Below are 142,841 nucleotides of genomic sequence, written 5' to 3'. Positions count from 1 at the left end.
CCTCCGATGACGACGAGCCGATGGGCGGAAAGCCCTTCCGGTTCCTCGGGTCCTCCGAGGAGGACAGCGAGGAAGAGAACAGCAGCGGCGGCAACGACTGGAGCGACTTCGGGTCCGAGGGCGGCAGCAGCGCCTTCGGCAGCGACGACGATGACGACGACGACGACAGCGGGGATCCGCCGGCCTGAAGCCCCAAGCGCCGTAGGTACTAGGTACCTACGAGTAGTAGAAGTAGTACTGTAGCATCGTAGGGGTAGGATCACAAAGCCGAAGGATTAATTCGTTTGTAACAATCGGCTTTTCCTTGTAAGAAACCTTTCCTTTCTAATGAAATCGAATTTCCTTCAATTCCGTGTGTCTGATGTTTACTTTCCAAAAAGCCGATGGCAACGCATCAGGCTTCTATAAATATCCAAGAGCCGACGAAATTCAAACTAGAAGCAACCCGCACAAGAGTAGAGTGTCACTTTCACCTTGAACCGAACTCGAAACAAGCTCTCAAATCAGAGCGCAATTCAAAAACCCAGCTCTACAAATTCGAGCAAGAACTCTTCAAGCATCCGGAATTCGAATCAGAGCCCACAGCAACCAAACGCCAAGTTAACGGATCTGAGCCATGGCAGACTCTGCAACTCAGACAACAAATCCTACTGCTGATGATGCAACCGGTGATGCGGCAATCTGCGGCCTGAAGGTAATACTCAGCCTAATCCTTTAGTTTCCCTCAGCTTATCAAGCCTCTGAAATACTAAACTCTGAAACATGACACCATATGCATACTTCTGAATTTCTGAACTTCAGGTGTCAGACATCCTTCTGCCGCATCCCTCCAATCCAAAATCTTTATGTCTTGTCCCACGAACCTATGAAAATCTCATAGATTTGATCTCTTGTGAAGCAAAGAGGATCCCTTTTGTGAGTCAAAACATCGATTTGAACCTCTGGGCCGACTGCTTAAGAGCCTGGCCCAACCCTCCTGAGAGCTGGATTACATGGTATAGCAGAGTAGCAAAAGCTTATATGCCCTTGTGGCAAAATTTGAACATAGCCGATGCACTTAGCTTATCATTATCACCCCTTGACAAAGATGAGAATCTTCTGAAAACCATCGGCTATTTCTGGTCTGATGCTCTGAACTGTTTCCTCTTTGGTCATGGACCCATGACTCCCACTCTGCTAGATGTCACCATGATCACTGGCCTAGACATTGGATCTCCTAATCCAGCTGCCCATAAAATGGCAGAAGTCCCCTTTAAACTTTCATCCAAAGTTAACTGCACAAACTGGGGCACTTACATGAATCAGCACATGAAAACAAAAGGTCCAGTGACTGAAAAAGAACACACAGCCTTCTTAAATCTTTGGCTAGAGCAGTTCAACTTCTGTGGCCCTTCTTTAGCTCCAACTAAGAACTATCTTCCCTTGGCCTACCACCTGGCCCATGGCAATCACATCGGCCTAGGCAAACTTTTTCTTGGAGAAACCTACAGATATCTCCATTTGATGACATCTAACTTGCTTAACCAAAAGAAACTGAGAACTGGAGGCCCTTGGTGGTTTATTCAGTTGTGGGCACAACTGTACTTTCAGCACCAGATTCCGAACTTCCAAGGCCTAATCAAGAACTCTTTTCCTGATGAGAGTGGCAAACCAATTAGATGTACTAGCTATGGCCAAGCTTTATTCAGTCTTCCTGGCAGTAAACTGAATTCAGCAAATGCAGCAAACTGGTTCAGAATCTTCTACAAGGGACTGGATAATCCACTTTACTTCCCATTCACTGAATCTGAATCCTTTGAAAACCCAACAGCCTTCAGATTAGATAACTTCGCCGATGACAACAGCACTCGGCATTTATACTCTTTAATGATCCGACCTGGCTTCCTTCCTGTTGGCATTAGCACCTCTAATAGAATTATCAAGCCAGGTTATGAATCTTACCAACCAGTCGTAGCAGCTCGGCAATTTGGCCTAGGACAGGTCCCTCCCCACTTCCATATTCACCACTTGGTGGAGAGTAGTGCCGATCTGCTTGATGGCCTCACTAGTTCAAGATGCTACAGCATGTTCGATGACCTCCACATTCCAATACCAGCCGATCTATCCTTTGATCCTTCATCGATCGATTTTAGCACATGGTGGGGAATTTGGAAAACACATATATTCAGGAATGCCCTAGGTCCTCGACTGCAGCAAATTGATCCTGAATATGAGATCCCCGAGGAAGAGGTACCGAATCTATGCACTTTATCTTTTCTGAATACTCTATCCTTCCACTTGTCTAATTCTTGCTCACCCTGTTTGTAGCAACAAGATGGTCCAGAACCTATGACCAGCAACGGGGAGCCATTCCACTTTCTTCCAACTGCCCCTGATGTACTCTTCTGCAAAGGATCGCCATCGATGAAGAAAGTGATAATGACCATTCAGCCAGACTTACTTTAGTCAGCTTCCAAATGAAGACAAGCTTCTGTAATTGTTGCCCCCCGAGTCTTAACCAAGAAAAGGAAGATGATCACGAGGCACGTTATCAAGAAACTAGCACCAGCTTCCCCGAGTCCATCAGAGTCCAACACCAACCAGGTAATTCATCTCTTTTTTTTAAAATTTCTTCTTTATTGCATACACACATACTCTGGTTGACTGTGATTCTATTTTCAGGACGCAACTGAAGACATCCTTGAAACTGACACTTCAAATGCTCTGACGGATGTACATGACGAACAGGCTAACACAGTCAAAGCCTCTGTTGTCACCTCCAATCTATCCGGATCAGCTACACCAGAGCCGATCATCACTTCCTGTTCAGAACAGGTAATATTACAAGAACCAATTCTAAACCAGCCGATAATTCCATAAATGCATCTTGCTATTAACTTCAGATATGTCCACAGGGCTTTGACATTTCAAGTTTGCTTTCCTTTGACCCGGTATCAATGGGTCTGACTGCCCCTGGAGCAAAAACACCATCTTTGCAGCAATCGGCTAATTTGGCACATCAGCTTCATCTCATCAAGGATCTACTATCTGCTCCACTCACTGCTCTAGTTGGCGATTCCAGTGAAATAAAGAACATCTTCGAGCAAATAGAATCCCAACTCTCGGAGCCACTGCAAATCAAGCTTTGGCTAGTTAGCAATCTTCCATTCTTCCGGGTAGAAGTGAACAAAGCACAACAAAGAATAGAAGCACGTCGCTCTCAAGCTTCTCTGAAAGCTGACATTGCTCAAAAGTGCAAGGCCCTCAACCAGAAGAAGGCAACTGTAGATACCAAAGCTGACGTGTCTGCCAACAAGAAACGACTCGACCTCCTAAAGAAAGAACTGGCAGAACTCGAAGAAAAGGTTCGTACCACCAAGAAACTCATCTAGGCCGATGAAACTTCCATCGCAAACTCCGAACAAGAAACCCAGGAAATAGCCGAGCAGATACAAGCAGAGTTTGCAGAGATAAGCACCTTGAGACGGCAGATAGTTACAGGCGATGACAAGGATGACGAAGCAATCATAGCAAGAGCAGACGCCGTCCGCACAGAAGCCATCCACGCCATAGAAGAATTCCTGAACCAATAGATAGGCTCCAGAAACAACTAGTACTGCCTGTTAATCCTGAAACTTGTAACTGTTTAAAATATCTTAAGTCGATGGTCGCACATCGGCTATCTTGCTTCCCATATGTATTTTTTTACTAGCCAACTCAACGTGTTGGCCTTCTCATTCATTTTTTTCTTTTTACTGGCCAACTCAACGTGTTGGCCTTTCTCTTTTTTTTTACCGGCCAACTCAACGTGTTGGCCTTTCTCTTTTTGTAACACCCTAATTTAAATTTCAGCATTTATTAATAAATTTAATTGACTTTATTTAAATTTCTAAGGTTATTTGTGTTTAGTATGGCATTTAATTCAATTTTGTTCCTTAAGTAATTAAAATTTGTCTAAGTTTAAAAATTTGTGTTGCATTCATGCTGGTGCATACTTTTATTTGATTCTGGTTTGAATTCAAATTCATATTTGAATTCAAACTTTGTTGGAATTAGAAATAGAAGAGAAAAAGAAATAGAAAAGGAAAGGAAACCTAAACCCCAGCCCAACCAAACAGCCCAAGCCCACTCCTCCCTCTCCCTTCCCGCGGGCCCACTTCGGCCCAGCTCGCGCCGCGGCCCGAACTCCACCTCAGCCTGGCCCGCGTTCCGCTTCGGCCCAGCTCGCGTCGCGGCCCGAACTCCACCTCAGCCTGGCCCGCATTCTGCTTCGGCCCAGCTCGCAGCGGCCCGTCCCGCTCCCCCGCGGCGCACGCCACGCCCAGCTCCCCGGGCCCGCACATCAGCGCCCGCTGCCGCTCGCCCGACCCTGTTTTCGCTGACCGCCTGGGCCCACCTAGCAAGTTCGTCTCCCCTGCGCAACCGCCCGCCCGCTATCTCCGGCGGAGTCCACGCCGGCCTTCCAAACCAGGGCGCGCACGCCTAGGTTGGCCGCCGCCTTATAAAGGCCCCCTGCGGCCTCCCTGGACCCCGTCCTCGCCTCCACAGCCGCCACAAAACCCTAGCGCCGCATCCCCACTCCGCCACGCGACACCTCCTGTGCCGCCGTGGTCCCAAAGCTCTGCTGCGCCCCCGCCACCGAGATCCGCCGCAGAAGCTTCGTCTTGGGGGCCAGGTTCGCCCCCGGACTCGCTGCCCCGACCGCAGTTCGCGCCTGCGCCAATTTTGGTCATCGGAGCTCCACCGTGCCGCCGCAAATCCGCGCCTGCACCACCGTTCTTCCGTCTCTACGCACCCCAGGACATTCGCGTCGCGGTAATGAAACTTCCCGTGCCCTGTTACCCCTTATCTGCTCCCTGCACCGCGCACGATTTCTCACCGGCGTGACGCCGACCCGCCCCGTCGCTGCGCTCGCACGCCGCCGTGCCACGGCCCTGTGCCGAGGCCGTGGTTGGGTTAGCTAAGCGGTGCGCGTTCCCCTGGACCTAAAACCTGGTCGAGTTGAGCCCTGTAACGCCACTTGTGGCGAGCTCCGGCGAGCTTCCGCCCCCGCCGCCGCGGAGCAGAGTCGTCGGCGGGCGAGCGCCGCCGCCCCCACGCGCCGAACCGCCCTGGCCGCCCGATCTCGGATCGACGGCCGCGATTAGAACCCTAGTTGTATAGATCTGGATCGCCCGATCGCGATCCGAAGGCCCATAATAGAAGGTACCGGTTCGGCCTGGCAATCTTTCTAAAGAACCCCTCCGTTTTTCTGATTTTAACCCGCAGTCCATCATAGTGTAAAAGTAATTCCAGATAAGCCCCTTCTTTTACGTTTAAAACCCTGAGCTTCTTAAGAATTGAACCCGCCGTCCACCCTTGGTAGTTTTACGTGTCAGACCCTGGATCTATAGTTTAATTACATTTTAGTCCTCGGTTTTAGCAGAAAACCCCCTGGAACTTCAGTTTTCTTACAAATAAGCCCCTAGAACTTGTTTTTGGCCTAGAATATGCGTTTTAGCTCCGTTTTTAGCGTTCTTTATGTCCACGCGATCGTTGTAACGCGTAGAATAGTTTTAGCTTAGTTTTTCTCGCTATTTTTATGTATTGATGTACTGTTTCTTAGTTTTTGCTAGTGTTTGCTTGTATGCTTATTGTTGTGCGTTGTTTTGGCCATGTGTTCGTGAGTAGACGCTGATCCATCTGAGGAGCCCCAGTACCAGTACCAGGAGCAGCCGTCTTCCGAGCAGTTTGAGCAGCAGCCAGAGCATTATGAGGAAGGCAAGTATAACATGAACAACCTATCACTTTTAAATACAATTTCATACTGCATTTTAATACTGTATGCCCATAAGGACTTTCCTAGCCACTTTATATCCTTTATATATACCTTTGGGTTGCATTTTGGTTAGTTGTGCTAGGTTGCTGCGCTACAACATATTCTGGTCCTTTTTAATTAAATTGATTAATGTTTTACTTGAATTAAATTCTGAGAGTGGCACTCTGTGTGGCTTGAGTGGCTCACTTCTCGTTAAAATTGGTTTTGTTACAAACATGGTTTAGGGGGCCAGCACGGTGCTTAGTGCTTGGTTGGCCACTCTCCATAAGGACCGGTTCATAGAGCGACAACCTGGGACAACAGCGCTACCACAAGACTGGAATGGGATGGTCTTGGCTTACTAATTAGGCCATTTTGGTTCGGGAGTAACTTACCGACGGGGCATGGGGGGTGGTGAGCTTCAATGGTGGCCAGGCTACGAGGCTGGTCTGTGTGTCTTGTACCCCCTCGAGGTGGTTACCATCGTTGCGGAGCCTGATTCCTTAGCGGTTACACCTTACCAACGTGTCCTTTGTAACAGCCTCGTAGTGAGTCGCTAGTCATCTCACCTAAGGAAGTGTGATGAACAACTGGCGTAGCTCACGACTTGTGGGTAAAGATGTGCAACCTCTGCAGAGTGTAAAACTGGTATACTAGCCGTGCTCACGGTTATGAGCGGCCCAGATCCTCCTTTTGATTAGTGGAGTTATCTCCTTCCGACGAGGGAGGTGCTTCTCGGGGTTACCTTGGTGGCTTGGTTTTGGTTTGGATCTCAGTAGTAACATGGTTAATCTTGATTAATTACTATGTAACTGGGTTAATGGTAATTCATCAACTCGTAGTAAATAGCTTTAATAAAATTTTGCCAAGATTAAAAGCTAATGCAGTTGAGTCAGCCAACCTTAGAGCCTCATAGTTTGTGTTATACTTGTTGAGTACAAGTTGTGTACTCACCCTTGCCTCTTCTCTACTTTTTCCTCTTGGCTACGCTACTGCTGCTCAGTTCCTGCCGACACGAGGGAGTTCGTCCAGCGCTACCAGGACTACGAGGACTTCTAGGTGTTCGTCTCCCAGTCGACGTCCCTGTGGCCCCCTGCTTCAGCTTCGGAGAGTTTTATTCGTATTTTGTACTTCGCTTCCGCTGTATCAGACATTTATGTCATTATTGTAATAAATAACATTCATATTTCGATTTATTATGTCTTATTCGTGATATGTGCTATGATATACTGTTCATTCTGTTGTATATACGTGTGACTTGATCCTGGCACGTATATGATTGCTCGGTTTATGACCTTTTATAAACCGGGTGTTACACTTTTTTTTTACCGGCCAACTCAACATGTTGGCCTATTACACTGCAGCCAGATGGATCTCATCGGCTTTCGTTACTCGCTTTCCCACATGCTTGGGAAATACTTCTTGAGGTGTTGACCATTGACAGTGACAGGAAACTTGGTGCCGTCCAATTCCTCGAGCATGTATGCATTCCCAGGCAAAACCTGATCAATCTTGTACGGCCCGTGTCAAGTTGGAGACCACTTGCCATACTTTTTATCTTTAGTTCCCTATGGCAATACTGCCTCCCAAACCAAGTCTCCAACTTGGAAATTCTTTGGCTTGACCTTCTTGTTGTACGCACGAGCAACTTTAGCCTTATTTTCCTTGATCTTCTGCAGCGACCAAAGCCTTAGCTCTGTCAGATCCTCCACATTATCGTTCATCAAGGCTACATACTGTTCAGCAGACAGATCATTCTGAAACTCAACACGCCTTGATCCGGCCGTAATTTCCCATGGTAACACAGCGTCTTGGCCGTAGACTAAATGTTATGGCAATGTCTTGGTGGACCCGTGACATGAAATACGATACGCCCACAAGGCTTCTGACAACACCTCATGCCAGCGTCTAGGATATTCATCGATCTTTCTCTTTATGAGCTTGATGAGGCTCTGGTTGGATGCTTTAGCCTGTCCATTAGCTTGGGCATAATATGGAGATGACCTGATCAGCTTAATTCCCATGTCATCGGCAAACTTCCTGAATTCCTCTGATATAAAGACAGATCCTCCATCGGTCGTAATGGTTTGAGGAATCCCAAATCTGTGAACGATGTGCTCTTTGACAAAGCTGATCACATCTTTTGACGCTACTGACCTCATGGGCACTGCCTCTACCCACTTTGTGAAATAATCTGTAGCAGCTAAGACCCATTGGTGACCCTTGCTAGACGACGGGTTGATATGACCAATCATGTCCATGGCCCAACCTCTGAATGGCCACGGTTTGATGATAGGATTCATTACTGATGCCGGCACGATCTGAATCTTGCCAAACCTCTGACATGCCTGACACCCTTTGTAATATTTGAAGCAATCTTCAAGCATAGTGGGCCAGTAATAACCCGATCGCCTAATCAGCCACTTTATCATATGAGCCGATTGATGAGTACCGCAGGCTCCTTCATGAACCTCATGCAAGAGTCGATTTGACTCTGAAGGTCCCAGACATTTAAGCAGTAGTCCTTCCAAAGTCCTGTAGAACATGTCATCCCCAATCAGAACATACTTCATGGCCTTAAGTCTTATCCTTTTGGGTGCCCCCCGAGCCGAATCCTTCAAGTAATTGAAGATATCGGCTCTCCAGTCTCCGGGTTCTAGAAACTGAACCTCTACATTGACTCCATCGGCTGTTTCCTTGTACCCAGAAGCCATCTGTGCCAAATCATTGGCTTCATTGTTCAGAGTTCTGCGTATCCAGTGGAAATTGATGTACCTGAATTGTGACATCAACTCACGGCACTGCATCCATATTGGAAAAAATGCCTCGCTCTCACATCTATATTCTTCCGTGAGCTGAGAAATCACCAGCTTCGAATCTCCAAATATTTCCACCGCTTCTGCACTAGCTTCGAGGAGTAGTTCCATCCCTTTGCGAACGGCTTCATACTCCACCAAATTATTGGTGCATGGGGCAGTCATCCTGATGGAAAAAGAGTAAGTCGCCCCTCGAGGTGACACCAACAAAATTCCCACACCGTATCCATCATCACAAGCCGATCCGTCAAAAAACATAGCCCAAGCACGAATAAATAATGCAGCAATATCAGTGCTGATCCTGTCTGCAACAAGATCCGCCAGTGCCTGTCCTTTGACTGCTTTCACAGGTTGATATCGGATATCGAACACTGACAATGCAAACATCCATTTTCCAAGCCGGCCTTTCAGGACAGGAGCCGACAGCATATGCTTTACGACATCCGATTTGAATATGACAATTGTTTCTGCCGAGAGCAAAATATGACGAAGCTTTGTACACGTAAAGAATAAGCAAAGGCAAAGCTTCTCGATTTCAGGGTACCTGGTCTCAGCGTCTAACATGCGCCTGCTGAGGTAGAAAACCACCCTCTCCTGGCCGTCGTGCTTCTGGATCAATACTGAAGCAATAGAAGTGTCTCCCACGGACAGATACACATAGAACGGCCTATCTTGCTAAGGAGGAACCAACACTGGAGGCTTTGATAAATATTCTTTAATTTCATCGAAAGCTTGCTGCTGTTCTGCCCCCCAGCGAAACTCATCATCGGATTTGATCCTCACTAAACCCATAAACGGTTCGATGCGCCCAGACAGATTAGAAATAAATCGTCTGACAAAATTAATTTTACCAATGAGCTTCTGCAACTCTTTCTTTGTAGTAGGTGGCTTCATCATCTTCACAGCTTCTTGACTCTTCAGGCCGATCATGATTCCCCGCTCATGCACTAGGAACCCCAAAAATTGACCGGGCGACACGCCAAAGGCACACTTCTTTGGGTTCATTTGGAGCCCAAACCTTCGAGTCCGCTCCAAAACTTGACGCAGATCTTCTAGGTGCCCCCCAGCTGACTTGGATTTGACCACGACATCATCAATATAAATTTCTACCTGTTTGCCGATGAGATCATGGAAAATGTAATTCATGGCACGTTGGTACGTTGCACCGGCATTTTTCAGTCCAAAGGTCATAACCAAGTACTCGAACAAGCCGACCGCACCTGATACTCTGAACGCGGTCTTGTTCACGTCTTCTGGGGCCATGAAGATCTGGTTGTAGCCGGCATTACCGTCCATAAAACTCATCATTTTGTGGCCAACAGCTGCGTTGATCAATGTCTCTGCAACAGGCATCGGGTATTCATCCTTCGGCGTCGCTCTGTTGAGATCTCTAAAATCAACACAGACACGCCATCGGCCATCCTTCTTTTGTACCGGTACCACGCTAGAGATCCATTCTGCATACCGGCACGACCTGATGAACCCAACATCCAACATCTTCTCCACTTCCTTCTTGACTTCTTCTAGGACTTCGGCCTTCATCTGACGTGCTCGTTGCTGAAACGGCCGAAACCCTTTCTTGAGCGGGAGCCAATGCTCGACGATGCTTCTGTCTAGACCGGGCATCTCAGTGTAATCCCACGCGAAACAATCCCGGTACTCTTTCAGCAGTGCAATCATCTCCTTACGCAAGACCGGATCCAACTTTTTGCTGATAAATGTCGGCCGTGGCTTATCCCCAGGACCGATGTCAACCTCTTCCAAATCATAAGCTAACGTGAACCCGTATCCCAGCTTGCCATCGTCTGAAAAACCAGCTGCGAACGCAAGCGAGTCTTCGTTATCCACAATATCAGCGGCAAACGCAGGGAGATGACAAGAAAATTTGTTTGGCCAACCGCATGGGCTGGCCGTTTCTATACTTGCATTGCCATTCAAAACCAAATAATCAATGAGTGGCCAACTGCTGGAGCAGGCCATCGTATATACATGATATAACAATTCCGACCCCAAATAGGATTTTTCTATTTTTCGCGGCCGGTCACTGGGACCGGCCTCTCCTACCCTATTACACCCCGTAGCATGCCAGGATGTGTCTACTCTGTGAGGCCAGTGGATAAGACCAGCCTCAGTCCGTTTTTTGTCGCTTCGATCTGATCACAATCTTCCAGTGCGATCCCTGAGATCGGCTCTTGTCCTTCTGCGTCCCAGGCATTCATATCTACAAGCGAGACTTCGCTGGAATCGTCCGCAGGGACCACTTCCACTTCATCGCCATCCCATTGGACTAGATACTGATGCATTATGGAAGGGATACAACAGTTGGCGTGAATCCAATCCCTCCGAAGCAGAACCGTGTATGTACTCTTGCTGTTGACGATGAAGAACGAAGTCGGGATCGTCTTGCGACCCACTGTCAGCGCCACATTAAGAACCCCCATTGCCTCTGATGGTTGTCCGTTGAAGTCATTAAGCATCACATTGGTCTTGATTAGGTCGGCAGAAGAACGCCCCAACCGGCGCAGCACTGAATACGGCATCTGGTTGACTGCAGCACCGGTGTCAACCAACATCCTGTTAACGGGTTTGCCGTTGATGAAGCCCTTGAGATACAACCCCTTCAAATGTTTGTAGCTTTTTTCCTTTGGCTTCTCAAAGATGATCGGCTGGGGGCCAAGATCCAACTGTGCAATAGGCAAATCCTCCGGCTGGGGTGCCCGGAACTCTGATGGGAGCACGAACACCATGTTCACATCAGCTGATGGCTTCTCATCGGCTTTTGCCTGCTTGGGGCGCCACTCTTTTCTTGGAGGGCGCCTTTCCACCCTTCGCGAGCGTTTGACTTGTTCCGCGAGATCCGGACGCGCCTTTCTCAGCACGTCAAGGTACTTTGCTTCTGCTTCTTCTAGATTGCGCAAGCGCTGCACTCTGCGCTTCTGCGAGCGATTAAGCCCATCAGGACACCACCGTGGGCAATGGTACCTATCTTCTTCTTCTGGCTCGGAATCACCCATGGTAAACCGCTCAACATGTTCATTGTGACGCACTTTAGGCCCCAAGCGTCGAAACACCGAAGTATCGCCTGACCGGCGTGTCCGAGGCCTGCACTCCAGACAATCATCTATAGTGGGCAATCGGCTCATGCTGGAATTCCAGCAGTACCTGAAGAATGGACAATGCCAGTGGTCGCGTACAGCTTGGCGCCTTCCCAGCGTCCTCCCTGTGCAGTACTCGTATTCCTCTTCTTCCGATTGATATCGGCGACGTAGCTTGTGCTGATATTCATACTTTTCCAAAAGCCGATCGGAAGCAGGAAGCTGATTATGGATGTGACGCACTTGCTCTTCAGTAATATGCTGTCGCCCTGGCTCATTTTGGTCCTGGGGCCGTTTGCCAGAAATGGCCTCTCTCCTTTGCTCGTCACGACGACGTACAGGCCCCGCCATGTTGATCTGGAATGAAAAATTCTGGCCCGTAGGAGTGAAGTCTGACAATTCTACCACGTTAGCTTGCGGGAAGGGCTTCGTGTCAACCTTCATGGTGTGTTGGGCCAAGATTAACCGGCCCTACTCGATAGCCGATTGAATCTGACGATGGAGCTCCTTGCATTCACCCGTGGCATGAGTGAACGAATGATGCCATTTACAGTATAGCCTCCCCTGCAGCTCTTGTGCGGTTGGCAGCTTGTGATTCTCTGGGAGCTTTAGCTGTTTTTCTTTGAGCAGCAGATCAAATATCTACTCTGCATTGGTTATGTCGAAGTCGAAGCCCTTCACAAGCCCCTGCTGTTTGATCCATTTGCACGGGACGGGGTTTGCCCCCCCGAGTCCACTCTGCCACGGCCACTTCTTGCTCCTCACCAGAGTCATCAGATTCATCTGTTTGGGCCATGTTCACATGGCACTTGAACTTGTCCTGGTTCAGCTCAGGATGGTAGTGTTCATATGCCGTAAGCTTCTGTACCATGTGTGCCAGAGAAGTGAATTCCAACTGAAAAGCCAGATCCTTGATCGGCTTAGCGAGTCCCAGAACCGCCAGATCGACTGCCTCCTTTTCTGTGATGCGTGATGAGTAGCATCGATTCTTGACCTCTCTGAAACGCTGTATGTATTCTGACATAGTCTCTCCTCGCTTCTGCATGACTTGGGCGAGGTCGGCAATCCCAGCTTCGGCAGCCTCTGAGTGATACTGGTTATGGAACTGATCTTCCAGCTGCCTCCAAGTTCGAATTGAATCTGGAGCCAATGACGCATACCATCCAAAGGCTGGGCCTATAAGAGATTGGCCGAAGAACTGGACCCTCAACGGATCCGATACTGAGATCATCCCAAGCTGCGTTAAGTATCGGCTTACATGCTCGATGGAGCTGGCTCCTTCTGACCCGTTGAACTTGGTGAACTCAGGGAGCCGATACTTGGGTGGCAATGGGATCAAGTCGTAGTCACTCGGATACGGCTTGGAATAGCCGATTGCTTTTCTCTTGGGCAGGATGCCGAACTGGTCTCTCAGTATTGCACTGACCTGCTCCACACTAAGAACTCCTGGGGCCGATGGCTCAGCACTCGGCCCGGTAGCGTACTTTGCCAGCCACGCTTGTTTCTCCGCATCTGCTCCAGAAGCTCCTGGGTTTACCAACTGCATCGAGCGTGTTGGATTGATGCTATCAGGGATGTATGCACACGTGTAGCCGTGCGGGATCTCCTTGGGTGGCTCGGTGAGGAACTGGCCTTCTCCAGGATCACCGTCGATCTTGTGGACGACGTAGATCGGCGAATTCTGCTGTATTGCTGCCGCGAGCGAGTAGGACACTGGCGGTTTGGTTTGCAATGCAGCTTCCCCCTGTGACTCCCCAGAGTTGGTCCTGATGGGGAGTACTGGTTCTTGATTACCTCCTGGACAACGCGATGTGCCACGCGCTCAAGCTCGTTCACCAGGCTTTGTGAGTGCCGATGGAGCGTGTGAGCCACCATGTAGTTCATCTCCTGGCGTAGGGCCCTGGTACGCTCCTCTGAAGGCACGGACAGATCAACGTTGTCAAGAGCGCCTTCTGGTGAGAACCCCTTCTACCTGATGCCATGGTTGCGGGTCCTCTCAAAAGAGCCGATGAGATCGGCTTCGAACTGTGCTTTGATCTCATCATACTTTAGCTTGTGTTCTGGAGTCAGCTCTTCGTACGTGATGGGCTTGGGAGCGGGTTCTTGATCTTGAGCTCCTAACATCTCTGCGGTGGGCGTTGTTCTTGATGAAGGTCCCACTGGGCGTGCCAGAATGTGTTGTCGGTCGAAACCCACCGGCGAGCAGCGACAGGCAACACGAAGAGCCTGGAGGTTGCCGGGGCGCTGGCAGGCACTGCTCCCTCATTGACGGCCCGCAATTCCAGCACATGCCGCGGCTTATGAAGACGCAGGGCGTGCCACCTAACCTATACCCGATCAGGAAGGTGCGGACGTGCTTGCAATGGTTTGCCTGCATACACAAACACGTGGAAACATAAATCCGAGCCGTGGTCGGCTCCCCGGGACGACTCTTGCATCGGCTTTAAAGAGCCGATCGAGTCCCGGTGTCAGATTGGATCTGTTTGCATCCAGATATCGATAAATAAAACAAATAACTGTAAAGCTGCTTCAATTAAATCTAATTAATCTAATCCACGACGGTAAGAGCTTCACTGTTAGATCGGAACATCCTACACGTGATTGGGCCTAATGAACGTAACAGATAACTAAACCATAACCAAAACAGAGGCCTAAGAACTAGCAAGAGCCGATTCCCGGATCAATTCCCTATTAAGACTAGAGCAGAGCATCTAAGACGCCACCGGATCATCCAACCCGTTTGCAAGGCCTAACCTAGCAGATATTACGCCAACTCTTAAGAATAAGAGCAAACCATAACAGATTAGATCTACCAGACATAAAAGAAGCAGGGTGTTGCCTTTACACAGCTAACTCTACGCAACAAGAGCTAGCATAAGATGATGACATGATCGCATAAAGACAACATGATGTTCGTAGATGATAAGCAACAAAACACAACAAATCTACTAAAAGCCATGCTACGAACATCGAGATAACTAGTACTACTCGCCATAAAAAATGCTTCAGTACGAGTAATACCAAGGTAAAAGCAAGAACAACGCTGCCCTGATCGCGAGAAGCGATCAGGGCAGCATGGCGCTTACTTGGATGAAACCCTAGGATTAGGGATGGCGATGCGCCGAGAGTTGTTGTTTGTGAGACGTGATGACGTTCTCCCCTTTCATGAATAACATAGGGTACATATTTATAGTCCGGAGACTTGGGAAACAATCTAAACTAATCTTGTCCCGATCGAACTCTATCTCTAATCTTGAACTAAATCTAAGATACATGGCCCATGTGGCCCAGATGCTCACGCAGGAGCCAATTTATAAGGCTTCTTAATCTTCTGCTTCAAGCCCATCTTGCTTTCGGCCCATAAATTAATCCTGTTGATTTACGGCGATAACAAAAAGAGACCACGATCACCACCGCGCCAAGATCGTCCAGTGTCCCCAAGGAGGGAATCCAGCAGGCGCAGGGGTGATGTTGTTACATTGTATCCTCCCCAGAAGATGTATGCCACCATGCCATGGGTACTGCCGGCGTCAAATGCATAAAATCCGGCGTGGGAGCATGAAGGGATATGGATGTACTGTTTCCCGATGCCTTATCCTCCACATTATCAAGGAGAAAGCTCCAGGGTGCCCGTGCACGACCGATTGGGACCACACCAATCTGGTCCAGTACAGTAGGCTGCACCGGTCAGACCGGTCACCTCCGACCGGTCAGACCGATCTCATCAGAGGCCGGGCCAAGCTCCTGTTCCAAGGTTTGAGTATCGTGTCAAGGAGAAGAAGGAGGAGCAGAAGCTTGTTGTCGATCCAGAGAAGCTTAAAACCGATATTGTTGTTCAAATCGGTGAAATCAAGGTGCCCATAGAGGATATGGGCAAAAGGCCGATGGACATGGAGAAATCGGTTGATGTTCCTTCACAGAAGCCGGTCATGGCCAATGATGATGAGGCCGGTAGCAGCAAGAGTGCAGCAGACAAGTACCATTAGCCTAGGTGGTGCCCTTCGGGTTTGACTCATACACAGAAGATGAAGTTGCAGCGCCCTCGCAACAAGAAAAAGAAGGAACAGGAGGAAGAGAAGTTGAGGGATGAGGACTTCAATAGGTATAGGCCCATGTTCCCTCAAAGCAAGGTTATGAAGATCAAGACAGCTGATCAGCCAACCAGACTGGTTGGACCGCCATAGCCGACCGGTCAGATCGGCCGAGCCCAGTGCTGAGCCAATAGCCGAATCGGCGCCGCCCATTTCGGTTCCCTCTGTTGATGAAGCCCCAGCAAATCCTCCAACAACAGAAGATGAGGAATTGGTGGATTACGAGGCATCTCCGAAGCTTACCAACTTGGAGGTCAATGTGGTGCACTTGTCTTCGGACTATTTTGTGGTTCCGGAGGAAGACATGGCACATCTTCAGTTTGGGTCCCGTGAAGCTGTGTTCCAGAAGCCAAGTGAAAAAGACAACCATCTAAAGGCTCTTTACATGAGGGGACACATTAATGGGAAGTTACTCTCATGCTAGTAGATAGTGGCGCCATTGTAAATCTTATGCCCAACTCATTGTAAAAGAAGCTCGGTGGCCAAGACGAAGATTTGATCAAGACGAACATGATGGTCAGTGGCGTTGGTGGGAATGAGCCCATTAGTGCCAAAGGAGTGGCTTCCATGGAGCTCACCATTGGGAGCAAGACGCTTGCTAAGGATTTCATCGTCTCGGAGGTGCAAGGTAATTATAATTTGATCCTTGGGAGGGACTAGATTCATGCAAATCAATGCGTTCCTTCTACCTTGCATCAGTTTCTTGTCCAGTGGATCGGCGATGAGGTTGAGGTAGTCCATGGAGATACTTCATCTTTCATTGCTTTGGCCGATTCCGATTCTATTAGTGCACACGACAACATCAAGTGTTTATCGGGCGTGAATCTGTCCGATTATGATTTGATCAGTTGCACTAAGGATGGTTTTGTTTCTGCTGTACTAAAGTCGATGGATAATCGGCTAAATCATTTAATGTAAATCAGATGAGTACAACAGAAGCTCCAGAAGCGACTGGTCAGACCGCTTGTGCCGACCGATCAGACCGGTCCAGTCTCGTTTGGTGCATAGAGCCGACCGGTCAGACCGGACCCCCCGACCAGTCGGACCGGTCCAACGCGGAGTGGTTGCAGCAGAGGCTAGATTAGTATCGGGCACGTACGAACGATATGTGTGAAGCAATTGAAGATTCTGGTGATCTAGACAGGCTGGGTCAGGGGTTTACATCGGCCGATCCTTTAGAAAAAGTAGACATTGGTGATGGAACTATTCCTAGGCCGACTTTTGTAAACAAAAGTTTATCGGTTAAATATAAAGCCGATTTGATTAACTTATTGAAAGAATATGTTGATTTCTTTGCTTGGGAGTATCATGAAATGCCTGGTTTGAGTCATGATCTTGTTGAGCATCGTTTACCGATTAAAGCCGGTTTTAGACCTTATAAGCAACCGGTTAGGCATTTTAATCCCATTATTTATGACCGAATTAAAGCTGAAATTAATCATTTATTTGATGCTAGATTTATTCGGTCTTGTCGTTATGCTGATTGAATCTCTAATATTGTGCCCGTTGAGAAAAAAGATTCGGGAAAAATTAGAGTGTGCATTGATTTTAGAGATCTTAATAAAGCTACTCCCAAGGATGAATATCCTATGCCTATAGCTGATATGTTGATCAATGAGGCTTCCAGACATCGTGTCATTAGTTTTCTTGATGGTAATACCGGTTACAATCAAATATTTATGGCCGAAGAAGATATATCTAAAACGGCCTTTAGATGTCCAGGATTTGTCGGCTTATTTGAGTGGGTTGTTATGACTTTTGGTTTGAAAAATGCGGGTGCTAATTATCAAAGAGCTATGAATTTAATCTTTCATGATTTGCTTGGTGTCATCTTGGAAGTGTACATTGATGATATTGTCATTAAATCGGCCGGTTTGGATCATCATTTAGCCGATTTGAGACTTGCTCTTGAGAGGATGCGCAGATATGGTTTGAAGATGAATCCACTCAAATATGCTTTGGGTGTATCGGCTGGGAAGTTTCTTGGCTTCATTATTCATGAGAAGGGAATAGAGATTGATCCTAAGAGAATTGAAGCCATGAAGAAGGTTGAAGCTCCTACATGCAAGAAGGATTTACAGAAATTCTTGAGCAAGGTAAATTTCTTGAGAGGGTTTATATCTAACTTGTCCGGGAAGATCGATGCTTTTACTCCTATTCTTTGGTTAAAAGATGAAACCGAATTTACTTGGGGAGCAAAACAGCAAGAAGTGTTTGAGAAGATCAAGATTTATTTGTCTTCACCACCCGTGCTCAAGGTGCCTAGGAGAGGAGTACCTTTCAGACTTTATGTGGCTGCTGAAGATAAAGTTATTGGGGCTGTTTTGACTCAAAAAACCAAAGGGAAGGAGTACATCATTACATACTTAAGCCGACGACTTTTTGATGCGGAGACAAGGTATACATTTATTGAGAAGTTATGTTTGTCTCTTTATTATGCTTGTACCAAATTGAGGCATTACCTACTATCTAGTACTTGCATAGTAGTATGTCAAACCGATGTGATCAAACATATGTTACAGAAGCCGATTTTGAGTGGTCGAATCGGCAAGTGGGCTTATGCTTTAGTTGAATATGATTTGGCTTGTGAACCTTTAAAATCTATGAGAGGCCAAATTATAGCGGATTTTATTGTTGAGCATCGGATTAATGACAAGCATGATCTAGAAGTCGGCTATATTACTTGCACACCATGGAAGTTGTACTTTGATGGATCGGTTTGTGATGATGGTCAAAGAATTGGTGCTGTTCTTATTTCTCCGTGTGGCGCTGTTTTTGAGTTTTCAAACTGATTGGAAGAAGAATGCACAAATAATCAAGTTCAGTACGAAGCGCTTCTATTTGACTTGGAATTCTTGCAATCCATGGGCGTGAAGTATGTTGAAGCCTTTGGGGATTCTCTTCTAGTGGTGCAGCAAGTATCCAAGGTATGCCAATGCTATAATGGTTCTCTAAATGCATATCTTGATAAATGCCTTGATATTATTTCCTCCTTCGATGAATTTATTATTAAACATATTCCGAGGGAAGAGAATGGAAAGGCAAATACTCTGGCTTAGCAAGCATCTGGCTATAATGTTACGAAAAAATATTTCAACATTCGCAAGCCGATGCAAACGAAAGCCGAGTTTCTAGTTCTGGACGCACCGGTCCGACCGGTCAGCGAGACCAGTCTGACCGCCCAGACTGGTTTGACCGGTCCAGAGACCGGTCTGACCGGTGATGCTGCTATTGGTACTGATTCGGCCAAAAAAGATGATTTGATTGTCTCGGCCGAAACTCAGGATTGGAGGGTCCCTCTTATATCACATTTGAGAGATCCTGGTCGTGGGGCGGAGAGAAATATTCAGCATTTGGCGTTCAAGTATGTTTTGATTGACGATGAGCTGCCGAAGATTTGCTTCTCAAATGTTTAGATTCGGATCAGGCCCGAGTTGCTATGGGTGGGGTTCATGAAGGCATTTGTGGTACTCATCAATCGGCTCCCAAGATGAAGTGGTTACTTAGGAGAGCCGGTTTTTATTGGCCCACCATGATGTCCGATTGTTTCAAGTACTATAAAGGATGTGAAGAATGTTAGCGGTTTGGTGATTTGCAATTGGTGCCTGCTGCGTTGATGCATCTTATTATTAAACAATGGCCATTTCGAGGTTGGGGGTTGAATTTCATTGGACAAATTAATCCTCCATCTTCAAAGGGGCATCGTTTCGTGTTGGTTGCTACAGATTACTTTACTAAGTGGACCGAAGCGGTTCCTTTGAAGAATATGACACATAAGGAGGTAATTGAGTTTATTACTGAGCATATTATTCATAGATTCGGCATTCCACAAATTTTGACAACGGATCAAGGTTCTTCATTTATATCAAAAGAGGTGCGTGCCTTTGCCGAATCTTACAAGATTAAGTTGCTCAATTCATTTCCATACTATGCTCAGGCCAATGGACAGGCTGAGTCTAGTAATAAGATTTTGATCAAACTTGTCAAGAAGAAGATAGAAGAAAATCCTAGGAGGTGGCATGAAGTGTTATCCGAAGTATTATAGGCTCAATGTATATCTAGACATGGTGCTACTAAGGTTACTCCTTTCGAGCTTGTGTATGGTCAAGAGGCTGTTTTACCCATTGAGGTAAATCTGGACGCTTATAGATTAGCAAAACAAAATGACCTATCCGCTGTTGATTACCATGATTTGATGATGGATAATATTGATAAGGTGACCGACAAGCATTTGAAGGCTTCGAAGGAGATTGAGAAAGACAAGCTTCGGGTGGCTAGAGCTTACAACAAAAAGGTAAAACTTAAAATTTTTCAGGTTGGAGATCTGGTTTGGAAGACAATTTTGCCTCTTGGGATGAAAAGCAACAAGTTTGGCAAGTGGTCGCCAAGTTGGGAGGGTCCATACAAGATTATCAAGGTTATCTCTGGTAATTCACATATGATGGAGACGGTGCAAGGTAAGCGTCTACCAAGAGCTATCAATGGGAGATACTTGAAGAAATTCTATCCTAGAGTATGGCAAAGTGCATGAAGACGAAGGCGGCCGGTATTAGATATCGCCCTTAGTTTTATTTTTAGACTTGTATGCTCTGTGTAAGACATGTACATCAGGTTAGTTATTGCTTTTTGGCTTGTGAAACTCACCAAAAAGCAGGGGGCATATGTTGATAGCCAATTATGGCAGAACAGAGGCCGACCGGTCTGACCGGTCGGGCCGACCGGTCAGACCGGTCTGTCCAGTTGTAATCCGAGTAGGCTTCATTTTATTTGGTAAATTCTTGTACAAATCGACTTGGAGAGGGATACGACTTCCCCGGCCTATAAATATAAAGGCTAAAGCCGATTGAGGCATTCCCAATCGAATCAATACAAAATACATCTACTTTTTGTTCCTCTCAAACCCTAGCTTTTCCAAACCCAAATTTGTTGCTCTTCTCGCGTCCTGGCGACGTTCGAAGGCGTTCTGAGTGGTCTTGCCGACCTCAGGGCAACTCTAGCCGCGCGAGCTCCGACGGGATCCCTCCCGAGCTTGCGTTTCTAGGTCATCGCGGCGTTCTGCACCCGACCGGTCAGACCGGTCGGTGGAACCGGTCAGACCGGTCCACCTAGGGCACTGTTGGTTCACATTGTTTTGACGATCTCCCGCGCGTTCTAGCGCATTCGAGTGTGTTGGTGCGATTCTGTGTCAACACCTACGCAGAACTTGCGACCTGGGCGGTGTGCGGAGCTCTCAGCCGGTGTGGAGCTCGTACGTGGCATCGTCAATGGCGAGTACTTTGGCGTGCTGCTGCTGCCCTTGGCCCCGTCGTTGGCGAGCTCGAGATTCCTTGACGGCATGGAGCTCTCAACCGGCGTGTTGCTGCTGCTGCTCGGGCCACGTACTGCTACTTGCCGTGGATGGCGGTCGGCAGTGAACGCAGCAAATGAAAAATGAGAAGAGGAGGAAGAAGAAGATGACAAGTGGGATCCACACGTCAGTGATAGAGGAGAGGGGCTACAATGAAGTATATGTATTCAAATACGCCTGCAGCTGGGCCCAAATCATCTCCATACTTATTAAGTGGCATTTTTTTGGGAAGCGAAGAATTGTAATGGTATGCTTCAAAATACGCGAATTGTAATGGTGTTCTCCAAAGTTCGAAAATTGTAATGGTATGAATCAAAATAACCCCAGATAACCCTAAATATATTAGCTTAATAGATTTATTTGTATACTATTGCCGCGCATAAGAGGGAAATACTTATGTTCTATGTTTCTATATACTATAGAGGAGTGAGACAAGAGCATGCTATAAATTATGGAATAGAAACATAACTTGGTGGTATATAGAATTAATTTCCATCTCCCGCGTTATGAATTTAGTATAAGCTTATAGCTAAATTTTGAAATGTCGTTGGAAAGTGGTGCGATGTCAAATTCGAAGCCAAATAGCCTATTTTATTAAGTAGATTTCAATTCCTTTAAAATGAGAGGATCCAAACAGCTCCTTATGGAAATCTTAGTGACTTTGTTGTGGTGTTTATTGCTGATATTCACTAGTAGAGAACCGGTCTTTTGTCACGATCCTCTATTGTCCTGATTTCTAAATCGGGGCTAGGAGTCCAGGATTAAAGGCTCGGCCCTTTAGTCCCCGGTCTAATAATCGGGACTAGGTCTGCAGGGCTAAAAAATAAAGCTTCTTGCCGGCCCCTACCCGTTGGACCAGGAGTAAAGTTTTTATTGGTCTTGAACCCAATGACGGCCGGGACTAATGTACTGGACCAATGACCTTTTCTGTACTAGTGATTGCAGTACAGTGCCGGATAATAAGCAGCCATGGATGTCTATGGGGGTGCATGTGTGGAAGGAGAACGGTTCATATACAGTGACCTATCTTGCAGATTGTATTCAGGTTCCGGCAGCCAGAGATTTAGCGGTGCCTAAGAAAATAAAGACATGGAGATACTCAAAAGCTGTACACCCATTTCTGCGGATGGAGCTGTTCATTTACAAGGAGACTTGCAACGGTGCATTGCAAGTCTGCAACACTTTCCAGTTTCTGGTAAATAAAAATCCATGATATTAGTATTAGTATTATACTCCTCTGTTCTGAAATATTAGATATTTTGTTTTGTCCTAAGTCAAAATAGTATGAGTTTGACTAAATTTATAGAAAAAATATTAATATCTAACACATCAAATAAGTAAATTATAAACATATGTTTCATAATCGATCTAATATTACCATTTGATATTTAAAATATTATTAGTATTTTCTATAAATTTGGTCTAACTTATAACATTTTGACTTAGAATAAATCTAATTGCCTTATGTTTTAGGACGGAGGGTGTAGACTTTTATATGGTAATTAATATAATTGCAACATATAACTAACTTTTTGAAATGCTTAAATTATTGCAACAACGACTTCCCCCATTTGTATACACTACCCGCTCTCAAATGCAAAATGTCCTAGAATTCATGGTAAACATATGTAAAAACCGCATATATTTAACACTGTTGCAAGCAAAATGTCCAGAAATTGCCCAAATCTCTCAAAGAGTACATTTCTTGAAACTACAAAAAAAAAAGAAAAAAAACGGCCTGCAGCTCGTTCTTGTCAAAGCCACCAACGGAGCAAAGACGTCGACGTCGGTCTCAGCATTCGGTACCCCGCCGCCTCGTGGCCAGCCTGGCCACCATTGGTCCCGCAGCTCCTTGAGATCAAGCCGCACATCGTGGGTGACATCACTGGCGTGCCGACGTCATCATCGCCGCTGCCATCGTCGTCGTCGTGCTCCATCTGCCACATGACGCCGAGGAACGCGGCGACGTCGCAGCCGGGCAGCGCCAGCGGGCCCTGCGCCGCGTAGCCGTACTCGAGCTCGGCGTCGTCGAGGAGGCGCCGTAGGAGCCGGTGGTTGGCGCGCTCGACCGGCACCACGAAGCGCTCTCGTCCGGCGCCCACGTACACCGAGAAGCACCCAGCCGCCGCCGCCACCCCCGCCGGACCTGCCGCCGCGCCATGCCAGGGTCCTCGACAACAGGCCCCTCACCGCCGCCGCCACGCGGCCTTCCTTGTACGGGCGTGCATGCATGGCCGGCCTTGACTCTCGAGTCTCAAGCTAGTAACTAGAGTACTAGATGGCTACATGGCATTGGTACTCTTACTCTAGCTAGCAAGCACACTATCAGAGTGGCCGGATACTTATAGGTACTAGTAGAGAGGCTAGTAGAGCTGTAGCCGGACAAAGCTAGGGTTCATGGATGACGGTGCTGACCATTGAGCTTGAAGTTGTGAACTGCTACAGCCACTGGCTATAGTTTTGAGTTTTGACTCCTCAAGAGCACAAGGGTTTTGTGCAGTCATGCATGTGTGTCTTAGCCCCTGTAAGGCCGTTAGGGTGCATGTGGCTGCTAGAGGAGAGGATCCAGGAAGGGAGCAAGAGCTACAGGAAGGTTATGGTAATATTATATTAAGGGCCTTATAAAAAAAAAATCAAGGGAGATGCTGATTAATTGTGATGGATTTGTTTAGATTACTTGTTAGATAGATATATTTGCAAGTACAATATGGTTAGTTAGTGTTAGTTATATGCATGCTAGTATAAGGGGTATGCAGGGGAGGCACATGTGGGGATATGGGCTGGATGTGCATATGTTAATTTATTAGGTTGGTAATTGTGGCTGTTTAATTAATAAAAAAGCGCATGACGGCTCTCACGGTCCACTACGCTACGCTGTCTCTAGTCTAAAGTCTAAGATCCTTTTTGGAATCCCATGACTAATTTTTAGTCCATGAATTTGATAGGCAAAATAGCCTAATTCATTCATAAACTATCATGCTTGGCTCAATTTTGTCCCTCAACTATTTAAATGTCCGGTTTAGTCCCTGAACTATCCAAACCGGCCTAACTTTGTTCATTCGCCTACGTGGCACGACACGTTGGCTTGTCTTGTCACCGCCCAGTCAGCGACGGTGAGGATAGACTTGCCGGTCGTGCAGGGAGGGTTGCAGCTCGAGTCTGACAGCAGACAAGGTCAAGATATCCAGTTTCAAGACGCGTGATATTGCCATCTGTAAGTGCTCTTGAGCACAACATCTGACTCTGCTCGACGAGTGTGATGTCCTTGGGAGCCACGGTTCTGCTGAATGAGCCCATCACATTGTAGTTTCCATCTTGACTGTATTATGCCCCCGGCATGTATCTCTTCCTCTTGTCAGGTGGAACGAGCTGAGCTATATACAGCAATATTATGTCTGAAAAACCTGGAACTACACCGCATATCTTTTTGTTTGGGGGTACAGGGTATTTTACCTATCACTTCAAAACCAGCTTCACCATTCCATAAGACATGATAGTACGAGGTATTTTACATTCTAAGCTGACTGGACAGTGACAAGGCAAGTCCAACGTGGAGTGCCACGTAGGCAAATGGATGAAGTTGGGCCGATTTTGATAGTTCGGAGACTGAATTGGTCGTTTTCATAGTTAAGGGACGAAATTGAGCCAATCATGATAGTCCAGTGATGAAATCTGCTATTTTGCCAATTTGATACGGACTAATAACTAGGATCAAATATGGACTTTGCATAGATAATTGCTAATTGGTAGTTAGAATCCATTAGCCTTGACTAGTCTAAGTTTAGCCAATTATCATACACCGGACTAATTTTTAGTCCTCGTCTTTTGGGTGTGTTTGGTTATAGAGGCTTATAATAAGCCCCAAATTAAATAAGCCATATTCCATCCAAACACCTAGACTTAAAGGTGAGGTTTATTATAAGCCTCTCCATAATCCCATAAGCCCCCTGCAATGACTACTTGTGAAGCTTATTTCCTGCAGGCCCTATCAGAAAAGAACCACTTTCCAACCCCTACCCCTCCACAACCCTATCCATTCAGTCCTTTAAGAACATTAATGAGGAGCACAAAGGTCATTACCTACTACATAGATTTATTATAAGTATGTACAACCAAACACCTATTTGGACTTATTATAAACCTCTCCATGTGAGAGGCTTATGGACTTATAATAAACCTCAAGTAACCAAACATGCCCTTAGTCTATCCAAACGGGCCCAAAATAAGCTACTAGTTGAGACTCATTGAGTCAGCGTATTAACATTGTGATCTTTTTTGTGGGAATTGATAAAATCTATATGTTACCCTCAGATCCGTGTAGATGGCTAAATGGACTGAACCGAATGGGCGGTACAAAGCACGATCCTAGAAAGCACGACACTAATACGGACGGTGCTGTCCTGATAGCTATAGTGCTAGTGTCGATGACCCAGCCCAATGCATAGGGTCGTGCCGGCCCATGGTGTTAGCCTAGGTATGGCGTGAATGCAGCACGATTACCCCATCCATAATGCTATGAAAGCACGACACTATACGGACGGTCCCGATAGCTATAGTGCTATCCGATAACCCAACCTGATGCATAGGCCCGTGCCGGCCCATAGTGTTAGCCCAGGCATGGCAAGAGCGCAACACGATTACCCCATCCATAATGCTATGAAAGTGATGTTTGTCAAACTATTTCATGAAATCGTATAAGGGCTATGACAAGCGGTACCCAGAAGGAGCAATGGAGACGACGACAAACTAGCGTGGTTCGCCGGCCTGTGGATCCACCACGATTAGGGGTGGCTATAATTTTCCAAGCCTAAATTACCCGAATCCAATCTTGAATTACCTGAACATGATATACCCAATCACGACTTCAGATAGGAAGTTGAGAAACCTGAACTTAATTCAGGAAATTCGTGTATTCAGTGACGGTACCCGAATTCCTGATTTATTCGTCTTTATTAGATCGGGCTGCAGGCAGGCTCCTCTCCTGCCGGCATGATATAGGATTTTTCTAATATCCTCAAATCAGTATAGATATAGATAGATATATAATATAGATATAATAGAGATATAGATATACTGATAGGTAAATAGGGCGCTCAACAATGCTTGTTTATTTCAATTCGCCGGATAGATTATATCTCTTGTAGGGCATGATCCTATCCAACAGATTTGAGTATCTACATATATCTGTTGACATCCCAAGCATCATCACGCAGAAAAAAAAAACAAAAACAAGTATAATATCCTAGGTGAGCACGCTTCCATTCCTTTTCTATATATAGAGAGGTGAGACACACGAAACTTAACTTGGCCAGCCCTGCTGGTCCATCAAACTAGCTAGTTGCTGGTCACCAAATCCCAGACTAAGCTAGCACTAAGATAGTAAGATGTTGCCTGGGAAAGCAGCCTGCTTCCTCCTCGTCATGGCAGTGTTCGCAGTAGCTTGTCTAGATCACTCTGTGACTGGCAATAGGATCTGTACCGAGCAAGACAAGAAGGATGTCCTGGTGAACTGTAAACTGAACATCAAGAACGGGAAATTCACCCCGCCCGCGCCCAGAGCGGGCGTCTGCTGTCAGGTAGTAAGGCACATGCTGTCACAGCCCTGGAAAAAAAAAGGGAAGAAAAAAAAAATCGCGCCCGGGCCCACCTGTCAGCCTCTCCCTTCCTTTCCTCTGTTTTGCTCGCGCCGCGCGGCACGCGTCGCCACGCCGCCGGCGTCGATCCTCGTTCCACGCGTCGACGATCCTCGATCCGCGCGCGTTCTTATCCGTGCTGAGCCGTCCCTCCCCTTATCCGCGCTCGCCCGGCTCCCGTTCCCCGCCCCAAACCCTAACCCTAGCCGCCATTGCCGCCGCCGCAAGCTCTGCTCGCCGCTGCCGCCGCCGATTCACCTGCTCCGGTGAGCGCCGCCCCAATTCTTCGCTTGGGGAGCTTCCTCGCGTCGCCGTCCTCCGATTTTGGCCCTCACCCGGCCTTTTCTCCCTCCCTGCAGGGCCGGCGACGAGCACCTCCGCCCACCGCCGCCTCTGCTCGTCGCGCCGCCGGTCCGTCACCGCTCCTGGTCCGCGTCACCGCCGGTGAGGCTCGCCTCCATCCCCTCCGCGCCATGCGCGCCTTCCCTTCCCTGCTCTGGCCCTGCTTCGCCGCCCCGCCTCGCGCCGCCGCCGCCGTCGCCGCGCGTGCGCGCGCGCGTGCCGTGGCCGCGCTCCCGGGCGGGTCAAGGCCGCTGATCTTGCCTTGACCCGGCCTGGTGGGCAGCTGGCCCGTGGGCCCCGCCTGTCGGCGCCTGGGCTGGCCGGCTGGGGTGTACCTAGCAATTTTGCTAGGGTTTCTTAGGTTTAGTTTTTCAGCAAACTTGCAAAATCCATAGAAAATCATGTATAGCTCCAAAAATTGTGAAACTTGTTTTGTTGGATTCCTCTAGATGAGATCTACTTAGGAAAAATATTGCTTTGGATGTTACTTTGTTGTAGATTTATTTATAGTTTTATCTTGCAAAAGTGAGTTTATTGCTTAGTTATTTGTGTACTGCTTGACAAATGTCAAACCAAATTTTGTTAGACTCCTTGTGAGGTGTAGTTTTCAGTGGTGCAACTTGTTCACTTGATTCCTTGCTGTTGGTTAGGGTTTTATTTCGATTTCATGCTTGCTGTCCAAAATATGGTTTAATATAGAACTTTTTGCTGGAAAGTGAGAAATTAGTAAAACCAGTTTTGTTAGCCTTGTGTTGCTGCCTGGTTTCAAAGATAATTTTCTTGGATTTGTTTAGTTCAGTTTGTATGCCTTTCCCGATTTATCTTGCTTAGAGTAGCTGAAAACGGTTTTATTTATGGTTATTTGTAGGAAAATGCTTTTGCTGCAAAACCAATTTTCATGAGTTCTTTGTGATGTCCTCTGCATTCTCAAATTGTTTCATGATTTATGCTTGCTGTTTAGTTCATTCCTTATTTCGTGCAACGCATTCATGCATTTTAGTGACCAAGTCGTCGGAGAACGAACCCGTGGAACCCGCCGAGTCCGTGGAGCCCGAACCCGGAGTCCCGTTCGTGGTCGAGTCTGAAGTTAACCCAGGCAAGCAGCTAAGCATATTCCTTGCACCTATTTAATCTGATTTAGTTTAGTTATATCACCGGGTAATGTTGGGTAATATATATTATGTATGTATTGCATTCTTGTACCTGCTTCCATGCATTACCTTTCCTTGATTTGTTATCCATATCCTTGGCACTAGTTAGATAGTTAATCACTTAACTTGACTAGATGCTTAGCCCTGCTTAGAATACTTCTTTTGCTCATTAGATAGGAATGGTTTGGAGTATCACACCTACCTGAGTATCCTTGATCGCACTTGAGTATCTGGAGTTAGTAGAGTGCAGTATCGAGATTCGAGCGGAATGGTAGGGCCTAGTGAATGGAGTCATATGGGCATAGTCCGCTTGGATCGATTAAGGACCGAGTGGACGACGTCGGTTTTGAGCACCTTTCCGTGCTACCACATATCCAATATAATGGAACGGATAAGCCAATTACCTTCTTTGACTTGCTCATTGATGTGCAGTCCTAGCTACGTGGCTACAGGCTATGCAGAGAGGCTTAGTGTGTCCCCAGGTGGACTTATGTGTAGGAAAGTTTAGAGATGTCCCTGGTGGAACTAAGTCTCTACTCGTAAGCTAGGTGTGAGGTTCAATGATCGAGCCATGTTGGGAACGGTTGACGTGAGTATCCCCTTGCCCGGCGTGATCGGTTGGGTGAGTCGTATGGTCCTCGCGTCGTGTGGGTAAAGTAGTACACCCTTGCAAGGTTAAATCAATTCGAATTGCCGCGCTCTCGGTTATGAGCACGCTCTTTAACCCATGAACTCCTCATAGATTATCGTTTAGGTTGAGAATGGTTCATGTTTTAGCTATGAACAGTTATAGTTTATTTTACTCTCTTAATCAACTAAAATTGTTTGGGTTTGGGCAAGATTAATTAAGTTTGCTAGGTGATAGTCTAGGCAGCTTATGCTTATGCAATAAGTACTTAAACTTAAAGCTTTTCCTTGAGCCTTTGCATGATCCTTGTTTATTTAATCGCGTAAGTCTTGCGGAGTACCTTTTGTACTCAGGGTGCTTTCTAAACCTAGTTGCAGGTGAGCCAGAAGTGGTGTTCGGCCATTTCTACCCCGCTGATCCTAATGCGGGGGAAGAGTAGGTTGTTGCTGCTGTGGTGATGTCCTTGAGCAAGGCATCATCATCTTAAGTAAGTTTTATCGTAGCTGAGCTTCGGGAGAGCATGTACTTTCAATAAGCTCTAAATCTCTGTTTAATATGACTCGCGTGAGCCCAAGGCTTGTAAAGTGAAGCTTGAAACCCACCTATATTGAACTTGTAATATTAAGTCTCGAACTCTGGTTTTATATAACTGCTCTTTGTGGTTTATTTGGCAATGTATTCGATTGTAAACGGTATGTGCATATGCTGATCCTGGGCGTATGTTGGAGCACATACCGGGACTACCGGATTTGATATTATTTTGGATGAATGACGTGTCGGTTATTCGTGTCTCTAGATGTGGGATAACACGTGGCACGCACTCTGGCAAGCACGTGTTAACTCTCATCTGGATGATAATGACCGGCGGTTCGTTTAAAATAGTATCAAATTGGGTGGTTCTCACAACGGGTATCAGAGCTGAGTTTCCATGAAGTGAACCTAAAATTTGCTTAGTGGGTTGAGAGTCAAATAAAATTTGCCTACTTGCATCAATGTTTACTTTTGCTAAAACTTTGAACTTAAGGCTGGTTGCTACCTTTCTTTCTTGGTCTTAGAGCTATTTCTTCCTTATTGCTTCATTTGTTTAATTAAGATATGCTTAATCTCTCTTGTCTTCATGAGTAGCGGTAGCATTGGAACACCTGCTGGAAACCTTTTAAGCCTTTTACCGGAGTTGGGAAGGTGGGAATCACCCATTGTCCTGAGCGCTATTAGGAGGGTTGTAGCGCTGCTGGACAATGCGGTTGTGTTGGGCCGAAAGTGAGTGTTAGAACGTTAAGGCGTGCTCGCGATGTGAGGAGACGTCATGTTGCATTCATACCTCGCATGCATGCATACTTTCTTTTGGTTTTCAAATCTGCATCTAGCTGATTTAGTGTGTCGTGGTCTAGTTTTCGCTGATCTCGTTCTTGCTAATCTTAGTGGACCAAATCTACTCTACCTCTTAGAGTTGCTATTCTGGTGTTGATCGTGTGTTAGATTGTTATCCACACATTATCTCTCCACCCAGCCTTTGAGTATCATTCTCTATCTTTCATACCTGACCGCTAACCGTTTTGTTTATTAACAGGATGGTGTTGCGTTCGGGTAATGAAAGGGATGGTGCCAGTGGTTCGGGTGGCAATAACCACCGCAACAACGAGGATCCCCTTCCTAATCCTCCAGTTCACCCAAATCTCGCGGACGTCCTGGCCCGGCAAACTGAACTCATGGCGCACTTAGTCAATCAGTTGGGCAATGCCGGCAATAATGGTCCAAGAGCTGAGCCTCAAGTGAACAGGTTCGGGGATTTCTTCCGCACCAATCCTCCCATCTTCCGTGGCTCCAAGGATCCTCTGGATGCGGATTTCTGGCTCAATGTCATTGAAGAGAAGCTTGGTCTTATTGAATGTGAGCCACATGAGAAGGTACTCTTTGCTGCTCATCAACTGCATGATGCCCCTGGGGTTTGGTGGCGGAACTTCAAGGCATCTCACCCTGCCAACTACCGCTTCACATGGGAGGAGTTCCACACAGCTTTTCGCTCCTTCCATATTCCCAAGGGTATCATGGACATCAAGAAGAAGGAGTTTCTGAATCTCACTCAAGGAGGTCGTGATGTGATGGCCTATGTCAATGCTTTCAACACTCTCTCCCAATATGCACCTGAAGAAGTGGCCACCGATGCCAAGAAGCAAGAACGCCTGTACGATGGGCTCTCTGCAGAGTTACAAGACAAGCTCTCCACTACCAAGTTTGAAGATTTCAATGACTTGGTGAATATTGCTATCAGAGCTGAGCACAAGATGAAGAATCTTGAGGCAAAGAACAAGCGTCCTGCTCCTACCTCTGCGGGCGGTAGCTCCTCACGTCCACGTCTGGGGCCTTCTCCTTTTCCACCTCGGGCGCCGGGTGCTCAAGCTCCACGTCCTATGTGGATTGTGCGTCACCCTCAACCTCCTCAAGGACAAGCTCCTAGGCCGGTTAGTGCTTATTGGAACAACCCAGGTGTGACCGCAAAGGGTCCGTGCTTCAATTGTGGTGGCTTAGGCCACATCTCTAGGGATTGCCCCTCTCCGAGGCGTGGTGGTGCCTTCAATGCACCTAGGCCCAATGCTCCTCCGCCTCAAGCATCGCGTCAGGAAGTCAAGCCACCACAGGCTCCTAAGCGTGGTCGTCTCAACTACACCACCGCTGAAGAAGTTCCGGAGGATGCTGAAGTACTCATGGGTACGCTCCTAATCAACTCTCACCTTGCAAGTGTTCTTTTCGATTCTGGAGCAACTCTTTCATTCATCAACAAGAAATTTGTGCTACATAGTAAACTTGAGATACAAAACCTACAAGTGCCATATCATATAGAGTCACCAGGTGGGGAAATTATTGCTAGAAACTTTGTGGATAAGGTTCCAATTCTCATTGAGGGAGCCACTTTTCGTGCTAATCTTCTTATCCTAGACAAGATGGGCTTAGATGTGATTCTTGGGATGAATTGGTTGGGTAAGCATGACGGAGTTATCAAATGTGGGCCCCGCACCATTGATCTTTTGCACCCTTCTGGGAGTAGAGTTTTACTGTCTCTTGCCAAGGTGGAATCTTGTTTATATGCCTTGGCGAGTACCATAGCCACGGCGTTGGAAGATATTCCCGTGGTTCGTGAGTATCCGGATGTCTTTCCGGAAGAATTACCGGGTATGCCTCCTGATCGTGAGGTTGAATTTGTCATAGAGCTCAAGCCCGGAACAGCTCCCATTTCTAGACAGCCTTACCGAATGCCTCCCAATGAGTTGAAAGAATTGAAGAAACAACTCAAGACTTTATTGGATAAGGGTTTTATTCGCCCGAGCTCCTCTCCATGGGGATGCCCGGCTCTTTTTGTGAAGAAGAAAGATGATAGTTTGCGGATGTGTGTTGATTACCGTCCGTTAAACGAAGTCACTGTCAAGAATAAATATCCTCTTCCTCGGATTGATATCTTGTTTGATCAACTCTTCGGAGCTCGTTATTTCTCCAAGATTGATTTAAGGTTGGGTTATCATCAAATCAAGATTCGAATTGAAGACATTCCGAAAACGGCTTTCTCTACTAGATATGGTCTCTATGAATTCACTGTCATGTCTTTCGGCCTCACCAATGCACCGGCTTATTTCATGTATCTGATGAATAGCATCTTCATGGAGGAACTGGATGTCTTTGTGATCATCTTCATTGATGATATTCTCATTTATTCTAAGACCAAAGAAGATCATGCTCGTCATATTTATATTGTCCTCCAAAAGCTTAGAGATCATCATCTTTATGCCAAGTTTAGCAAATGTGAGTTTTGGCTTGAAGAAGTATCTTTTCTTGGTCATGTCCTCTCCAAGGATGGTATTGCTGTAGATCCTAGTAAGGTGCAAGATGTTCTGGATTGGAAGCAACCACAGAATGTTCATGAGATTCGGAGTTTTCTGGGACTTGCGGGATATTACCGCCGGTTCATAGAGAACTTCTCTAAAATTGCGAAGCCTATGACCGAGTTATTGAAAAATGGGGTCAAGTTTGAGTGGTCCCCAGCCTGTGAAGAAGCCTTTCAAACCTTTAAGGATCGTCTCACTACTGCTCCAGTTCTTGCTCAGCCAGATATTTCCAAGAGTTTTGATGTTTATTGCGATGCTTCTCGCATCGGTATTGGCTGTGTTCTTATGCAAGACGGCCGAGTGGTGGCATATGCTTCTCGTCAACTCAAGCGCCATGAAGAAAATTATCCTACCCATGATTTAGAGCTTGCGGCTGTTGTCCATGCTCTAAAGATATGGCGTCATTATCTGCTTGGTAATCACTGCAACATCTATACTGATCACAAGAGCCTCAAGTACATTTTCACTCAATCTGATCTCAATATGAGGCAACGTCGATGGCTTGAATTAATCAAGGATTATGACATGGAAGTGCATTATCATCCTGGAAAGGCGAATGTCGTCGCCGATGCACTAAGCCGAAAGGCTCAATGCAACTGCTTGACCATAGCTTCTCCTGTGCATACTCTCTGTGACGATCTTTGGAAACTTGGAATTTCTATGGCCAAAGAAGGCTATCTTGCTACTCTTACAGTCAGATCCGATCTTTATGATCAAATTAAGGAAGTCCAAAAGAAGAATAAAGGTATGGCTCGAATTCGGGAATTAATGAATAAGGGCAAAGCTCGATGCTTCTCTACAGATGATCAAGGGGTTCTATTCTTTGGGAAGCGTATTGTGGTGCCTAAGGATCATAACCTCAGGAGAATTATCCTTGATGAAGCCCATAGTTCTCAATTCTCCATTCATCCGGGCAGTACCAAAATGTATCAAGATCTCAAGCAAAGATTTTGGTGGACTCGCATGAAGCGAGAAATTGCTCGGTACGTCTCTGAGTGCGATGTTTGCCAAAGAGTTAAAGCTGAACATCTCAAACCTGCCGGTACCCTTCAGCCTTTACCTATTCCATCATGGAAGTGGGAAGAAATTGGAATGGATTTCATCACCGGGTTACCCAGGTCTTCTCAAGGGTATGATTCTATCTGGGTAATTGTAGATCGATTGACAAAGTCGGCTCATTTCCTTCCAGTCAAGACCACTTATCAAATTAAGCAATATGCGGAGCTGTATCTCACTCGGATTGTATGTCTTCATGGTATTCCTAAGAAAATTGTCTCTGATCGCGGTCCTCAGTTTGTTGCTCACTTTTGGAGAAATCTTCATGAAGCCATGGGGACTGAACTCACCTATAGTACTGCTTATCATCCTCAGACCGACGGTCAAGCCGAGAGGGTCAATCAAATCCTAGAAGATATGTTGCGAGCTTGTGCTCTTATATATGAGAAGAAATGGGTTACTTGCTTGCCATTTGCAGAGTTTTCTTACAACAATAGTTATCAAGCAAGTATCAAAATGTCACCTTTTGAAGCTCTCTATGGAAGACGGTGTAGAACTCCGATCAACTGGTCCGAATCTGGAGAAAGACCTTTCTTTGGTCCAGATTTAGTGAAAGATGCTGAGGATCAAGTCAGAATTATCCGTGAGAATCTTCGCATTGCTCAATCTCGTCAAAAGAGTTATGCTGATCGTCGTCGCCGAGAACTACATCTCAAGATTGGTGATTATGTCTATCTTAAGGTTTCTCCATTTAAGGGCACTCGCCGTTTTCAAGTCAGAGGAAAATTAGCGCCACGCTATGTCGGACCTTTTCGGATTATCAAGAAAGTTGGAGCAGTGGCTTATCAATTGGAACTTCCTCAATCACTCTCCGCCGTGCATAATGTTTTTCACGTCTCTCAGTTGAAGAAATGTCATCGCGTTCCAGCTGACGCCGTCGACCTTGAGTCACTTGATCTTCAACCGGGTCTTACTTACGAAGAACACCCAATCGCCATTCTTGATCGAGATGAAAGAAAGGTGAAGCGTAACCTGGTGAAGTTTGTAAAGATCCAATGGAGCAACCACTCCGAAGACGAAGCCACTTGGGAGCGCGAAGATCGAGTACGTCAAGAATATCCGGAATTCTTTTCTGATGAGTAAGTTTTCTCTCAACCACCCCCACTTTCTTAGTGAAGTTTATTTTCTGGATACTGTTATATGTGTACACAGTCACCATCAAGAAAACCCTAGGGTTGTATCACACCACATCATCCTTGCCTTTGTGCATCATCTCTTAGATGATTATCTTGTCTAGGTGAATATGGCCTCAACCTAGTCCGAGTTTTATCCTTCCCCTCTTGTCTACCTAAATCTCGGGACGAGATTTTCTTAAGGGGGGGAGAGTTGTCACAGCCCTGGAAAAAAAAAGGGAAGAAAAAAAAAATCGCGCCCGGGCCCACCTGTCAGCCTCTCCCTTCCTTTCCTCTGTTTTGCTCGCGCCGCGCGGCACGCGTCGCCACGCCGCCGGCGTCGATCCTTGTTCCACGCGTCGACGATCCTCGATCCGCGCGCGTTCTTATCCGTGCTGAGCCGTCCCTCCCCTTATCCGCGCTCGCCCGGCTCCCGTTCCCCGCCCCAAACCCTAACCCTAGCCGCCATTGCCGCCGCCGCAAGCTCTGCTCGCCGCTGCCGCCGCCGATTCACCTGCTCCGGTGAGCGCCGCCCCAATTCTTCGCTTGGGGAGCTTCCTCGCGTCGCCGTCCTCCGATTTTGGCCCTCACCCGGCCTTTTCTCCCTCCCTGCAGGGCCGGCGACGAGCACCTCCGCCCACCGCCGCCTCTGCTCGTCGCGCCGCCGGTCCGTCACCGCTCCTGGTCCGCGTCACCGCCGGTGAGGCTCGCCTCCATCCCCTCCGCGCCATGCGCGCCTTCCCTTCCCTGCTCTGGCCCTGCTTCGCCGCCCCGCCTCGCGCCGCCGCCGCCGTCGCCGCGCGTGCGCGCGCGCGTGCCGTGGCCGCGCTCCCGGGCGGGTCAAGGCCGCTGATCTTGCCTTGACCCGGCCTGGTGGGCAGCTGGCCCGTGGGCCCCGCCTGTCGGCGCCTGGGCTGGCCGGCTGGGGTGTACCTAGCAATTTTGCTAGGGTTTCTTAGGTTTAGTTTTTCAGCAAACTTGCAAAATCCATAGAAAATCATGTATAGCTCCAAAAATTGTGAAACTTGTTTTGTTGGATTCCTCTAGATGAGATCTACTTAGGAAAAATATTGCTTTGGATGTTACTTTGTTGTAGATTTATTTATAGTTTTATCTTGCAAAAGTGAGTTTATTGCTTAGTTATTTGTGTACTGCTTGACAAATGTCAAACCAAATTTTGTTAGACTCCTTGTGAGGTGTAGTTTTCAGTGGTGCAACTTGTTCACTTGATTCCTTGCTGTTGGTTAGGGTTTTATTTCGATTTCATGCTTGCTGTCCAAAATATGGTTTAATATAGAACTTTTTGCTGGAAAGTGAGAAATTAGTAAAACCAGTTTTGTTAGCCTTGTGTTGCTGCCTGGTTTCAAAGATAATTTTCTTGGATTTGTTTAGTTCAGTTTGTATGCCTTTCCCGATTTATCTTGCTTAGAGTAGCTGAAAACGGTTTTATTTATGGTTATTTGTAGGAAAATGCTTTTGCTGCAAAACCAATTTTCATGAGTTCTTTGTGATGTCCTCTGCATTCTCAAATTGTTTCATGATTTATGCTTGCTGTTTAGTTCATTCCTTATTTCGTGCAACGCATTCATGCATTTTAGTGACCAAGTCGTCGGAGAACGAACCCGTGGAACCCGCCGAGTCCGTGGAGCCCGAACCCGGAGTCCCGTTCGTGGTCGAGTCTGAAGTTAACCCAGGCAAGCAGCTAAGCATATTCCTTGCACCTATTTAATCTGATTTAGTTTAGTTATATCACCGGGTAATGTTGGGTAATATATATTATGTATGTATTGCATTCTTGTACCTGCTTCCATGCATTACCTTTCCTTGATTTGTTATCCATATCCTTGGCACTAGTTAGATAGTTAATCACTTAACTTGACTAGATGCTTAGCCCTGCTTAGAATACTTCTTTTGCTCATTAGATAGGAATGGTTTGGAGTATCACACCTACCTGAGTATCCTTGATCGCACTTGAGTATCTGGAGTTAGTAGAGTGCAGTATCGAGATTCGAGCGGAATGGTAGGGCCTAGTGAATGGAGTCATATGGGCATAGTCCGCTTGGATCGATTAAGGACCGAGTGGACGACGTCGGTTTTGAGCACCTTTCCATGCTACCACATATCCAATATAATGGAACGGATAAGCCAATTACCTTCTTTGACTTGCTCATTGATGTGCAGTCCTAGCTACGTGGCTACAGGCTATGCAGAGAGGCTTAGTGTGTCCCCAGGTGGACTTATGTGTAGGAAAGTTTAGAGATGTCCCTGGTGGAACTAAGTCTCTACTCGTAAGCTAGGTGTGAGGTTCAATGATCGAGCCATGTTGGGAACGGTTGACGTGAGTATCCCCTTGCCCGGCGTGATCGGTTGGGTGAGTCGTATGGTCCTCGCGTCGTGTGGGTAAAGTAGTACACCCTTGCAAGGTTAAATCAATTCGAATTGCCGCGCTCTCGGTTATGAGCACGCTCTTTAACCCATGAACTCCTCATAGATTATCGTTTAGGTTGAGAATGGTTCATGTTTTAGCTATGAACAGTTATAGTTTATTTTACTCTCTTAATCAACTAAAATTGTTTGGGTTTGGGCAAGATTAATTAAGTTTGCTAGGTGATAGTCTAGGCAGCTTATGCTTATGCAATAAGTACTTAAACTTAAAGCTTTTCCTTGAGCCTTTGCATGATCCTTGTTTATTTAATCGCGTAAGTCTTGCGGAGTACCTTTTGTACTCAGGGTGCTTTCTAAACCTAGTTGCAGGTGAGCCAGAAGTGGTGTTCGGCCATTTCTACCCCGCTGATCCTAATGCGGGGGAAGAGTAGGTTGTTGCTGCTGTGGTGATGTCCTTGAGCAAGGCATCATCATCTTAAGTAAGTTTTATCGTAGCTGAGCTTCGGGAGAGCATGTACTTTCGATAAGCTCTAAATCTCTGTTTAATATGACTCGCGTGAGCCCAAGGCTTGTAAAGTGAAGCTTGAAACCCACCTATATTGAACTTGTAATATTAAGTCTCGAACTCTGGTTTTATATAACTGCTCTTTGTGGTTTATTTGGCAATGTATTCGATTGTAAACGGTATGTGCATATGCTGATCCTGGGCGTATGTTGGAGCACATACCGGGACTACCGGATTTGATATTATTTTGGATGAATGACGTGTCGGTTATTCGTGTCTCTAGATGTGGGATAACACGTGGCACGCACTCTGGCAAGCACGTGTTAACTCTCATCTGGATGATAATGACCGGCGGTTCGTTTAAAATAGTATCAAATTGGGCGGTTCTCACACATGCAGAGCAAGGACAGCAAGATGATGGACTGCATCGTCGAGCTCCTCACGGGTGACGAGAAGAAGGAGCACAGCGCGGTGAAGATGATGGAGCTCGTAGGAAGATGCGTGGTTCCTGCTCCTCCTTCTCCTCCTCCTCATCGTCGTCATCAGGTAATGTTTGTTGATTGCACTGCATATATATTGTTTCATGTGCTCCTCCTTCACAACATGGATGGATGTGCGATAAGGTACAAAAAATATTGATCATGTTTTCTCCGACAGGTCGTGGCGTAAATGGGGTCCTTCCATTGATGAGGAGGGCATAGCTGTGACAAAGAAGTTTAGAGAAGATACACCCGGTAGTTATTTAACAAAATCAAAAGTTGTAAGCTTCTTGAAATGTATCTTTCACTGGATAACATTGTGTTGGTTATAGTTTCCGGTTACATGTTTATGCTCTCCAGCATAGTAAAGCATGTTCTAATAATTTTTGTCGAAGCAACCTCCGAAAAGGGCAGGGAGTTCCTAACTACTCACTAAAGGTATAAAAAGAGTTAACCAAGTTTATAGGGAAAGCCGGCCCCAACAACCCGCACAGGTGTATAGTTTATTAAAGAAAATTTGGCTAAAAACCTTAACACGGCAGCCAAACCACAAATCAACCCACCAACATACAACGGCAGGACTGTGTAAGAAACATAATATTGCTTAAGATTTGGAACAAATTTGCTTAATAAGACACGAACAAATCAACTCACAAATCAACATAGTAGACGCGGTGTTGAATCTTAAACATAATATTGCTTAGGTAGCGTTTGGATGTTGATATTAAATCTTAATATTTGGTATTGGCATTGGATACCTGATACCTGATGTTTGGATGTTCTAAGAATTGGCATTTGAAGTCTTCCTCAATACCAAACAGTATTGGACACACTACCACCCTACCTCCCACGATTCGGGCCCTTCCCCCTCCATATTCGACTGAATTGCCCTCTGCACCTTCATCTTCTCCGCCGCCCACCCCTGCGCTGGCCGGCATGCGGCGCCCCTACGCCGCCCCACCTCTCAGCAAGTGTGCACGCACCGTCCCGCCCCTCCGCGGACATGTTGCGCCCGTGTACCACCCCTCCACTGGCATGCCGCATGCCCCTTTGCGCCGCCCCTCCACTGCCCAGCCTTGCGCCCCTTCGCCTCCCACCCCTCCACGCAGCACGCACGCCACTTTGCTCTTCCCCTCCATGCTCAGTCGCGCGTCGCTCCCCTGCGCTCCTCCACTGCCCAGTCATGTGCTGCCCCCTTGCGCTCCTCCGTATAGCTCGAGCTCTACCTCCGCGACGACGAAGAAGCTGAGATGGCTGTGAGATAGAACGGTGGTGGGCTGGACCTTGTTGGATTCCATCTACATTCAAACAATTGTACACACTACAAGAAATCATTTAATCCATGACGATTTTTTGGTGACGTTTACGAAAACCGTCATAAACAGACAAGATCTATGACGATTTATAAATTTTCGTCACAGATTTGCAAATAGCTCATACGGGCTCTGATTTGGGCCTAGTATCTGTGACAAATATCTGAAAATGTCATAGAATGAAAATAGAAATCGTCATGAATTTGATATCGTGCTCAAACTACAATGATGATATAGAAAAAATACGTTATAGACTGTGTCACTTCAAAATTTGTTTTGGAAAGAAATTGCACGGAAAAAACGAAAAGAAGCGGAGAAGTCGTAGGGGAAAAAGAGAAAAAGGGCGGACCAAAATGCACTAGGGGGACTTCTTATCTAAGAAGAAAACTCACGTAGCTTTCTCATAATGCAAATAATACTTCTTTGGTGTCCATCAGTCATACTGGTAGATCACCTCTGAATAATATATTATTTTGGTATTAGAGTTTTTACACATATTCCCTTATATTTGCAAATATCCTTTAGCCCAATCCTATATTTTCATGGACTGAGTCCCCTTCCTTCGACAGTCTACAGTTTTTGGCCCACTCCAACATTTTTCTGGGCCGAGCCAACCTCCTCCCATAGCCTACAGTCGGTCAAAAAGTCGGAGGAAAAAAAAACGAAGAAGTGCAAGAAGCAAGACTTGAACCTGCAACTCTCCTCTCGAGATGAAGGCGGCTTACCATTGCACCATCAATAGTTTTGTGACCTCTACCTCGACGTCATTATATTTGTAAAATATGGCAGAGATAAAACGGAAAAATATGTGGCAACAAGGATTCGAAACCATAACTTCCCATATGAGGTGAGGGCATCTAACACTACAAATCTGGCTTTGATGACACTTCACCTTCCATTTGTTGTCTTATTGCTTCACGTCAAGTGAGATGAAGAACATGAACGGAGTTCATTTTCTCTTTTTAATCCAGAATTAAAATTTGTAACTAGTATTTCTTCTTCATATGAACATCAAATTTGATGTTTCTTTCTCCTAAATTTTTTCTAAAGTCATGATTTTTCATTTAATAGTGTTTGTTTGCATGTTAGTTGCTATTTTCGAAACTTTTTCATATGGCTTGCTTTCTTCCATCTAAATGGAGAATACAAAAATCATGCTTTTACATAACAATTGCTAATGTAGCTTAATATTTTCTTATATTATAGCTAACATAAGGTTGTGTCTAAATTTGAGGTGCATACGAGTTTGAAAATGTTATGTTGTATTCAAATTTCAAAGATTGACTTGAGTTGTATGAAACAATGTGAGAGATTTATCTATTTTGTGCACAATGTATACTCCAATCATCATAACCTTATGAAACTTTTTTGTCAAGTTTATACATCCAGAAAATGATTCTATGCCAATTTACAGAAGTTTTAGAGAAATTTTAGGTATTATGATTATATTTTATAATTAGATTGTAAGTAGAAGTTTGAATAGACCCTAACAAATATTTGAAATTTTTATCTACTTTTCGGATATGAGCTATAATATAATAGAAGTACTTAAAAGATATTTATTTGAATTTTTGTAAATATTGTTTGAGATACATGCAGATCAAATTTAATTATTTTCAATAAACATCCAAAAATTCATTTAAACTACTAAAAATAGTAAATGAGCTCGAAAATTATTGAAACTTCTGAAACACAACTTATATGTGCTTTACTCTATATCAAAAATATATTGATATATATAAGGTAATTATTTCTATACGTTACTTCACAATGGTGCAATAAAACAAAAAATAAAAAAGAAGATGTTAAACGGGCTGGAAAACCAAGCCAGGCCCGTTTCTTGTCAAGATCCGATTTCTCTCAGCCGTCCATTACCGATCAGACGATTCACAATGATCCCCGGTTGCATAAAAAGACCGGCCTAGACTCAAACCCAAGCTCCCTCCACAAGCCGACTGCGCCCCCTCCTCACAGATTCCCCGCCCCTCCCTCTTCTCCTCACCCCTCCCTCAGATCCACCCGCTGCTCCCCTCCTGCTCGGTCGCCCACCGACGCCGGTGAAGCCCGGATCTGTGAGAGCTGTAGGAATATGGGGTAGCAAAAACAAAAATTTTCTACTGCATAAACCAGGATTACTGCAGTTATAGATCACGGGATTACCACTAGACGCGCGGTTGCGGAACTTCTGTAGCTCGTCGGTGTAGTGCAGATGGAAACCGGCAGTGTAGTTGTGTGAACCTCCTCACGAACGGCTCGTCCTTGTGCAGCAAGCGCAGTACCTCCACGAAGTCCACACGTACGGGAAGAAGCTTCGCTCTCCGAATTGCTAGATTCACAAGAACGAACTAGGGCTTGATACGCGGGAGGAGGAGCAACAAAGAGAGGGAGGAGGATGCCAACAAAGGGGCAGCTAGGGCTGCATAGATTGGGGCGGCCCTCCCCCTCCCCTTCTTTTATAGCCCTGATGGGCGCCCCTAGATGGGCCCTAGTGGGCCCCACCTTGGGCCCCCCTTTCAGGTGGACAGCTCTAAGCCCCCACCGCAAGTCCAACCCTATGGGCCTCTTTAGGCCCATTAGTGCATCAAAGCCCAGTCTAATTTGGATGTCATCCTCATTAGGCTTCTGACCCTTAAGTGTGTGACCCTATGGGCTCACGCGTGAGTAGACATGGCCCAGTACTCCTACTGGCCAATAGTTGATAGCGGTCTCTAGCAAGACGTGTCAACTCCTAAGCACGCGCAATTCATATCTATCGGAGCCGTCACAATCTTATATATGTTGTTCCGTTTGCCTCACGATATTTGGTATAGCTTGAAGCCGACCACTCTTTCTCGATCCTGTGATTCGGAGTCCTTGGTTAACTCTTAACCCTAGCATGGCCATGCATTTCTTGATCCGAATCACTCGAGGGGCCCAGAGATATCTCTCTCTTGTAGAGAGGGGCAAATTCCATCTTGACCGATTATGTCTCACAGTATGCTTCTTGACAGACCTGAAAGTCACCTTTATGACTACCCTGTTACGGTGCAGCGTTTGATGGCTCCTAAGTAAGTCGGTTCACATGTTGAGTCCATACGACGATATCAGGTTTTAGGACACAGCGTACATATTGTGTAATGAGAAATCATCATCTCGTATTGGGTCAGTTCTGTCTCATGTCTCACATGAACCCACATTATTAGTTTGACATCCCCATGTCCATGACTTGTGAAACGTAGTCAATCAACTAATACATGTGCTAGTCTAATATTCATGTGTGTCCCCACATGAACTCCGACTAGGAACACTTTAGAATATCCATACAATTAAAGAGTTTCACAAATACTTCACATAATACAAGTTGTCATCCATGGATATTCAAGAAACACTTTATTAATCATGAATACAAGGAAATATGATTGCCTCTAGGGCATATTTCCAACAGTCTCCCATTTGCACTAGAGTCAATCTAGAATATATCTAATAGCCATTGCTCTTCTGTGCCTCTCATGCTTGGGCTGTGGAAAGGGTTTTGTCAACGGATCTGAAATGTTCAGGTCCGTATGTATTTTGCATATCTTGATCTCACCACGATCGATGAACTCTCGAATGAGATGAAATCGCCGCATAACGTGTTTGCTCTTCTGGTGATTCCTTGGCTCCTTAGCTTGAGCAATAGCTCCACTATTGTCACAGTAGAGATCCAGTGGGCTAGAGGCATTAGGGAACACACCAAGATCAATAAGGAACTTCCTTATACAAACTCCTTCCTTCGCAGCTTTCGAAGCTGCGATGTACTCGGCTTTTGTGGTAGAATCGGCCACCATCTCCTGCTTGGAACTCTTCCAGCTAACCGCACCACCATTTACTTTGAACACGAAACTGGGCTGAGTCTTTGAATCGTCTTTGTCGGTTTGGAAGCTAGCATCAGTGTAACCAGTTACAACGAGCTCCTCCTCACCTCCATAGACTAGAAACACATCCTTAGTTCTTCTCAAGTACTTGAGGATGTTTTTCACAGCTGTCCAGTGACTCTCACCTGGATCTGACTGGTACCTGCTCGTAACACTTAGAGCATAAGAAACATCTGGGCGTGTACTTACCATTGCATACATGATAGATCCAATTGCTGAGGCATATGGAACTTTGCTCATGCGCTCTCGCTCATCAGTCGTCGTAGGACATTGAGTCTTGCTAAGATGTATGCCATGTGACATAGGCAAGAATCCTTTCTTTTCCTCTTCCATGTTGAACTGCTTCAACACTTTGTCAATGTAAGTATCTTGGGTTAATCCTATATGCCTCTTTGATCTATCTCTATAGATCTTGATGTCCAGTATGTATGCTGCTTCTCCTAAATCCTTCATCGAAAAACTATTTTTCAGTGAAGTCTTTACGGACTCAAGCATAGGAATATTATTTCCAATCAGCAGTATGTCATCTACATACAGGATCAGAAATGTAACAGAGCTCTCACTTTCCTTCTTGTAAACACAAACTTCTTCATTTTTAATGAAGCCAAACCCTTTGACTACTTCATCAAAACGAATATTCCAACTCCGAGATGCTTGCTTTAATCCATAAATGGATTTTGGAAGCTTGCATATCTTTCCAGCATTGGTCGGATCAACAAAACCCTCGGGCTGCATCATATACACGTCCTCGGTCAGGTTTCCATAAGAAAAGCTGTTTTGACATCCATCTGCCATATTTCATAATCGAAATATGCAACAATAGCTAGAATAGTCCGAACAGATTTAAGCATCGCTACGGGCGAGAAAGTCTCGTCGTAGTCAACAGCTTGAACTTGTCGAAAACCTTTTGCGACAAGTCGAGCTTTATAGATGTGAACATTTCCATCCATATCATTCTTCTTCTTATAGATCCATTTGCACTCTATGGTTCTCACACCATCAAGCGGGTCTACCAAGTTCCAAACTTGATTTTCCTTCATGGATTCTATTTCGGATTTTATGGCATCTTGCCATCTCTCGGAGTCAGGGTCTGCCATCGCCTCTGCATGTGTCGCAGGCTCACCATTGTCTAACAATAATAATTCCCGCGCTGCGCGGAGCCTTGCTGACCTTCGTGGTTGTGGAGGTACTTCTATTGCCATAGGCATCTCAACTTGTTCAGCTACATTAGCGTCACTTGTAGAGTTTTGTCCTATTGGCTCATCTCAAATTTCTTCGAGTTGCACCGTTCTTCCACTTTTCTCTCCTTTGAGAAACTCTTTCTCTAGAAAAACTCCATTCCGAGCGACAAACACTTTGCCCTCAGATCGATTGTAGAAGTAATACCCTAAGGTCTCCTTCGGGTATCCCACGAATATGCACTTATCCAATTTGGGTGCAAGCTTGTCAGACTGAAGTCGTTTGACAAATGCTTCACAACCCCAAATTTTTAGAAAAGACAAACTGAGAGTCTTCCCAGTCCATATCTCATATGTTGTCTTGTCTACGGATTGGTGGCACCCTGTTCAGTGTGAAAGCTGCTGTTTCTAGAGTGTAACCCCAAAATGACAATGGTAAGTCTGATTGGCTCATCATTGATCGAACCATGTCCAACAAAGTTCGATTACATCGCTCGGAAACCCCGTTCCTTTGAGGCATTCCAGGCGGTGTAAGTTGTTGAACAATTCCGCAACTCTTCAAATGATCGCTAAATTCGTGACTCAGATATTCGCCCCCACGATCAGATCGCAAAGCTTTAATCTTCCTACCACGCTGATTTTCAACTTCATTTTGAAATTCCTTGAACTTTTCAAAGGTTTTAGACTTATGCCTCATCAAATAGACATAGCCATATCTACTTCATTCATCAGTAAAAGTAATGAAGTATTGGAATCCTCCTCTAGCAGTCGAGCTAATTGGTCCACATACATCAGTATGTATGAGTCCCAACAAATCCGATGCTCTCTCTGGAAAACCTGTGAATGGCGTCTTGATCATCTTGCCCAGCAAACAAGCTTCGTATGTCTCGTATGATTCAAAATCAAATGAACTTAGAAGTCCATCCTCATGGAGTTTCTTCATGCGTTTCTCACTTATATGATCGAGACGACAATGCCACATGTAGGTAGGATTCAAATCATTTAGACGAGGCCTTTTAGCACTTATATTACAGACAGGAGAATCATCAAGATTTAAAATGAATAGCCCATTCTTAATGGACGCCAAAGCCACAAACATATTATTCTTAAATTCGATTCATGCCACCACAACTCCGTGAAATTGGGTGTCATGTTGAAAATCATGCCACTCAATGGCATGATTTTCAACATGAGATCCAATTTCAAGAAATTGGAGTGGCATGGATCCAACTGACCCGGGAAAATTCGATTCATGCCACCACAACTCCGTGAAATTGGGTGTCATGTTGAAAATCATGCCACTCAATGGCATGATTTTCAACATGAGATCCAATTTCAAGAAATTGGAGTGGCATGGATCCAACTGACCCTTATTCTTAGAGATCACACAACCATTGTTTTCACTCGCAACAGAATAACCATCCTTCATCAAACATGAAGGAGACACAATGTTTCGACTCAAACTAGGAACAAAATAACAATTATTAAGCTCCAAGACAAATCCTAACAGTAGGTGTAGTTGCATCGTCCCGATGGCCAAAGCAGCAACTCTTGCATTATTGCTGACGCGGAAGTCAACTTCTCCTTTTTCAACGCTTCTACTCTTTGTCATTCCCTGCATCGAATTACATATATGATCAACCGATCCGGTATCTAATACCCACGAATTAACATAAGAGTCAGCGACAAATATTTTTGTAATATCAACAACAAGCGTACCTGAAGTGGAAGAACGATTCTTCAACGAGGCTAGGTACAGCTTGCAGTTCCTCTTCCAGTGTCCTGGCTGGTGACAATGAAAGCACTCATTGTCTATAGCGGGTCCAGATTTAGCCTTGGGTGTAGGGTTTGGCTTGGGGTTCGCAACCTTAGCCTTGCCCTTCTTCTTCTTCTTCCAAGAAGAACCTTTCTGAACCAAGTCTAACTTTTTCTGTAGATACAAATCGATATAAAATTCACCTCAATCCGAGTTCGTATGCAAAAGTTATGACTGTTTTACAGTAAAACAAGCTTTTGCAACAAAACGGAATTCGTAGTAGATCCAATCTACTGCCCTATGCATCTCATGCATCTGGCTTATGCCCTAAATTTTGATTCGACCAATCACATTGATCTCCAACCGCAGCGACCGAGTTTATGTGCATCACTTAACTCTGATGGCGGAAAACCGACCGGTAGGAGTATGTTGTTGCACATCCTTCGCAGCAAGTTTACGAAACTAGGTCATAGATCAATCTAAAACTACGCATATCTCCATATGCACATATCCAAATCTATAACGAGACAGCACTGGCTCTTGATACCGCTGTAGGAATATGGGGTAGCAAAAACAAAAATTTTCTACCGCATAAACCAATATTACTGCAGTTATAGATCACTACTACAATTCTAAATTTTGCGAGGCACTTGAAAAAAAGCCTTTGAGGCGTACACAAAAAGAAAATGCCTCTGTTAATGCCCAGCATTAACAGAGGCGTTCGTTTCCTATTAACTGAGGCGTTCTTGTGTCTGCCTCAGTTAATCGATTAACAGAGGCGTTCATTTCCTATTAACAGAGGCGTTCTTGTGTCCGCCTCAGTTAATGGATTAACTGAGGCGTTTACGCTCTAAAGCCCGCCTCAGAAAAAATAGGCCCAGCCCGTTGGCCTAGAAAGCCCGATTGCAAGCACACACACACACACACACACACACACACACACACACACACACACACACACACACACACACACACATATATATATATATAGATAGGGTTAGGGTTTGGACTCATTTCTCTCCCCTTCTCTCCCTCTCCGTCTCCACCACACAGCCGTCGGCGCCTCTGAGGCGTCTCCTGCTGCAGTCGGCCGGATCCGGGACGCCGACACGCCCAGCACATCGTAGACCCGCGTTAGCGAGCTCAGGGACATCCCCTTCATCCTCGGCGGTGGGTGGCCCCGGCTCGCGACGGCGGCGGCCGCAACGAAATCGCCCGTGAGCGCGTCGAAGTGCGCCGCCCGCGCGGCCGCGTGCGGGCTGGCCGATGTGTCCCCGCCGGCGCGCCCCCAGATCGCTAGATTGGAAGTTATTAGAATTTTATTAGCTTATGCTTGCTCTCACAATATAAAACTTTATCAAATAGATGTGAAAAGTGCTTTCTTGAATGGCAAGATTGAACTTTTTTTTGTTGAGCAACCTCTCAGTTTTGAAGATCCCAAGAAGCCAAACCATGTATACAAGCTCTCTAAAGCTCTCTATGGTCTTAAGCAAGCTTCACGAGCTTGGTATGAAAGGTTGATGGACTTTCTTATTTCTAAGGGCTTCAAAATGGGTAAGGTTGACACTACTTTGTTCACTAAAGCCATTGGTAAGGATTTGTTTTTTTGTCAAATTTATGTTGATGACATTATCTTTGGTTCAACTAACCGAAGTTTTTGTGAGGAATTTGGTAAAATGATGTCTAGGAAATTTGAGATGTCCATGATTGGTGATTTGAGTTTCTTTCTTGGACTTCAAATCAAGCAACTCAAGGAAGGCACCTTTGTGTGTCAATCAAAATATGTGAAGGATATCTTGAAAAAATTTGAATTGGAAGATGCAAAACCAATCAAGACTCCTATGGCCACTAATGGGCATCTCGACCTAGATGAGGGAGGTAACCCGGTTGACCAAAAGCTTTACCGTTTTATGATTGGTAGTTTGCTTTATTTGACCGCATCTAGGCCCAACATCATATTTAGTGTTTGCATGTGTGCACGATTTCAAGCCGCACCTAGAGAATGTCATTTGACCGCCGTCAAAAGAATCTTGAGATACTTGAAATATACTTCTAATATTGGCTTGTAGTATTCCAAGGGTGCTTATTTTGACTTGGTTGGATTTTCGGACACAGATTATGCGGGGTGCAAGGTTGATAGAAAAAGTACTTCCGGTGGTTGTCAATTTCTTGGAAGGTCTCTTGTTTCTTGGTCTTCAAAGAAGCAAAATTCCGTGGCTCTTTCAACCGCCGAAGCGGAATATATTTCGGCCGGAAGTTATTGTGCACAACTATTATGAATGAAGCAAACTCTTCTTGATTTTAGTGTGAAGTTTGATGAAATTCTCTTATTGTGTGATAATGAAAGCGCTGTGAAAATTGCAACTAATTCGGTGCAACATTCAAGAACCAAGCATATTGATATCCGTCATCATTTTCTTAAAGATCATGTGACCAAGGGTAATATCAAGATTAATGGTATTGGCACGGATGATCAATTAGCCGATATATTTACCAAGCTATTGGATGAATCTAGGTTTTTCAAGTTGAGAAATGAGCTAAATATCATTAACTTCTCAAATGTGGCTTGAAAACTAGTACATATGGCATGTGGTTCTTCAATGCGCATCTCTAGTTGCATTTTTCCGAATTTTTGAGGATTTTTTTGAGCCATTTTTGAGTTTTCTTGATTTTACTCGATTTATTTTTAATTTCTTGTTGAAACTCGCTCATATGAGTCTTTGAAAGGTTTTCATGCAAGTTTTGAGATTTTTGGATTTTTATTTGAGCAATGATCCCAAATCAAAGTTGGACTTGTGAAAGTTGGCAGATTTCTGGACAGTCTGAATTTTGGAAGCGCGGACGATCCGCGGGTAAGAGGCGGACGGTCTGCCATTCATGGGATTTGTTCACCAGAGGCTCTGCAGAGAAGTTTTAGCTGCAAAAATTGTGTAGCGGACGGTCCGCCAAGGACCGCGGACGGTCCGCGGGTCACCGGTGCAATCAGTTAGCATCGGATACACCGACAGTTTGTTCTCTGAGCCAAGCGCGGATGGTCCGCCAGTGGACTGTGGACAGTCCGCTACTAGACAGTTGCACGGGGTTGTTGAGTGTGCCCGCGGACGGTCCGCCCGTGCGCAGAGTTGTGGGTCGGCCAGTCTTGACTTATAATGGGCTATCTCTTTCTTCTTCCCCACCAAACCGACCCACACCATCCAAAAGCCATCGTTTTCTCTCTCAAGCACGTGGAAGAAGCTCTCAAGAGGAAGGACTTTTGGCATGATTCTCGGACAGTCCGAGAGCATCACTGGACACTCCGCAACAATCTTCATCATGTCCTCGTGGTATTTCGTCAAATCTCTAACTCTTGTTCTTGGATTTCATCATTGGAAAGAGATAGGATTAGGGTGCTCTGATCTGATTTTGGACCATGGATTTGTGAAATCAATTGGGGGATCTTGTTGCTAGTGTTGAGGAGATAAATTGGTTAAAATTTGGTTGGTAGATTTGCTATATAACTCAAATTATGGATGAATCAATTTTTGGGGCGATTTTGGGCTTCCTGCACATGAACAAATCCATCGCGAACAACCCGTGCCTGGCTAGCGGACAGTCTGCCGTTATGCACAATCAGCACATGGACGCGGACGGTCCGCGGCCTTCTTGCGGACGGTCCGCCAGTGCAGAGAATGGCTGATTCTTGTTATATTGTGATGATTTGATGTGACAACATTCTTATACTTGAACAATTGTGTCTTATGGTTCATTCTTGATCCTACAGGCCACCTCGGAAGATCCAAAAGGTCACTACTTCCAAAATTAATAAAGCAAGTGCATCCAAGAGGCACAGAGACAGTGATGACTCAGATGACGTGGATTATGCTCCAGACCCAAGCGACTTGGCAGCTGCATAATCATTTGGTGGTATTGGGGATGATTCATCAGAGGAAGATGTTGAGGGTACTGAGGATGACATCACTGATCTTATGGGGCTAGACCTTCAGAGCAGGCAATGGACTACTGAGTCTTATTCACATGCAAGGTCAGTAAATTAGCTCAATGAGCCAAGTGACACAAATATTCTATATTTCAGCACTATGGTTCAACAAGATGCATATTTTGGTCATATGGTCAAGAAAATTGTATTCAAGCATTAGACTATAGACCTAGCATATATGAGATCTCAGCCTGTCATGTCTGCACTAGTTGATGGATTTGAGGTTATGGGGTTAGCAAACTTCTTGCAGCATAGGTGTGATTGTAATGAGACTGTCATTCGTCAGTTCTATGCAACTCTTGAGATTAGTATGGTAGCGAAGAAGATTTGGTGGAAAACAGGGAAGAGAACATACTATGCTACCTTTGCTCAGTTTGCCGCTGCAAATCAGTTGGATTATGATTTCATAACTAGTGAGCAAAGTGTGAATGTTATATTGGAAAACCCTCTAGATGAGAATGACTACCCCATGTACTATGAGCCTGCTAATGTTGGTATTCCTAGAACATTTGGGGGATCTAAGGTCTTAGGTATCATCTAGCTGTGATCAATAAAATTGCCAGAGTTACTTTCATGCCAAAGAGCGGGAACAAAGACAAGATTAGAGGTCATTATTGGAATGTCATATCTCATGTGATGAATGGCAATAGAATCAATGTCATTGCACTTATCATGGATCAGCTAGCAGACCTGAGGCTAAACCTTGAGATGAACCTCTACTTTGCTCCATACATTATGTCAGTCATCAAGGCCAAGACCAGCTTCAGAGGCATTTGTGAGTGCAGACATATACCTTTTAGGCCTTTTAAGAATGACACAGGCTTTCTCTTGAGGCCTCTGACTCCTTTCCCCGGTGATGACATGGATGAGGCAGCTCATGGGCATGATGATGATGGTAATGATGATGGTAATGATAGTGATGATGATGCTCACATGGGAGCAGTCTCAGCGTAGCATGCCATGCCACCTCCATAGCCTCCGGTGCAGCCATAGTGGGCACCTCCCGCTGGATACTTTGACCTATATTTTGCATCCATGCAGCAGAGCATGTATTCTCAGATTGCGGGTTTGGCTAGCCAGATGCAGAATCAGATGAACCTTGGCTTCCAGAACATGCAGCAGCAGATGTTCCAGCCTATGATGGCTCAGATGCAAGGGGTTCAGAAGAGTCTTCACTCTGACATAGCAGCCCTGGACTCACGCTTTGAGGATATGCCATCATCTGAGCAGTTTGAGCATCTTGAGCAGAGGCAGCAACAGCTTGAGCAGAGGTTTGATACATTCAGCACAGCTTTCACCGATTTTTCTGACCACTTCTACTCGGTGTTCCCGGCTCTAGTGCCGCCTCCAGAGTTCTACCCGCAGCAGCCTTTCTAGCCACCGCCTCCGCCGCCGATGGATTGATCTTCTTGGCAATTGATGCCAAAGGGGGAGAAGAGGCTTGGAGTGATGTTTGGATCTAGGGGGAGCTCATGGATTTCACTTGGAGATTCTATTTGATTTGGCTTCCGCTTGCTACTAGTGTTTATTTGTGTTGAACTCTATTGGCTTGTGATTTGTGATTTGAACTTGAATTTGGTTTGTAATGTGATGAACTATGTTGGCTTGTGATGCTTTTATTATTTATGTTCATCTTGTGGCTTATTGAGGTTGTGCTAAACTTGTCAAGTTCATATATATATATATATATATCTTGTATATTGTATGCCTCGATTTCCACTTGTAGGGGAAACTCCGTCAAAATTCTCAAATGTTATATATATGTGCTCTTAGTTGTCATTCAAATTTATAAGCACATATCAAGGGGGAGTTCTCTCTACTCTTCGAATCTTGGTGAATTTATACATATCAATTCTGAAATTTTCAAGAAAAATGAGTAAGTTCTTCCAAAGTTCAATTCCAAGTCCACCTTATGCCTTGTGTATAAAGTTGACTTGAACATTTTTTATCACTCCAAAATTAGTGTTGTCATCAATTACCAAAAATGGGAGATTGAAAGCATCTAGGCCCCTAATTCGAGTTTTGGTAATTAATGACAACAGTTTGTGGATTAACGATTTCATTTGAGATAATGAGCATAGGTTGATCCACGGTTGAAAAGGATTTGATTGTGATCGTATGGAGTTTTGGAGATGAAGGGCAAAGCTCGGGCTCAAGGCAAAGGTATAAACTAGGGCTTTTGTATTTTACCGGTCACAAGGTGTTTAGTGGATGAAAAGTGACCGGATTTGTTAGATAGATAGCCGTACTATCAAGAGGGGTCGTGTACTCATGCTTGATGGGTCTTTAGTGCCATTTTGCTCAAAATGTCTAGATGCATGCATGAGGGCTAACGACGTTTTGAAAAATTTTGAAAAATATCAAGTTTGAGAGCTGACTGCACAAGCGCCCCTGTACCAGAGAGCATGTTTGGCTCTGGTGAAAATTAAAATTGGCTGGCGGACAGTCCGGCCCAGGTGGGCGGACGATCCGCCACACTAAGCAAATTTGTACCAGAGAGTTGTGGCGTCTCTAGTGGGAAAGTGTGTTGAACGGTGGACGGTCCGCCCCTGGGGTGCGGACGGTCCGCCCCTCATTTCAAGAATTGTACCAAAGAGGTTCTTCGTCTCTGGTGGTGTGGAACATATAACCGCGGACGGCCCGCCCCTAGGGCGCGGACGGTCCGCCAAGGCTCCAACGGCTAGTTCTGACACACAATCATTGCACTCTGACTCACTAGTTTATAACGGCGGACAGTCCGGTTTTTGAACCGTGGACGGTCTGCGATTTCACAGAAAAGAGTGTAATAGCTAGTTTTTGAGGGGATGTCTATATATACCCAATGCCCGGCCATTGGGAGGTTCTCTTGGCCATTTGGACTACATTCTTAACACTATAGAGCTAAGCCATCCCTCTCACACACACACTTGCTTAGAGATTACATTCTTGAGAGTGTGAGAGCATCCTAGTGCATTGCATCAAGAGTTTGAGCTTTGTGGCACTAAAGAGACTTCAAGCAAGCATCATCAACTTGTTACTCTTGGGAGTTGCCACTCCCTAGACGGCTTGGAGAAGAGGATTTCGTTGAGCACCTCCAAGGACATTGTTGAGGAGCCCCGATTTCGGTTGTGAGATGTCTTGTACTCACCTCACCGGAGTGGTGAAGAGCAACTCTAGTGGAATCGAGGTGTGGAGCGGTTCCTTGATTCAAGCCGGCTCAAGATCAAGAGGTTCTTGATAGAGGAGCGGTTGATTCTTGGAATCCACCTCAATGTGGATTAGGTGTGACCGGCAAGTCATCAACACCACGGGATAAAATCTTGTGTCAATCTCGGTTACATCTCTTGCTTATCTTGTTTAGTTCATTTTCTTTGAGCTATTTACTTTCCTAGAGATTGTAATTGATCTTGCCAGCCTTCCAAAATAAGTGAAAAAATAATGGAGCAGTTCCAACCACATTGCAGCCTTTCAAAATAAGTGATCAAAAGCACAAGCCTCCCATTGATATCCTTGCACAAATGCTCCTGTTAGTGTAAGATTTATCTCCTGAGAAAAGCACAAGGTAGTCAGACGCCACCAAGAGCTCCCTAGATGTCACCACACAGCGTGCAGAATACAAAGTTCAGAGTTTTATTAGTTGCACTACTCAATTCAGTACATAGCAATAGCAGTGCTGTGTTATCTGAACACTAGTGTTGTGTTATCCTAACACTAGCAGATAAAGAGCAAAACTAGCAGTTCCAGCAAGATAAATAGGCAAGTTCATAACTGGTCCAACAAGATAAATAGTCAGCTCAAAGCCCATACCAATACCCCAGTGCAAGAGCATTACTGCTTTCTAAAGTAGTTCCATACAGCAAGTAAACAGCGACGTGTTCGATCTGGATCTGGAAATGCTAACTGTAAGTAAAGGACATGACACTTATATGTCTCTAATCTACAAGTACCAAGCAAGAAAAATGAATACACTAAAATGAATACATCAATAATGGTTATGTCTCAAAATGAATACAGCATGTGGCTTTGGAGTACATGCCATGGATTGGATAGGTAAGGACTAAGGAGCACTGCTTTGGGTATTCTGAACATGCATATGCTATCTGAGATATGTATGGCTTGGTGAAAGATTGGTGCTGCACTTAGAAACAAGGAGTGGAAGGTCAAGCAGCTTGAAAGGTAGTTGGAGATCTTATCTGATTGTTTCTGTTTAATGTTACCAAAAAGGATATGAAAATTTAATTATACCAACTATTAGTTTTTTTTATCGCTAATGCCACCATGCTTCCAAAGTACAAACTATTCACACTTGCTAGCAAGGGTGTAAAGTATTTAACTTTATCCGTTTGTTTTACAATTAGTTTAGCCCTGTGATAATGCCTGTTTAGTGTCTGGATCAAACGTCAACAGGCTAACTCTTGCTTACTATACATGACAGGGCATGGTGGAAGTGATCATCCTGACATCACCGGATCTGTGTGTGAAACCTGCCCATCCTATTGTATGTTGTTGTTGGGGTAATGCAACTACTCTGTTTTCCAGTTTGTTCACAATTAAAGTCCATATGACATGAGTGATCCTCAGATCAACAACAAGTTGGGCATTCCCTAAATAATTCAGCATACATCATTGAAGAAAAAAGCTGATTAAGGCCCATCCCATTTCAGATTACTGAGATCTTTTTTTAGACAGTAATCGTTATATACATTAAACACTAAAACACAAGCATATGCCATTTTCTAAAGCTATTTTCACCAAACCCATGCTGAACCATTAGCAAAAAAAAAATTGGTCTGACACCCAACCATTAGCAGCTTGAGGTGAGGCCCAGAATACTTACCATGGATTTGTGCATTGTCTTCAACGTGGGGAAGAATTTTGGTGTGCCCGGAGAAGCTGCATATCCGGGTCAACGTGGGGGAGGCACCACCGGAGAAGCTGCAGCCGGCGAACCTGCAGCCAGCGGAGGTGCAGCAGACGCGGGAGGAGGAGCAGCAGACGTCAAAAGAGCTGCAGCCACCGGAGTTCTCGTATCACCGCCCCTTCGCATTGACGGACCATCGCCTTGCTAGGGGACCCCTTTCCCCCAGCGGGACATCCTGTGCCTCACCACCGGCATCGGAGGCAATGCGAGGAAGGGCAGGGGCGGCGCCGGTCTGGGAGGAAGAAGGATAGCGGGCGGCGGCGGATCTAGGTGGAAGAAGGGCAGCGCGGCGCCGGTCTGGGAGGAAGAAGGGCAGGGGCGGGGCGGGGCGGATCTAGAAGAAAGGGAACCAGAGATGTGGATTTGGCGCGAGGGAAGGATTTGGCGCGCGAGCTCCAGCGGTAGCGCGGGAAGAAGGAGCGCTACCTGGGGCCAGGGTTCACCAAACCACTCGGAACCGGACCGGTTACCGCGGTTACCGGTCTAACTGGCCCGGACCGGTTCCGGTTCCGGGCGGTTAGAAACCGGCCCAAATTCAAATTTTAAATTTGAATTCAAAAAAATAGAAAAATTCTAAAAAAATCTTAAAAATACTTCAAGTTGCGACGAATCTAATGGTGTCAAATTTTTTTCAAATATTCATTCATTTAGTATACTTTGCGGGCATTTGAAGTTAAACAAAAAAACATGCATACAAAAATATACAAATACAATGTAAAAGTAGTACAAAAAAGAGTTGGAGGGTTCATTTAGGCTAAAATATATTATACAAACATTCATTTAGTATACTTTGCGGGCATTTGAATTTAAACTAAAAAAGAAAAAAATTTGAATTTAGCCTAAACCGACCGGTAACCGGTCAAACCGGCCGGTAACCAGTCAAACCGGACCGGTAAACCGGTCTAACCGGCCGGTTAGATGTTCGAAACCGGTATAACTACGGGTTTTGAATTCAAATTTGAGTTTGACCGGTTTCAACCGGTAACCGGTCCAACCGGTCCGGTAAACCGGAACCGGTGGCCGGCGGTTAGGTCCCGGCGGTCGGATAAAAAAACCCTTCCTGGGGCACACCGGATCCACAGCGGGGAAGCCAGGATCCAAAGCAGGGGGCTCTTCTTTCCTTCTTCCTCCTCCCTCCTCTCATTCCTTCTTCTTTCTCTTTAAAATTTTCTACTTCCTTCTTCTTCCTCCACAAAATTTGTAGTGGGGGCTTGGGGGGCTTCCATGAAAGCCAAGGTGGTACGGGGGCTTGAGCACCCCTGGCTCCGCCACTGCGGATCCACCATGAAACGGTGGGAGCTCTGCAGGTTTCACGAGCGTTTCATTCGCTTGGAAATGGCGCCGGAGTCGTTTCATGGGGAAGAAACACTTACCTCCTCTCTCCTATTAATTTGCTTGTCATGTCAGCTATTTTGTTGATGTGTCCATCTAATTAATGTTATGAAATTCTCATGAAATGTCCACTGAGATTGGCCTAAAAGCATCACCCGCCCACACCCTTAAGTGGCCCCCACCCAGCATAGGGTCGGCTGCCCTTGTGTATAGATATGAATTGATATAATATAGATATAGATAGATATATTATAGATATAGATAGATATATTATAGATATAGATACGTAGATAGATATGCCTATAAATATATAGGGCGTCATCAATGCTTGTTTATTTCAATTTGGCGGATGGAGTATATTCCATCCATCCCAAACTATTAGTCTGTTTTAGTTTTTCTAGATTCATAGATTTTGTTATGCACCTAGACATAATATATATCGAGATACATAACGAAATTATACACCTAGAAAAAAACTAAAACCACTAATAATTTGGGACGGATGGAGGATTTTTCTTGTAGAGCATGATCCTACCCTACATATTTGAATATCTATTTATACATATATCTGTTGACATCCCTAGCATCATCACGCAGAAAAAAAATAAAAACAAGTATAATATCCTATAGAGCACGCTTTCGTTCCTTTTCTATATATATAGATAGAGGAGAGAACTGAAACGTACTCATGTTCGATCAAGACTAGCTAGCCAGTTGCTGGTTCATCAAACTAGCTAGTTGCTGGCCACCAAATCCCAGACAAGCACTAAGATAGTAAGATGTTTCCTGGGAAAGCAGCCTGCTTCCTCTTCGTCATGGCAGTGTTCGCCGTAGCTTGTCCAGATCACTTTGTGAGTGGCATTATAAGATCTGTACCGAGCAAGACAAGAAGGATGTCCTGGTGAATTGTAAACTGAACATCAAGAACGGGAAATACACTCCGCCCGCGCCCAAAGCGGGCGTCTGCTGTCAGGTGCTGAGGCACACGCATGGCAAGCGGGTTCCTGCTCCTGCTCCTCCTCCTCCTAATCGTCATCATCATCACGTAATATTTGTTGATTGTGCGTGCGTGTGTGTGTGTGTATTCAGTTTCCTGCTACTCCTTCACAACATAGATGCATGCGTGACAAGGTATAAAAAAGAAAAGATTGGTCATGTTTTCTCCGACGGCAGGTCATGGCGTAAACGAGGTCCTGCCATTGATGGAGGAGGGCATAGTTGTGTCAAGAAGTTTGAGAGAAGATGCACACCCATAGTTATTTAACAAAGTTAAATAAGTTGTGATCTTCTTGAAAATGTATCTTTCACTCGATAATAATGTGTTGTTTATGGCTTTTGGTTCCATGTTACGCTACTAAAAAATAATTTGTAGCACTATCCTATTTTTTCTAGAAGCTGGTCAAAAAATAACTCGTTCCTAGAATTGGAGCGGAGTCACTGTAACTTCTGACTCACCCCTAAAAATGCATTTTGAGAGCGGGTGACGCTATGACCTGCACCTAAAAATGGCAATTCTAGGGGCAGAAGATGGCCTCATTCATCCCTAAAAGTGTATTTTTAGGGGCGGGTGATGGCATAGCCCGCCCGTACAAATGGTACCACGCAAAAAAATCGTAATTTTCTCATATGATATCGATGAAGTCAAACTTTATATCAAAATTGCAGAGAATGACGAGATCTAAAACTTTGTAGTTGATAACTTTTTTATTTAATTTAATAGTTCAAAAAGTTATTATAAATTCTATAATAGCTATAACTATATAGTATCTCATATAACTCAAGTCATACTTTGAGTTTTCCACGATCTTAACCTTTACATGCACTGAAATATATTTGGCATTAAGTTCACAGTAACTATAGCATAGAAGTTTCACTTTTTTATTTGTTTTGCTATATGCAAAACTTTAAATTAAAATATTTTTAGGAGCGGGTGATGACGTCACCACCTGCCCCTAGAAACGGATTTGTAAGGGCAGGTGACGGCACAACCCGCCCCAACAAATCAATTTTAAAATTAATATAAGAGAATAACATGACAACGTACTTCGTATGCTATGAAAACTCCAATCCAGCGCTCGAGCGGAGGAGGACGCAGGAGCGCGATCCGAGGTGGAGCAAGCGGCGCGCACGAGGTCTGCTCGCGCTGCTCTAGCGGCGAGCACAGCAGCAGGCCAGGCAGGCCAGCGCCAAGGCAGGAGATCGGCTCGGCTCGGCCTAATCCAGCCCAGGTGGGGGTGCGCAGGCTGGCCGGTGTGGCAGCCCACCGATGGAGGCTTGCAGGCAGGCGGCGGCGGCCAGCCCAGTTCGGCCACTGTGAGGACAATTCAAATGCATCCTGGGGGTACAGACGTACAGTTCACTTCTTGAGACTGAATTTCATCTTTCTCATTTGTTTCCTCACTTGCAATTGTTTCACCAGTACTAACTGTGTGCAACATTGAACTACGTACATTGCTTGATGTGGTAACAGGAACTAATCTAGGCTCAAACATATCCTCAATCGCACTCCGTCCAAACTCTTGTGTTTCCCATCACAATCTTGTGTAGCAACATTGAGATCAAACAAGCTCAGTCCTGCAAATGTTCAATGCAAATACAAATCAAAATTGTGTGATACGCATATTATTTCTTATATTTTTAATAACTTTTTTGTGTTACATGTACTTGAAAGCAGTTTTAAAAGTGTTTTGCGAGTTACTTTTTCTAAATCTCATTTTACTCTACTCTGTTATATCCTAATATATTCAATTAGTTACATATTTTTGAAAATGATCAGATATTTATTCTGTTTACCTCATGTTCTAGATCCTAAACATAGTGACCATGAATTCCCTAAAAAAACATAGTGACCATGTAGAACATTTCATCTTTGCAGGGTGAAAGACGTGCATACGCTTACAATGCCTCTCTTTTTTAAAAAAAAACTTTTGGTGAGGTCTCAGAAACACATGGGCAGATGATAAATAGATGAATTTTGTGTGTGTTTTTCCTTGAAAGAGATGTATATAGTGAAGTCAACTTGTATGCACGCGAACTAATCCTTTCATGGATCACTAGCAAACCCATCCATCCATAATCTCCAAAACAACTGGATAATGATTTTTTTTGTGGTGGCTAAGTTTGGATTTGTACATGTATAACTAGGCAATTTTTGATATATTTTAATTCCAAATATTACTAGCAATTTCGTGGCATAAATGAGTGATAATGTGTGAATAAGATATGTGCATGTGTTCATGTTATTCTTACTAATAAGCATGAATAAAAAGTTAAACCAGAATAGGTTTAGAGTGTACCCCAATGCGGGACCAGTGCCGGAGGCACCGGTTGCGCCGTTACCAGCTGGAATAGACATGCTATTCGACTGGCCTTGCCTGAAGTAGCCGAACGATGTCGATGCAGGAAGAGGTTCGTAGTGCAGCCCCACGAACGGTCACCAGGAAGCAGACGAAGTAGTTGTTCGTTCACGCCGGGAAGTAGACGAAGTAGTCGTTCGTTCACGCCGGGAAGTAGACGAAGTAGTCGTTCGTTCACGCCGGGAAGTAGACGAAGTAGTCGATTAGGGAACGAGCAGTCGCGTCAAGACGCTCCCCAAAAACCTGATTGCCCGCGTCCCGTGCAGGACCTTCAGTGAGCAGAGGTTCCGGAGGCCTGCTCTCGCTAGAGTTGTGCGTGCAGCACTAGCGATGGGAATGGCAGAAAGCAGCAGAGGGAGAAGGGAGAGGTCTCCTAAGCAGGAGTACCTGGATCAAGTGCTGAAGTGTGTGTTAATGAGAGGAGGAAGGGGTGGTTTATATAGGCGTGGAGGTGCCTCAGACGAACCTGGACGTCGTAAAGAGCTTTGATGAGCGGCAGCATCTCAGCACATCGCATCGCACCGCACCCGCACGTCACGTCACGTCACGTGCACCGTACCGCACCGCCCATCCGGCCGGCCGCGCCTCGTCTCGCCTCACCCACGGCCACGGCCTCGGCCCGACTCAGCGAGGCGAGCGAGCGCGCGCGCGTGTGGTTTACCGACCTCCTCTTACCGGCTTCACAAGTGATGTACATGAAGTCCACCCTTTAAGTTGGTTGAGATCCTCCTCAAATCCCGGTACGGAATTAAGCAATTGACTCCCTAGCATTTAATAGTGGGCTTTAAATTCTTTTATTGTATTGATTAGAATAAATGGGCCAAGCCCATAATTCCAACAATCCCCACCAAGAAATTCAAGCCACGCTAGAAATGCCCTCATTCCCTCATTGATATACCAGTATTTGACAGAGACTGTTAAGTTGAACTTCCATCTAGGACAAAAGCTACACTTATTCACAACTGTACAATGGACTATGCCTTGAATTGCCAGTCTTGTGCAAACAAGTTTGACCAGAGCCCTACACTGGTACTAGGCTGCAAAAGCATCCCCGCGGTTTGGAGCTTATAAGTCATACTCTAGGCCCTTCATGAGTTTCTAGAGAATACCCAGTTCTCATAGACCATGATCAGTAGTCAGACTCATATAGGTGTGTTCCTTTCAGATGTTCTGTAGGACAACATCTTTGTTTCAAGAAAACAACTCATTTGTTTTAAAGAAACCACCTGGAACACATTAAGGTATAGACCAACCTGCCATACAGATTAGAAGAGAAATGCACCTTATACACGGAATGAGCCCTTTTCACAAAGGTTCTCTTCTCTCAGTCAGACTTTAGTTTGTTTCACCATCCTAATTCACAGGATCTCCGATCACATAGGACAGGTTTCCACTATAGAATGACTCACGTGGGTCTCAAACCCAATTCCATAGATGCATTGTCTATCACATTTCGTGAAAGACCCTTTGTAAACTGATCTGCCAGATTTTTAGCCGTCTGAACATAGTCCAGGGCTATAACTCCGGAGTTTCTCAATTTTCTGACAGATTTCAACTGCCTTTTCACATGTCTAGATGACTTCATGTTATCCTTTGAACTGTTCACCTTGACAATCACCGTTTGATTGTCACAGTTCATTAGAATTGCCGGCATCGGTTTTTCAACTATCGGCAAGTCCATAAGGAGCTCACGAAGCCACTCAGCCTCAACAGTGGTGGTATCTAATGCTGTGAGTTCTGCTTCCATAGTTGATCTCGTTAAGATGGTCTGCTTGCAAGACTTCCAGGAAACAGCTCCACCACCAAGTGTAAACACATATCCACTTGTGGCCTTTATCTCATCAGCATCAGAAATCCAGTTTGAATCACTATACCCTTCTAGTACCCTTGGGTACCCGGTGTAGTGAATTCCATATTTCATTGTCCCCTTTAGATAGTGCATTACTCTTTCAAGAGCCTTCCAATGATCATCTCCCGGGTTTGAAACAAACCGGCTCAGTTTGCTTAAAAGAAACGAGATGTCAGGTCTTGTAGCACTAGCTAAATACATCAATGATCTGAGAATATCTCAGCTCATCTCGCATTATCCTTTTGTTCTTCCTAAGAATTAAACTGGCATCATATGGTGTTGAGACAGGTTTATAGTCGCTATAACCAAAGCGACTTAACACCTTCTCCACATAGTGAGACTGTGTAAGAATCACCCCACCATTGCTCTCTTTTACCAGCTTTATATTAAGGATAGCATCAGCTTCTCCCAGATCCTTCATCTCAAAACTTTGAGATAAAAACTCTTTGACTTCCTTAATCACATTAAGGCTAGTGCCAAAGATCAGTATGTCATCCACATACAAGCACAAAATCACTCCTTCAGCCCCACCATAGCGATAGTACACACATTTGTCAGCTTCGTTCACAACAAAGCCAGCAGACGTCAAAGTTCTGTCGAACTTTTCATGCCACTGCTTAGGCGCTTGCTTGAGACCATATAAAGATTTCAACAACTTACAAACCATTCCTTTTTGACCCTTTGATACAAACTCATCCGGATGATCCATATAGATTTCCTCTTCTAATTCTCCATTGAGGAAAGCCGTCTTAACGTCCATCTGATGAACGAGAAGACCATAAGAGGCTGCCAGGGAAAGTAACACTCGAATTGTGGTCAATCGGGCAACTGGTGAATAAGTGTCATAGAAATCTTCTCCTTCTTTTTGGGTATAACCCTTGGCCACAAGCCTACCTTTGTACTTTTCAATAGTACCATCTGGCCTAAGCTTTTTCTTGAACACCCACTTGCATCCAACCAGTTTACATCTATAAGGATGTTCAACGACCTCCTAGATTCCATTAGACATAATAGAATCCATCTCACTCCTCACTGCTTCCTTCCAATAGTCAGCATCAGGAGATGAATATGCCTCTTCAATGGTTCTGGGTGTACCATCTATGAGGTATACAATGAAATCATCACCAAAAGACTATACAGTCCTTTGTCTCTTGCTCTTTCTCGGATCATCATTGTTATCCTCCTCAGGATTTTCCACAAGTGTATATTCATTGTGTTCTATCGGCTCAGCAGAGCTATCATCCTCGATGAACTCTTGCCTAGATGAACTTGTTTCATCTCTCATGGGAAAAATGTTTTCAAAAAAATGTAACATCTCTGGACTCCATTATAGTACCAACATGCATGTCAGGTACTCCAGATTTCACTATTAAAAATCTATACCCAACGCTGTGAATAGCATAACCTAGAAAGATAAAATCCACAGTTTTAGGTCCAAGATTACGTTTCTTGGTTATTGGCACACTCATTTTTGCCAAACAACCCCATGTACGTAAGTATGAAAGTGTTGGCCTTTTCTTCTCTCATTCCTCGAATGGTGTTATCTCTTTATTCTTTGTAGGAACACGGTTTAGGACATGACATGCAGTCAATATAGCCTCACCCCCACCATTCCTTAGAAAGTCCCGCTGTATCTAACATGGCGTTAACCAAATCCGTTAGAGTGCGGTTCTTTCTTTCGGCAACCACATTTGACTGAGGTGAGTAGGGAGGCGTCCTCTCATGAATAATACCATGTTCCTCGCAGAATAAAGTAAATAAATTTGAGAAGTACTCGCCACCACGATCTGACCTAACTCTTTTGATCTTTCTCTCAAGTTGGTTTTCTACTTCAGCTTTATAGATTTTAAAGTAGTGTAAAGCTTCATCTTTTGACTTCAACAAATAGATGTAACAAAATCTAGTACTGTTATCAATCAAAGTCATGAAATATCTTTTACCACCTTTTGTCAACACTCCATTCATTTCGCACAAATCGAAATGAATTAATTCTAAGGGTGCCAAGCTCCTCGCCTCCACGGCCTTATGAGGCTTGCGAGTTTGTTTTGATTCAACACATACATGACACTTAGAATTTTTGACAAAATTAAACTTTGGAATTAAACTCAAATGAGCTAAGCGCATCATACAACCAAAATTAACGTGACAAAGCCTCGAATGCCAAACATTTGTTTCATCAACGTTAATAACATTGTATGCAACTTTATTACAAACATCTGACAAAGAAAGACGGAACAAGCCTCCGCTTTCATAACCTTTTCCAACAAAAGTACCAAATTTAGACAAGATATATTTATTGGACTCAAAGACTAATTTAAAACCATCTCTACACAGTAGAGAGCCGCCGACTAGATTCTTCTTGATGGTGGGGACATGCTGCACGTTCTTCAGCTGCACGGTCTTCCCCGAAGTAAACTTCAGATTTACCGTACCAACACCAAGAACACGCGTATACGATCCGTTCCCCATCAGCAGGAGGAAGTCCCGCCGTCCTGGTAAGAAGAAAACAAAGAAGCATCAGCACAAACATGAATATTAGCACCAGTGTCAACCCACCATTCGGGTGAACAAAAAACTGAAAGAACTGTAGGTAATAAATTACCGTACCCCGATGTTCCTCCAAGCTTGCTAATGACCATGTTGGCGGAGTCGTTGCCTTTGCGGTTCGGACACTTTGCAGCAAAGTGTTCCGTACTAGCGTACACATAGCAAGCTCCCTTCTTCTTCTTTTTCTTGAAGGTGGTTGTCTGCTTAGTCTTTGGTTGGTTCCGCGGTGGCTTTTTCTTGTTCTTGTGGGAGTTATTCTTCTGAACAAGATTGGCGCTAGAAGCATCAACAACTCCTTTCCCACGTATGTCCTTTGCTCTCGCCTTCTCCTCAACATCAAGAGTCCCTATGAGTCCATCTATGGTGAACTCCTATCTCTTGTGTTTTAAAGAAGTAGCAAAGTCCCTCCAAGAAGGTGGCAGCTTAGAGATAATACCTCCGGCCACAAACTCATTGGGTAACACACATGAGGACTCTTTGCTACAATTTTTTAGATCTTTTGCCAAAGTATGTATTTCCTGAGCCTGCTCCACCACAGAACGGTCTTCGACCATCCTATATTCAAGGAACTACTCCATCGTATACAACTCACTGCCGGCGTCAGACACTCCATATTGAGCCTCAAGAGCATCCCACAACGCTTTGCCAGTTAGCAGCCGGACAGGAATCCACCAGGTTTTCACCGAGAACACTAATGACCAAGCCTCGAAAGAGGGTATCGGCCTCATCAAACGCACTCCCTTCCTCTGGAGTGAACTGTTCAGGCTTACCCTCTTTTACATGGATCACTCTCGATATTGTTAACCATAGTATAAGCCGCTCTTGCCAACGTTTGTAATTTGAACCATCAAAAGGTGGTGGTTTGATTGATGTAGCAAAGCTAGATACCGAAAGCCTATTAACGCAATCAGGTTTTTGGATTGTTAGATAACTAGGCAATTTTCGATATATTTTAATTCCAAATATTACTAGCAATTTCATGGCATAAATGAGTGATAATGTGTGAATAAGATATGTGCATGTGTTCATGTTATTCTTACTAATAAGCATGAACAAAAATTTAAACCAGAATAGGTTTAGAGTGTACCCCAAGGCGGGACCAGTGCCGGAGGTACCGGTTGTGCCGTTACCAGCTGGAATAGACATGCTATTCGACTGGCCTTGCCTGAAGTAGCCGAACGATGTCGATGCAGGAAGAGGTTCGCAGTGCAGTACCACGAACGGTCACCAGGAAGCAGACGAAGTAGTCGTTCGTTCACGCCGGGAAGTAGACGAAGTAGTCGTTCGTTCACGCCGAGAAGTAGACGAAGTAGTCGATCAGGGAGCGAGCAGTCACGTCAAGACGCTCCCCAAAAACCTGATTGCCCGCGTCCCGTGCAGGACCTTCAGCGAGCAGAGGTTCCGGAGGCCTGCTCTCGCTAGAGCTGTGCGCGCAGCACTAGCGATGGGAACGTTTATTCTCTGTTTTAATGTTCTTAACAGCAAAACGTTCTTCTCATCTTAGCACATCACGTCGCACCGCACCTGCACGGCCTCGGCCCGGCCCGGCGAGGCGAGCGAGCGCGCGTGTGGTTTACCGACATCCTCTTACCGGCTTCACAAGTAGTGTATATGAAGTCCACCCTTTAAGTCGGTTGAGATCCTCCTCAAATCTCGGTACGAAATTAATAAATTGATTCCCTAGCATTTAATAATGAGCTTTAAATTTTTTTATTGTATTGGTTAGAATAAATGAGCCAAGCCCATAATTCCAACAGTACATGTACCTACTTTTTCTGCTGATGCTGGGATCTCCATGTTCTCTATTCTCGAGGCTCTTGACTAATTGCCATGTTCTTCTCCTTGATTCATGTCTGGATCCGCTGCCTGCCTTTTCTTTTCTGCAGCAGCGTCGCTTGGGAACGGCGCCGGCGGGGTAGCTGTTTTTTTTTCTACTTTAGGTCGAGAGTTCTAGGGCTGTTATTTTTTTGTGGGTGTAGTTTTGTTAATTTCTCTCTTTTCTGGGCCTGTTGGGGTACTGCTTTTTTGTTGCCTCGCTCTCGGGAATCCTATCCATCTTGCGAAAGAAAATTTTTTACACATCTCCCAATATTTGTGATCCGTGCAATTGTTTTCTATCATTGGATCGAAACGCTTGTTTCGCAGGGAGTAGTAGAGGGAGCAACCGTTGGAGAGAGGTCACGTGGTTGAGTGTCGGGGCGACGGGCCATGGTACTTGTAGGTGGCTTTTGGGTTTCAAACTTAAAACATGTTTTCTCTCAAATGTGAACTTTTTTCTGTATCCGTTTAAGCCGTCATGTTCCTGAGAACTAATGCAAAATAATAAGATCCAGTATGAATATGTTTTGCTATATTTTAAAAGTCAACATTTTCGATAAGCTATCTCAATATTTTAAATATGCTTCTTCAACATTTTCATACCAATGTTGAACTAGATTATTCAAAATGTTGAACTTAATTTAAAGAAATGATGAGTCTAGTATAAAAAATGTTAACTGTATTACTTTAATATTTGAATGTATTAGACCACAAAATTTGAGAGGAAAGAAATGAAAGCATACTTGCACATTGGTTGGTTTACTCTGCTGTTGGCGTGCTGCTGTCCCCTCTCCTACCCACATGCAGAGCGTAGGCTATGAGCAGTAAGTGATGTTGCGGTTGCTAGCCGTGTTTTGTGGGCTTCATTTTAATTTTATTGGGCTTTATAGATATATTTCTTACCCATCTTCCAAAAGGTACATACGAGCTCCCACATTGTTAGTTTATTTCATATGGTTCGTGGACGACCGAATATATCGGGTATCGTAAATGTAGTCATATTTTCTATAAATTTAATCAAACAGGATAAATTTGATTTTGGATAAAATAAATATGACATTCAATCAAACCTACTTCTCACTTCTAATAATAACATTTCTCTTAAAAGAAAATAATTGTTTTAATAAATATAGAATTCACGCAGCTTAGAAAAGAAATAATGTTTTCCTTGTGGGCTCCATTTGCAGTGACCCAGAGAAGCTTAAGGAGGTGCCGTATGTCTAATGGCAGTTAAAGGCCTTGCGGTACATCTCTGCTGCTCCAACCTTTCCCCTTCCGACCACTGGCGGCCTGGCGAACCACAGGCGCATCGGCGGCGCGTCCAACCGGTGAGTACTCTATCTCTCCTCCTCTCTTTCGCCGGGATACCACACCACCATGGACTCTCAGAGGCGAAGTTTGGTCTGTTTACTTTCCCTCAGCGCGGACGCTCGCCACATGTTCGACGAAACGCCCCTGGGGAGTGAAGCCACGAGGACCATGGTGGCCGCAGCTGGAGGCGCCGACCGACTCGGCGCGCCATGTGACGAGGTGCTCCACTGCGTGCTCTCCTTCCTTCCATTGAGCGAGACAGTGGGGACATGCCTGCTGGCCCGCTGGTGGCGCCACGTGTGGAAATCCGCACGAGCCCTGCGCGTCAATGGCGCCGACGACCGCGAGTACGGGAGCGTCGAGGTCCTGAACAAGTTTGTTAATTCTCTCCTACTCTTTCGCGATTCTGCGCCTGGCTGAGATTGGTTCATACGAGGGTGATGAAGATGATGCCGAGGCATTGTGCTACTTGGAACTGTGGGAAGCTCAGGTGCTTCATGTCTGCAATAACACTGGTGGTGAACCCTGGATTATGCATGCTGGGCTTATCACCTCCAACCACTTGACTGTGCTGGAGTTATCCAATGTGAACTTGAAGGCCTCCTGTCAAGGGAAGCATGCCGTTGTTAGTATTCACCATAACCACACTACATTCCGTGGACCATATACCCACACTACACCAAGAAGACTTTCACCTAAATACTAATATGAGAGACCAACTCTATAGGAGAACTTAACTCTTTATTCACCATAACTTAGTACAACACATGACTATTGCACTCTTTATGTGGCTAACTTACCATGACACAGCAATCTTTCCATCTCCTACTTGAGACATCTTATGCCATGGTATGGGAGAGGAGTACCCCTATTTAGAGGACTCCATGGCTCATATGGTTTTCCATATGTCCATATTATGTACACTTCTTTACAAATATCTAATTCTAAAATTTTCTTCATACTTATCTAACCATACAAATATCTAATTTCTAAGGTAGTCCATAGTTCACAAAAATGCATGGTGACCATGGTTCATGCATACACTCTAATCTTCTAGGAGCTTCTCACAATTATGCATTTCTACTTCAACATCATGCATAAATCTCTGAGTAATTTTAAATACAAATATGAAATCAGTAAAATTTCATGTACCGAAGACGTCTTGGGCTTCATTCCCTCGTTACATCGTTGACAAAATACCAAAGTTTATAAACAACAAAGTTCAATACTAAACTAACAATAAATAAAAACTAATTATATAATTTAGCTAGCTAAATAACCCTTAATTTAGCGGCTATAGTGGGATATAGCCCGCTATTAGCGGATTTAGGCTTTTAGAGCTAAGAGACGGATGTCCTAGCTTTCTCCTGTCCCAAAGGCTATAGCGGTGGCTATAGCCGGCTATTTAGAACCTTGCTTCAGACATGTATTGATTGCTATGACAACAAATATGAGGTTGGTGGTTGCGGGGAATGCGAGGGGTGCTTTGGAGGAAAGGATGGATTCGGATGTCTATTCGAATGTCAGATTTTTGGTCATTTTTTTCGATTATGGACAAATAAGATATAAAATTTAATATGTAAATTCATAGCCTTGTATTTAACATTGATCTTGTAAAGATTCATAAAAACTAAACCTCAAATTTATCATATATATTCTCAAATAATAGATATAAAAATTCGAATATGGATCGGATACGGATACGAATCTTTTTTCACCTTTTTAATTGTAGGGAGCAAATAATACATAAAAAAATTTATACAAAATTTTATTCTTATGTGTAATAATATGCTTGATAATATAAAAAAAGATTAGCATAAAATTTTAAGCATATCTATTTTAAAATATCAAATTTGTTCTAAGAATTCGGATGTTTAGATCTGTGATCCCTCCGTGATCCCTGAAGGACTGTCAAATTGTACAAACTTGGAGTTGACATCTGCACAAACAGAGGTATGGACACGCTTGGCCCTTAGCTTTTATTGTTGTTTGCCACTATTTTCTTCATATTTGCGCCCATAGCCAGATATGCATCAATTCACTCTTCACGCATACTTACAGTCTGTTTCTACGTGTCAGGTGTTCACAAATCAAATATTCCAGTTGAAAAACGTCTATTTTTTGTTTGTTCATGAGGACTTTTGTACTGTTAATGAAAAAGTTTTTAGTACTTGTTCTAGAACACCTTATATGTTCATTTTAGAGTCGTGCTATCTTTAGCAGGACCCTTGGTAATGGTAGAGTTATTTTACTGTGCAAAGAAGCATGATACAAAATTATAAATCATTTCAGTTGTTCGCATGCCTTCTCCCTGCTTTCTCCTAATCAATTTTGAATGTCAAATACATATTGAGTACATCAATTTAATTAAGTATCATCAACTCGAAGTGTTCGTACTGTAGTTTGTTTGGATATTGAGTATCTCTTACCCTTTTTTTGCCCTATGCAGTTTGTGTTCAGAAAGGATTTGACACGGTGCCCTGTGTTTAGCAAGTTAAAAACTTTGTTAATCAATGAGTGGTGCATTACTACTAGCCTTGGTGCACTAATCAGCTTTCTCCAACACTCTCCATGTCTAGAGAAGCCAATTCTTCAATTCTGTGAGGTGAAAGCTTTTCTTTGTAATAGCTTGTCTTTTTAAAAGTTAGCATTTGTGAAACTGACTTGGTGTACATGTTCTGAAAGGACAATGAAGATTTACTGGAAATGGGAGAACTTATGATATATCGAAGGAGCCCTTTACATTGAAGCATCTTACTGTTGAAGTTAAATGTCACGAGGTTCATGAGGGCATTCACAGAATTCTTGATCTTCTTCGTTCCTATGGTGTTCCTTTTGAGCAAATTAAGATCCAACCTGCTCCACAGCTAGTTATGTTAGATAGAGATGAGGGCCCTTGGCCTTCTGCAAGTTAACACTTGACAACTCCTTGGTTCTTGTTTTTGTTTTGTCTGCTTTTGTATGTGTGAACTATATCAATAAAAAAGAATATATTAGATTGATTAGGATGTGAAAGTGTAAAGTTTGATTTGAGCTGTATTGGAAACGTTATGGATTCCCATTGTGAATATAAAAAAAGGAAACATGGTATGATATATCATCATCTACATAGCGTTTATCTATAAGAATGCGGTGTAGTCCCTACCAGTGTTGCATATTTAGTGTTGTCTTCCAGCCATTTGTATTGCCTTTATTGTTTTATCTGCAGGATCAATTTGCATCACCTGGCATCTACACCTTGAATCCCTTCATTGGCCATTAAAAATCATCGTTATCTACCTGCAATGGTTGTGGTCTGTCATAATGCATTTTAAATTGTAGTTTCCAGATTGGAGCATTGATCAGTAACTTGACACAATCCCTCACAGCTATTGTACCAATCTTCATATATGGCACTCATAATCAAGATATTTGTAAAAAGAATAAAGAACATTAGTTCCTTTCCTACATGCCACTTTGTTTTCTCCCACTTCTATCATTTTTCATTTTTCTTCGAAAAATCAAATTCTCTAATTACCACTCATCTATTTGTCTTTGATTCTTTAACAACACCCATCATTGTTGGAACTTCATCTATGCTTTGGTTCTGACTTCTGACCAGCATGTCATTGAGACAACAAATGGCATATAAGAGATTAGGAGATTTTTTACTGATAGAAAGGGAAACTGTACTATAATAAAAACAACCACAGCACCTGAATGCTTGATGACCACAGCGTTATGCCAATGCCAACAATAAAAACTACCAGAAGCATACAGATAGTGTTGTCAGATCATAGTGAGAGATACTATCTTGCTCTTTCAGCTAAAGTGTAAGTGATCACGTCCCCCTTATTACCAGATAGCATAAAAGCCTATGCTAAAGGTGGGAAGACACTTTATTAAGTGGCCATTTATGTTCTTTAGGAATGACATTGTCTGAATGGCGGAAAGTATTGTCAATGATCTGAACATAGGATTTTTAATGTTATTCATTGTTGTAGCTTTTCCATAATTATGTCAAGCAGAATGTTTCTGGTCACTTGTGGATCCAGAAATTGGACCTTACTTTTTATGTTAATCTAGTCAACACTCCTTATGGTGCCTATCCATGATTGTGCAGGTTTCAGTTTTGAGCAGCAGAATCAGATGACTAATTGGGATGTCACTGAAGAAGCTACTTCCTCCGATAGATTGCAGTGATTGAGTTGTTGGCCACAAGGTTTTCTGGATGTCTTTGTGCGTATCAGGAATAGCGGATCATCAGTACTGTCCTCAGGAGCTGATAATTGTTGACTTGCATGGATGCTATCAGAGCTGGTTTTATCTGCTATCATATATATAGCTATCTCCCTTGCCCTTGTGTACATGTTTGCAGGATTACTAAAGTCGTCAGGTTTTCTCTTTGCTAATACTCATATGTAAAGCTATTTAGTACCCCTCACGCGGTCACCTTGGTTTCTCTGGAAGCTAGTTTAGCTTCACTAAGGTCATGATACATACATGTACTTGTGGAGTTGCTATTGCTATATATTAGAAGTGGCGTCGATGTTATTGTCTCAGAAATATTCTTTGAGAGAATGAGAGCTAGTTTTGCTGCCATGCAACACTATGGTGTTCCGCTTTAGTTCCTGTTGCGCATGGCTGTTTTGGTAACTTAAAACTTTGAACTTTTGCAAAAGATGCGTCATTGCGGTTTCTCATTGCTAGGCCTTTGTTCGGAAGGCGGTAATTTGACGGGATTCCTGCATGGACCAAATTACGTTTTTCCTGTGACATGTCATGTTTCCTGTGTTCCAACTTCCAAACACTGCTTTGATACTGTTTAGACATGATCATACTTTTCAACATAAAAATGCATTATTTGATCAATGCTATGTTTCTACTATCTTTCTACCAATATCTGTTATTGCATCCAAAGAAAAACAAATGATGTATTCATGCTTGCGTCGCCGTCTCCCATGTCAGGGAGATCTGTACAGCTCGCAGAGGACAAGCGACTGTTTGATGCCGTACTCGCGCATCCGCCCCTCTGTCATGCTCCCCACTGACGACTTGCCCTGCTTGAACTCCTGGTAGATCAGATCCCGCATGTACCAGCTAGCGGCGGCGCCTTCCTTCACCAGCGCCCAACCAAGGTTTTCTCTACCGGCCGAGAAATTCTGAAATTTCCGAAATCTCCCGTCTACCGGTGGTGCCCGGTATTTTGCTGGTACCGCCCAAAATTTTCGGCATTTTGAAACTGTGCGAGCTAAAAATTGGGCCAAAATGTTGTGCGAGCCCCCCAAGCAATTGGGACCCATTAAAAACCCGTTCCTAACCCATTATGGTGCTGCTTGTTGTATTTTGGATTGTGCATTGATATTATGTAATATTTGGCACTATGGTGGACTTTGTAATATTTAGGACTGGACTATTCATATAAATATCATTGAATCGGTAGTTTATAGTATGTGTACATTTGCTTTTTTTATCTAAAATGATATAGAACTGTTGTACATGATTTTCTAAACAAAAAGAATATTTTTTTGTAAATTTTATCCGAATTTTTTTTGTATCGCCAATAAATTCCCGATATATCCGATATTCCTATTTACCGGTGACCACCGAGATTTTAAAAATACCGGTAGAGAAAACCCTGCGCCCAACAGCCACCGTACACCATCTAGGTCCTGCTGCTGCCGACGCGCCGGCACGGCAACGGCATCCTCATGTCCGTCTGCTGGTAGTGCAGCGGGCTGAAGAAGTACCAGACGGGCCTAGCGCCGGTGCGGCTGGAGCCGAGGGCGGCCGGCGGCGCGGGCTCGTGCGTGGCCGTGAGGTGGTGGGGGCGGCCGAGTAGACGTCGGCGTCATGAATGTAGCGCGTGGCGCGCGGGAGGGGCTGTTGGCCGGCGATCTTGGGGAGGAGGAAGATGCTGATGAGCTCGCGCAGCGTAGGGCGGACGGCCGCCGGCGCCGCACCGACTGCTAGGCTCTGCAAGCCGCGGGTGATGGAGACGACGAAGGCGGGATGAAATCGTCGGAGCAGGAGCCGACGCAACCAGGATTTGGTGTCCTATGGCGTAAGTACCCATAGGAAATCGTGACCGTGAACTAGCAACTCGCGATTCGTGCGCAAATAGCCGTTAATCTAAGGCGTCAGCGCGGTGTAGGCGAGCCAGTTTGCTGAACCACCTGCCTGCACCCCCCCCCCTTCACACCAATGCATTTATTGCGACGAAAATGAACTGAAAAAGCAAATAAGGGTGGATACTGTACATCTTCTCGAAAGCGCTTGTGCCCCATACGCAATTGACCCTGCCCCGCTACATCAACAGGCCGCCGCCGCCGCCCAACCCCCCAACCCCAACCCACGAACACCCTAGCAGCCATACCGAACCCCCGCACACAAAGGCCCCTCACCGCCCCCCATTCCTCTGATCACAACCAGCAAAATCTTCTCCGCCGCAGTTGACCCACGAGCTTGGCTAGACCCCCCCCCCCCCTCCCCCTCCACCCAAACGCCTCTCCTAACAACAACTCTTCGAGGCGAGCTAGTGGATAATCGAAGAAAGCAACAGCATCAGGGGCTCATCATTTTGAACATCGAACCTGGAAGAGGTGGCTCCCAGCTTCTGGAAACCATCTGCTTGCGGGATTTAACTAAGAATGAGGAGAGGAAAGGCTATCACTAACGGATCTAGTGAGCGCTGTTCTGTTCCTGATGCATCCCGCGAAGTACTAGAGGTTGGTTATTCTATGCAAACTAGATTACATTATTGCCACTATTCAGATAGTTTCACATCCTTCTTATTGATGAACTAAATAAAAAATAACTGAAACGTATACAGAACAAATTGTCATGTTGCTGACATAATTATTTAAAAACTACCTGGCAGCTATTCCCTTCAGGAGACTGCATCTCTGGTTCACAACAAGTAGGAAACAACGATCCAAGGGATGATTACATGGTTTCATCGACCCGGACATCAATTAAACAAATATATGATGTCATATCATCATTTGATGAATTTAAATGGGAATTGGTTAAGTCAATTGGATTTGGTGGATTACTGTTGTTCCCATCTCTACGACAAATAAACCGCAGATTTGCAGTTTGGCTTATGAGCAGAGTAGATCCACTAACCCAAACACTGGTAATTGACTCAAAGAAAAAAATAAAGTTTGGAAAAACAGATGTGGAAAGAGTGTTTGGAATACCATATAGTGGTAGCATTATATCTGAGACCGGGATGGCACGTAGAGATATAATTTCAAAAGTTACAACCGTGTACCTTGGAGAAGATAGTAGGCAAAGTCGAAGCGTAAAAACGGCACAGGAAGTTATAGAGAGGAAATATAACAACAAGATGACAGAAGCTGAACAGGCTGCATTCAAAGTTGCATTTGTCATATATATAATGTCAACATTATTATCCCCAGGGTCCAAGTACGACTACGTGTCCGTCGACTACTGGAGTGCTCTTGTAGACCCATGTAGCATCGGGAAATTTGATTGGTCAGAGTATGTAATAAGGAAACTTTTCCAAGCAGTAGTAAAGTTGAAGACTGAACTCCAAGTAAGCAACAGAGTTTCAAACATAACAGGCTGCTCAATTTTCTTGCAGGTAATACCACAATACCCCCCCCCCAAATAGAGCAGAACTAAAGAATATCACATGCCATGTCTTATGCTAATAAACACAATGAACCAACCTTCAGGTACTTTGCCTAGACAGTATTGATGTTGGAGTGATGAACATGGAGCATTCGACATTCCCCCGCATTAGCAGTTTCTCCGCGGAGACAATTAAGTCTATGGTCCTAGCAGACAGTTTATGCAGAAGTGGTGGCAGTTCAGATTTTGAGTTCGGCAAGAGTCAGGTAAGCAAGCAAAAAAAGAGAATATACTTTCCAAAGATATGTTCGCAATGGTATCTGTACACTATTTACTTAACCTCAGAGAAACTAAAAGCAAACTTATACAGAATATCATAAGAATAGCAAAATCCCTCAAACAAATGCTTATCTGCTATTGTAACCTGCAGCTTCGCAACGCCTCTGGCATATGTTACTCATGGGCATATGAATCATTCAGTGCTTGCTGTGGAGGTATTGGCAGCAGTTTGCCGGGCCTATGGGAAATTTCAGTCTCTTTTTCACGAGCACTTGGAGTTCATATGAAGGTAAAAAGCAACAGTTTTCACACGTGGTATTGTATAAATTGCCACACCAATAAAAAAATAATGCATTTACAATATATTTACAAAAAAAAGGCTGCAGGAGCACTATTCTTCGCCGTTGCTGAGTTCGAAATGATGAGCAGCAGACACGAGGCTAACCATGCAGGAAGCATTGCATCGGTGCTAGCGAAAATAATCGAGCCATTCACAAATGGATACTGCTACGATGCAGGGAGAGACATCAACATGGCGTGGCTTGGTAAAAAAACAACCTTTCCGTACATTAGCGGTCAATGGCATTCTGCGAGAAAAATAATTAACCTTGCAAATAGATAAGACAACGCATTACCTTGCAAAATTTTAAAAATTAAGGGATTTGGCCAAAAAATGCAATACACTATAAATTGTTGCAGGTACTACAGTAGGAGCGGATGTGAGCAGGATGCTGGACGAAGCGTCATTATTTGTGTGCTGCAATTGACAAAGACGAGGATTTGCTTTTGAAGATGGAAGCTCGGAGCACAATGATGCAACTGGTAGTGCATCTATTCAAGATCGCAACTGCCGCAAGCGGCCACGTGGACCAAACAGCTTAACCATATCTGGACAAACTAGTGAAGAAAGATTCACTCATACATCAGCTACAAATGGCTACATACGTATCGAGTTGTATGGTCCAACTGATGAGTGTGATAGAGTAACCTCATATGAGACCTTCAAGAAGGCTCTTGCAATCCGTGCCCTGGCAAGGTATTATATTTCTCTGTGCTGCATGAACCGACGCAACTGTCTACACAAAATATGTATAACATGCCAACAATGCAACCACCATCATCTGAACACCAGTGGGTTTAGAGAGGAATCAGCGGCTTCAAAAAGAAATGCTTCAACTCTATCAAATTATACACCACAGTGGTATGTGTGACCCCCCTCCCACCCCCCACATACTTGTCAATGATAATGCCGGAATACTACATGTGTGCCAATATTTAAATGAAATCATTTTTCAGTTAAGATGTAATTCTTGGTGTACGCATAGATAGTCCACTTGTTATCATAACAGAAAGTTGCCATCAAAACAGGCAACACTTAATATATTTTAATTTTGGGCAATCTGACAATGTGTCATTTGTTGCAACAGCAGCCCTGTGATCTTGCACTATACCCCGAAACACATCGAGCTCCCGTACAATTCATTCCAGACACAACTGACTGGCAGATCTGAAATAGTTATGGACATGTTCGATGCAATAATTAGGCGATTCACAGAGGTAACTAAGAGTGGAGATGAATGTGTGGAAGGCTATATCCAGCTACACATATTTGAATCAATATTTATTGTAAGTTGAGGATACTATCATTAATTGCGTCACTCCATTACTAAATACAAAGCCCAATAGTAATGACAGTGAATAATAATAAAGTTTATGTTTTGAAACAGGGGACTTTGCTTGCAGGCACATTCAACGCAACAAGCCAAGTGATTAAAGATCACATATCTGAGCTGCATATAGAATATGAACTGCCATCGTGCAGAATAGTAAGAAAAAACAAAACAAACTTGATTTCTGCAGACATCACATTGCTGTTGTAGCTAAAAAATAAGTTAACACAAAATTCATTTCGTCTCTGTTTTTGGAAGCAGCTATTCTTCCCAGGAATTGTTGGGCACCGATGGGTGACATACGCATGGTGTCTTGATAGAAACATAATATCTGTATTTGACCCTTGTTTCAATGAAAATTGCATTGACGAACACAAGGATGTGCACATATACGTCATTGGACTGATTAAAAATGCCATGAAATTGACAGCAAGTCATTTGATAACTGGCTGGAATTACAACTGGGAAGCAGCAAGAATAGAAATAATAGCCACCCAATTTGCCAGAAGCACCTGGTAGGTTATGCTTGCATGAATGGCTGTTATTCATATTGAATGACAACAAAATTGCGGCACTGCAGGCGCAGATGTCAAAATTTAATTAAATCTCGATGTCAAATTGATTTCAGGAATAGGAGCACAGGTTGCGCTGCTGCCCAATTCTGCTTTCACTATAATGGAATGCTTTCTTCACTTTCAAGAGTAAATGTAAGTTAGTTTGCATCTGCATTGTAAAACACAAAGCTGACTACTCTTTACACCCCCTGTCACTTGTATAACTGGTGAGAGAGAAACTTGTGCAGGTAACAGATGCATCAAAGGTTGCAGAAATGCTCACTGACGCACTAGGCTTAAAAGAAAACCAAGGGTTCGTGCCCACAACATAAAGGTACCAATACTGCTAATCTTCCTCTCAAGAAGCCATTAAGTTGTAACATATTAACATGAAATATAAAAATGTTTATAACATTACAAACACTAGGGCTGCCAGAAAAATATAAGCTTAGTTCATAGTGACCACATTCAACAGCAGCACTTAAATTTATTCCTCAACCTGAAGCTGTAAGGGAAGAGTACATGAAAAAGATAAATATGAAGTAAAAAACTCTCTAGGTACCCTCCCATCTCTAGTTTTCAGCCAACTTGAAATGGTAATCATCAACAGTATTGTAGATACTACCCTCATCAATGAGTTCCTTCAGTGCAGCCCTGTGATATTACAACTTGCTAGTGAGTAGAAATAAACAGACTGTTTAAAAAATAGGAAAAAAGGAGATATGTCTACACATAATTTTTGGAATTACAACAAAACTCCAGTACACTTTGATGGTACATTTATGACGCAAATGACTGTTTGTATGTTGGACGGTAGGGGGGAGCTGGATATAGAAAAATATAATTAGCACCAAATGATTGTTCAAAACAAAATACTGTATGATAACCTGAGCTTGCTTTCTTCCATATGCATGTGACCGAGTAGAAAATCATAGGTCGCTCCTACCGCAGACTTCCTATTAAACATAAAAAACATACATTGTCTCGGTGAGTGGAATCATTAGCAAAAAAAAGAATTATAAGGATGTATGGACTGAGAATAACAAACCTGACAGAATCATTTGCCAACAAGCATATTAGACCTTCTTTATCAAGTTCAGCAGCCACATGGTATGAAGTCATCCGTAATTCAAAATCACGCTTCTTGCTTCTTATCAGCTCAATGTGGTTAGTGACACAATTAAGGAAATGGTGCGTCAATTCATTGTGGTCCTCCACCTTCCTGTGTATTGATTGAACCACATTACACGCACATTATACAAATATAACCTAAATAGCACTAGAAGGAAAATAGATAAGAGACGACAAAGAGAATTATTGCCTAGCATGCAATGTGCTCAGGCAGACAGAATCCCTCTCAGCGATAACAGTAGCATGAACAATATAGTATGCTGACAGGCTGCATAAAAAAACATGTATTAGCATCCATCCATACTGCAAATATAAATAAATAAATTGCCTGTTAACAACTACAGCCCTATTATACTGCAAATGCTTAGTACACAGTTCATCTAAAATGGCGCAACCAAATTTCATTTGCAGATGCCAACCATACCTCGCAGCGCTGAAGAAGGTATTGCCCAACATGCAGTCTCTCCTGACAGCAAAATTAAATCAGTATCGTTAAGTATTTTTGTAAAAAAAAAGAGCTGTATAAACTCATAATATTATTTTTGAAGAACTACATGTATGTTTTGCCTGTTACGCAGACCCTTACCAGTCCCTTCCTTTGATTTCACCAGTGCCATCAAATAATTTGTAATCGCAATAAGCTTCCTCGTGGTCCAAATGGCACATCATGCCACATAATTGCACCTGCAGGCAAATCATTCTTATTAATATTTAAAAAGTGTGATTTGCGAATGAACTAACCCAATTGAATATAGACCTATTTCATACTATGAAAATGGATCACCAAAAATATTGTAGCTCCTGAACTACTCACTATGTAAACCTGACTATTGTTAACAACTATCCTTCCTTTATACCTAGGTTTCTGCGAACCTTCAACAATCGGCTTAATTGTCACGTGCATTTTGTTTATATTTGTGTTGATTCCAAGTGTTGGACTCAGCAGATGGGCAGTAGACCGTGCTGCGCTGTTATGGTTAGACATGCTATTAGCAGAGAAGGAACACAAGTAAAGTCGCACCGTGCACTGTGAAACTAGTGTGCGGCGGCATGGGGTCGGCTATATAAAGATGATGTTGCTTGGTAAACAAGAAATATAGCAAAAAGATCACCTCAACAATAATCGAGGGGCCCTAGTGTGAAAACAAAAAAAATGTTATAATTTACAGGTAAAAGTGCTACGTAACAAAAAATGTAATGACAGTAAATTCATATTGGCACGCTAAGAAAAAATACAACATGTGCGGGACGAAAAAAAAGAACCCGAGGTGCTCGGCCCAAATCAACTCGGTTCTTTCTGCGACAAGGAGCACAAGGCATTTGAAATGGTACAGGCGTACAGGTATATGAATTTAATGCTCGTCCTTTTTCCTCCATCGGCAAGTAAACTAGCTCCTTCCTCGGCAAGACTCAGTCCGACCAACCATCCGCCAACCTCTTTAATAGTTCAGAGGCTTGCAAAGCAAGAGTACGAACAAAAATACCCAATGGAGTCAGTCACTGCACTCGGGCCGCTAATGATACAGCTAAATATTCATACTATTTAATCGCAAATATTGTTAGTAGCACGACATAAAAAAATGGTTACATGATAGCTTCAATTTAATGAAACAGAAATAAAGAATTTCGATAAATTAATGAATTTATTATAAATAATGTACTAAACATAATTATTAGTTAGTTGTCATGCTGTATAAAATTTAAAATTAGGTAATAACGAAGACTATAAAAACTGAACTGCAAAGACCTAACTTTGATTGTGTAATTATAAGCACAGTATATTTAAGAAAAACAGATCAATTGACACTACAGCTGGAAAGAAAAAAAAGGGCAGGCATTGAAGCAAATAATTTAAGAAAATAAACAATCTAGCGAATCATCGAAGACCACTACATTCATATCTATAATAGAGGGTAATAAATTAACTTTGGCTGCTGGAACCATAGAGACTGCATCTCCAAACCCCCGTTCGACACCAAACCCCCCTCTCCGAACAATGGTTGGAACAAACAAAATCTCCCTCTCCCAAGAATGGTTCTAACAAATAAAACAGTATCAATTTACTTACAACCCATTGTTTGGAGCCAAAAAGTTGATGATTCCGTAGCGCCTCGGCAGAATTCGAATTGTTTCGTAACTGAATGCGGCAAAAATTTAGAAGAATCGAGATGGCGGGAGGAAAAGAGCGAACAGATGAGGAAAAAATGAATGCAGCGCCTATGCTCTGTCACGTGCGAGCTCAGAACGCGGGCCAAGCGACCGGCTTGAACAATATAAAAAAACCTGGACCCCCCCCCCATCCGGAAGCATCGAGCAGCACCAGTAGCAACCCTATCCATCCTCTTCACCCCTTCTCCCCCCGGGGAGCTCCGCTACTGTACACGCGGCGAAGCCTCCCGTCCAGTCCACGTCGGGGTACAGTGCACCCACTCTTGGGTTCCCCAGCTGCATCCATGGTGCGGCGTGTGCGTGCTAGCCCCAGTGTGGGGCAGACGGGCCCAGCTTCCAAGGTTCCGTGTCGCCGTCCGTCCGTCTCGGCTGGATCTGCATCACCGGGGAGCTTGCAGGCTGGTAGTGCCGCGGCAGCGCCAGCTGCAGCCAACGGCCCGCCGGCCGTGTGCCTGGATGCTGCTCTTGCTTATGCTTTGGCTACGTTTCTGGAATCCCGTGGTCACGAAGGAGTCGCACCCACAACTGCGTCTTCTGCTGTCGCCGCCATGGCACAGGTACGTTACTAAATCCATGACAGCGTAGTGTGATTTCGATGTGGTTAGAAGATTCTGAACATTCTGATGTCGCTTGCTACTTTATTGCAGACAAACGAGATCCCACTGGCGAGGGACAATGGACCACTGACGGTAGTATCTGCGGAGCAAACTGCCAACGCAGCACAACATGTTGCGCCAATGGAGGGAGCATACGGTCTTGGAATCAACAACTTTTGGACCAACATGCTAGGGTCCAGCTCGTCAACCACACAGCCTCAGGTAACCTCTTTTGAGTAGCAAATCAGACCTTGCATGCACACAGATCCACATTTAGATTATTGAAACAAACTGTGGTTATCACTAAGCATCTGATATACCATTAAGCACGCATCATTTTCTTGTTTCTGGTAAAAGGTTCCCGTTGACTTGAAGAGCGCAATGTGTTTGGAGCCATGAACCCGTTCGAGGCAATCGGGACAGAACGTTCGTTCCTGAAGCACTTTGATGCGCTATTCATCAACCATCTTGTAAGTGTCAAAAAAGACAGTCAGTTTCCCTTCTTCATGCATTTTTACATTCAACTATTTAGTGCAAACCCAAAAATACAAAAAACTATGATTTACTCAATTCTTTTGCTGTGGCCAAGCTTTCCCAAAAACGCACCAAAACTAACTAGAAAATAAAAAAACTTTCAGGACTGCCGTGAAGGGTTTGGTAGTGACTTGCTCATGGACGTGCTGCCTGCTGTTCATGTACGAGGAGCGTCACCCCTAGTGTTTGAAGTTGGAGTTGAAATTGTTGGTAACTGCACTCACTTGTCAACTGGGTGGAGCTTGTTTGTTGAATCAGAGAAGATAGTGAGCGGGGACTATGGTCTGTTCGTGCTTTCTGCACCCCACACCCTAGAGATGAAGCTATTTGATAGCAATGGCAACGAGAAACCAATGTCAGCACGTCCCCCAGCTTGGAATTTATTCGTTGCTTATGGAGAGGAGGATGGGCAGCTTAACCCACCACCAGCTCAGGATGATGTGAATCTATATGCTGGTAAGCCTTCCCGTCTTACAGTCCATTAAATGATTACCTGACACTGCTTAATTAACATTGTAGTTACTTTACACCACAATGAACCACATTTCCTGACAATGTTACACATAAAACTAACTAGGTGCTTGTGCTGATGATTACATATCAATAGTGCCTGAGCACTTGCTTGGCATGCAATACGAGCTTGGCCCAAAGCTGATGATGACTGGTCCACTGATGCAAGCTCTGAGCGATGTCTGGATCAATTTTGAGACTCACTTCCCGTTGTACGCATGCAAGCTGAACCACAGCCACATTAACGGTGGAACATTTGTAAGTGCCCCCACTCCCAACCAACATAATTTATTTGATAGTTAAGTCTCTCTTAGTTTTTTTAATGACAATATCTGCTGACTCAATTTATTTTTGACAGTATTTCACCACAAGCTTCTCCAACACGCTTCCAACTGGACACAAGATTGTCACCCTGTCGCACCCAGCAGACGACCATCTGTTTGCTGCTACACTGAGGAAGAGAACTGGCAACACCGGACTTGCTCTGATCAGTGGACCTGGCTGGAAGGATTTTGTGAAGCACTACGGCTTCCAACTGGGAGACTTAGTGGTGCTTTCCATCCGTCTCTACCTGGGTCGCCTCTTGGTCTGTGTCTTCCGTCTCCCAATTGTTTGAGAGACAAGATCCAATGGGTACCATGAAATACTATACTATCGAGCTTGCGTGTACAAGCTCCGTATGTATTTCGTGCCTCGTGGGAGTATCTATCTTATGCAACTCTGAATTGGCTAATGTCAGGAAGTAAGCAAAGACTAGTCCGTAATGGATAGTTTATGTTATTTCGTCTGAATTCCAGCGGCCTATTAGCACCCTAGCTACTAAAAAGGCCATAACTATGTATTCTTGAGTATCAGAACTGTCATGTATTCACTATTTAAAAAACTGTATACTGTGCGAGCAACAGCAACAGCAGTACACAATATATATATATATATATATATATATATATATATATATATATATATATATATATATATATATATATATATTCCTATTTTCCTGATTGCATGTGATGTTAGGCTTATGTTGATTGCGCACTCAAAACTGCATATGCTGATGAATCCATTTGCGTTCCATAATAATTGATTCGTTTATTAAAAGCCACAGACTTGAAGAGGGCTGAGAAACGTTTAATTTTAAGCCAAGCAGCACCATTTATCGTAAACATAAACTAGGGAATAGCAACACTACATTGAAGCAAATTCAAGGTAAATAATCTTTGTTAGCACACCAACTAACAAAATTAAGACTCCACCTACAAAAAGATTTAACTAGTAACACAAATAATAACATACTAATTAATTTAAATGCATACCCAAAATACAGCTGACCAAATTTCAAAAGTGAGAGTAAAAGACGAGCAACAAAGAAAAAAGGACTAAACAAAACGCATGCCACGGGGCTCGACCGCGGCACGCTGCGGCCGGCAAGACTCTCCGACGCCGCTAGCCATTCCACTCGCCTTGATCATGCGCTGTACCTGTGAGCTGAGATAAATATATAGAGGACTTGTGGATGAACGTTTGTGCTCTGTTAGCACCCACAACCTTATCCGCTTGCATCCAGAACCATCTTGCCCACTCCAAGCTCACCCCTTCGCCCCCAGGACTCCCCCCCCCCAGCACAAGCCATCGCGCTACAGCAAACCTTATCTCCTCTGCCTCGACTGCTTCCGGAGCACATCAGCAGCAGGATCAGCCCAACATATTCGACAGCGGCCAAAGCTCCCCCGCCGAGGTAACGACTCTATTCTGGCGCAGCTCAGCTTCCACTTTGGCATTTACAAAATGTTTAGCGCCTTTGTTAGGATTCTTCAGTCCCAACGTCCCAACTGTAAAAGTGTGCTCCATTTTCTTGTGGTCCAAAAGCGCAGTAGATGATTAAGGAAAGCGACGCAAAAAGAAAAGACGGCGCACGGTAAAGTTTAGACAAAAAGGTTGGAGAGTGATAGCAGGTTCACTTTCAGGCGACTGAATAAGCCAAAACCACGGTCCCCCATCCCAAGCCCCCCCCCCAACCCATACAAAATCCACACTTTGTGCTACAAGAAGTGCGAGCCCTTATGCAAAGCACGCAAAAAAAAACTACCCAGTCCACCTAAGACAAAAAAGAAGACCCTGTTCCAGTATAGTTTGTTTCGAGCAAACGAGCTTGGGCGTGATAAATTTGTTTCGAACTAAACATGAGTTACATCAGCTGCGAAGCTTCTCCATGGCTCAAAATAACAATTACTATAACAATATACTTTTGATAATACTTGACATTAATTTTAGCCTTTTTTATGATGTTACAATTGGATGATGGATATATAAATCTAATAGGTTAGATAATATTATTTGATAATGGCAAAAGTGCCAATTTTACATGAACACTGGGGGTTTACATGACATTAGTACCTATAAAAGACAAATGTCTGTAGTTTATATATATGTTTAATATTATTAAATTTTCATAGTCGCATAGATGATTTATTACAATTTCATAACAGATCATATACCATAATGGTTAGAATTGCCAATAAAAAAGACAGTATGTGCCTTAATATATGGGGTACATATTGAGCCTCCAATTACTGATACCAACGATTATTAATTACAAAAAAAGCTCTAATTTGCAAAACCTGATTTGACAATGATACAGGCAGCATGAACACCATTGAGTTCTTCACGGGGCTTGAAATGATGGGGCCGATATTTGGAGGAGTTGGTGAAGGAAGCCTGGAGATTTATGAAAACCCACAAGGCAGCAATGGCACCATGTTCGAGATCTGCTTTCAGAAAAAGCAGCCAGACGATGATAATGACACAACTAAATTAGTTGTGTCCGGTGAAGCTTCAAATGACACAATGCTGAGCTTTAACAGAACCCTAATCAGCGGCATTGTAGCAATTCGTGCTGCCTTGGGTAGATACATCGGAGATTTCAGCTACACCAAAATGATTATGAAGAATGGACCATTCATGCATGCCAGATCACAGCTGCAAGATGCTTTAAACAAATATAGAAGCTTACGTGATGCAGGAAATGCATACCGTCTCACACTTATTGGAATTTTGACAAACTCTTCTGCTGCTCCTCAACTAGGAACCAAATGGTTTGATGATCTTGGGGCTATAGTGTACCCGACAGCAGCAGCATTCCGTGAAGCAGAAGATACCATTGCTAATATCATAGCACCTCCAACCATCACTTCAGACGCTGCTTCCTTCCTCCACGGCATGACCGTGCCACAGGCAAGTAATCTAGACAAATCGAAAACAACATCCTGTCATGCACATCTCAAAGAACTTGAATAATTTCCAACAAACATGGCCATTTCATCATATTGGGCAATAGATTTCGCAAACAGCAAAAGCAATTATTCACTGGACACATTGCATCCCAGAAACTTTCGTAACGCCCCTTACTATTTCACCCTAATATTTTTTCGATGCAGTTTGACAAGGACGCCTCATTTTTCATAATAAAGTTCATATTTGAACGGGTCATGCGGACTGTTAATGGCAGAGTTCCAACCGTCCAGACCCACCAAATTGGGCAAACAACTTTCCAATCAATCCTTAGACTCAGTTATTCTGGGGTGACAATTCTTGGTGAACCTGCAGAAACACAATATGCCGCCAGGGTCAATGTGATGGTGAAAACACTCACACATATTGAAGCAGTTGCGAACTTAACTATACGAGATTTGACATATGACATGCTTGCACACATGGAGAACAAGATAGCGAGTGTAGAGCAAGAGGTTGAAGTAGTAAAATCAACTGGGATGAAGATAATGGATGCAACCAATGTTTCGTTTTCTGGATTGGGCTCACTCATGCAATCTTTGGGTATCACCGATGCAGTTCTCAGTTCAGCTGAGGGTCCAGGGCCATTAATTGGAGATCTAGTCAGGAGACTTGCTGGTGACAAGGTGACGTTGACAGTGCATATGCGGACCTTTGCTTACCAGGTTAGCTAATACTGCCCCCACCAAAGCAAAACAACATAATATTTTAAATGAAACTATCTGTCTAACTAAAGTTACTATGGAATTTACATATATATATATATATATATATATATATATATATATATATATATGATAATTTTACAACTCATGCTTTTGAAAATTTGTAAACTGTGTTCATTATGTAACTCTAACTTCAATGTTTAGTTCAAAACACAAGTGTAAAGTAATATTATACCGGATTCTACAGATCGAAGCTTACCAGGAGAACTGAACCAACTGGAAGAGATCAGAAGATGAGACAGAGAAAAAATGGGAAAGACTCTTCGTCGTCAGCAATATATCTAATTATGAACTTAAGAACTATCACTGTGGTGTACCCCCCCCCCCCCACCCCCACAAATTCTCATGTAATAAATAGACCTCTGATGTAACCGTTACAATTCCCGTACCTAAGACCGTATTTCCAGCTGAAAACAATGTATTATATATTCGAACTTTCAGTTCATGCTAGCTTGTCTCTACTCTCCCATGTACAATCCACCCATAAAACCTTTGGGCGCTTGATATATGCATATTTTATCCGTTACAAATACAACGCAAAGGGATCATAGCAACGATAGGGATTAGAAAACAATAGAGGAATTTATACCCTAAGTGTGGAGGCCTGGCCACGCCCAAATCAGAAAGAAATTTAACAAAAACCTGGGCCAACTTTCTTAATGGGTAAGCACTTTCTTATACCTTCGAGCACAAGAATGGCAAGTGGTTGCGTGCCGCAGACGGCAATCACGATCGCCGCACGCTATATAAACAGCATGATGTACTGTCCAAGGCAACAAAGCTTCCAAAAGGGGACAGAAAAGGCAGTACATACTTCAAGAAAAATCCACCCGAGCCAAGGTATGGTCGCTATAAAATCTGAATCAAATGAAATACACACCGCAATACTCCTCCTTCGCAGCTTGCATTTAAGTACAAGCAGCCAAACTGATGCGGGACTTCGATTTCTATCAGATACAAGCGGCTAGCAACTTCGGCATGCAACCCCCAACGATTACTTCCCTCCGTCAAGAAGCAGCATCGCACAGCATCCCCCACAACATTAGCGGATCAATACAAGGCAAATTCTGCAGCTCCAAGAACCGACCTCTGCTGCTTGCTCAAATATTGCCGGGGTTCAAGAGCAAGCAGAAAATACTGACCGAACAAATCGGACTTGGGTTTCTTTCGGATGCACCACTGAAGTATGATCCCAATAGGGTTTTGTCTGCATGGCTGCTGTCATCGATAAACTATGATCGATCAACTATATGCATCGAACCAGGTATAGAGATTCCAATAGGCGCAAATGAAGCATTGTCATTCTTAGGCTTGCCTTCAGGAAACTTACCTGTCACTAGATCAGTGCACGCTTCGCAAAAGTTAGATACTAAGAACCTTGCAAAAGCAATGTCGATTGGCTACGCAAAATCATCAAACAGTTTAGCTAGAGCACGCACTGTACTATTATCACTTCACGGCATTGAGCAATTGTCTGAAACGGAAGAAAGAGCATTCACTATTTCCTTAATCATGTATACCGTATCCACATTCTTGGCACCTGTGTCAAAACCAGCATCAATGCCTGCACTCCCCCCTACAGTTATGCTTTCTTTGTCAGATAGAAAATACAAAGGTGGTTTAGACTGGGCAGGATTTACAGTAGAAAGATTACTGTCAGCATCGAAATCCCTGCAAGGGCAACTCCGGCAAGATACTGGGACTTCAACCATTTACTTGGATGGATGCCTTCCCTTACTCAACGTAAGTACTTAGTTCCAAATAAAAACATCAGTTCTGCACTTATAAACCATATAAAATCTAACTCAATTTCCATGTGCCAAACAACAGTTGGTATTCATGCGTTGGTGCTACTCCAATCACTCTTCTTTCCGAAAATTACCATCAGAAGCAACTACATTTTGCTCCAACTTATCAATACAGCAGATAAAGCATATGGAAGATCAAACTTTATTTCACCGTTGTACACAACATATGGTAAATATAACAAACTGCTGTACATAACCATGTAGATTACATTTTCCAAACTTTTTTGTCAGCTATATGGTAAAAAAAAATTTAAATAATGAAAAGCATATTTCTGACTATAGCTACACATATGCAGAAATTCCCTGCCAGTGAGCAACACCCAATTCACACAATCACTACAGGTACAGCCACCTCAAAAATTAATGAACAAACTGGGGACACTGCTGACAACATTCCATTCAATCAAATCAGGTACAAAGCTATAAACCTTGATATCACATTACCATTGACATATTATATTACAAATTGGTCCTAACATTCCAAAATTTTGTCAATGCTGCAAGCAACTCTGTGGCTGGAAATAACCAGATGAATGCAGCCGAGCCTCTCTCAGCAACTTCAGTTATGCAACATCCAAGGCCCTCGGGAAACGCTGTTACACAGTTGCTTAGAGGCGAGAAAACCCCTGTGCATTATTCTAAACAAAGCAAATACCAATCTTTTGAACAACATATTCAGCGATCATGTATTGTAACTATTTGAATTTCACACACACTAACTTGGTTTCACTTAAAAAATATTGCAGATACAGAGACTCCATCTTCGCAACACTACATCAGGGCTTTCCAAATACAATTTGATGTTACCCCACCAACCGCCCAGCAACCTGAAGGAAGGTTAACAAATGGAGACCAATTGAATGGTCTGCTACTGCATCAAAATGCCATCTTAGAATAAATGCAGTTGACCAACTGATGACACCATCTCCACAGCCTACGGACGCAGCAAAGTATGACACTACCCCAAGCCCACAAATTCAGTCAGCTTGCAAGAGGAGCCGCACAGACATCCAGTAAAAACATCAGTGCAGCGACATCATGTCAATCAGGGGATGGTTGATTACACCAACAACAATTGAACAATGCAACTTAAGAATATATTACAGCAGTATTAGAAATCGGACGGCATAATGTTAATCCGTGCTACAATTTGTTCATAAACTTGGTTTATGATGAGCATCATCGAATAAAATGCGCAAACTATTTATTTTAGACACCAATGTACTGCCACCAGGCTACTGCTAATGTAAACATTTGTTGGCATCAATGATACTGTGATTGGTTAAGAAACATTCAGATATCTTTTAAGCACTGGGTCTTCTTGCTACGAGGCATCTCTTCCTCTGGCCAATCTTCGGAAATTGGATCCCTCAGTGAAGAGTCAAGAGTCCTTTTCTTGTCTTTCCTCGATAGCCAAGCATTAAGCCCAGTACTAGGAGGTCGACCACCCTTCATTGTCCTTGGAGGGCACGATAAAGGCACCGGCCCAGCATCATCATGCAAACTACACTGATACTGTCCATCAAATGGTGGATCCTCCCGCTGCGTTCGGTCAGCGGGCCTCAACGCTTCCATAGCATTCTTGAACATCTGCTCATCCACCGGTGAAGGTCCATGCACAATTTGAAGAGTCTGCAACATCAAAGCCTTCTTCCTCATTTGGTCTGCATCTGAAGCTATATCAGTTTGTTCTCCATGAGCTTTGTAAACAACCGCCTCCTTTGTCCATCTTCTCATTATATTAAACTTTGGAATTTCTTGCCTATCCAAATGTAACAAAACCTGGAACAGAAAAATAAGGGAAAGATTATACAAACACACATATATATCAACGAGAGAAAAATAACTCTCCCATTAATAATTGCAGCAAAGTACAATGTACTTAAGCACACAAAAAAGGAGTAAATCATATTACCTTTAAAGCATGCCGGCACAGCATACCAAGATGCTCATACAGACCACACTGGCAAGACATGAAATCCTCTCCGTGCAGAGTAACAACATATTTTTTTGTACACCATCTGAGCTCAACTTCGCAGGGGAAACAATGAACCTGTCATTGTCATCTTCCCTCTGAACACAAAACTTCCCAGCCTCGAATAACTCATCATAAAATTTCTCATACATTGCACGAGTATACACTAAATCAGCATGCTCTTCAATCGGAGCCCCTACCCTCATTTTCCTTGTAACCTGAACAATGTATATTAATCAATTCAGAAAAAGTCCAAAACGAAAAAGATGGATACATTTGCCTAATAACAATGGAGAATGATAAAAGGGATACACAATTTACTTACCATTTTTGTTACATGTTGCCCCCGAGCCTCTTGCTCTGTCCGATCACAAAGGAACTCATTGAACTTGCTTACAAACAGGTGCATAGGCGCAGCCTTCTGAATATGCCTCTTAAGCATGTGATTTGCACTTTCACTCCTTTTGCGTGCTCGTCATACCAGCACAAAAAACACTCATAAAGTATGGTTTGGCCCATTTTTCCCTATGCTTGTAAAGTCGTAGCATATACTTGCTCTTCACAAACCAGTACTTTATGATCAACTTCTTCCACGACAATTCAAAATTATCAACACATGTCTCATTGGTGATGAGATTATAGAAATCACTTTTGAATTGCTTGTGTCTCGCAATAACTTTCCCTAACTTCTTAGCACTCTTCAAGACATGCCAACGACACCATCGATGATGTGTCCCGGGCAATATAGTCCGAATTGCCTTTCCCATTGCCGCGCATTGATCTACACATCATTCAAGCCAGAAAAAGCACCGAGCTAAAAAAATCAAACTAAATCACTAGAAAAAGTCACATAGTACTACATACAACATACTTCCATACAAAAAAATGCATCAAAATTATGCAATCAGGCCCCCATACTTGTGTGAACTTAACTCACCTGTCAGCACAGTTATTGGAACTGATCCATCCATTATCTCGATGAAATTTTGAAATGCCCATTGGAAGTCTTCTGCTGTCTCAGTAGACAAAAGAACGCCACCAAAAATAATTGACTGAAAATGGCAATTAACACCAATAAAAATTCCAAACGGCAAGCTGTACAAATTGGTACGATAGGTTGTATCAAATGTAACAACATCACCGAAGTTCTTGTAATCCATCCTATTCTTTCCAGTACACCAAAGCATAGATTTAACTGTGCCCTGCTCATCAACCTTGAACCTCACTTCCATCAGTGGATCTTTGATTTTCATTTCCCGTAAAAGTTTGACAGTTTTACCAATGTCATCAGCCATATTTTCCCTTGCTACCTTCGCGCAGAGTGACCTGATGGTCTCTTTACGAACTGGATTCATAGCACTACTATCTGTGACACCAATAATGCTGCAAACCCTTCCAATACTGACATTGTTGTCTCGAAGTTTCTTGATGAAATACTTAGTGCTCGGATCAATCATGCCGTGAGAATTCCACTGTTTCTTCTCTGCATACCCCTCTGATAATTTGTGGTTGTGGCTTGTGCTAACTCGACTAATGTACGACCCATGATCACTTGTTCTCAGCAGCCTTATCATAACTTTACATCCAGTCCTGATAGACGCACAATTCTAGGTTCGCGGTGATCCCTGACAAATTTGTCCCAATGCTTAATTATTTATGATTTAAAAACATACAATGAATGATTACCAATAATATAACACCAGCAAAAGAAGGGAAAATAAAAAAGAGCAAAAAAAAGAGAGCTGAATCGACACTAACCTCACAAGAACAAACAATATCTTGCCTGGTTGTGTACCCCTTATTATTCTTGTTGCTAAGACCATAACGGATTCCAAACCCAATCTCCCATGAATAAAGATTAAAGAAATCTCTCGCCTCTTCACTACTACTGAATAATGTACCCTCCAGAGGTTGGAAAATTGGAGATCCTCGATTCCTAGCTGCTTGGCTCAGTGCCCTTGTAATCGCACTCTCCTCGTTTATAGCAATCCGCGCGGACGGGCCTTCCCTAGCTGATTTCCTACAAGACCAACGAAATTTGGATCCTGAATATAACAAACGATCGAGCAAAAAAAAACGAAGATCCGAAATTTGAAACAATGTAGATGTACTAACCTCGTCCAACCTATCCGTCGCTCGGTGATCACATTACCAGCCTCCAATGCAAGTTCAGCTTCCTCTGCTCCAGAGTCTCCACCCTCCTGTCCATTTCCTTCAATCTGACCTGAATCACCTCCCACAAATTTGTCCCGAATCATCTCTGCTACTCCCAATTCTAGATCTATATTCTTGATTCCCTCTTGTTCTAGTGAAACCTCAGTTAAACAACGTCGAATTGAACTGGACGCATCGCAATCCATGGGGATTGCTCTAACGAGGAGAGCGCGAGGAAAGAACTCGTATAAATCCAGCTACAAAACAGCGCTGGTGTCGTGTCCTTATCCTCGCCTATTCGAAGCTGAAAGCTTGCAGGCTAAGCCTCGAATATAGACTTTTTTAAAAAAACTTAATAAAGTAATTCTTTTAAAACCTGTTCGGTGAGAACAACCAATGTGAAAAGGAGTTGCCGGCCCATTTTCCCATTTTGACTTCCTACGCGCGTGGCATCAAACGTTGGCTATTCTTCCGTCACCTCAAACGTCGGCGCGAATCTAAATGACAAAGCCCTGACCGTCGATGGGGGTGGGTACGTCCGCCATAGGACACCAAAACATTCGGGGGAGCCGACGTCTTCTCAGGGAATCGAGCTTAGTAGCCATCGCCCCCTTGCTAGAGCTGGGGGCCGTGACAACTCCGGTCCGGGCGGTGGAGGTCACGCAGACGGCGTTGTTCGCCGCCGCCAGCGCGGGAGCCCGTAGGGCCGCTGCCGGTGTTGGTGGGCTGGTTAGCAGCAGGGCGCCCTGCTGGGTGGTGGCGTCGCCAGTGCCGACCATTAGGTCTTGCAGTCAATGGATGATGTCGTCAGAGATGCCGGTGGTCTCGGTTGGGGTGTTGCCGCCGGTGCCGGTGCCATGAGCCGCCATGGTGAGAGGACACAGGAGAATCCTAGCCTACTACCAGGTATTGGAAATAAATCGTCTATATACAACAGAACCAACGGCCAGGATGGGCCAGATGGAGGCAGTGCATGTAGAAGAACATGAACAAGAAGCCACTTGTTGGAGTAGGGCGGTGTTGGTGTAGATCGGGTCGAGTTCATCCTTGAGGGCTTGGGAAGATGAAGGAGAAGCTTGGGAATGACCTTCTCCTTAGTCTCCGGCGAGAAAGAAGGGGTTGAGGTGGTGGAGGAGCTCGTCGGCGTCGTCTTTCGCTGGTCCTCTGTCGAAATTCGACAAGGATGTGGTGGATTTGGTGAGAAGATGTGAGTAATTCCTCCATAACATGGTGGGGGAGAGAGCAAGGGAAGGGAGAAAAGCTTCTGTGTCGGGGAAGAGAGTAGCAGGAAGGGGAGGAGGCGATGGGTGAGGTGGAGGTCGGGTGGGGTGGGGTCTGGTAGGGATATGTGGCATGAATTCTTTGCAAAGATCCGGTCTCGTGGCCAGTCCGCGAGGAAAAAGAGGACAGTCCGGTGAACAAATCTCCTAACATGCCAGTTGTGTAAATAAACTTCTTTCTTTGCTCCAAACTCTAAAACTAATTTTCTAGACCTTCAAAAAATCCACCAATTTTTGTGCTGATACTAGAAATCAAGAGCGATCCATTTTGCTTGGAATTGGTAGAAAAGCTATTGTAGATTTGAAATGAACATTCTTCCTGGAATGCTAGTTTTCGGTGTTCAACTGAGCTGTTTGGCTGCAAGATGGTTTCCTAAAATCCGAGAAAAATCACTTAAATTTAAGTTTTTCAAACTAGTATTTTACCGTCATAACTCCCAACATGTCATATAATGAATAGGCATGTTGCTTTACAAAGCATGAATTCCAAATGTATCAATAATTCAAAATTAAATTCAAATGCATTCAAATAAACACACAAATTTTTTATGAATGCTAACAAAATGCTTAAGATGCAATGCTTAACATGGTAATTACATTTGGGTCGGTACATCACACGTGATGATCTTTCTGTTGATGGATCAACCTGAATTTTTTTTAATTCAAGTCGAGGAAGATTGGAGAGTTGACCAAAAGTTGACTTTTTGAATCTTTGGTCGTATGAACTATCAGAGACCACAGTTACGTAGAGCTCGTCGAAACGAATCCATTTTACTACTCACATACCAAGTTCCGGTAACGGATTAGTCCGTGGCAAGCCAATACACTGTCTGATGTGTCTAGGGTTCTTTTCTCCTCTGTTAGACTCGGTCCTTTCTTTTCCTGCGCCACCCCTCCTATTCCGCCTCCTGTTCCATGGTTGATTCATCCTCTTCCATCTTGCTGTCACCTCCCCAGCACCGCCGCCCTCGGTTCTCTCCGTGCAATCTGCTGCCCTACTCTTGGACGGCCATTGCAACCACTCCAACCATAAGGGTGAGTTGCTCCTGCTGTTTCCCTCCTTTTTGCTAGCACCTATAACGGTTTTACATCTGTTGGGTGTGCATGATCTTTGCTCCTTTTGTTTCCCCTGGACTGCTGGAGTAATCTCCAATTGCATGTACGCCAGGGTAAGGACAGAGAAGTCAGGCATCCAGGGGGAGGTGCATGAAGCAGGGGGGGGGGGGGGGGGGGGACGACCAGCCCCTTCCAAGATTTAAAAAAAAATCCTCACGACTTCTTGATCTCTGTTGTTCAGGTAATCCTCATTGGTCTGTACACCCTCGTACAGGGATTTTGGGATTTATCCATTGGTAGTTGAAGTTGTTTTCCCAATAGTGTGATTCATGCAGTAATCTTGTGTCTAAATCTGGTATCAACTGGCCCAAAATTTCAACATCTCAATGATACGAAAGTTGTAGGTTTCCTCATTATCTTTCCAATGGCTCTAGTTTCACTCAATTCCGATTAGTGGTTTAGAAGTATTGATCAAAACAGTGCTGCTGTTAGACAAGGTTAAATGCAGATGCAGAATTATGTTCACGTATTTTCGACTTATTTAGAGACCGAATTCCCCAGGGTGCAGTAATGAAAATTGTAGGAAATTCTCTGTAGATGTTCAAGATGTATTTATTTACTGCATTTGGTGTAGCGAATCAAAAGTTATGGGCTAGACAGCGAGTAACTCAGAGAATTAGTCAAATTTTCAGAAATTGTGTGAGTTAGCGGTTTAGGCTTTTAGCTCGGGATTTATGCGAGTTTATAGGCCTTTAGTCGATATGAACTAGTTCCTCAGGGTGGTTTATTTCATAGGTTTGATAAATTCTAGTGGCGAGCGTGTGACGCCAGATTCTCGACAAGGTTAAGGCAAGTACAATGACAAACCTTTTGATGTGGGAATATGTTTGTGACCATCTTGCTGCCCTTGGGAGATGTTTATTTGATGTCTTTATTTCATAAGTCAATTTCTTCAATTCTCATGCCATAATTTCTGGTTCTACCAAATGTCCAAGCTTCATGTGCTTCCTTTCATATTATTCAAGTGCCGGGAGGTTTGTATAAACACCAGTCCTGCAATCTGGTTCTTATGTTCAGGTTTCTGTGAATAAGTGCTGGACCCACTTATTCGGTTTTTCCATAAATGCAAAGGAAGTTTTAGGTGACGTCTGTTTGACATAGAAACTACTGTTTCATTGTTGTTTCATTGATGCTGGATTTCCACTGTTCATATATTTGCAGTCGCTCTTCCGGTTCCGAGCCGTGTTTACTGAGTATTTTTACTCACTCTTGTGTTTATTTGATTTTTAGGTATTCGATGATCAAGTATGCATGGGATGGGAGTAGCCACTTCATAATTAGCATGCACACACCTTATTGCTAATAATTAAAATAAATAACTAGACCTGGATATCTCATTCCTCTTTGAGGACTGTCATGTTGTTGTCTGGATGTCGCTTAAGTTTGTTTGGTCATGTTGGTTAATGTGAAGTTCTTGATACTGTTCATTTATACCATCTTATTGTTATTATGATTTGAGTGCCCGTGGATGTTAGAATTTATAGGGGAGATTGTCGAAATTTTACTATACTTTTTTATACTTAGTGCAATTTATTATCTTTTTTTTTAGGGTCGGGGGGATCCCCACCTGAATTTCATTAATGGACCTTGGGTAGGTCAAAATATTACAAGATTTTCAGCAATAAAAATGGAGGAAAAGATACACCCGGACATCAGTGACACATACACTTTCAGAAGATAAGGTACAAGCTGGAGAACGAGCACCAATCGCTGACTAGAACCACCATTGAACAACATGGTCGCCAAAGAGCCATGGCCGTTGCACATCCATACCATCCCTCGTAGCTACGCCGCTCCGTTGTCACCCTCCATCTGAGGGTCAGGCCAATGGAATGGGGACTAAAAATGATAGAAGGTGCGCAAACCAGGACTGGTTTGCGCAATTTAATATCTTTTAGTAGTGACCTCCGGCTATGCTGATACTTGGGGCGTTACATTGAGATGCAAAAGGATGATATTGCCGTTGATGGGTCAACCTGTTGAGGATATTGCCATTGATGGGTCAACCGGTTGAGGAAATCTATGATCGTTTGCCGAAGCGCCTAGTTTAGCTAAGAATTAATTGGTTGTGCTTCAGTCATACCTGATTTACTGCTGAGACTGCTCAAAACTGAGGAATCGCAAGATGAATTCTATTGAAGACATCTCGATTTTAGCTACATTTTGGGTTTGGTCCCTGCGCTCCATAATGACGGCGAAGGCTTGCGTAATTTAGGAAGACATGTACATGAAATGATTTGGGTTTCTCCTCCGTGTTCGATAAAAAAAATGATTTGGGTTTGTAGGTTACACACTGATGTTCCGAGAGTATGGCACCATAATAAGGATGGTCTTTCCAGCGGGGAAAAACGACTCACTGTTAATGAGGATAATAAGTAGTGCCGCTGCAGAGGCATATGTCAATTTTAGCAGCTGCCAGACCTGTCAGAAGCACACAGCCCACACTGCCGTTGTAACTGCCAAAGATTCACACGAGAATCCTCATCACAATATCCAGGGTCATTGTTGTGACAAGTACAGTGCTCAGTGTACTCGGTATAGATCAATGTCGTCTTGCATACATTAGCCAAGGATTCCTATGAGATCATATATCCGAGTGGCTGGAGCAGATGCGATAGCGGTAGGGGTGCAAAGAGGTGCACCTAAGAATATCCACCGCCCCTCTTTAGTTCAAAAGTTTGTACTAATTTTTCAGAGTGGGAGCTCAATTTGAGAAATTAGTACAATTTTTTGAATTAAAGAGGGGGCAATGGATACTCTAAGGGGCACTTATTTGCACCTCTAGATAGCGGCATTCTCAGAGGACAACAGCCTCATGGCTGTGAGTGTACTCCGACATGCATTTCTGAATAATCAAGAGATATATAGTAGACCCATTTGTCGCGAGCTTCAAAATCTTCTCCACTCTGCGTGAGGCTGCAATCTGTACAAAGACTACCGGAATACTGCTTGAGACTTGTGAGGTTTCTATGGCTTCATAAGTTACAGAAATACAGGGAAAAAATTTCAACAAACAAAATTTTCAAAAAAATATATCTATGAATGGATAACTTCAGATGACATCTGACCCCCCCCCCCCCTCTGGCACATAGATGTGCCTCTGATACAACCCTCCATATATACATGCTCACGTTCGGTTGCAAGGGTAAAGAACACAAGTTTGCTGGAGATCAATCAATTGTGTCATGGCAAATCTAACGTCCAGCCATCGTCCTTTTGCAGCATGCCTTATAATGTACTTGCATGCTGTCTAATCAACTTAATCAATGTGCATGCCACCATTTATGGCTGCACAAACCAAGAGCCGGTACACCGCACCGATAAGCAGGCCTAAACTGATGGAACCGTCCAATTAAAAGGGGATTATAGTCATTTGCTATTAGCACTAATCTGTCTTAAAAATTAGAATTGCACTTTTCAAGAGATGGATTGAGTATGTCTGAATTGCCAACTATTTAAATCTTATCAACACAAGAGAACATTGGAATAAATCAGGATAGAATATATCTTGTACAAACAATAATGACAAGTGAAACCAAAGCCATGAAACAATATCCATGTAAAAGGAAAATATTTCATACCTCTAGTTGAAGCTCAAACCAGTGCAAACCAAATTGACATCTACAAGGAAATGATGATAAGGCACAATCAACTCAAAAGGAACCAATAAGTATTAAGCATGTAAAAAAAGATTGAAATATTCTCAACTTCAGAAAACACTAATACAATAAGATGATGCAATGTTGCTTACATTTTGGCAAGAAATCTTAGCAAATATGAGATATAACAGAACAATAACAGGGCTATAGGGGGCAACAACTGTGTTTCACACTAATAAACTAGTAATACGCAACAATCACAAGAGGAAGCATAATTTCATTGAATATAAGATGGCATTCAACTAAAATGAATCAAAGGATAACAATCACCTGTACTGATGCTTGGTTTCAAGAGTAGAAGCTGAAGAGCAATTTGAACTAACTAAATAAATTCCAACAGGCAAGAGGCTCATAAAGTGATTGTGCATTCACCTATCTTTCTGCCACACACATTTCCTAACATTCACATTCTTCTAATAATTGGTTTTGATATTCTCATTCTGCTTGGAAATAGAGGATATACTCATATACGGAGAACAAACATAGAGTACCGAGAGTTTGACTTACATCCAGATCCAGAACTTCTATTAGTTTGTTGAATCCTAATGTGATTCAGTGGTATGCCATAGGTACTCAGGCTACTCAAAATTTTGTGAACCCTCCAATTGACCTCTTCACATTTGATTTCGACTATCTTAAGATGATGGGATGCAAATGGAAGCTCCAATGGGTTGTATCTTCCATTTGTTTCCAATAGATATTGGGATGGCTACAGGAAACAGATATTTTTCCAAACAGATCAATAATCAATCATGGATGGTAAGTTCAATAAGACATCAACTACTAGATATCATAAATTCATACCATGTAAAGTCGAAGAGTAAGCTTTTCCAGGGCTGGCGAATGTTGGAGGAAACAAATCAATGCATTGTTATCAGCAGCAACACACCACTCATGGAGTAGCAAAGTCTTTAACTTGGTAAAAGTAGGGCACCACTTTAAATCCCTGTTGAAAACAAACTAGGCAACATGTACAGGAGCCAGATCAGATCAGGAACTCGATAATTCCAGTGACAAATATATGCTTGGTGAATATCTGTTACATAAACTTAGAAATCCAAACTAACAAGGAAGAAATGAGAAAAATATAGACCCCTATCTTTTTCTGTACATGTATCTGATAAAATAAGAATATAATTTCCATATCGAATGAGCCATGCTGAAATTAACATCAGATAAAAGATAACAGCTAGACAAATTAAGTATTTTAGTTAAAATTTCAGGAATACTAGAACCAGAACTTTTGATTGAATTATTGATACAATGGGTTGAAGAATGAACAGAGTGTAACACACATTAGCAATTTAGCATACAGCTTCTGTGTGAATTTCATTTGACAATGCATTGTTGATTGACTAAATTTACCTCAGAAGAGATAACAACTGAACAACAATATGAGATAAGTGGGTTCAAGGTTGTGAGCATACCACACCATGATAAGCTGACAACTCCACGTGTGTAGCTTCTGACAGACCTTTGAGGAACACACAGTTGTTGCGGTTATCATCAAATCCGTAATGATATTGGCAACTCTCACAAGAACCATCACCACAAATGGTGCCATTGTTAGCACAGTAGTCCTCAGAGTCACGAGCAAGGCTGACAATTGCCGTTTCTAGGGATGGTGTGCATTCAAGCAGAGGAGTCCAACCATGGCAACGAGTTAGCTCCAGTGAAATAAGACTTGGCAGCGAAATTCTGGTACGGTTTCTCGGGAATTCACAATCAATCATCCGTAGTTGCTTCAAGGATGCAGAGAACAGTTTGTCAGCATTTATGAAGCAGTACTTCATCCTCAGAGCTACCAGTGCGGGACAGCCTGAAAAATCAAGAATGCTGTCGTTGGCATCAACGCAGGAAAGCTCTAGCCTCACGAGGTGCTGGCAGACGAGATGCAGATCAGGCAGGCAGAAGCTTTCCAACTCGGCAAAGGATAACTGCAACACCCGGACATCTAGGCGCACGGCCTCCTTGATCCAGTGACTCACGTGCTGCTTCTCGGCAAGCAGGAAGTAGTCGAAGTCGAAGTCGCCCGCGGCGAACTTCATCCTGCACGACTCCACTGGCGCCGCGTGGCCGCGGCGGAGGCTCAGCAGGCGGTCCACGAAGGCGACAAACCGGTCGGCGTCGCGCCACCCCTTGACGCCGGTGATGCGGATCCCCGGCGCGGATCTCCAGAGGTGGCGCCAGCGCCGGGCAAGCACGCACGTCCGCACCGCGTCGTGCGCCGGGAGGAGAGACAGCACGTGGTGGAGGACGCCCTCCGGCAGGCCGCTGATGCGGTCCGCGCCGCTCCACGCGGTGGACGCCTCGCTGTTCTTGCCCCGCTTCAGCCGCATTCCGTCGAACATGTGGTGTGCGTCCTCTCTACGAGGCATCTGGGTGCACAGCTGCGTGGGGACTGAAACGAGGGAGGGAGGGAGGGAGGGGGGAGGGATCAGAGAAGGAACGCGGATTGTTTAGGCCATGTTTAATGTTTAGTTACCACTCCATAAACCCCGTAAACGCAAAAAAAAACATCACATTGAATGTTTCGATACATGCATGGAGTACTAAATGAAGTCTATTTACAAAACTTTTTACATAGATGGGCTGTAAATCGCGAGACGAATCTAATGAGCCTACTTAATTCATGATTTGCAACAGTGATGCTACAGTAAACATCTGCTAATTATTAATTAATCATAGATTAATTAGCATAATTAGATTCGTCTCGCGATTTACAACCCATCTGTGCAAAATTTTTTATAAATAGATTTTATTTAGTACTTCAAATTAGTAAAATTCCATCGCAATTTTTTTTTGCAAAATAACTAAACACGGCCTTAGTGTGGTGGTGCCCCTTCAGCCGCATTCTGTCTGGCCGCCGCCGCCGCTCGCTCGCCGCGGATGAGTTGAGAACTGGAAGGTCACCTGTACCGGAAAGTGAAGATGGAATTTCGAATTTTCATTTAATATTATCGTACGCAAGAATAGCAATTCATTTTTACATATCTTTTTTATTTTATGTTAAATGCTTTCTTTTACAGAGACAATTGTTTATTTTTTATCCTCAAGCGGGATTTTTTTATTTTGTCCCTCAACATAAAATTTAATAGGAAAATGTTAAAATTTAATAGGAAATATGTATTTTGGTCCCTCAAGTATTGCAAATGTGTGTAATTCGTCCCAAATATTTCATTTGGTTCAAATCAACTCCACCACAGTTTAACAATGTTTAGTGTCATATAATATTGGTTTTGGTCATGTAATTATCTTACTAATCATTGCTTACTCACATCTAATTTACTGAGGTTTTTGTAATCGGAGGGTAGCAGATGGGTGTTGGCCGTGATAAGTGATGATCAAATGTCGAATTCCAGCAGAGTTCATCTATCGACAGAAATTTTGGAAAAAAAAAAGAATCAGTTTTGTTTGTGTTTTTATTATCACGCCCCTAGCATTCTCGAGGATCCATACATCGTTCATTGCTGAAATTGGCACTCTATAGTTTCATCTTGGCAGATGAAATTAATTAGCTATCGTTGCACATTTGTCAACCTAGGTTTCTGAATACTCGAGAGATATAAGATCCATCAATGGCCTAGCGCAAACATAACTGAATCATGGACCAATGAAGTAAAATAGGATATTTTCATTATTCAGATATCAGTGTAAGACAGAAATGCACCAGTTTATTTAATATTTGAATCAGCATGGCCTGAAGCACGGCCATATTGTTTGTTCCACACATTCCATCTAAAAACTAGCATTCAATATTCAAGGATAGAGGAAAAAAAATCCTAAGATTGAACATTGAAATGAAGCGAAGTTAAACATGCTGGATTGTTATCTCATTATTATTGCCGCGGTAGATAACACAGGAAGCTCTGCGTTCAAGTTACATAATGGATGGACAAAAATAACGATGACAATGCTATACTACCCATCCTTTTCATCCGTGAATATACGGAACTTCTACCACAATTTCAAACTTTAGTTGACGAGAATGTCCACTCTTTGCTTCCTGGTCCTGGACGGCTGGACATGTGAAGATTGCATAGATCCTAGAAGCATGAGTCTCCCAAAAATAAGGTTTCTGTAGATGATCACTAGAGGTTCAAAACTGTAACAACTTCACTTTTAAAAAATAAACAGTAACTATCCAATAGTGCAAAAGATTAAACCAAAAGTGCAAAAGTAGAAGCTACAAGAACAAGGTCAACTAACTTATTACTCTGAAAGACCCATAGGGATCATTATAAACAGAATAGAGCTGCATCTAGAACACAAACTTATTGTACAATATATTTAAATGATACAAAAGATAATATGACCATCAACAGCATGAATAATCCTACCACTACTCTGAGCTCAAACCAATATATTTGAAGTTAACACCCGTAAGAAATAAGGAAACAAACTATGTACTAGAAAAAAACATACCAGACTGGTTCTTTTTTTTAAAAAAAAAGGAAAAACAAGGACTTTCATGTTTTTTTCATTGCCACCTATATTTAAATTTTCAAGCCAATCCTTATTTCGAATTCATTTATTTTTCTGTTCATCATTTTGTTCAGCACACACACACAGATGTTTATATGGTCAATATAATTTGCAAAAACGTAGACAAGTATAGATTGCAGCTAGTAAATAACTTACATGCTGATTCTTCACAAGACTAATTGATATTAACTTGTATGTCAAAAGCACTGAACAACTTCGAAATTTTAGAAACCCTCTCGTCAACCCCAAAACACTTGACTTTCACTAACTTGAGGTTTCCTGATATTGAAGTCAGCTGCTCCATTGGATGTTCGTTCCCTTCCAATTCTGCTGTATTTTTAAGCCCCTTTGGTTTTTTAAATAAAAATTATCACCACAATCAATCAGTCAACATAACTTTGAGAAATGAGTTAACTATCTAGAAAATGTGTACCTTATTCAATTCAATAGTGAGATTCTCAAGAATTTGTGAGCGCTGGAGAATGCAAATTAGTGCGCGGAAGTCAGCAGCCACACACCATTCATTGAGCAACAGAGTCTTTAACTTAGTAAATGCAGGGTAATATGTAGTGTCTGTAAACTGAACAGAAAGCAAAAGAACATCACTTAAGGCCAGCATTTGAGAGAAGTTAAAATTACACACTAGAATGACACATTGGAACAACAGTAGTTTTTGGCACTACCTATAGGCATGAAAAATCAAAGATTGATGAAAATACATTAGAGTATAGTTCCGGTATATGTGCATACCATGCTGACTGAAGTTATGTGTAAATCTATCCACATATATAATGGCTCAGTGAGTAATCAATGACTTATCATGTTCTTAACTAATATAACAAGAAGACCACAAGAATAATTTCATAAAAGCCAACTATATATCTGAAATAAGCTTGCCACGCCAAAGTAATTAAGGGCAACCAACCCATTCTAGTTGAAGTGGTATACATGTTTACCTTGGCAAAGGGAACCGTCAGCTCGAGACGTGTGGCACTGGCCAAGCCCTGGAGAAGCATGCCACCACCACTATGATCATCACTGGCAACACAACCATCACAGAGCCCGCAGCATTCCCCTCTGTCATCACCTTTCTCACAAGGATAATCATTATTATAGGAATGGTTGCAGTCAAGCGTGACAACCGCCGCCTCCAGCAACGGCATGCTTTTAAGCACAGGGCTTGTGCCCACGAGGTGCTGCAGTTTTAGGGAGAGCAGATTTGGGGCACAAATATGGGTCCGGGAACCCGTCCTACAGAAATTACAGTAATCGATCCACAGCCGCTTCAAGGATGGCGATGAATCTTCTTAGCCTCGATGTCGCAAGTGAACAGCATCAGGTCCTCCAAGGCCGGGCATCTTGCGAAATCAAGAATCGTGTCCATCAACAGCACGTAACAGAGTTCCAACCTCGTGAGGTACCTGGACGCGAGAGGCTTCCCTGCCAGCGCGAAGGAGGACATGTTGCACATGAGCTCCAGGTCGACCATTAGCACCCGCGCACGGTGCTGGCCCACAGCCTGCCGAACCCAGCGGTAGGATTCCAGCGCAGTGACGTCGTCGCACTGCTCGAGATCGACGTAGATGTCGCAGAAGTCGAGAGGGGCGCGGGGGCCGCGCAGGAGGCGGGACATGAACCGGTTCAGCCACTCGGCGGTCAGCACCGGGCCGTCGGTCACGGCGAGGCGGAGGCTGCGCATGGACCTCCAGTGGTGGCACCAGCGCGAGCAGGCACGTCCGCACGGCCTCCGGCGCCGGCAGCAGGCCGAGCAGGTGGTGGATGACCTCGTCCGGGAGGGCGCTGATCCGGTCCTCGCAGTCGGCGGCTTCCATGGAAGCGGCCCCATCCTCCTGGCTCCCCGGAGGCATTCCGTCGTACAGGCTGCGGGCGTGGCTGCCGTGCTGCACCAGCGCTGCTGCGGGAGAGAGGAACAGGCGACGAGCACAGGTTACTGAATCGGATCGGAAGTCGGAACACTGAATCGGCAAAGACAGCAGGCGAGGGAGCGCGCAAAGAGAATCACAATCACGAATCACCTGGTGGTTGGCGACGGCGGGCGGAGCAGATGCGACGACGAAGTGCGGTCTCTCATATAGTGGTGGCGGGGGAGCCCAGGAGCCATGGGATCGGGGAACGAGGAGTCCTGCTCATCAACACTCTTCCGTTTCCGTAGTAATGGCTTTCGCATTAGAAGTTGAAACGCGCATGGTGGACGTCGTGCACGGGGGCCGAGCACCAAGACGAGGACAGACCGTGCCGACGTCGACGATGCACCGCCGGTCCGCGCTCCTTGCTATTTTTACCATGGGAATCATGGAGCAGAAAATGCTAGTTTAACTACTCCTTAGACCAATCTCAGTGCAGGGTCATGACACAATTACTAAAGAGTAATGTCCATCGTCGATCTCTAAACTTGTACCATTATATCATCCCGATCACTAAACATACAAATCGACCATTTAGATGTTCAAACTTATTCTTCTAGTTATGTCAGTCCTCAAACTTTTTTGGCTGTGTCATCTCGGTCCCTAAACTTAGAATCACTCATTTAGATCCTTACACTTGTTCGGTTGTGTTATCCCGATCTCTAAACTTGATTTTGAGTCTTATCTAGATCAAAACAATACGATTCAAAAACTTTATATTAGAAAATAATTCATAATTTTTTCATATAAACTCGAATGAAGACAAATTTTATATCGAAATTGTAGCCCTCGATGCGATCTATAACTTTGTAGTTGAATTTTTTTTGAATTAAAACCGTTTAGGGTCACAAAATATTGTTGTAAGTCCATAGATTTTGAAATTTAAAATTTAAAATTAAATTTTGGGACACTAAACAACTTCAAATAACAAACTTTTCAGCTACAAAGTTGTAGACTGTGTCGAGGGCTATAATTTTGACATAAACTTTATCTTCATTCGAAGATAAATTCATATAAAAAAGTTATAAATTATTTTTTAATATAGTTTTTAAATCACCCTATTTTGACCCAGATGAGACTCAAAACCCAGTTTAAGGACTAGGATGGCACAACTGAATAAGATTGAGGATCTAAACGGGTGATTTCTAAGTTTAGGGACCGGGATAACACAACTGAACAAGTTTGAGGACCTAAACGATCGATTTGCGAGTTTAGGGACCGAGATGATACATCTGAACAAGAGTACAGACCGGTGATGGACTTTACTCATTACCAAAAGTAGTTTTGACATTGAAATGAAACCACTTGTCTCAAGTCAGTTTCAACGGGGATTTCATGAAAAGTTTTATGACATTAAATATCATTAATTTTACTGATACGAGAAGGAGAGAAAAGGATGGAGTTTCATGAGATGTGAAAAGAGTTTCATTACCATGAAATCCATCTAGTACAGTTACCTAATTTCCAATCTAGATAATTGTGCACTGAGACTGGCCTTAATGCACAGTTTCAGTACACAATTTCATTGCACATTTTCATAGATAAACTCATATTTAATTATTGATTGACTCCCTTCTTCCTCGATTCTTAGGCGAATGAGCGTTTTGTGCTTTTCTTTCAATATACTCCCTCCATCCTGAAATATAGGGTATTGTAGATTTCAAATTTTGTACTCAAATGTAAGGCATTCTAAGTTGAGAGTGGATAAAATAATATTAATTGTACATTATTTTTGAATCTTTCCTAATAGAAAGACGTGCATACAGTCATGTAGGGGGAGGTGCATGGGAAAGAGCACAATACTTTAATTAGCATATATTTAATTACTCAAATAGAGTCTCTGTACTTAATAATTAGGGATAGGTGAGTCTTTTCTCTTTCTCCATAATCTGTTGAAAAAATACTAGAATGCCTTACATTTGAGGACGGAGGAAGTAGGGCGCGCACCCTCGGGACTCCTGTTCGACTCGCGTAATCATCATCCTCAGTATGAGGTGAATTAAATCGCGGAAGCCATGCAGATTTTCAGGGCGGGGAAAACAGGCTACATGCATGCGACCATGCATGCTTTCCCTAGAATCGAAGTGATGTTTGCATGCACCCATGCAAACCTCCGCAGCATTAACACAAACCTCGGTCTGTGTGATCCTTCTTGGATTACGCCTAAGAGCAACGACTATGATTTCGCCCGCAGCGGGCGGTAAGGACTGCACGGTGGTGGTGGGTCCCGCTGAAATTTAATGGCCAATAGGGACTGCCAGGCAATGAGAGACGCGCTTTGCGTATACGCCGACCGGGAGCGGGCGCTCCGCGAGCCGCCCACGGCGCTCTCTCTCCTCCTTTCTCTTTCTGCCACGAGGATCTCAGCCGGCTCAACGCTGGTCATAATATTTGCTCTAAGAATGTAGGAAGGAGGGAGTATTAATGATAAAATATACTATGTGATCAATAGAAGTCGATGAATGTGTATACTCCTTCCGACCCAGAAAGACTGTTCGTTTAGAAATTTTTAGACATATTAATAGTACTAGAAAATGACAATATTACCTCTAATTAACTATAACTATTGTCAGACCCGGGGCAGCAGGACTGCTTATAGGCATAGAATATTCTAGAATAAGGGATAGCTCATGGATGTACCTTACCTCTCTTGTAACTACCCGAATAGACGTAGAACTAGCTGTTGCAGTACAAAAAAAACTACCCGATTGAGTTGTAGTAGGATTCCAACTGTACCCGGCTATAACTTTCCATGTAACCCTGTCCCCTCGGATATATAAGGGCGGACAGAGACCCCATCAAAACATCATCAACACCTAAGACAATACAAACAACCACACAGGACGTAGGGTATTACGCAACTCGCGGCCCGAACCTATCTAAATCTTTGTGTTTCTTGCACCATCGAGTTCCAGAGCAGTCGATCTCTGCCTACAAACCTTACTGCTAAGGGTATCCCTGAGCAGGCTTGGCGGTAAACACCGACAGCTGGCGCGCCAGGTAGGGGATTCGGCGAGTTCATCGACAAATTCGATGGCCGAATCAAGCGACGCCAACAATGTGTCTGAGGGCACAACCCTTGTTTTCGGTTCCTGGGCTTGCACGGCTGACGGATAGGGCGGCTTCTCCAGCCACCTTGTCACGACCAACTCGCATAAACCGAAAACCGCTTTCCAATCCGCCGACGTCTGCAAGATCGCAGAACTCGACGGAAAGCAAGCTCCACCAAACTTAGTTCGGATAGTCCAGAAAACGTGTCGACTCCAACTTGAATTCTCGAGTTAGCTGAGTCCGATACAAACTCTGATTCTGAAAATCTCCAATTTTCTGAAACCCTCGGAAAATACCTGACTTATCTCAAGTCAATCAAATGCCCCAAGATCGACAACCCAGAACTACTCGATGGAGTAGATCGAGTTTCACGATCAATAGAGGGATGCATTAAACTTGCAGAATCCGCTCTTTGCTCATCAAAAACACAGCAGAACCCAGAGGCATTGAACCCACCACATGAACAGTCGGGTGATATACTCCCAGGGGTCAATCGAGTAGATTCTACGCTCGTTAGCTGCATTAAGATGGCTGAAGGCACTCTGCAGAATAAGAAGTGGAAATTGAGAGGAGGAATCTGCGGGAGATCTGGAAGGACAAACCCCCCGACTTGTTCGGATGGGACCGTCTTTCTCTAGGAAATCTCAAAATACTTCACCGAAATCTGCTCACAGTCGGATTCCTGAACCAGCCGAATCCTTATTCGATCAGGACTTTTAATCAATTCATGAACAACCTCAACAACTTTGAACCATTCGATGATCTTGAAGGCTGGTCTGACAGCATCGATCTGTTCATGGACGCTATGGCCCAACCGCCCTAGAATGCTGACACTCTCTGGGAACTGGCCAAGCTCAAAAAGGGAAAAATCCAAAGCTCCAGAACAATCCAGCAAGTCGATTTTCGACAAACTCTAGATTAAGGAGCATGAAGGACTGACTCCCACTCAATCATGGCTACATTGGATGAACAAAAACGCCCTCCGTGTAGAGATGGGCATCCCGCTTCTTGCTCACCCAAAGCACACATACTCTAAAATTGGTGGCTTAACCGATTCTGACTCCGAGTACTCTTTTGATCCGGAGGATGAACTGGATGACCTAATCCAGTACAGCAAATAAGTCGAATCCAACTCGACTAAGAATTCCAAGTTCGATCAGGACTCCCCCCCCCCAAACTTGGTCATGTATGCAACGCCACAAGGATGAACAATGCGCTTGAAGGAGACACGAGATCCTAACACTCTTGGCTCTCAGCCAACAGATCTTCCCTTCCAGCAGAGCACTCCACTAGACCCGCCTTCATGCAAGCAAGACCAAGAATGCAATCGCTGGATATCACCACAGCATCAACAAATATGAGACTGCCCATAAATTTTTTTCATACTCTTGACATACGCAGCTCTACTGTGAGATCGATTGTTCGATCCCTCAACTCTACATAATGTTTTGCTTCTATAATAAATATTTTTGTGCACTAATATAAATACTATAATTATCAAATTTGTTAGAGTTGAACGTGCGGTGCGGTGGTAAGCCGTGAGAGCCTCTATCTTGAGGTTTGAGTTTTAATTCCCTAGTCTTTTTTTTTGCCAGCGTGGATGATATAAGCATGCAAATCACAGAAAAACTTATGACATTCCAACATTAACATTAATGCGTGATGCTTGCTAATTGTCAATGAACTATAAGAATGTTCGTCACAATATGAAACTAGAATAGTGTATGATGATTTCTGATTGATATTAATGACGAACATTTTGTTTTTGTCATTAAACCATGCTTGCGATTACAAAACGTCATAAAATGAAAAGACCAACGACGTTTTGACCAATTGTCGTGAGGTATTTGTCACAGAAGGTCATATGTGTTGTAGTGTCTCTCTGATGACATTGTGTTTTCCTAAGCTTTGACCACAACCAGTTGTAGTGGATCAAATTTTGGCTGAGCCGGTTGCTCCTGAAACATTGATGGTTGCCTTTGCAGATGTCCCAGCAACCATGCCAGCACTTGTCTGGATGGTAATAGATGCACTCCCACCTAAGGATGGATATGGATGGCTAAACATCCAAATTATCCGGATTCGTATCCGCTTAAAATGGTAATATGGATATTCGTATTCGTATTCGATTTTAATATGATTGTCATATGGATGCATCAAAATCCGATTTATCTATAGATTTATCTATATAAACCTAGATAAATCTATAGATAAATCTAGACGAATTTATAAATAAACCTAGATAAATCAATAAATCAGTCATACATGATCCGATAATCATAAAAATTTTACTACATATCAACCATATAATGATTAGACCACCATAAAAATTTCATCATAATTGGACGACGGAGACTGTAGCTATAAATTAATTACAGAAAATATATATCTAAATCTACAGTAAAATATTTATACTAAATTATATCATATAATATATTCAATGCGTAGATCTGCTTATGTGGAGTTCAACAAAATTGGATTTTTTCTCTTTTATAATTTATTTGTGATTTACTGTAATTTTTCAAAAATTTAGTCAAAATAAAAATAAAATAAGAGGATTAAACTGCTGCCACCTCAGCCTTAAACCGCTCAATGAGGTTATATGAACGATTTCAGAGTCTGAGGAGGCTGAATGGACAGTTTTATTGTTCCGGGAGGAAAAACAGATTCGGCCTAAAATTAAAGGAGGTAAAAAAGACTTTTTTCAAAAAGATATTGTAGTGGTGCAGGCAGGGGAGTCAAACAAAGGCATCACGGGCTAAAAGTAAAGCAATTCGATATTCCTTGGGATCCAATCTCGGCCCACCAGCACCAGTCGTGTATCACATATATAGCACACCACTGTAATCGATCAGCTGCGCCGCCGGGCAAAACCTAATTAACACGCACATGTATCGCTGGTTCAGCGCATCCATGGTCCATCAATGGAGATGGAGACGGACATTGCGGCTGATCTCGCCCCGGCACATCAGCACGCCTGCACCCGCTCGTCGCTGCTACTGGGGGCTCCCGTACAAGCCTCTTCTTCCGCACAAGGTCTACGGCGTCGTCATCAACTACGTCGACCACGGCCGCCCGCACCTCTTTCGCCGCCCACCTCCCTCGACCAGCAGCTCGCCGTCGTCGAACCCAAGGATTGACGGCAAGTTCTTCCTGGCCGAGGACCACGACTGGTGGTTGGTCCTGGATCACTGCAACGGTCTCCTTCTCTACGCCACCTACGACCGCGAGACGAAGATGTGCGTGTGCAATCCTGCGACCCAGCGCTGGACGATTCTTCCCGGAAGTGCAAGTGTAGGAGCACGTCACGCTGCTGCATACCTCGCGTTCGATCCGGCCATGTCGCCGCACTATGAAGTGATCCTGATCCCCGCTGTGCCCGAAGCCGACGATGGTACAATAACGGAGGAACAAGAGTGGCCACCGTCGACGTGGAAGATGAACGTCTTCTCCTCCAGGACTGGTCAGTGGGAGGAGAGAGCCTTCGTCCGCAAAGGCGATCCAGCAGGGACGGTCCAAGATATCCGGCTCGATCGTCTCGATGATATCTGTTGTGAGTACCGACAAAGCTATGCAGTGTACTCGCAGGGTGTGCTCTACGTGCATTATCGACACTCTTTTATTGTGAGGTATCCTTATGCATCTACTTTTTAACGAACTACGTTTTTATATTTCTACAAATGAAAAATCTCATGCCTATGGTTTCCAGGCTTGTATTGTCCAAAGGCAAGTATCGAGTACTTAAAACGCCAATGAATTACATCCACAGTGTAAAACCGTGTCAGGGGAGAGTAAAGAAAATCAAAATACCGACGACAGACCTCAGGGGTGCAAAACCGTATCTCGGAAGACTAAAGAACCTGGTGCATTATGGAATAGTGTATCGCAATCAGTTACGGATTTGGATGCTCAACGAATCATGTGCGCACATTGAGTGGCTCCTGAAATACGAAGTTGACATTGATATGAAGAGGCCGTACCGTGATATAAATGGGAGAAAATTGGATGGATCTTGGACGGTAGAAGAAGGTACTAGTAGCGACGACGATGAAGATGACGGCTCTGACACTCTTATATCTGATAAAGGCGTTGACTGGGACTCCGATAATGATGATATTATCAAGGTTGAAGCCAATGACGACGATACCTTTCGAATAGAGAGGTTTGATATTCTTGGATTTCATCCTTATAAGAAAGTTGTGTTTCTAGCTGATTTGTTCTCCACAGTAGCCTACAATTTAGATAGCTCAAAGTTTCAGTATTTAGGTTACACACGTCCACGATGTTACATCCCAAGCTATACAAATGATATTTACGAATCATTTGTATACACTCCATGCATGATTGGAGATCTGCTTCACGGAGATGGTACCAGCAACCGACGAACTTCCGTGTAGGAGATAATTCTGGTTGGCTCTCTTTGGAAAGAGGCTTTGATATGTACCTTGATTCAGTCTTAATAATAAGTAATTATTGCTGATCGACTGACCTCATTATTGGCCCTGGATAATCTTAGTTGGTTTTACTCTGAATCAATTACTTATTCACGACAGGTATTCTTTTTGCTTACATCGTTTTACATGGGATGTTCTTTGGTTTCTTCTTGTAGCTCGGCAGCAACATGGTAAACATGATTTCTTTGCATCGGCTACCACAGGAATGGTCTTCTAATTCGTTACTGTGTAGTATTAACTCGGACAACATTCTTGCTCTCTTTTGTTAGCATTTTTTCGAGTTATTTAACAGGGGGAACCCGCATCAGTCCTTAGTGTGTTGACAGCCCGGGTAGTGTCTGATTTATCTCCATTCTTTGTATTTGCTTCCGTGTAACTTCGAAACAGTTCTAGGTTAATCATATATTAGACGAATTATTGACATTGTTTTGTGAAGATATGTTGGGTAGTTTGTTGTCCACGGATTCTAGATATGAGTGTCACTGAGATTATCTGTAGGGAGTGACTATATAAAACATAGCTATTTTCCAAAGTTAATTCACTCAATTTTTATTGACCAATGAGGGCATACCCAGGGTTCACCAAACCGGTGGGAACCGGTCCAGTTCCGGTTTGGGCCGGTACCAAACCGGCCCAAATTCAAAATTCAAATTTGAATTCAAAAAATGAAAAATTCCCAAAAAATTCATTAAAATACTTCAAGGTGCGCCGAATCTAATGGTGTCAAATTTTCTCAAAAATTCGTTCATTTAGTATAGTTTGCGGGGATTTGAAGTTAAATAAAAAAAGCGTGCATATAAAAGTATACAAATATAATGTAAAAGTAGTACAAAAGAGAGTTGGAGGGTTCATTTAGGCTAAAATATATTATACAAATATTTATTTAGTATACTTTGCGGGCATTTGAATTTAAACCAAAAAAGAAAAAAAATTGAATTTGGCCGGTTACCAGTCAAACCGACCGGTAAGCCGGTCGGAACCGATTGAACATACGATTTTGAATTTGATTTTGAATTTGACCGGTTTCCACCGGTTTCCGGTCAAACCGGTCCGGTAAACCGCTACCGGACCGCGCCGGTTTGACCGGACCGGTCGGTATATTTAACCCTGAGCATACCACATAATCGATTGTTTCTCATTTTGATTCAGTCACTGTTCACAGATTCGATGGCTAATGAAAAAATGACTGAAATTTTTATTACAAACAATCAATTTTTTGTTGGACAGACCCATTAATAATGCAAATTTGTAAAAATATAATATTAAATTACTTTTTTTAAGATAATGGAAACCACGTTCCGGCCTCTGCAAACGCACCAAGCCAGTATTTTATTCTAATTACATAAAATGTCAGTCTACCGACTGACATCAAAGGAGCAAATAAATAAAACTATTGGGAACACAGTTTGATATTAAATTTCCAACCAAATCTAGAAAACTACTCCAACGTCGTTGTCTCTAAATTTTTACTCACAAATCGGAGTAACTCATGTGTTCATGTCGGTTGCAAGAGCACCCAGAACCGCAACCAGTATGCCCCTCTAAATAAAGCTTGCAAAAATGAAGTATATCTAATATTATTAAAACAAATGTCATTTCTGCAGCGCCAAATTGCCCAACAAAGGGATGCAACCCCCACTAAGATAAGTTTGCGCTGTTTAGCAGCAATGTCTATGAACCAGGTAGTCCACAAATGCGCAACTGAACTAGGTGGAGGTAAACTTGTGGCTACCGTCACTACTCTCCAAAGATTTTTGGCATGATGACAATCAAAGAAAAGGTGTTGGGTCACCACTCTACAAAGATTTTTGGCATGATGACAATCAAAGAAAATGTGTTGGATCGTGTCGTCACAATTACAGAAGTAACATTTGTGACTACCATCCTAATTTTTTTAGCTAAGTTATCCTTTGTCAACAACACCCCTTTTAGAAGGTACCAAAGGAAGATCTTAATTTCTAGCGGGATTTTCAACTTCCAAATATATTTGTGTGGGAACGAGACCTATTGATTAATCAACTCTTGGTACATGGAATGGACTGAAAATTGTCCATTATTATGTAATTTCCAAGAAATAGTGTCCCTTTCATCCGTTAGGTTAAAATCCCTTAAATAAGCCACAAGATTAATATATTCATTTAGCTTAACATCTACCAACGTTCTTCGAAAAGAGAGATTTAAAGGATTGGTAGACACTACTTGTTCCACAGTATCATGCTTATTATAAACTACATGATATAAATTTGGAAACTATTCACTGAATGGACGATTTCCTCTCCAAACATCTTCCCAGAAGCCAATCTGAGAACCGTCTTTGATATTGTAAGAGATGTAGGAAAGAGAAGTACTAGACCTGTATTGTACTGGTTGATGGAATATCCACAATAGGCCGGCATCTTCACAAAAGCACCTCGCGCCCCCTGAAGAAGAAATGAAAAAAAAAATCTTCACAAAAGCATATTTATTTAGCTGAATAATGTTTAGCAAAAACCTATCTGTAACCTTAACTGACTCTATGTGTGTGTACAGTGCCAGCTCTGGGCTGGGACAGTAGGGTCGACCACCGCTGGCCCAGATAGGAGCCGCCAAAAAATTGTGTAATTTATAAACGATTATAAATTCTTAGCCCAAATAAACAAGACTAGGTCAAAACAGGGCAATAGAATCTACGTAGCAGCCAAAATCGTGTTCCATATATACATACTAGCAGATGCCTATATGCGGCACGCACATGTTTTAAAAAATTCAGAAAATAAAATTTTCATATTTATAATCCTATCTTGCTAGCACGTAAGAATCTAGTAATCATGCCCGCGCGGCCCGTCCGTGCTAATAGTAAAATATATATATAAAAAATCAATAACCTTAGATTCAAAGAAACATGAGGCATGCATATATATAGATTCAAGATATGCATGCAAATGAAATAAATGCAAACACAAATATTTCCATAGAGGAATCAAATGAAGTCATGGAAACAAACTTAACGTACTGCTAAAAAAATATCATGCAGTTAAACATACAATTTTTCCAACAGTCTAAAAACACCATACAAATAAACTCTGTACACAATCTCTTAATTCCTTTATTAAGATGCATTTCAATTCATACCATACTGATATGCTAGGCAGGTACAATTGGAATTTTGGTTTATTCCGCACTAAACAAAGGAATTTTATCAATTGCATGTTGTTGATGAATAGCACCACTTTGCTTCCACTGTCCGGGTCACCTTTGTATTCAGCGCATGTCCCTCTTTTGCTTTTGGAGAAGCACATGTCCCTCTTCTACCTTCATCTTCGGATCTGCAACCTTTGTAAATGTAATCCAACGTAAGTAATCCCATAGTAATCCAACGTAAGTAGTGACATAAACATGAGTTAGACGTTTCAAGAAATTGTACAACAATAGAATAACTATTTATCTTATACAATTACAATATTCCATCATAAATGAGTTATGGTTACATCTCATACTCTAGTTACTATGCACCCTGCAGAGGGAGGCGCGAGAGCGCTCCAGCCCTCCGCAGGTGACACGTGCCCGGGAGAGGGAAAACCGACGCGAGCCATCGATTTGGCACTTCCTGCCTTCCCTGCGTGCCTCGCTTGCGTGTGGATCCCGCTGGGGTCCACACGCAGGCGTCTCCACGGGGCGCCGCCGCTTCGCGCACCGCCGCGTCCAGCTCCGCGCCCAGCGGCGCGGCGGAGCACAGAGCGTGGCTGCACAGAGGAGGAAGGGGGGCTTGAGTGAGGGCCGCCGTCAATCTTGCCGTCGCCATCGTGCAGTGCCGGGGAGGATGGTGGCCGGGGAGGATGGTGGCCGAGGCAACGACCAACAGGGGCGCCATGACGGAGGGGGTTGGAGGGCGCACGGGGGCCCGATGGAGAGGGGGGTCGATGCCAGTGAACAGAGGAAGGGGCACGCAACGGAGCATGAGGGTCGCCGGCCTCGTGGATCCAGGCCCACGGAGTAGGGGGAAGCAACCACGGGGGACGGCTCACCGGGTGGAGCAAGGAGCCGGCGGCGAATCGAGGCCGGACCGACCTTCTGGAGGGAAGGGAATGCGCGGCGGCATGTACCCCCGCGACAGATGAGGGCCATCGCGGGACGCCCCCGCGGCGTCCAGCGGCGGTACATGCTGGTGGAGCTCCTCGCGAGACCGCGAGGAGAACTACGCCTCTACTCGCCGCCACGGCTCCACCGCGAGGAGCTCCGCCGCGAGAGAGGGAGCAGAGCTGGCCGTTCCCGCAGATCCGCTGAGCTCGAAGCGGCTGAGCTCGAGGCGGCCAAGCTCGAGGTGGGCCTCCACCGGACCGCCGCCGCGCACGGGCCTTCGTCGTGCCGCCGCCTTGCGCGGGCCTCCGCGCCGCCATGGCCGCCGCCATCGCCACACTGTAGAGGGAGGAGGGTGCTCGAGGTCGGGAGGGAGACGGGAGGGAGTTCTAGGCTGGGAGGAGGGAGGGAGTTGGAGGCCGGCGAGGGAAGAGGGCTGCGCTGACGGCTGGCCGGCCGCCGCCCTCCGCCGCCGGAGATAGCCGAGGCGGCGGAGGAGCCATGTCGCGCTCTGAGATGGGGGGACGAATGGGAAGGAGCTGTTGGGGGTAAAAAATTATAGAATAAAACTGATGAGTGGATGGAGAGACGGGCATGGCGAAGCGCGCTGCTGACCTAGTAGTCTAAAGCAGGCGAACAAGTACTTATTCTTATACTATTATGTGTACTCCAACATAATCCCCAAGCAAATGTAAACAGATAACTCTCAGTCATATAGTGAACTATATAGCTAAAAAACCGCTTCCAGAATGATGGCTATTAACAGTAATTTAGCATTTTAGCATCTAGTAGACCATTTTGGGGAAATAAGATAAAACCATGTAAATGTTATATAAAATTTAGAGCATCAGATCCAGATATGTTCAGTTATGTGAGCATAATCCATTCCACTTTAGAATATGATGTTGGAGAAGTTACAAACAATAACATTTCTAGAGCTTATAGAAACAACATATGTTAGATTTCCAGAGAAATATGCAGGTTGTACATCGTTGAAGGAACCTTCCCAATTGGCCCTCTATTAGGCATGTTAATCCAGGAATGATGTACTTAAAGGAACCCAGGATGGCTTTAAAAGAATGGCATCCAGTTGAAAGAATTAGGACTTATAGAACCAGGGCCTTCTGTAGATGGATCACCAACAAATGCCATTATCCTAGCATCTGATCCAGGGATACAAACCCCAAGGTGCTGCTGTTGCTCGTCCTCGTAGCCCCTCGGCCAACGCGGTCTGCTTCGAATTCATCGTCCGACGCGGCCTCCTCAGAGCCCACCCTCACCTTGTTCTCGGGCCATGGCCAGTTCCCCTCCACCTCCTCTCCGCCGGTGGTCACGTCCGCCCAACTCGCCAGCTTTCTCGACGTGGTATGCGCCGGCGCGCGCGCCGCCCCCACCAGGTCCCACAACATGTCCGCGCGCGTCGCCGAGGGCCGCATCACCATGTACGGAACGGCTCGGTGCCACCCCGGACTGCGCCGCCTGCCTCGCGGCTGCGTCCCGGCTCATCGTCGCCCGTAAGGGGTGCGCCGCGGCGTCGTCTGCCATCTGGCGCGACGCGTGCTTCCTCCGCTACTCCGACCGTGACGACCGACCCGGCGGCTTCCGCGAGGACGAGTACACGGCCACCGTGTTCAACCTCGCCAGCCTCGGCGCGCCGTTGCTGCTCTTCCCGTCGTACGACTACGGCAAGGCGGCCGTGACGCGCCTTCTCGGCACCGCTGGGAACCGCACGATGCGAAGCCACATGTGCCGCGGCGCCGGGGGTGCCCGGGCTACCGGAGCTACTGCTGCCGCGGGGCGCCTGATGATCCACGGGCTCACACGGTGCGCGGCAGGGATCTCGTGCCCCGACTGCAGGCGGTGCCTCCTGTTATGGACGGGGATGTTTGTGGGAGGAGGATGGCGAAGGGAGTAATCGTGGCTGGTAGTCGGGCGTGGCCCTGGACCTCGCGGCCGCCGCCTCGACGCCGTCTCGGCGGCGCGGCAACCCGAAGGCAGGGCTGCTCCCAGATACAGGAGAGATAATAGGATTTGTATTGATCGATGATAATCCTAATACATGCAAACACCTGATATATATAAGGGCTAGCACAAGCGCTGCCCAAACCAATCTCAAACCGACTTCTAAAGACCATATCTGATACGACCTAAGATATTCCAAAGCTAGGACTCAGTAACCAACTCTAACTGATGACTCCGACCAAAACTCCGAATACAGCAGATCAGCCACGACTCGGCCTTCCATTTTCCCCGTCCGGCACCCAGATTACGGCGGCAAAGAGGAGCCCCCCAGGGAGGCCATAGGCCGGTGCAGCAGGCGAAGCCACACCCAATCCCCCACCTTGAACACCACCAAGCGATGCGTCTTGTCATACTGTTGCTTGGCGAATTGTTGAGCTTGTTCCAGCCTGTCCCGAATTTCTACCAAGAACTCGTCCCTCTCAAGCATTTGTTGTTCCACCGCCGGAAGCCGAGAGAGTCTCCTGGTTCGTAGGACCGGATGGACAGCGGATCATGCCCGTACACCACACGAAAGGTCGACGTCTTGAGCGATGCCTGTAATGAGGAGTTGCAGCAAAACTCGGCCCACGGAAGCAAGCGCAGCCACTGGCGGGGCCGATCGTCAGTAAGGCAGCGAAGGTACATCATGATGATCTTGTTTGCCGCCTCGGACTGGCCATCCAACTGTGGGTGAAACGCCGTAGAGTACTACAGCTAAACTCCGGCGAGCCGAAAGAGCTCGCGCCAAAAGGCGCTGGTGAACACCAGGTCCCTGTCGCTGACAATGGAGCTCGGGATCCCATGCAGGCACAATCTCATCGAAGAACACCCTCACAATGGATGTGGCCGTATATGGATGTGCAAGGGGAAGGAAGTGAGCATACTTGGAGAACCGGTCAATGACGGTTAGGATGACGGACTTCCCATTCACGCGGGGTACACCCTCCATGAAGTCCATCGCCACGTCCGCCCAAACGGCGGAGGGAACTGGCAGCGGCTGGAGCAGACCGCCCGGCCACAGGTGCTTGGTCTTGTTGCGCTGGCACACCTCACAGCTGCGCACAAATTCCTGGACCCGCGCTCGATCCTTGTCGATGGAGAAGTCAGCGCGCAGGTGGAGGAGAGTCTTCTGGACACCTTCATGGCCGGTGCCATGCGCCTGTGCTAGGAGGATCTCCAACGGCAGAGATGATGGTACGAAGACCTTGCTGTTCTGGAGCAGCACGCCATCGGCCCAACTCCAGCCGCCCTCCAACTTGGTCGCCAGGGAGCATGCGGCATCCAAGCTAGCGTCTGCCGCCACGACGTCATGAATTTCGGCGAAGAGCTGGAAGGCGGGGGCGGAGTAGGACGCCAATTCTGCCGCGTCAGCCGCGTCATCTGCGTCATGCCACGACAGGGGCATCGGCCACCGTGTTCTGAATGCCCGGTTTGAACTCGACCCTGAAATCAAAACCGAGTAGCTTACTTGCCCACTGATGTTTGGGGCTGGTGGCCAGCCGTTGATCTAGGAGGAACTTCAAACTTTAGTGGTCCATGCGGATCACAAACTCGCGTCCCCAGAGATAGGGCCTCCAATGGCGTACGGCCTGCACCAGGCCGATGAGCTCCGGCTCATACGCAGCGAGCTTGGCGTGGCGCGGCGCGATCAGAAGAACCAGACTTGCTGTAGTGCCTGGAATGCCTCTGTAGCTTCGTCGGACCAGAAGAACCCATCTTTCTGCAAGAGCCATTTGAGGGATGCCGCAATCTGGCCGTAGTTCTGAATGAAACGGCAATAATACCCCGCGAGGCCGAGGAAGCCCCGAACCGCGTGCACGGACTTGGGCTGGGGCTAGGCCAAAACTGTCGAGACCTTATCTTGATCCATGGCGACCCCTTGCTCCGAGATGACATGCCCAAGATACACCACTGTCGGCAGGCCGAAGGAGCACTTAGACTTTTTGAGATAGAGTTGATGTTGCTGGAGCGTGGCAAGCATGAGGTAGACATAGCGCAGGTGTTCCGCCTAAGAAGATGAGGACGAACATGTGGAGATAAGGTGCCGGAACCTCGTTCATCAAAGCCTGGAATGTGGCTGGGGCATTTATCAAGCTGAAAGGCATGACAAGGAACTCAAAGAGGCCCTCGTGCGTGCAAAAAGCAGTCTTGGCAATGTCAGCATTGAACATCCGCACCTGATGGTAGCCTGATTGCAGGTCCAGCTTTGTGAAAAATTTGGCGCCACGGAGCTCGTCCAGGAGTTCCTTCACGACCAGTATAGGGAACTTATCCTTGATGGTCTTCATATTGAGCACGCGATAGTCAATGCACAGCCTCCATGAGCGATCTTTCTTGCGCACCAGCAGGGCCGGGGGAGAGAAGGACGACATACTTGGTCTGATGACCCCTTGCTCCAAGAGGTCTTTGCACTGCCGCTCAAGTTCGTATTTCCGGAGATGAGCATAGCGGTAGGGGCGAACAGCGATGGCGCCGGTCCCGGGCTCCAGGCGAATCCGGTGGGTGTGGCGGCGGATCGAAGGGAGTCCGCGGGGCAGCTGAAATAAGTCACTGAAATCAGCCAAGAGGACATCCAGGACAGCCCTGCTAATGGGTTGGAACCCGTACCATACCCAACCCCACCCAAAATTAACATATTTAGATACCCAACCCCACCCAATCCAATTAGTTAATTTCTCAACTCTAACCAACCCGCCCCATTATAAGCGGGTAACCCATAAAAACCCATGGGTTCTATTATGCAGAGGAATTTAGTGGTTCTACATTTAATGTGGGGACCATATATATGTCTAGCCACACTACTTTGCACAGAGTATCTATCAGTCATATTGACTCATCTCTAAAAATTTCAGTCAATTTCGATAAAATTTTATAGTGTGAACGCGAGGTTTTAATTCCAGGGTCCGAGTCTTGATGTGGAGCCCACGTGTAGTTCTAGCCACGCTACTTTGCACAGAGTAGCTGCCAGTCGTACTGAGTCATCTCCAACAAATTTCAGTCAATTTCGATAAAATTTTATAGTGTGAACGCGAGATTTTAATTCTAGAGTCCGGCTCTTGATGTGGAGCCCACGTGTAGTTCTAGCCACGCTGCTTTGCACAGAGTAGCTGCCAGTCGTACTGAGTCATCTCCAACAAATTTCAGTCAATTTCGATAAAACTTTATAGTGTGAACGCGATGTTTTAATTCTAGGATCCGGCTCTTGATGTGGAGCCCATGTGTAGTTCTAGCCACGCTGCTTTGCACAGAGTAGCTGCCAGTCGTACTGAGTCATCTCCAATAAATTTCAGTCAATTTTGATAAAATTTTATAGTGTGAACGCGAGGTTTTAATTCTAGGGTCCGGCTCTTCATGTGGGGCCCACAGGTAGTTCTAGCCACACTGCTTTGCACAAAATAGCTGCCAGTCGTACTGAGTCATCTCCAACAAAATTCAGTCAATTTCGATAAAATTTTCTGATATAAACACGTGGTTTTAATTTCAGAGTCCAGCTCTCACGTGGGACCCACATTTATATATAGTTATACTATTTTGTAAAAAGTATCCATTTCAACCCACCCAACCCGCCTCAACCCGCATTTATATAGAACCCGCCCCGACCCACCCCATTAACTAATACAACCCATTTTAAATCATCCAAACACACTCCATTTCAAAACTCACCCCATAAAACCCATTTCAACCCAACCCATTAGCAGGCCTATCCAGGAGGTCGGCCTTGTTCGCTTCCAATTGATGGAGAGCCGGCGCCAGCGGCCCGTCAATGCCGGTCCAGAGGATGCGACGGCTCGGCCGCTCGATAGACATCGTCTGCCGGCTGAAATCAAAGACAATGGGGCCCAACATCCCCATCCATTGGACGCCCAGGACAATGTCGTAGCTGCCCAACGGTAAGGTGTGAAAGTCAATAATGAACTGCTCATTGACCGCCAGGCTCCCAGCGATGGTCGGCACGCCAGGGATGACGCCGGGGCTCCACACGTGTTCGTCATTGCCGACGCGAACCGTGATCCCCGTGTCCGCGACAGGTCAGAGTCGCAGCTGTCCGGCGATGGTGACATCAATGAAGTTATTTGTAGAGCCCGTGTCATAGTTCACCAACAAGTTTTAGCAAGTTATACTAGTTCAACAATCATGCAAAAAGAGTAAATTTAGTTGCAGCAACTATAAACAATGTCTCTCACGATAAAATACTCACACAAGCACACCTAGACGTCCCAAGCACCACGGAGCTGCTACCGGTCTTCTGCTCGACGTTGGCTTCCGATTCTGCAACATGTGCTCCCGAAACAACTTAATGGCAGCACCATGAGTACGAAGGTACTCCGCAGGTCTTACCCCCTTATTAAATCAAGGAGGATGCATTGAGCAATAGCAAGGATAAGGCATCGGTTAAATAAAGCAATGCGGTGAATATAAATTGTAATAAGCAAAAGGACTCAGCACCTAAACTTAATAGCAATACATCAGTCATTTGCATAAAAGTAAAGGTGAAACTGATGAACGAGAGTACTCTATCTACTTGTGATGAGTGAATTGTCAACCGTGCGGTGTGATCGTGCGCTTGGTCTTTGGATTGCAGGTACACGGGCGTCGAGTGTCGACGGGGAGCTGCCGTGGAGATGCTGTGGCCGATGGACCGTGCGGTGGACGGCGGTGAAGGGCAGCCGGGACCAGAGCTTGGACCGGGCGGCAGCTGTGGCGTCCACTCCTGGATCGAGGGCGCAAGCGGCGACGGAAGGCGGGTTTCTTGGTTTGCGCCACAAAACCAAGGAGGCGGACGGCGGTTGAAGACGCCAAGTCGTGGAGGCACGGGCGTCGGTCTCGGGACTGATGGAGGCGACGGGCGTCGATGGCGTCTAGGGCCTCGCTGCGGGCGAGGAGGTGACGGGCGTCGGACGACGTCTAGGGCTGTCAGAAGGCCGAGGCGGGAACGGCGTCTAGGGCCACGGCGCGGAGGCGGGAATCTTCCCGCGCGTGAGGTTTTGGCGGTTTTCTCAAAACCGGCCACCTACCCGGGTTTCGCGGACCCTCCAAAACCGCGGGCTGGATCTTCATCAAGACGACGGCATCGCGGAGAAGACTTCGTTTCGAAGAAAGAACCTCGGCCGTCGGATGAGATCATGTACAGGGGGTGCTGCAGGCCAACCTGTCTGACCGGTCCCTAGCACCGGTCTGACCGGTCTAACCAACCGGTCTGACCGGCCCCGCGGGTATAAATACCCCTTCACTTGTGTTAGGTCGAGTGCGGCTTTTGTATTGTGTCCGTGAATTCTCTGTTTCCCTAGGCCGCCGCCCCTGTATTTCTCTCTCCCTGTTCATCTCATTAGGGTAGATTTGAATGTTGTTTGTGTGAGAACTCTTGTGGATTTGATTGGGAAAGGAGGCCCTAACCTCCTCGTGCCCTCTGGGCGATTGGAATCAATCCATCTCCTTGTTTTGTGCCTTGTTCGATGAAATTTTGATTTCGTTTTTGGTGCACTTGATTGCGAGGAGGTTATGAGTTCTTTGCTGTGATTCCCGTGCTTCTAACTCTGTCTTAAACCCTCTGGAATCACTAGCTGGTTCGAATTCGAGTTCTTGAGTTTTTGAGAAAACCCCAATCCCTTTTGATCTCCCCCATAATTTTCAAGATTCGTTGATCTTTAGGCCGAGATCTCTTGGGGATATGTTCACGGGATAGGGGCGAAGCAATCCCCCAAGTTTCACCGTTTTTCGTGGTCGTTTACTCGGGATTCACTGTTTGAACCCAATTTCTCGGGGGGTTTTCTGGGTGCTACCGGTCAGACCGGTAGGCACGACCGGTCAGACCGGTCCAGCGCACCGGTCATACCGGTCCTGGCAGATCTGTTCTGCAGTTTTCCCGATTCGCTTCTGATTTGCTTCGTGATTTCGCTCGCTCGCTCGAGGCCTTTTGTGTTGGTTTAGCTTTTCCATAGCTATTCCAAACTTTGGTCAGAACGCTTGAAGGCTTGGGTGATTTTCAGGATATAGGCCGACGGTTTGAATTTCGGAAGAAATTTTGATCGGCTCACATTCACCCCCCCTCTGGTCGCCGGCTTCGGTCCTTCAATTGGTATCAGAGCTTGGTTGAGGTTTTCAATACCTTAACCGGTTCGAAAACCACTTGGCGACCATGGCGAGTCTTGGTAAGATCCCGGTGTTTTCCGGCGAGGACTATGCCTACTGGAAGGTTCGCATGAGAGCCTTCTTGTAGAGCATGGGAGCCGAGGTCTGGGAGATTACCAAGAACCAGCTTTACGAGGTGCTGGCTGTTCGGACCACGCCTCTTCAAGTGACCCAGCACGAGGCTAACGCCAAGGCTATCAATGCCTTGTTCACTAGCATTTCTCGTGCGGAGTTCTCACGCGTCCAGGGTTTTCAGGAAGCCCACAAGATTTGGACGTGCCTTGAGAACTACCACGAGGGTACACCTCAGGTGAAGGCCAGACTGTTCGAGACTCACCGGCGTGAGTACGAGAACTTCACACAGGAGCCGGGTGAGAGCATTGACCTGATGTTCAGTCGTTTTCAGTCGATTGTGAACAAGGTCAATGCGAACAGATCTGCTGGTGCCCTTGAGTACACAGAGCACGAGAAGGCTCTCAAGTTGCTCTACGCACTTGACCGCTCTGTGTGGGATCTTAAGGTGAACACGATCATTGAGTCTGCAGGCTATGAGACTCTGACCGTGAACGAGCTTTTCAGCAAGCTCAAGGCCACGGAGGTGGATAACCAGACACGAGCCAAGCTCAATGGTGCCCCTCCTTCCAAGAGCGTCGCTCTTGTGACTGGCCCAGGTGGATCGAGCTCTAACGCTAACTCTGCTCTTGGCTTTTCTCTTGCCTCTTTGCCTTCTGTTTCATATGAGCAGCTGGAGACGCTGGGTGACGACGACTTGTGCCTTCTCATCAGCAAGTTCCAGCGCGTCTACCACAACAGGCAGAGGAAGAAGAACCCCGGGTGCTACAACTGCAGCAACCTGAACCACTTCATCGCCGATTGCCCCAAGAAGTCCGGCGGTGGCCAGAACAACTCCTTTGACTACTACCGCCACCGCGACTGCGACGAGGGAGGCTCCAACAAGGAGCGTCGGCGCCACAAGCACCGCAGTCGTGACCGGGGAGGATGCTTCGACAAGGAGTCGCTCAAGAAGCGCTTCCAGTACAAGGCCAAGAAGTGGGAGAAGGCCTTCCTGGCGTAGCTCAGCGACCTCGACAAGAGCTCCGACACCGACCGCTCTTCTTCACCGACCTCCTCCGACGATGACAAGAAGAAGAAGAAGCGGGACAAGGAAGGCACCGGCTTCATCGGCCTTTGCTTGGCGGCCGGTCGGCGCAAGAGCTTCTGCACCATGGCGGGCGAAGCCGATGGTGCTCGTGCGTCTTCGGGTGGACATGCTACACCGATGCACTTCGGCTCTTCTCCTGGATCCGAGAGCAATTCAGAGGTAAACTCCACGATCGACCTGCTTGATACAGAGGTTAGGGAGTTGTATGCCGCTCTCGACAAACAGAAGAGGCTGCTTAAGGAAACAGCTAGAGAGCGTAGAAAGCTTAGGGCTGAGCTGGATTGTGCTAGGGAGAAATCTAGTGAGGATGAGTGCGCTGGCTGCATATCTCACATGAACGATCTTGTTGCTCTCCGTGCCAAGCATGATGAGAACGTCGCGAACCTAGATGTTGCTAAGACTTCGCTTTCTGACGTGTCTCACGAGCTAGCCAAGGCCAAGCATGAGCTTGAACTTGTCAAGGACGCTCCCATTGTTAGTGATGTGCTTGAATGCGATGAGTGTCCTATTTTCAAGTCTGATCTAGCTTCTTTGCAGTCCAAGTTTGCTATTGTTGTTTGTGAACTAGAGGAGCTTAGATCTAGGCCTGTTTTGCTTGGCGCTTGTAAGCTTTGTCCCACGCTTAGGTTGGAGCTAGAGGAGAAGAACGCTTTGATCAAGTCTTTTGGAAAGACTAAGATCGTAGAGTCTAGGCCACCTATTGACTGCTCTGTTTGCCCTGGTTTGATCTCTGATTTGGATAATCTTGCGGTAGAGAAAGCCAACTTGGAGAATGAGAACACATACCTTAGGGCGATTCTGAGTTGGGTTTCTAGCAGTGAGCCGCAGTTGGGCATGATGATTAAGCAGTTCAAGCGTGGTGATGGGTTTGGGGTCGGTTACACGTACACGAAGTCAAACTTTGACAGGTTGTACGGTAAGATTGGCAAGGCTGCTGGAAACACTGCTAGCACGAGCACGCAGCCTTCACTTGTTGACCCCGCTGATGGTGTGCTTAAAGAACCACCGAAAGCACCTCCGCAGAAGCAGGTTTGGGTTCCAAAGCCCAATGAGCTGAGGAACTCCCTCGACACGCTCCCTGCTGCCACAGCCCAGGTTGCCCAGAAGAAGAGGGCTGCTCCTCCCCGTCCGCAGGCTAGGCCTCCACCTCCCAAGCGTGAGGTGAGGTACCACTGCGAGTTCTGTGACAGGGAAGGTCACCTGGAGGAGTTTTGCTTCAGGAGGAAGCGGGCTGTGAGGAGAGAGCAGGTGAGACGGAACGCGGACATGTACTCTGCTCGGGTGCATGATCCTTCTTGGCGTGGTGATAGGCGAGATGCTAGGGCGCGCCGTGTAGGTGGAGGTCAGGGAGACGGTGGTGGTTACCGTGCTCCAGCAGGTGGTTGCTTTGCCGGCCGTGCTCCTGGTCGTTTTTAGTACAGCTATGGACCACGAGACCGAGGCTTTGGAGGAGGTTTTGAGGCTCCACACTTTCCTCACGGTGGTGTTCGTCAGTCACCGTCTGGTTTTGCTAACCCTTCTGTAGAGCAAATGGCTCGACACTGGTTTGCTTCTCACTTTGCTAACCCCAGTGTTGAGACATTTGCTCACCCTTTGTCTCACTACTGATGTGCAGGTCGGAGGCTTGGAGAACAGGTGGATCATGGACTCCGGTTGTTCGCGCCACATGACCGGAAATGACAAATGGTTCTCCAGCCTCACCAAGATGCGCTCAAAGGAGTACATTGTGTTCGGGGATAATGGAAGAGGAAAGGTACGTGGACTTGGCGCTGTTCGAGTTTCTGATCGCTTTACCCTGAGAGAAGTTGCTTTGGTTTCGAATCTTGGTTTTAATTTGCTCTCTGTTTCGCAACTTCTTGATGAGGGGTTTGAGGTTCGCTTCAAGGAGGGTTGTTCGCGTGTTTTGGATTCCAGGGGAGATTTGGTTTGCCGGATTACACCTCGCGATCGAGTTTTCTTGGTTGACTTCTCTGGAACTCCTTTTGGCCCTTCTCATTGCTTGATGGCTGGTCCTTCTTCTGATTTGTGGAAGTGGCATAGGAGACTAGGCCATTTGAGCTTCGATTTGTTGTCGAGACTGAGCTCACTTGGCTTGATCCAAGGATTGCCCAAATTGAAGTTTGAGAAGAACCTTGTTTGCCATCCGTGTCGCCACGGGAAAAAGATTGCTGCTTCTCATCCGCCTGTTAATCAGGTGATAACCGCTCACCCTAGAGAATTGTTACACATGGACACTGTCGGTCCTTCTAGGGTGATGTCTGTTGGTGGGAAGTGGTACGTGCTTGTGATTGTGGACAACTTTTCTCGCTATTCTTGAGTCTTTTTCATGAGAACCAAGGATGAGGCTTTCGAGTTTGTTTGAGACTTGATCTTGAGGTTGAAAAACGAGTTACCCCAGGCCATGAGAGCGATCCGCAGTGACAATGGCACAGAATTCAAAAATGCTCGTTTTGACGCCTTTTGCAGTGATCAAGGGCTTGAACACCAGTATTCTTCTCCCTACACTCCACAGCAGAATGGAGTTGTAGAGCGGAAGAATCGGACGCTGGTTGAGATGGCGAGGACGATGCTCGATGAGCATAGGACTCCTCACAAATACTGGGCTGAGGCGGTTAACACCGCTTGTTACGTGTCCAACCGCATTTTCTTGCGTGCTTTCATGCACAGGACTTCTTATGAGTTGCGGTTTGGACGGCAGCCCCGTGTTGACCATCTCAGAGTTTTCGGTTGCCGGTGTTTTGTGCTGAAAGATGGAAATCTTGATAAGTTTGAGTCTCGCTCGTCTGACGGTATTTTTCTCGGGTATGCTTCTCACTCTAGAGCGTACCGTGTGCTGATTATTGATACTAACATCATTAGAGAGACTTGTGAGGTCACTTTCGACGAGACTGCACCGTGCAATTCTTCTGTCTTTGAAGTTGCAGGAGATGATGAGCTCGGCACCTCCATCTTTGAAGATGAGGAGGAAGAAGCTGCAGATGGCGAGGCTGAGGCTACCACGCGTGCTATGGACCCAGCTATCTCTGCTATGAGCTCGGATGATGACGACGGTCCCGAACCAACTACGTCTACTTCCCGGGGGCTGCTCGAGGAGGTGACTCAGGCTACACCAGCTGATCATGAGGAGACACCAGCTTTGGTTGAGGAGGAGGCGACTTCGACACGGGAAGCACCGCGACACATTCAGCGCCGCCATCCACCTCAACAGATGCTAGGTGATCTCAACGAGCGAGTCACCAGGTCCAAGATAACAAGTATCGCTGGCTTTGCTCATTCAGCGTTTGTTGCCTCTTTTGAGCCCAAAGATATTGGACACACTCTTTCTGATTCTAATTGGGTCAATGCCATGCATGAGGAACTTGAAAATTTTGAAAGAAACCAAGTTTGGGTCTTAGTCAAGCCTCCACCTACTTGTAATCCCATCGGAACGAAGTGGGTTTTCAAAAACAAGCAGGGTGAGGATGGTTTGGTTGTTCGAAACAAGGCTCGTCTTGTTGCCCAGGGGTTTTGCCAAAAAGAGGGTATTGATTTTGAGGAAACCTTTGCTCCTGTTGCTCGTTTGGAGGCTATTCGAATCTTTCTTGCATTTGCTGCTTCCAAGGGTTTTAAGGTTTTCCAAATGGATGTTAAATCTGCCTTCTTGAATGGTTTTATCGAAGAAGAGGTTTATGTAAAGCAACCCCCTGGTTTCGAAAATCTCAAGTTTCCAAACCATGTTTATAAACTTCAGAAAGCTCTTTATGGTTTGAAACAGGCACCTAGAGCTTGGTATGATAGATTGAAAACCTTTTTGCTGGCTCAGGGCTTTAAAATGGGATGTGTTGATAAAACTTTGTTCCTCATGCGATCTGGCACTGATTTCCTTTTGGTTCAGATATATGTAGATGATATTATCTTTGGTGGCTCTTCTCACGCTCTTGTCTCCAAGTTTTCTGAGCAGATGTCCAGGGAGTTCGAGATGAGCATGATAGGTGAGTTGCAGTTCTTCCTCGGGCTGCAGATCAAGCAAACTCCTCAGGGCACTTTTGTCCATCAAGCAAAGTACACTAGAGACTTGCTGCAGAAGTTCGACATGAGTGACTTGTCTCCTCAGCCGATTCCGATCAGCACATCTACGGCACTTGATGAAGACTTGGACGGTGAGGCGGTGGACCAGAAGGAGTACAGGAGCATGATCGGCTCACTCCTGTACCTGACGGCGACGCGTCCAGACATCCAGTTCGGCGTCTGCCTTTGTGCGCGCTACCAGGCTTCTCCGCGCACCTCCCACAGGCAGGTGGTGAAACGCATCTTCAGGTATCTGAAATTCACCCTTGAATTTGGTCTTTGGTATTCTGCGGATTCTTCTCTGGTTTTGGTGGGATTTTCTGATGCCGATTTCGGTGGGTGTCGGTTGGATCGCAAGTCGACATCCGGCACTTGTCAATTTCTCGGTACATCTTTGGTGTCTTAGTCCTCTCGCAAGCAGGCTAGTGTAGCGCTTTCTTCCACAAAAGCTGAGTATGTTGCCGCTGCTAGCTGCTGCTCCCAGATACTTTGGATGAAACAAACCTTGCAGGATTATGGCTTGAGTTTCGGTAGGGTTCCCATCTTTGTAGACAACATGTCAGCCATTAGCATTGCAAAGAACCCTGTCCTACACTCTAGAACCAAGCACATAGACATCCAATTCCATTTCCTGCGAGACAACCATGAGAGAGGACACATAGACCTGATCCATGTCCCTTCAGAGAGGCAAACCGCAGATATCCTCACCAAACCGCTAGAGCAGGACACCTTTGCTCGCTTGCAAGGGGAGCTTGGGGTTTGTTACCCCTTTTAATCGCTGACTTTTGTTTTGGTTAGCTTGGTAGGTCTTTGTTTTGCTTCTCTTTGTTTTCTAGTTTTGGTAGTTGCATTGTGCATATGCATTGTACATTTTTGCATTTTGCATTGTCTCACTTACACTAGCATTCTTGTATACATTGCTATGATCTTCTAGTGCCTGCTAGTGTGAGTTGATAAATTTGATCATGTATAGCTTGCTCCACTGTGTATATGACATCATCTGAGTTTAGCTATTTTGATTTGAAAATCTGAAAACTTGATCACCCTGTCTTGGCTACTAGCATGTTAGGGCGTGTTGATGTGCTTTGCTATCTTATTCATGCTAGTGTGCCTTTTCGTTCAGCAATTCATACTTGAAATGATCTAAATCTGATAAAAATTGCTTGAACTGCTCATGAAATGGATTGAAAAGATCCAGGTGGGATTGCTTGTCGCACTGATCGAGCTTTCGGGACATCTCACTTTGCACTTGTGAGAACCCGGGCAAGGCTGTGCATGACTGAAACGAGTGCTTTAAGCTTCTGATTGTCTGTTGGCATAGGCTTGGCCTCGTTGCTAAGTAAAGCATGACAAGCTTTCAACCCCTGGCATTAAGAATTGCTTGATATAAATTTGATTGAAAAATGAATGTTCGCAACATGTTTTGGCTGGTTTGGCTCACCTGTATGAGTTTGAGTAGCACTGCTTTCCATTCCCTACTTGTTAGTGCTAGATCATGGGTGATGTTTTTATTTCTCCTAAACTGAACTTGCCTAGCTCTAGACTGATTAGATATACCCTGTTGAGCTAGATGCAGGTCTTGTTTATGGATGCACACATGCTTGAGACTAGATGTTGCTCATATCTTTGTATCCCTGAATGCTTTCACTTACACCTCTTGCATTGCATTCATTGCATAGCATCTGTTCAGGGGGAGTCTTAGCTTCAGGGGGAGCTCTAGGTCTTTGTAGCCTTGATGTGTGCATGTGCCAACAAGGGGGAGAATTTTGAGAGAAGTGATCGAACAAGGGGGAGACTTGTTTGATTTTCGAAAAACTTGTTGGGCACAAGGCTTTGTGAGTGCATCATTTTGGGAGAGTTGCACTTGTGAGAGGGAAAAATTTTTCTTGGGGAGTTTCTGCTTTGGTTTTGGTTCCTGGTTTTCTCGTTTTCCCTCTGCTTCTTGCATGACTGCGTCGAGCGTTACCTCTGTCTTTGAGGAGTCATGTTGTGACTTTTGATCGATTGCGTCGAGCCTTTGCCCTTGTCTTAGGGGATCGATCTTTGCTTGAGTAAGTGACTGTTCTTGCCTTTCTGAGCTTTTCGTCACTTGCTTGAGTTCTTCTCTTTCGTGCTTCTTTGTTCTTCTTTGGTTTCACTTCTCTTGGTTCGTTTGTGGTGTGTTGACAATTCACTCATCAAGGGGGAGATTGAGGAACGAGAGTACTCTATCCTGCTTGTGATGAGTGAATTGTCAACCGTGCGGTGTGATCGTGCGCTTGGTCTTTGGATTGCAGGTACATGGGCGTCGAGTATCGACGGGGAGCTGCCGTGGAGGTGCTGTGGCCGATAGACCGTGAGGTGGACGGCAGTGAAGGGCAGCCGGGACCGGAGCTTGGACCGGGCGGCAGCTGTGGCGTCCACTCCTGGTTCGAGGGTGCAAGCGGCGACAGAAGGCGGGTTTCTTGGTTTGCGCCACAAAACCAAGGAGGCGGACGGCGGTTGAAGACGCCAAGTCGTGGAGGCACGGGCGTCGGTCTCGGGACCGACGGAGGCGACGGGCGTCGACGACGTCTAGGGCCTCGCTGCGGGCGAGGAGGTGACGGGCGTCGGACGGCGTCTAGGGCTGTCAGAAGGCCGAGGCGGGAACGGCGTCTAGGGCCACGGCGCGGAGGCGGGAATCTCCCGCGCGTGTGGTTTTGGCGGTTTTCTCAAAACCGGCCACCTACCTGGGTTTCGCGGACCCTCCAAAACTGCGGACTGGATCTTCATCAAGACGGCGGCATCGCGGAGAAGACTTCGTTTCGAAGAAAGAACCTCGGCCGTCGGATGAGATCGTGTACAGGGGGTGCTGCAGGCCAACCGGTCTGACCGGTCCCTGGCACCGGTCTGACCGGTCTAACCAACCGGTCTGACTGGTCCCGCGGGTATAAATACTCCTTCACTTGTGTTAGGTCGAGTGCGGCTTTTGTATTGTGTCAGTGAATTCTCTATTTCCCCAAGCCGCCGCCCCTGTGTTTCTCTCTCCCTGTTCATCTCATTAGGGTAGATTTGAATGTTGTTTGTGTGAGAACTCTTGTGGATTTGATGGGGAAAGGAGGCCCTAACCTCCTCGTGCCCTCTGGGCGGTTGGAATCAATCCATCTCCTCGTTTTGTGCCTTGTTCGATGAAATTTCAATTTCGTTTTTGGTGCACTTGATTGCGAGTAGGTTATGAGTTCTTTGCTGTGATTCCCGTGCTTCTAACTCTGTCTTAAACCCTCTGGAATCACTGGCTGGTTCGAATTCGAGTTCTTGAGTTTTTGAGAAAACCCCAATCCCTTTTGATCTCCCCCATAATTCTCAAGATTCGTTGATCTTTAGGCCGAGATCTCTTGGGGATATGTTCACGGGATAGGGGCGAAGCAATCCCCCAAGTTTCACCGTTTTTCGTGGTTGTTTGCTCGGGATTCACCGTTTGAATCCAATTTCTCGGGGGTTTTCTGGGTGCTACCGGTCAGACCGGTAGGCACGACCGGTTAGACCGGTCCAGCGCACCGGTCAGACCGGTCCAGGCAGATCAGTTCTGCAGTTTTCCTGATTCGCTTCCGATTTGCTTCGTGATTTCGCTCGCTCGCTCGAGGCCTTTTGTGTTGGTTTAGCTTTTCCATAGCTATTCCAAACTTTGGCCAGAACGCTTGAGGGCTTGGGTGATTTTCGGGATATAGGCTGACGGTTTGAATTTCGGAAGAAATTTTGATCGGCTCCCATTCACCCCCCTCTGGTCGCCGGCTTCGGTCCTTCAGAAACATCTTATTCAACATGAGCTCAACCTCACAGGAGCACCACACGGTAACTCTACGATGAAGTCTAGTTACAAGAGCATGTTTAGTAACCGAGAACGCGGCTATCATGATAGTTTAAAACCCTGTAGGGGCGTGCAACTTTTCCCACACGAGGTCAAGACCAACGGCCATACTCTCCCCGACGAGTGTAAGCGTTGATTCATGTCTCAACCCTTTGCATACCTACCCCAAGAATTGAGTTAACGGCCGGGAAGTTTGAGTGTAGTGACACCTCAACAGGCGACTCACCTACACCCGCCAAACAACCCGCCCGAATCCACCCAATAATTCGGGTGACTTATGGTACTTGGCTTACCAGTCCCATCCCAGGTATGTGGTTTTCACTGCATGTGCTCAAGTCTCAAGTAACAAAGATCGGTCCTTAATCGACTTTTTTTCGACACGAGGCACTCCCCCATTTCCATTACAGCAACGGAAATTCCACAGTACAGAGTCTCAAGAACCAGACTGGTGGAACAAAAGAAGAAGGGGAGGAAGGAGGGGGCTACCTAATCTGAGTCAGATCAGGAAGCACTGCAAAGTTAAGACCCAGGCTTCCCAGGTTGCAGCAGCACCCCAGTCGGAATATTACACAAGTTTTAACACCAAGTTCACAAGACTACTAGAAAAAACATGAAGAAGAACCACCGAGCCACGAGAGGAAGACGCCACTTCAGTTCTGATCACCATCCTCTTGTTCATCGTCGGAGGGAGAGGAGAGGATCCTGGCAGTGGTTGAAGGAGACGGTTGGCAGGCCATCATCTTGTGAGCGCAGGCTAGCAGAGCTTGAACCCCCTCCAGGATCTTCCCTTGTGTTTCAGGATTGTAGAGACCTGTCCAATAAGATAATAAGGAGCAAACATGGGTTAAGATAGGCAACGGGTTCTTTATGACTTTCTTGTCGAAGCATGCCTCATTCCTACATTTCCAGATGGCCCAGCATACTGCTGCACAACCACTGGTGTAGATAAAGTCCCCACCAGGCAACCACTTTTTAATCCAAAGTTTATACTGATGTAAACTTACAGGAATATCAGTGGCTCCAAGGAAAATTCCAATAATCCCCCAGGTTACCCTGGCAACAGGACATTGGAAGAAAAGATGCTCAACAGATTCATCAGTGAGACAGAAATGACAGGTGGGACTGCCTGTCCAGTGTCTTTTGATCAGGTTGTCCTTTTGTCAGAATTGCATTGTTCTCAACTAGCCACAAGAAAATTTTTATTTTATAAGGGATTTTAGCTTTCCAGACATGTTTAAAATGCTTTTTTGAGTTTTCTTTAGTTAGGAAGTTGTACACTAACTGAGAAGAGAAATTCTTATTTTTATTCCACACCCAAACTGGAATGTCTTCACTGCTCACAAAAGGGTGATTGTAAACTGATTTAATTACTCCTAGCCATTGTTCAAAAAGAACAGGAGGAAGCCATCTACTGAAATGAAGCTGGCCCTGTTTAGCTAAGAAACTGTGTACAGAGATATTCTTCTCACAACAAAGGTCAAAAAGGACAGGGGCGGAGAAGCTTAGTGGTCTATTATGTAGCCAAGAATCCAGCCAAAGGGAGGTCTTTCTCCCATTTTTGGCTACTAGAGATCTACCCTTCAAGTAGATAGGCTTTATTTTCAGCAGATCATTCCACACAGGTGAGTTGTTATGTCTGTGCTTCACAGAGCTAACAGTCTCACCCTGCATGTATTTCATCTTAACAATTTCTTGCCACAGACTAGTCCCAGTTTTCAGCTTCCACCACCACTTACATAATAGGCTAATATTCATTAATTGAATGTTTTTTATTCCCAGACCACCATACTTTTTGCTCTTGTTGATGATCTCCCATCTGACTAAGTGGTATTTCCTTTTGTGACTACCACCCTGCCAAAAGAAGGTTCTTCTCTGTCTATCTAGTCTGTCAGTTGTGGTTTTTGGACATGTGATAGACAAAAGAATTAGACAGACTAGAATCAAATCAGAGTAGTTCTTCCAGCTATGGAAAGAAATTTCCCTTTCCAAATGGCTAACTTCTTGTCATTCTTCTCTTCTAGCATGGTCCAGTCCTTAATATGTAGCCTACATGGACTAACAGGAACTCCCAAATATCTGATAGGGAAGGAACCAATCTGACAATTAAAAAGCTCAGCATATCTTAAGCTGAGATTGTCATCACCATTGAGAAGAAGCACTTCACTCTTGAAAAAGTTGATCTTTAGACCAGACATAAGCTCATATATATACAGCAGCTGCTTTAAATTTATGGCATTGTCTAAACTCTCCTTCAAGCAAACAATGGTGTCATCTGCATATTGTAGGATGGCCACCCTAGAGGGAATTAGATTGCCAGCCAAGCCAGTCAGCATCCCATTTCTTTGGGCATGTCTGACCATTCTTGTCAGATAATCAGCAGCAAAATTGAACAAAATGGGTGAGAGAGGATCACCCTGGCATACTCCTTTGTGGCTCACAAAATAGGGCCCAGATTGATCATTCACTCTGACACTTATAGTTCCACCAGAAACAACTCTCTTGATCCAGTCACACCAAGTGTCAGAAAAACCTCTTATCTTGAGGCAATTAAAAAGAAATTCCCAACAAACCTTATCATATGCTTTCTCAAAATCTAGCTTGAGAACCAGACCCACTTCCTTATTCTTTTTAGTTTCATACAGGATCTCATGTAAAGCCATGATTCCATTCATTATATCTCTCCCCTTCATGAAAGCAGTTTGGTTAATCAGAATCAATTTCTCAGTCAGGGGTTCAATCCTCAAAGTAAGTACTTTGGTAATCCACTTATAGAGACAGTTAAGAAGGCAAATAGGTCGATATTGCTGTATTTTTTCAGCTTCATGAACTTTTGCCAACAGGGTAATAATTCCATAATTCAATCTGCTCACATCTAATTTCCCAGAATGAAAGTCCCCAAACATTTCCAAAATATCCTCTTTGATGATCTCCCAACAATGTTGGTAAAACTCAATTGGGATTTTATCAGGGCCAGCAGCCTTATTCTTCTCCATCTGAAAAAGGGCATTCTTAATTTCTTCTTCAGAAAAATGCTTAGTGAGCTCCTCATTGTCCAGCACATCCACCTTCTCTCCATTGTCCCAAAGATCACCATTTAAAGGCAGCATGTTACCAGGTGCAGGTCCAAAAAGTGTCTTATAAAAATCAATGGCATGTTTCACCAGGTTGCTATCACCTTCAATGAGATTATCTCCATCTAAAAAGGATAGTATGGTGTTTTTCCTTTCTCTGCCATTTGCAACTCTATGGAAAAAATCAGTGTTGTTATCCCCCTTGAGCAGCCAGTTCTGATGAGATCTACGAAACCAATACAGTTCCTCTTCCTCAAGAATTTCCAAGATTCTTTTTTGTACCCACATTTTCTTATGTAGTTGTGTTAGGTCAAAAACCTGAACTTCTTCCATTGTTTCCAGAGATAACAACTCTTCTTGCAGGGCAGCTTTCATTTTCCTTTGCTCCCCCTGCCTATTAAAACCCCACCCTTTGAAAAATTGTTTGGATCTTTTCAGTTTAGCCTGTATTCTGTCGTAAGCACAGTATGCATGACAAGGCTTGGCCCAGATATGGTCCTTAATCGACTTAAGCAGGCCTATGTCCAATAGCCCCTTGGCTACCGACCCTACCACCCGCTCGAGTCTGGAATCAACATCATTAAAAAGTTGCTCATGTTTTAACCATTAAAACTATAGTTTAACTAATTAACTGAGCAAGCACCTTATAGCTCGCGAGTAGTGGGGCCCTAACCACCACTCGACTTCTACCGACTAAGCAAAGTTAAGCATGAGAAAGCGCGACGCCTAAGAAACAAAGGTAACAAGGTAAAGATAAACAATTGCAAGGATGTGGGACATGCATCAATTAGGATCTATTCTATACCAGCAAGACCCCTAAACTAAAGATGCACAAACAACATATTAATTGTTGGTAAATTTTAAAGGAGCAACATGGTTGGTAGCCTGCCTGGGTGCTGCATAAGTGTCTCATCGGCGACGGCGATCTTCGGCTCACGGTCCAACTCTGGCGGCGGCATCGGCAACGCATCTACACGAGTGCATATGATGCCTATTAATAAATATGAGTGCAAAATGGCATGATGTGCCACATGGGTGCAAACATGCTTAATGCAGTGCTTGCGGAGATGCAGCAGAGAAGGCCCTGGGGAAGTCGCAGTAGCCACCTCGGCTAGACGCAGAGCTGTTGCTCGGCCGTACCCTCCCGTGCTGGCCGCCGGCTGGGCCTGCCGCTGGCCGTCGGCCTGCTGGTGCCGCCCTGGCCGGCTGCTCCGCCTGGCCTGTGTGCCGCTGGTGGCCCGCCTGGCCACCCCGCGAATGGTACCGCGCCGCCCGGCCTCCTGCCGGTGGCCGCGCCCGTCGGGCCCTGCCTCGCCGCCCGTGGCTGCCTGGCCGCGTCGTCGTGTCGTCCGCCAGGCCACGCCGGGCCGCGCTGGGGCTGGCCGCCGGGCGGAAGAGAGGAGCCAAGGGGGAGCAGAGGGAGGTGCCATGGCTAGCTCGGTGGGAAGAAGAGGCAGAGGGAGATAGGGGCGGTGCTGGTGGAGGGGGAGAGCTGTGGAGGTGGAGCTGCTTGGCGCTAGAGAAGGAGAGGGGCTGGCCGTGGGAGAGAAGGTGGTGCTCCAATGGAGCTCACGGGACGGGAGAGCTCCCGTGGAGAAGGGGAAGAACGAGAGAGAGGAAAGAGAAAATGAGAGAGAGAGAGGAGCACCCACAGCGTAGCCAATGCTTGAAATGTCATTTCACTGCTTCCAAACCACGATGCTTCAATCGACCATCCGCTCACACCGTGCAGGCATCGGCACCAGGAAAAGGTGGGGCCAGTCCCAAATAAAAATATAAAGGCCTTGTTTGTCAACGCTAGGATTCTAGCGCGCACAAATCCCGAAAAAAGAATCTCGCATGCATGAAGCACTAAATGAAGTCTATTTGCAAAACCTTTTTAGGGATGAGTGTAACTTTTCGCGACGAATCTAATGACGGTAATTAATCGATGATTTGCAAGCCCTTTTTAGGGAGGTGAGCAGCATCGGGCGAGGCGACGGGGCACAGGAGGGGGAGCAGAGCAGCAAGCGGGAGGTGCGTCGTGGCTTCGATGGCGGCAGGGACGCTGCGACGACAACACGGGGGCTCCCCAGCGGTGCGACCCCGGCGGCGCGAGCGCTCCTCGGCGCGGGCATGGGGGATGTGGCTGCGAGCTGTGCCGGTGAGGAAATCGTATTTTATTCAGTGCGCATCGGTGCAGTTAGCAACCAGCGCAAGTTAATTGCGTCTAATCGAGTCATCGTTCATTGATCAACTTCATTAGAAATAACCAACTCTGGTAATTCTTGAAATGTGTCATGAGCAGCGCCCAGGATTTAAACACACTCTACTAGTACAACAATAACACCATTACATAAGCACATCCACACACTGATTCATATTACAAAGAGGTTCAAGTCCATTACATCAAGTTCTCAGAGTTTGCAGTGGAAAGTCTACGACATAAATAATCCATACATAATGCAAAATAAGAAGGTAAACACTATATGCCGATAGTGCCCTTCTCGTAGCCACCGGCCATCTACTCCTCACCCGCACCTCCGTCCGCGGGGTAGAAGTAGCCAAACATGGCCTCTGGCTGCGTGTCTGTAACGAACATGGCACCATTAATGCCATTTCGAGTGATTTTGGTGATCGAATGACAACACAATCAATGAGACTAATGGATTTGTCAAGTGAACATTTATATATCCCAGGGATGAAGTATAAAGGCTAAGCAAAGCAAAACACGAAGAAAGAACTCAAAAGAATGCTGAATTGGACGAGTTCTACTGAAATCAGTAGCACCGGATGAACCGACGCCTAAGCATCGGTGCATACGATGGTTGTCGGATGATCCAACGCCACGGTATTTGGTGCAGAAGTGAATCGAAGCCAAGTCAGCCTATAGGCACCGGTTGAACCGATGGTCCAAGAAAGGGCATCGGTGCATTGGGCATACTGTGTACCAGAGACGGTGTCAAGCACCCTGAAGAAGATTCTTCAGCACCGGTTCAACCGACGGTGCATCGGAGCAAGGCATCGGTGCATTGACGTCAGCAGAAGAGAAGAAGGCAATGGCTAGTTGAAGTGCTGTGAGTGGCCGGTTTAACCGACGTCTAAGCATCGGATCAACCGGTGGTCACTATGTCAGCAGTCAGAAGTTCAACGGCTATGTCAGGTCTTAGAATGACCGGATGAACAGACGCTACCCTTGCCAGAGGCTTCGGTTCATCCGGTGATACACAGTTTTCTGCTGACCGTTGGTGCAACGGCTACAAGACTTGGTGGCCTATAAATACAAGCCCCCCGGCCATTTGAAGCTTGCTGGAGTTGCTGGACATCCCAAACACATACAAGAACATCTCCAAGCCATACAAGAGCAACAAGATCATATCCTTAGCCCTTAGCACACTTTGAGAGTGTTGTGTAAAGGATTAGCTCTAAGTGAGTGAGTTGCAAGGCCTTGAGCCTTTGTGCTGTGGTTGTTAGTGAACCAACCAAGAGCTTGATGTGCCGGCACCTTGTAGCTTTGAAGCTCACCGGCAACGTCGTGTGACCCTCCGACTTGGTGTGGAGCGGCAACGACATCTTTGTGCGGGGGACGTGGAGACCCCCATCCTTTGTGGAGAAGCTCCTTAGTGGAACCCGGGGCCTAGATGACCGTGGACTTAGTGTTCCCGGAAGAGACTTGGTGGCCGAGTAGCATACCCTTAGTGAGTGCTACAACAACGTGGATGTAGGTGTGCCTTTGTGGCTAACCGAACCACGGGATAAACACCCGCGTCAAGAGTTTGCTATTCCTATCCCACTCTTTAAGCTTCCGCATTTCATACTAGTAATTTGTATGCCTTTACTTTCATAGAATAGTTTCTTGATAGAAAAGACGATAGGTTGCTAAACTCTTTTGGGATAGGGGTTTAACACTAGAACAACCTAGTTGCGCATCTAAATAGCTTTGTTTAGTTTAAGTTTTGTGCAAACTAATTGGAGTAATAGGTCTAAGGCTTTTAGATTGCCTAATTCACCCCCTCCCCCTCTTAGGCTTGAGCACCCGATCACTTTCAATTGGTATCAGAGCCGGGACTCACTTTGTCTCACAAACAAAGCCAATTCCATTGGCAAATTTGTGTTTACCGGCTCATTAGATCGGTTGGCTTCACCGCCTAGTGAGTTAGCTCTTTTATGGGAAGGAATGGATTCTCTAGGACCTCCTCCACGTTTCGATGGCACGGGCTTCCAACGTTGGAAGATCTTGATGCAATCACACCTCCAAGCAAAGAGCCTAAATGTTTGGGGAGTTACGAGTGAAGGGACTAAAGGCAATAGTCAACAAGAGAAGCAATATGATGCTACAGCCAAGTGCGCTATTTTAAATTCTCTTGGTGAAAATGTGTTCAACCGTGTGTTTGCTTGTGAAAATGCTAATGTTTTATGAAAAACTATTAGTGAGAACCATGAAGCCACAAAAGATGTTGCAAATGAAAAATATCATGTTCTCATTGATAAACTTAATAGCTTTAAGCAACTTAATCATGAAAATGCCGAAGTTATGTACTTACGGTTGAATATTCTTGTGAATGAGATTAATTCTTTAGATGTGAAGAAAATTGAAGATTTGGAACTCATTCGCAAGATCCTTCACTTACTTCGAATGCCGGACTATGATTTGGTGACAACAATTCTATATGAGAAAGATCTCAACACAATGACACCAAACAAAGTCCTCAACAAGGTGATCGCCCATGAGCTACGCAATAATATCAAGCCAAGAGCGCCACCTTCTTCACCAACACATAGTGCACTTGCATGCAAGCAAGTCAAGAAGTTGAAGAAGATGGCTATCCAAGGTAGCTCAAGTGATGAGGAAGAAGAGGATCCAAGAAGCTCCTCAAGTGATGATCAAGAGCCAATGAACCCCTACCTCTACAAGCAAGTAAAAAAGATGAACAAATGCTTGAAGAAAATCAACTTTATGGGGTATATGGTCTTCCTCAAAGATGGGCCTCACCATCAACTCATGAAGGTTGAGAAGAAGTTCAAGAAGAACAAGCAAAAGAAGGAGAAGAAGTCCAAGCATGAATCATTTGCAATATTTGGTGAATGGGTTAGCGGTGGTGAAGAATCAAGCGCAAGTTCAAGTGATGAATCAAACAAGAAATTCACCACCAGCATGGGATCATCATCCAACACTTGCCTTATGGCCAAAGGTATGGATAGCGATGTAAGTGATGATGACTCCGACTCTTCTTCCATTGATGAACTTCTTGACCTTGTTCATGAGCACCAAAAAGTCATTAAGAAACAATCAAAAGAAATTAAAAACCTTAATGCTCTCAAAGATCTAAATGCTTCTCTTGCTACAAATTTTGAAGATTTAATGTGCAAATTCAAATTGCTTAGCGAGGAGCATGAAGATCTCAAATTAAAATTTGAGAGCATTAATGATACTAATGACTCTTTGGAAATGAAGCAAATTATCCCTTGTGCAATTCCTATCTCTAGGATAGATGCTTCAACTTCTTGCATTGATTTAATTGATGAATCTTGCTATAATCCTTGCAATGTGAAATACAATGAGAATATTGTTGTAGAATCATGTGATGATCTCATTGCTAAGGAGAATGATGAGCTCAAGCAAGAAGTGGAAAGGCTCATGAAGGACTTGTATAGATTGAAGGGCAAGAGCATAGAGAGCAATGTCCAACCTTCTCAAGATAACCGTGAAGACATGGTGAAGAAGCTTGAGAAGGGGTCCACCGTGACTTGCTCAAAGTGCCACAAAGAAGGCCACAAGTCCAACAAGTGTCCTCAACCAAGGAAAAAGCTTTCGGATGAGAAGAACAAGAAGAAACTCACAATCAAGAGTTCTCTTATCTACACCAAGCCCAACCGAAAGAACAAGATCAATAGCACCACATATGTGATCAAGAAGAAAACAAATGGCAAGATGGTTGCTCACAAGGTTGGGAAGCAAGAAAGGAGTTGGAACCGCCCCATTTGGGTGCCCAAGGATATCATAACCAATATGAAGGGGCCTCAAATGGTGTGGGTTCTAAAGGAGACTTAGAGCCAAGAATGGCAACGGGGAATTTGGAGGCTTGGCAAGGTTTGGGATGCA

At 44.9% G+C, this 142,841-nt stretch overlaps 8 protein-coding genes and 2 long non-coding RNA genes across 18 annotated transcripts; 4 read left to right on the top strand and 6 right to left on the bottom strand.

Annotated features, from left to right (window-relative positions):
- Window positions 1–22,879: 22,879 nt before the first annotated feature.
- On the bottom strand, window positions 22,880–26,547 carry LOC120684757 (auxin-responsive protein SAUR41-like). Its single transcript, XM_039966639.1, has 2 exons — window positions 26,517–26,547; window positions 22,880–23,271 (listed from the first exon to the last, which is right to left on the bottom strand). Exons 1-2 carry the CDS (start codon window positions 26,545–26,547, stop codon window positions 22,880–22,882), a joined length of 423 nt encoding a protein of 140 aa, XP_039822573.1.
- A 42,864-nt stretch (window positions 26,548–69,411) lies between these two features.
- Window positions 69,412–70,568, top strand: LOC120684356. The gene is made up of 3 exons (XR_005679254.1): window positions 69,412–69,476; window positions 69,973–70,128; window positions 70,209–70,568. It is a non-coding gene; the product is annotated as an uncharacterized LOC120684356 (long non-coding RNA).
- Window positions 70,569–75,219: 4,651 nt separating this feature from the next.
- On the top strand, window positions 75,220–76,197 carry LOC120686721. 2 transcript variants are annotated; one of them, XM_039968927.1, is made up of 4 exons: window positions 75,220–75,367; window positions 75,532–75,669; window positions 75,760–75,925; window positions 76,080–76,197. In XM_039968927.1, the coding sequence occupies exons 1-4, from the start codon at window positions 75,239–75,241 to the stop codon at window positions 76,145–76,147; spliced, it is 501 nt and encodes a 166-aa protein (XP_039824861.1). In that variant the 5' UTR covers window positions 75,220–75,238; the 3' UTR covers window positions 76,148–76,197. The 2 variants fall into 2 exon arrangements, with proteins under 2 accessions (XP_039824861.1, XP_039824860.1); XM_039968926.1 differs by having other exon boundaries at window positions 75,760–76,093.
- Window positions 76,198–77,164: 967 nt separating this feature from the next.
- LOC120684584 lies at window positions 77,165–77,943 on the top strand. The gene is made up of 4 exons (XR_005679362.1): window positions 77,165–77,206; window positions 77,312–77,565; window positions 77,679–77,757; window positions 77,853–77,943. It is a non-coding gene; the product is annotated as an uncharacterized LOC120684584 (long non-coding RNA).
- Window positions 77,944–78,176: 233 nt separating this feature from the next.
- Window positions 78,177–79,639, bottom strand: LOC120684756 (replication protein A 32 kDa subunit B-like). Its single transcript, XM_039966638.1, has 6 exons — window positions 79,559–79,639; window positions 79,322–79,419; window positions 79,160–79,201; window positions 78,926–79,003; window positions 78,653–78,826; window positions 78,177–78,258 (listed from the first exon to the last, which is right to left on the bottom strand). Exons 1-6 carry the CDS (start codon window positions 79,637–79,639, stop codon window positions 78,177–78,179), a joined length of 555 nt encoding a protein of 184 aa, XP_039822572.1.
- A 9,988-nt stretch (window positions 79,640–89,627) lies between these two features.
- LOC120686197 lies at window positions 89,628–90,555 on the bottom strand. The gene is made up of 2 exons (XM_039968373.1): window positions 90,284–90,555; window positions 89,628–90,150 (listed from the first exon to the last, which is right to left on the bottom strand). The coding sequence occupies exons 1-2, from the start codon at window positions 90,341–90,343 to the stop codon at window positions 89,662–89,664; spliced, it is 549 nt and encodes a 182-aa protein (XP_039824307.1). The 5' UTR covers window positions 90,344–90,555; the 3' UTR covers window positions 89,628–89,661.
- Window positions 90,556–91,039: 484 nt separating this feature from the next.
- LOC120686279 lies at window positions 91,040–92,869 on the bottom strand. Its single transcript, XM_039968479.1, has 4 exons — window positions 92,459–92,869; window positions 92,102–92,363; window positions 91,281–91,968; window positions 91,040–91,124 (listed from the first exon to the last, which is right to left on the bottom strand). Exons 1-3 carry the CDS (start codon window positions 92,701–92,703, stop codon window positions 91,951–91,953), a joined length of 525 nt encoding a protein of 174 aa, XP_039824413.1. The 5' UTR covers window positions 92,704–92,869; the 3' UTR covers window positions 91,040–91,124; window positions 91,281–91,950.
- A 4,469-nt stretch (window positions 92,870–97,338) lies between these two features.
- Window positions 97,339–100,979, bottom strand: LOC120686211 (FBD-associated F-box protein At5g56370-like). 5 transcript variants are annotated; one of them, XM_039968389.1, is made up of 5 exons: window positions 99,980–100,979; window positions 99,357–99,512; window positions 99,060–99,261; window positions 98,475–98,514; window positions 97,339–97,827 (listed from the first exon to the last, which is right to left on the bottom strand). In XM_039968389.1, exons 1-4 carry the CDS (start codon window positions 100,928–100,930, stop codon window positions 98,477–98,479), a joined length of 1,347 nt encoding a protein of 448 aa, XP_039824323.1. In that variant the 5' UTR covers window positions 100,931–100,979; the 3' UTR covers window positions 97,339–97,827; window positions 98,475–98,476. The 5 variants fall into 5 exon arrangements, 4 of the variants coding, with proteins under 4 accessions (XP_039824323.1, XP_039824322.1, XP_039824325.1 ...); XM_039968388.1 differs by having other exon boundaries at window positions 97,339–97,816; XM_039968391.1 differs by lacking the exon at window positions 97,339–97,827 and adding an exon at window positions 97,838–98,228.
- A 1,368-nt stretch (window positions 100,980–102,347) lies between these two features.
- Window positions 102,348–105,319, bottom strand: LOC120686813. 4 transcript variants are annotated; one of them, XR_005680386.1, is made up of 5 exons: window positions 105,074–105,319; window positions 103,994–104,952; window positions 103,471–103,617; window positions 103,194–103,383; window positions 102,348–102,630 (listed from the first exon to the last, which is right to left on the bottom strand). XR_005680386.1 is itself a non-coding variant. In XM_039969022.1 (4 exons), the coding sequence occupies exons 2-4, from the start codon at window positions 104,198–104,200 to the stop codon at window positions 103,213–103,215; spliced, it is 525 nt and encodes a 174-aa protein (XP_039824956.1). In that variant the 5' UTR covers window positions 104,201–104,952; window positions 105,074–105,319; the 3' UTR covers window positions 102,348–103,212. The 4 variants fall into 4 exon arrangements, 1 of the variants encoding a protein (XP_039824956.1); XR_005680385.1 differs by having other exon boundaries at window positions 102,348–102,598; XR_005680384.1 differs by having other exon boundaries at window positions 102,348–103,383; window positions 103,994–104,949.
- A 5,567-nt stretch (window positions 105,320–110,886) lies between these two features.
- LOC120686317 lies at window positions 110,887–112,461 on the top strand. Its single transcript, XM_039968517.1, has 2 exons — window positions 110,887–111,642; window positions 111,723–112,461. The coding sequence occupies exons 1-2, from the start codon at window positions 110,903–110,905 to the stop codon at window positions 112,408–112,410; spliced, it is 1,428 nt and encodes a 475-aa protein (XP_039824451.1). The 5' UTR covers window positions 110,887–110,902; the 3' UTR covers window positions 112,411–112,461.
- The last annotated feature ends 30,380 nt before the right edge of the window (window positions 112,462–142,841 follow it).

The sequence above is a fragment of the Panicum virgatum genome, chromosome 8N (genome assembly GCF_016808335.1).
Source record: "Panicum virgatum strain AP13 chromosome 8N, P.virgatum_v5, whole genome shotgun sequence".
In the NCBI taxonomy this organism is placed as follows: Eukaryota; Viridiplantae; Streptophyta; class Magnoliopsida; order Poales; family Poaceae; genus Panicum; species Panicum virgatum.
The sequence above is the reverse complement of the archived record's forward strand: the minus strand, read 5'-3'. Positions and strand labels throughout refer to the sequence as shown.

What these genes read in the sequence shown, in the direction of transcription:
- LOC120686211 (XM_039968389.1), bottom strand. Translation starts at nt 100,930, where the DNA reads ATGCCTCGTAGAGAGGACGCACACCACATGTTCGACGGAATGCGGCTG. An exon ending in TGTCAGCTTATCATGGTGTG is followed by an intron (nt 99,513 to 99,979) that starts GTATGCTCACAA and finishes CATGTTGCCTAG; the next exon opens with TTTGTTTTCAACAGGGATTT. An exon ending in TTACTCTTCGACTTTACATG is followed by an intron (nt 99,262 to 99,356) that starts GTATGAATTTAT and finishes TGTTTCCTGTAG; the next exon opens with CCATCCCAATATCTATTGGA.
- LOC120686197 (XM_039968373.1), bottom strand. Translation starts at nt 90,343, where the DNA reads ATGTCTTGCCAGTGTGGTCTGTATGAGCATCTTGGTATGCTGTGCCGG. An exon ending in TGTGCCGGCATGCTTTAAAG is followed by an intron (nt 90,151 to 90,283) that starts GTAATATGATTT and finishes TTTCTGTTCCAG; the next exon opens with GTTTTGTTACATTTGGATAG.
- LOC120686279 (XM_039968479.1), bottom strand. Translation starts at nt 92,703, where the DNA reads ATGGATTGCGATGCGTCCAGTTCAATTCGACGTTGTTTAACTGAGGTT. An exon ending in CGACGGATAGGTTGGACGAG is followed by an intron (nt 92,364 to 92,458) that starts GTTAGTACATCT and finishes TTGGTCTTGTAG; the next exon opens with GAAATCAGCTAGGGAAGGCC.
- LOC120684756 (XM_039966638.1), bottom strand. Translation starts at nt 79,639, where the DNA reads ATGCACGTGACAATTAAGCCGATTGTTGAAGGTTCGCAGAAACCTAGG. An exon ending in CTGAGCACATTGCATGCTAG is followed by an intron (nt 78,827 to 78,925) that starts GCAATAATTCTC and finishes ATCAATACACAG; the next exon opens with GAAGGTGGAGGACCACAATG. An exon ending in TTGGCAAATGATTCTGTCAG is followed by an intron (nt 78,259 to 78,652) that starts GTTTGTTATTCT and finishes GTAATATCACAG; the next exon opens with GGCTGCACTGAAGGAACTCA.
- LOC120686721 (XM_039968926.1), top strand. Translation starts at nt 75,239, where the DNA reads ATGAACATGGAGCATTCGACATTCCCCCGCATTAGCAGTTTCTCCGCG. An exon ending in TTGAGTTCGGCAAGAGTCAG is followed by an intron (nt 75,368 to 75,531) that starts GTAAGCAAGCAA and finishes TGTAACCTGCAG; the next exon opens with CTTCGCAACGCCTCTGGCAT. An exon ending in CACTTGGAGTTCATATGAAG is followed by an intron (nt 75,670 to 75,759) that starts GTAAAAAGCAAC and finishes TACAAAAAAAAG; the next exon opens with GCTGCAGGAGCACTATTCTT.
- LOC120684757 (XM_039966639.1), bottom strand. Translation starts at nt 26,547, where the DNA reads ATGACGAGGAGGAAGCAGGCTGCTTTCCCAG. An exon ending in GAAGCAGGCTGCTTTCCCAG is followed by an intron (nt 23,272 to 26,516) that starts GCAACATCTTAC and finishes GCGCGGCGGCAG; the next exon opens with GTCCGGCGGGGGTGGCGGCG.
- LOC120686813 (XM_039969022.1), bottom strand. Translation starts at nt 104,200, where the DNA reads ATGCCGTTGCTGGAGGCGGCGGTTGTCACGCTTGACTGCAACCATTCC. An exon ending in TGACGGTTCCCTTTGCCAAG is followed by an intron (nt 103,618 to 103,993) that starts GTAAACATGTAT and finishes CTTTCTGTTCAG; the next exon opens with TTTACAGACACTACATATTA. An exon ending in TCACTATTGAATTGAATAAG is followed by an intron (nt 103,384 to 103,470) that starts GTACACATTTTC and finishes AAAAAACCAAAG; the next exon opens with GGGCTTAAAAATACAGCAGA.
- LOC120686317 (XM_039968517.1), top strand. Translation starts at nt 110,903, where the DNA reads ATGTATCGCTGGTTCAGCGCATCCATGGTCCATCAATGGAGATGGAGA. An exon ending in CGACACTCTTTTATTGTGAG is followed by an intron (nt 111,643 to 111,722) that starts GTATCCTTATGC and finishes TATGGTTTCCAG; the next exon opens with GCTTGTATTGTCCAAAGGCA.